General features: G+C 42.0%; 4 protein-coding genes across 7 annotated transcripts; all 4 read right to left on the bottom strand.

Annotated features, from left to right (window-relative positions):
• Positions 1-12754: 12754 nt before the first annotated feature.
• On the bottom strand, positions 12755-29672 carry TMEM38B (transmembrane protein 38B). The gene is made up of 6 exons (XM_072359925.1): positions 29547-29672; positions 23448-23604; positions 17866-18050; positions 16730-16817; positions 14570-14687; positions 12755-13523 (listed from the first exon to the last, which is right to left on the bottom strand). Exons 1-6 carry the CDS (start codon positions 29650-29652, stop codon positions 13314-13316), a joined length of 864 nt encoding a protein of 287 aa, XP_072216026.1. The 5' UTR covers positions 29653-29672; the 3' UTR covers positions 12755-13313.
• A 13082-nt stretch (positions 29673-42754) lies between these two features.
• On the bottom strand, positions 42755-53613 carry TAL2 (TAL bHLH transcription factor 2). 2 transcript variants are annotated; one of them, XM_072359960.1, is made up of 2 exons: positions 53491-53613; positions 42755-45237 (listed from the first exon to the last, which is right to left on the bottom strand). In XM_072359960.1, the coding sequence occupies exon 2, from the start codon at positions 45225-45227 to the stop codon at positions 44874-44876; it is 354 nt and encodes a 117-aa protein (XP_072216061.1). In that variant the 5' UTR covers positions 45228-45237; positions 53491-53613; the 3' UTR covers positions 42755-44873. The 2 variants fall into 2 exon arrangements, with proteins under 2 accessions (XP_072216061.1, XP_072216062.1); XM_072359961.1 differs by lacking the exon at positions 53491-53613 and adding an exon at positions 45318-45391.
• Positions 53614-67838: 14225 nt separating this feature from the next.
• On the bottom strand, positions 67839-86694 carry FKTN (fukutin). Its single transcript, XM_072360304.1, has 10 exons — positions 86624-86694; positions 86291-86479; positions 85796-85855; positions 81584-81787; positions 79821-80098; positions 78442-78574; positions 77175-77304; positions 75909-76042; positions 73780-73907; positions 67839-70358 (listed from the first exon to the last, which is right to left on the bottom strand). Exons 2-10 carry the CDS (start codon positions 86393-86395, stop codon positions 70145-70147), a joined length of 1386 nt encoding a protein of 461 aa, XP_072216405.1. The 5' UTR covers positions 86396-86479; positions 86624-86694; the 3' UTR covers positions 67839-70144.
• A 66-nt stretch (positions 86695-86760) lies between these two features.
• Positions 86761-118493, bottom strand: FSD1L (fibronectin type III and SPRY domain containing 1 like). 3 transcript variants are annotated; one of them, XM_072359884.1, is made up of 14 exons: positions 118331-118475; positions 114474-114569; positions 113426-113557; positions 110576-110677; positions 107330-107352; positions 104966-105087; positions 101465-101674; positions 101005-101103; positions 99154-99280; positions 98130-98162; positions 94071-94165; positions 93305-93556; positions 92891-92979; positions 86768-91246 (listed from the first exon to the last, which is right to left on the bottom strand). In XM_072359884.1, exons 1-14 carry the CDS (start codon positions 118343-118345, stop codon positions 91124-91126), a joined length of 1518 nt encoding a protein of 505 aa, XP_072215985.1. In that variant the 5' UTR covers positions 118346-118475; the 3' UTR covers positions 86768-91123. The 3 variants fall into 3 exon arrangements, with proteins under 3 accessions (XP_072215987.1, XP_072215985.1, XP_072215986.1); XM_072359886.1 differs by lacking the exon at positions 98130-98162 and having other exon boundaries at positions 86761-91246; positions 94071-94162; positions 118331-118489; XM_072359885.1 differs by lacking the exon at positions 98130-98162 and having other exon boundaries at positions 118331-118493.
• Positions 118494-136580: the final 18087 nt, after the last annotated feature.

Below are 136580 nucleotides of genomic sequence, written 5' to 3' on the forward strand. Positions count from 1 at the left end.
TGAAAAACACCGAAGATAACCCAGAATGTGCTTGGAGTACAGTAATCATCCCAGTTATTAGGACTTGCCTAAGCTTAGTACAAAGGTGGAAGGTGAAAACTAAGATGCATTGTGCACGTAGCCCATCTGAAATTCTAGTACATGGTAATTTCCAAGAATTGAGTGTCATATCCACAGGGATATTAGGGTGGCTGTCTCCTATTTATCAATCAGTCAGTGGGAGTTCTGGGATCAAAAGAGACTTGCAGTCAAGTTCTTGTTCATATCCCCAAGGCATTGCTTGAAAAGGAGATTTAGCATGCACACACAAAAAAACAACAAAATCCACTTGTCTTCTGCTCTGATAACTGAAGAATGTATGCCAGAGCCATCTTCTGCAGAATGAAATATTGATGGATAAGCCAAAGTTTCAGGCTTTCCAGGGAGATCTTCCGTGAAGAGACTGCACTGGTGGCACTGATGGTACCTGAGATGTCAGCAGTGGGGTGGAGGAGGGAGGGTGCGTAGGAGGCATCACTGCATTATCAACAACTGCAGCAGTCCTTCAGATCCTGAGAGCCCAAGGTGCTAGGGGTGTCCTGGGATAACCGGAATGCCTTGGTTAGTGGGTAGAAAATAGGTTACAAATGCAACAGTGGTGTATATACTCTTTAAAACATGATAGCTAAGAGTATTTTAAATGTACATTTTCCTCAGCAGCCTTTGGTAGATGAACAAGTTTAGGACTCGGACAGCACCACCACCCACTACTCCAAGCACACACCTGTTTGTGTGAAGGGGGGAAGGGTATCTGACTTGCATTGCTTGGGAAGTGCTGTCAGTATTGTGTACAGCTCAGCCAAGTTTGTGGCAGACCTTGCAGCCTAACCAAGTGCCAGAATACATGACCTAATGGGTTTTGCAGTGTATATGGTCTCATATTTTATTTGGTGATGAATACTTGCCATAAAGTGCTTGTGGAGACAAAGAGAATAAAGCAAGAGTGGTATTTATGTTGTTTGCCAAGAGTAATACCGCAATATTTGTTTATGTAGTTAGCCAAAAATACCAAGTATCACAATAAACAGGCATTAGGCCAAATTTATCTGTCACTGACACCGTCTTCTCGGCTGATCCTTGCTGAAAACAGCGTTTGGTCTTCTATTTTAAGTATCTGAAACAGTGCAGGGCAACACTTTCTGATTTTTACATCAAGCATCCTTTGCATGCACACAGGTGATACATTACACGTACACACCTCACCCTTTCGGGATACCGTTTCAGAGAGTGACACAGAACCAGAGCCACCTCTAATTAAAGTGAACAAGGAAGCATAACCGGTACCTAAAGTGAGCACATTCACCAACACTAGAAAATCAAAGTGACATAACAGCAGTAGGAAGTTACTTTCATCGTTCTCCATCTTCCCTGGGATCAGCCAGCCCTGTCAACCACATTATAAATGAGCCATGTGATACAGACATATTTTAAGCTTGTTTACCTTGATTTGCTCTATCATCTTTTTATTTTATTTTATTTTTTCCTGGCAGAGGGGAGGGGTGATTTCAAGTCAACGTTGAGCAACTTTGGAGCCACACAGAAATGTTGTGACCAGACATTGCCTACAGTGAGGTCTCATGTGAAGTACTGCCACGCTTTTGGGACAAGCAGTTTTACACCCTGCCCCAGCTCAAAAATTACAAGGGGCAGGAGGAATGAGTCGTGTTAACGACTGTAAATAAGGCCAGTGCATTTCACATCAGATCCTGGTTGAATATGAGACAGTGAAGGTGAAAGAAAATTTCTTTCTTTGCAGAAAGAAATGAGGGAAAACCTGAATAGCAAGCAATGGAATAATCACATCTGGCACATAGCTGTGTGCTGTAGAGAGTGAAGTGATCCAAAGGGTCATAGTTAAGCAGCAGTGATGTAAGGCCCACTGCTGCTGAAGTCAGTGGAGGCACTGCTCCTGACTTTACTGTGATAACATTCATGCACCTCCAAGTTTGAAGGACAAGTGCCGGATGTCTGCATGCTAATTACCTTGGAAAAACATCCTCGACTTTGAGGACTTTGAGCAAACTTTGCCAGCCTGCTCCAGCTGGAGATCCAGACATTTTACTTACAGCATGCAGTCATCAGTGGGTGAAATGACTGTGGGAAAATGAGGGAGACTGTGGAACACAGCTTAGTTGTATTTATGTGAAATGAGTGATTCTCACTGATGCTGAGTAATATTTTCTCACGCTCTAAGTTCTGGCAGCAACAGTGCTAATCAACAGGAGAAAGAGCACTCAATCTGGCCATAAACAAAGGCTGCTGAGTTTCATTATATCTGAAGGGGAATTTCAAGGGAGACTTCTGGAGTCCAGATGAACTCTTGAAGAGATGGGAATCCCTCTGCTTCTCCTGAAGATTTATTCCTGAAAGTAATCGCTTTCCCTTTTCAGACGTGTACTTTACACATGGCACACGCCTCCCACTCCAGGCTTTGCTGTCAGCTTGTCCTTTTCACCAAGAACAACTCAGCCTTCCCTAGAAAATATTTGAGCTTGAAGCCTTAAAATCCATTCCTCTCCCAGTTCCTTGTCACATATTTTCCAATACTCGTAAGCTATAAATAGAGACAGATGGAGAGAGAAAAATAAAGACACTCATTCCCTTGCAAACTTTAGGGCCAGAAGAACTTTCTGGCAGGAAGTTATGGAAGAATGATAACTATTTTGATTCTAAAAACTTTTGAGTTGTTCCTCCTAAGTAGGGCCAGCTGACGTGTAAGGCAGTCAGCTATTTTAGTACTGTCATGGAGTTGGCCAAGGAGTTGCTGAAATGCTAATTCCTTCTGACAGAAGCCCTGTAAGTCAACTCTAGACAATTACCTCTGGAGCTTCCCAAAAGACAGACCTCAGCCACGGCAAACTTTGTGTACATACAGGAAGACACAAAGAAGGTGACCGTAACTTGAATATTGCCAACTCCAGGCATGCATAAGGGCTGCTGGAGACAAGTTTTCAGAAGTCCATTTCTAGATACTCGCAGTCTGGAGGAGACTTGTTTTGAAAATGTGCTGCAGGGATGGTTCTACGGAGCTGGTTTTGCCCTCAGATGCCATCTCCATCTCTGGCTGGCTTTTTATAGTGCAGATTTCTGGTCTTCATCAAATTTCAGTGAAGAAAACACACGCTTTTCCAAGCATGCATGGTTGACCATATTTTAAATGTCAAAACTGCTGTGTGAGATAAATTACAATTATCTTAGATTAGATGTAGATTATTTTAGATTATATGCAGTTTACACACAATTTAAATCATATGCAACTCTCTGTTCTGGTGCAAACCTCTTCCTCAGAAGAGGCAGTTAGACATGCAGATAAGCCACTAAGCCTACATTACTGCTGATTGCTTTCACTTTACTTATTTATTTTGTACTGATAAAACAAGCAACTTAAATGTGAAGGATGAAATGCAAGGCTTTTGTTCTGTCAGCCAAGACCACCGTACTGTTTAGTCATCATATCTTCCTAGCTTGGTGAAGACAAAATATGACAGCTTTAGAAATAGGTCATTTGCCAGAATGAGTTAGCACTGTACCTGTAAAGACAATGTTGATGTAGTTGATTGTTTCTTCTTTGGAAAGGAAATAAGAATCAGTCCCTACTTTTACCAACAGAAACTATACATGCTATGGCTTACTGATACATCCTATGACTCTTTCAGAGCTGCCAGAGAGTAGCTTATAATTTTATGTGTGAGCCTAAACATGCTGAAGGCTGCATGCACCCATGTACTTCCAAATTAGAGCAGCAATTGTGCGTGCAAAAAGTGTATTTACACAATTAGGCAGCTGATTAAGCCGGAATGGGTGTCTATCTCTGTATCTACAAGTCTTCTGTTAACCTGTTACTCCCTGAATTGCTTGACATGTGTGATGTGACTGCCATCTCTGTCATTACTGTCCAGACTGCCTGTGTCTCATATCCTGTACTCATACAAAATGCTACAATGCCTTCCACCAGCAGATGTCTCTCAGGCTGTGCAGAAGTGCAGTCTGAAAGCATGTGTGGTAGGACAGAAAAGAAATGGAACAGCTACAAGCCGTACTACAATTCCAGGATGTGACATACTTAAATTTTAATGAATGAGCTTCAGCAGCCTGACTGTTCCACAGGAAAACTGTTAGGGCAAAGCCTCGTTCCATGCATCTCGCTCTCTACGCTAAATGTTGAATAACTCTCACTGTTTAGCATAAGTGTTCCTTTGCTCCTTGAATAGCTGCCACCACTTGTTTGCAAGATGCTCCAGGATTGCTTTCGGCCATACAAGTTGAAAATCTAGACTGTTTTCAAGGGCTGACAGGGATACGTCAGTGTTGCACAGAGTGTACTTATCTATCAGTACAACTACCTGTGTGCCAGAGAAGGTTGAAAATCCCAGCACTAATATACTTTTGGATGCGCTCTAGGAAGAACCCAGATGGTGGTAGGAAACACACAGAAAACAGGGCAGAAAAGAGTTCAGAAACAATCCAGTTGTGGGGTTTTTTTTGTTTGTTTGTTTGTTTGTTTTTTGTTTGTTGTTTTTTTGTTTTTCTTTTTTTTTTCCTTTTAACATGAAATTTTCGAATAGAAACATTAAAAACGTAATCAAGGCTGCATGTGCAGAAAGTATGGTGATGCAGAGCTTGCAAGGCAAAATGCTTTGCTCACACAACAGACCAAGCTGCAGACCCTCTACAACATCAGTAGACAACAGCTATGAGTTGAGTTTCTGGTGAGGGACTGCTTGGCCGTGAGGCTGAGCGCTGCAAGGCCAGAGTTCGTCCTGCAAGTGGGCCATTACTCCACTGCTCTACTGGCAGGATAATCAAGGTATTTGCTCTCCCTTATCAGGGTGTGAGCCATGAAACACAAAAACTGTGCACTCCTGTGCTCCTGTGATCTTCAGGTTCATATCTGCCTCAGCTGACATCAGGACGACTCCTCCATTCTTAGATCAAGCATGTGGTGCATTTACAGGCTCATTACTTCCACATTCTTTCTGTACCTTTCTCCCATACTTTGCAGGATGTCAGTGTTGCTTACATTCTGCTCTATGTTGCTAGAGCCCCTGAGACCGAGTGTCTCACAGGCAAAGTCATTTCATTATTTTTAAAAATAATTGCCATATTGTTACCTTGTAATGTGAATGTCAAAGGGAAGTAAGAAAAGGTGGAAAAACAGATTAATTTAGCAGGCAATTAAAAATCTACCAGTCAGAGTATGGACAAAGGATTGCTATAGCTTAATAAGCTACAGTTCATCAGTTGAAACGTGTTTAACTAAGCAAGCCACAAATATAAAACAGAACAGGTTAATTTAATCTAGTTGTTGTTGTTGTTGTTGTTGTTGTTAAAGGCTTTCTCAGATGATAATAGTGAGCAGAGAGGGAGCATAAAATGACAGCAGTGTGTTGTTGGAAGTTGCATGACTTAATTACTAGCAGAGAAAATTCAGAGAATGCTCATTCCACAGGAGGAGGAAGACTTTAAAGGACACTCAGGCATTCAGCTTCTGTCCATGTCACTGGGAATTGTGGATGTCATTTCCCACTGTGCTCTTTCTTTCTCCAAATCCCTATGAGAAACAAGATGTTCACAACAAAATGGGGCCAGGAATTGCTATGGCAGAGCCTATTCTCCAGCTGGATCCTCAGCACACCCATATGGGCTTGTAAATACATGTTGGAAAAGCCCTAAATGGAGCACTTACAAGACAGAATGCAACCGCTCAAAGAAGATTTCATGGCTGAGGAAATAAAGGTTTTAAAATGTGCCCAAACATGCACATAGAGAAGAGGCTGTAATGGCTCCAGAGAACTGTCCTTCCTCTTTTCCTTCCCCACATCACTTCTAAAAGCAGAGGCACATGCAAACCCAGAACACCTCTCACCTGACAGGGAGCCAAGGACGCTCAGTCCCTCACTGCATACGCTCAGCCAAGAATCTCTGAGCTGCCTTGCAAAACTGCACTCCCAAGGGGAATAAAACAAATGCTTTCAGCGTCTTTCCAAGTATCCTCTGTTGTGTTCAGGCTAAATCTACAAATGAGCATAGATGTATCTAGAGCCTTCAATTCATTGCCAATGCCTAATCACACAGAGCTGGAAACACATTTTTTTTTTTTTTTTCAACCATGACATTTTTTAATTTCACTAATTGAGAGACATATTAAATGTTTGGGGAGTTTGTTTTTTTGTTTGTTTGTTTGTTTTTTGTTTGTTTGTTTGCCATGGGAGTGCCATCAGAGGTTGTGATCATCAAACCAAAGGAGACTTTGACCTAACCTTTTTCATGGTTTATCTCTAACTCCATTGGAAAAAAGGTTTGGTTATAATAGCAAAACTGTTCATGTCAAGCTCTCCAGACAATTCAACAACAGCATTTGGGCAGTTTCAAAGGTTACATTACACTGAGGTCACCTGATCCATCCATTTCATGCTGCATTTATTGGCTATATGAAAGAGCATGCTTTTGCGTGAAAAAGAGCACACTAAGCAGCAAAGCTTCTGCAGGCTCATCACAGCATTATGACACAAAATAATACAAGGAGAGGGTTGTCACACTGTGGTAGTTCAGATTCACCAAACGGTGTACCAAAGAGTACGGTACTCTGGATGCAAGAGAGCCATGGAAAGTGACCACAGCCTTACACTCTTTGTATCAAGGCCAGCCGTTGTGCTCAGCTAGTGCTAAACACGACAGAGTGGCTTCCAGCCTTGACTCCACTGGGAGCTGGCTCCCAGATTTTATAGTCATTCAGATCACACAAACCATTGTCCTGACCCCACTTGAGAGGGGTACCATGGTCTGAAGGACACATTATAGATGCACCTCCTGGTTGTCAAGACTGTTACTGAGATAGAAGCTTAGAACTGCATCCACATCTCTTACAACGCTAGTCCCATTTTGCTTTGTTTTTCAAGAGAGTTTGCATTTCCAAATCACCAAGCAGAAAGCAGGTAAGGAAAAGGGCTTTCCACTTGCTTAGGATGCTGTGTTCTTATAAAATGAGAAGAAAAATGGCACGAGTTTGTGCAAGTCAAGAAAATGAGTACCCTCTATCTGTTAATAATACAGTGTGATACACTAAAACAGGTACTCTTAATATCAGCTTAACATTTGATGGGGAAATGGACAGGACTAATGTAAATAAGGCTCAACAATTCATTTTCTTCTACCTCATTTTCCGAGGTATTCCAATGTGATAATAATGCATGTTTTCATGTAGCTTACATCAGAAAAAATAAATAAATGACTTTTATTACCAAACTACGGAAACACAAAACTCATTTGCAATCTGTCAAGGCAAGTAATCTTGCCACATGACCTAAACCTGAACAGGCAAGGATCTTTGTCCCAATATTTCATAATACAGTATTATAGCAATTTTTTAGAAGTTTGATGATTGGCTCAGAACTATTTTTGAGACAAAAAGAAGATGGATGTGTATTATGCACAAAGCAGATATTTGCTGAAAGTCTGGGTTGGTCTGAAAGTGTGCTTTCTTGAAGAAAGGACAGCTTAAAATTTTCTGCTCATACCTAAGGACACTGACAGACTGTAATTGAGGCAATTTACAAAAAAAATAAATAAATGAGAAGCTTTGTTAAAGTCCAATACCTAAACTTTGGAAAATCAGTTTTTAAAAAAACAAAATTCAGTTTGTTATTTTTTAGAAGGGAAATATTCACTGGTTTTCTATGCTGCCCAAAGTTAACAATAATTTCCACCAGTATAGCTTTCTTGCAAAAAGAGATTTCCTTTCTGTCAAACCCATTTTCAGCTGGAAAAAAGCCTCAACAGAATAACCATGCTCAACAATAAAAGTAATAATTCATGCATCTAGAATACGCTTTCAGCTCAGCTCCTGAAAGCATTCTACAAATAACAGGCTGACTGCACAGAGGCAAAAGAATTACTTCTATTTTATAAGAGAGGAAACACTAACAAGGAAAGGGCCCACTTTTCAGAAGCAAACTCAAAACACTGCTGCTACAGTACAGGGTCAGCCCAAAGGTCTCTCTAGCCCAGCAGTCTTTTGTTGGCATGGTAGGGGAGATGCCATGGTCATGGAAGGTGGGTTGACTAGGGTAAAGCTAATTCTTCACGCTCCAGATGTGCAGATCTCTCTAAATTCCCAAATGAAAGAACCTCAGCTGCGTAATTTTTGCTAGCAGGAGACTGTTTGCATCTATCCCTGGCTAGCTGGGGCTGCCAAGAGTGGATGCCAAGAGAAATAGCTAAGAACAGGTCAAGCATGCACTGTGTAATGCACCCATAATATTCTCCCTGACAGTACATGATGAGGCTTACCTGAATCAGAACTGGTATTTAATTGATTCCCATTTCTGGCATGCACAGCTACCTCTGGTCATGCAATCCACAGCTTAATTATACATTGCACAAGAAAGCTATAGTCTTTTCCATTTGTTTGCTCCAAGCCCACTGCCTGCAGTTTTGCTTACAGTTGCCTTGCTGCTTCTCTAGGAAAAAAACCTTCCCTGTGCACCTGCTCACATAGGATTTTGCAGACCTTTGTGATAGCCCATATTCTTCTTTCTTTTCCAACATTCTTGATTTACTGAGTCAGAAGTCTCTGTGCAAATGATATTCCGTAATTTGCTTGCTCTTTCAGCATTAATAACAGATCTGGTAGTCTCACCATTCTGATGCCCATGGAGAAGTTCCATATTGCCCACAGTAGGACTGCCTGACATGACTACTTTGCTGCATGACAAGAAGCAAGGATGCATTTTACTAAGAGTATTCTGTTCAATTCACTATTTCTCTGATTGTAATGAACTGCTCAAACATAATTCCACTCTCCTACACATCATTTCAGCCTGATTCTTAACTCTACAGGGCTAAAAAAAATAACAAATCAGTACTGTTTAAACATATCATAAACACATCTCATTAATAACTTGAAATGCTTGATCGTGTTCTTGTAGTTCATGCTGCAAACATATCCCCAGGAGTCTTATCCAGCTTGACCTCCTTAATCATTGCTTTTCCTTACAGCACTGGTGATATGGTTTCATAGATATCCATATAGGCCAGCCACAGGCTCAGAAGTGTAGTCTCTGCTCTTGGGTAAGCAACTGTAAGGTTGCACTAGTGCAGAGAACCATACTGCCTGTTCATGGTAGCAGCCTGAATTTTCTCTTCTTGCTGTGCTAAAAGCATGCTGCATAGCATCTCCAGGAGTTATTCCCTGGTTTTGACTCCTGGTGTACTTTCAGCTTGTTTCAGTTTGCTCTGAAGCTGATTTGTGTTGTACTCTGGTCAGCTTGCATTTGAGGACAAAAACACATACTTAGCAATATATAATATTGTAAACTTCTTCTCTCCATGCAAAACAACTTCTCTCAGTAGCAATGATGGGTTTCTTCTCTATGTTTCTTAATAGCGGGCTTTTAGCACTTAAGAGAATTTAGTTGCTATTTGGTAAACACTTCAGCATTTGGCATCTGTGGGAGCTACTTTTCTTTCTTCTTCTTCTTCTTTTTTTTTTAAAGATCCTTCATGTTTCATCTTCTTCTGAACTTCTGAACTGATTATGATTCCTGCCAAACTTACCCACATTCAGTCTGAAATAAGCAAAAGCTTTAGGTAAAGATTAGGGTGACTGATATATTTATTTCAAAGGAATTATTCTTTTGGCAATACACTTCTAATCAAAAGCCAGCTATGAGACATCTGAATTATGCTTGGAGAAGGCTCCACATGAATCTTATTGATCCTGAACTTTTTAATCCAGAAGGTGAAGTATAAAAGTAAAGCATATGTATGCTAGCTAAAGGGGAAGGCACCCTAATTATAGGAATGCAAATCTCAGGGAATATGAAGTCTAACTTATCAGACGGGTGTCTAAACGCACCACTGGTGAGGTCTGCAATGAGCTAAACATATCATGTGCAGTTACCTCTCCTCCTCTTCAGCTGCTATACTGAATTAAAAGGACCTAAAAATATATGGGGTAATTGGATTGAAGCCAAAGAACATGTCTCAACTAACGAAACAGCAGCTGCTTAGAAAAATGGGAAGCCTTACTACGCTTCATATTTGTCTTTCACTTAATTTGGAAAAGCTCTAAGCCTATCTCCTGTTGCTTTAAGCTTTTATATACTAGAATGCAAACATCAAGGAAAAATCACCTTATTTGCTGGACAACTCACTGTGGTAGAGTCAGAACCAAGATCTGGTGCAAGATAAATGGCTCATAAGACAACAAATTTTCATTCTAACAAGGTTTGAACCACAGAAGTCCATACTGTGCGGGGGAGTTGCTATGAAAGTATACTCTCTTGAATACAACACTAACTTTTTCACCATGGATTTTTCTGATATTCTGCTATGACAACACAAGAACCATATAACTTCATGTCTTCAACTTGTTCAGAACAGTCTTCCCTTTTAGCATCTTAAAGGCATACACAAATATTACTGAACAGGTATCCCAGGACCATATAATAATGCAATTTTTAAAAAATACAGTATTTACCAGGGAAGCTTGGATCAAAAAATCTTTAATTGATTTTATTCTGCATTTAGCCATAAAATGCTTACCTAATAGTACACTGAAGAATCAAGATGGAAGTGAAGTCACTGTTTCTGCTCATCAATTACATCTTATGGTATTTCTTGTCACAGAAACTGGGCATGTTTAGGAGAAATGAAGACCAAGAACAGCCACTGAATTAACCAGGTGCAGGCCTTAACCAGTGGAAAGTGAGCTGGTGGAAGAACTCTATCAAGCCTGCCTTCATATGAGAACAAAGTAACTATTTCTGGTTTTACCAGACTAGTGCTAGAATTAGACACAGGCTACTATTTCACATTCGCTGTTCTGACAAATCTGACATTCTTCACCCAAAACAAAATACTTCAAAGGATTTCTTACCAGTCTCACAATGAGACATTTAGCAGAGATACAGAAGCACCAGTAAAAAAGCCAGAAAATAGTTAAATGTTTATTTAAGGCATCCTGGATACACTTAATTAAAGCCTCCTATTGAATTCAGCTTAAACCACACGCAACTAGTTATCTTTTTATATTAAAAACAAACAAACAACAGCAACAAAAAGAATAATTATTGGACTAAAAATTAGCTTAATAATCCCCATAATACTTGCATGTAACTCAATGTGTTCTTTTGAACACCCATTCTACAGAAAAGCCTGTGAGATCTTTAAACGTGAACGTTTGTTTTCAAGGTGCTTACTGCAGAATTTCCTTCAGCATAACATATGTTCCTTCTCCTAACAATACACAATACGTAACATTTCATATCTGCCTTGAAATATTCAGTAAAACAGAAGAAAAGCTATTTTCTTAGTACTGTAGCTTTTAAGTACAGAGTTCAAACTGTAAACTTGTTAGACTAATTCTCTAAGTGTATTTTCGCATTTGTTTGGGATAAGTGTGGCTAGTTATCAGCCAGCATTTCACAGCTGTATATTTTCATATTACAATTCAATGAGATTAAAGAATCCATCCAGAAGTTTTAAGAACGGTAGACAACAACTGCCGATATTACTAAATAAACTAGCTGATTATTAAGCAGAAACTTGACTGCTCCAAGTTTATTTGTATATCCGTGAGTCCTAATATCAAAACCCTAAGACATTCTTCAAGTGTGACTCCAAGTGCTTTTAACTGGATAGATTTTCACTGTAAAACAGTAAGAACATCTTTAATACTTTGTCCCAAGATTAGGAGGTTCTCTTTTATTCTGTGTTGAATACCTGACTTTGTTTTTGAGGTAGCATGCATTTGCTAAACAGCTGAATTTCAGACTAAGCAGGTCAGTGTCTTTGGTCACTACCATGGAAATGTAGCTTGACAGGCATAAGAAATTTCTTGGATTCTTTTTTAAGTCCAGCACTGGTGACAGTTTTTGTTTTTTTTTTTTTTCTAAATTTAGATATGAACCTGGAACTAGAACTTTGCCTTTTCAGATCACATCTTCCTCCACATTCTCCTTGGCATTCCTACACAAAGATTAACCAATGTCCTTTTATTCAAGAATTCTCTTCAAATCAGCACTCTCCAAAGACAAAGAATCTCATTCTGTAAAAGTAGTTTAATGTATCCTAGAAATGGCACATCAAATTGAAAACTTCTCTGGAAATACTGGAATCTTATGAAATACAACATCTGTGAAGCATTAAAGACCTTGGTTCTGAGGTGTGTAAGACAACTGTTCCATACTGTCTGTAAAAAGATGCAACGAGCAGGACACAGCAAATATCAACTAATATTTATATTTACTTTCCGTGCTTTTGATAGTAACTGTCCTTCCTCAATAGCACCAGACATAACTGCTAGAAAATAGCATTTGTGTGTATTAACAGCATGTATAACAGGGCATAACTTGTAATAAACAAGGCATATGTGCTGTCCAGTATTCTTTTTTTTTTTACAAAAGTTTGAATGTTTGGCTTTGAAAAGAAGAAAAACTTGTGCCTAGATAAAAGTGCAGGTGAAGAGATGTCTCACCCCAGTCAAACTGAAATACACTAGAAACAACATCTAAAAAATCACGCATATAACACAGAAATAGCAAAACATTCAATGCTTACAAAAAACACCAAAGTATACCCACAGGAAAAGTACTGAGGTGCTTCAGTTCCCTAACTGTAAAGATTTTTAAAAGTGCCAGACAATTCTTGCTTTGAAAAATACAAAAAAAAAAAACAAACAAAAAAAAAACCAAAAAAACATTGGCTTAAGTAAATGATGAAAGCCTAGACCAGTGTAGTGGGAATTAAAACAGTAATTCCATTATTTCTGTAATCAAAGGCATTAGTGTGGTACATTTTCATAGTTTTACAGTGCAATGTGATTAAGCCTTAATCAGGCTTTCCTACTTGGTACATTGTGCTGTGAACACTTGGCAGCGCAAGTTTGTGTTACCCAAATGAAACGTGAGAATCAAGAAGAAAAAAGAGAAGTGAACCAAGTGATAAACCAGAAAAAATAGCAAAGCTGACTGTCACATTTTGAAACTTATTTTAGCATCTAAATATTTAAAGCTATTAATAAATACAAAAATTACTGAACTTAAAAGCATTGTAAAAATGGGAACTTTTAGACTTAAAAATCCAACATGTGCACTTAGACTCTGAATACATTCTAAAAGCATATAAAACACGTTCTGAAGGCAAACAACACCATCATATTATACAGCCCTAATCTCATCTCATACCCATTTCATTAAAAAGAAACAATATTTCAATCAGCTTCATCTAAAATATAAAAACATCTTCACAGGTTATTATGTATTGTAAGCTACTTATTCTGTTTTCTTTGCCTGTCTCTTCTTAACACCATCACGCGGCTGCTCAGAGGATGACCGGTCACAGACTGAAGAGTCACTGGAAGATGAAGCACCTTCACCCCTTACTTTGGATGGTGGTTTTTGCAAGCCAAAGAACATATGGCTTAATGCAGCCTCAACGGGAGCAAATGGAGAAGCTGTAGATCTTGTCAGCATCATTGTTACCTACGAGAACAGTAGTCAAGTTGCATTATAAGTTTTAATGACCTCACAGTAGTTGAAAAAAAAAGTTTGATGCTAAACCAATGTATGGCACTTCTATCTTGCAAACTGAGCACCAAGAGTCCATGCCGTCAGGAACAGAAACATGCTCACTGTAGCTTGAAGTCAACAGCAAATGCTTCTCTTTCTGACCTACACTTTTAAGATAGCTATATGCAAACAATGTGCACAAGAAAAAAAAAAAATTCTACACAGATTTACTAAAACCATCCTAAGAGTAAACCATTTTTGGTGTCATACAGCAAGGCTTTCATTTGTTTAGGAGAAAAGTTGTGAACATTAGTTTGAAGTCTCAGCTCCCTAAAGCAACCTCTTGAGAACTGAACTTGTAAACTGCTTCAAAGAAGTGAGACTGACAACAGCCACTTTGCTCTCTAGTCTATTCAACAGCAGCTCTGAAGCTTGTAAAATTGCTAGACTTCTGCTAACACACAGGCCACACATTCCTTATTAGCTAATAATGTGGAAGATGAGCATTATCCTAGAAATAAACAAGACTAAGTGAGTCAAGGACAGAAATTAAGTGATGCTGTGTAAAAAAATACCATTATTTACCTTTAATGTATTAACAGCATTATTTTTACCGCATTGTAAGAATATGCATACACAGACAAAAACCTATTTGTTGTTTTTTTTTTTTTTGCAAACCCACAGATGACTGCACATATAAGGCAAGCATTCAGCAGCTAGCAAAAGGCAGAGGAGTGCTTCTTTCCATAAACATCAACTTTCTTTGAGATCATGGTCATAAAAGCCTACCATGCCAACTATTGGAGGCCAAAATTCATGATTCCACTCCACCCCATATGCTGAAAAGTATTAGAATAGGTCTTCTGTTCATGTAAGCAAGACTAAAGAGCTTTAAGACTTCAGCAGAAGCCATCCTCCCCTCCTAGAAGCAAGCTTTATAACTTGTGGTATAATGTCTGAGGACTGAAAAAAGGTTGTTTTTTTTTAATAAGTTATTTTCAACACCTTCAGATTCTTACCTTGGAAACTACAAGAAAGATGGTATATAGAAACATAAGATTGTGTCTTGCTATTGGCAAGTACTGGCTGTGCTGCAGAGTGAAGAGAACTGCTCCTATCAAAGTTACCTTCACAGGGCTGAAAATTAAACAAACAATGTTAATTTTTCTTTCCTACTCTACACTGAAAGATCTAATGGCCTGGAAAACAAATATTCTCATCACGCACAACAATTATTTCTGAATAATGCAGCCAAATAACCTGCAGTGACAAGGTCAAAAATCATAGTGTTATTAAACTATGATTTGCACTTCATATACTATTGTTATGCCTGCTGCATTATAGACATGCATCAAGTTCAGCACTGACTCATACAGCCAACAGATTTCTATATGATAAATACTCCTCAAATTAAAATACGTCCTAATGCCTCTCCTCAGATTCTACATACCGACTTGCTCCTCTTCCTCTTCTCTCAACATGTATTTTACTGAAGTGTTAAATTACAAACTTTGCATTACTCAGACTTGACTTAAAAACACATTCGTCCCCTATGTCAGAGGTGTTACGTATTCCAAGCAGTTGCCAAAGTTGTCAGAGAAGAACCTTGTCCAAATCTAATTCTACTGTGACACTCCACCAGTTCTACAGTTATGATCAGCTGGCAATTGGCTTGAGCTAGGCCTTTGTTACGAAGTTTTGCCAACATAGCTGTGTTAACTTGCAACATGGAAAGATTTACATCTTCAATCTAATTTCAGATGGTACTTCAGCTGACAGGTATGCAGTCAGAAAACATGAGAACTTTCTGTTAAATGAAGTCATGTGAAGAGGGAACACTAAAATACTGGCAGAAAAATTCTATGCATTCTTTACGTTGTACCTACAAAAGAAGAATGATGTTTCTGTTATCACACAGCATTTACTTATAGGCAAATTCTTTCACTGTCTTTGCAGTAAGCCAGATTTTCTGCATCCACTTCCTACTTAGGAAGTCAAAAACAACAACAGCAACAACAACAACAACAACAAACAATCAAAAACTAACAACAAATAAAACTATATAAAAGTGTGGTATCTGTTTACAGAACACTTCATTCAAATTTGTAACTTACTTGTTTAATATTCTGAATCTTCACTTACTAAAACAAAATATAATTTAAAAAAATATTTTTGAGCTATTTTGAGCCACATCAATCATGAAAAAGCAGGATATATGCCAAACTGAAAGTGTTGCTCTGATGCTTCATTTGTAAGTACATTACTGTTACTGACAGTAACTATCTTCTGTAAGTTTGGTGAAAACACAACAACAACTTAGGCACATACTAATTCTAAACACCTGGCATTTCAGAATGAGCCAGCTACTAACAGAAGACATATAGTGTTGAAAGTTTTCTATAAAGGGAAGGTTACTAAGTTGTTTTCTGCTATTCTCAGTTGCTAACGGTGGCTGCAGAAAAGTAAAAAAAAAAAAAAAAAAAAAAATAATTAGTATTTCTAAAAACTGGAGTCACAGGGTGAAGATCAAAAATATTTTATCAAAAGAGCTTATCTCAGCTTATAACACTGTCTTGTGCCTGCCTAGCCTCTCTCAATGTTTATTTTATTGTTTAATCTGAAAGTCGTGCAATTTTCCCATTCAGCAAGAGAAGAAAAATTTCTTGTTTTTCAATATAGCAAAGATGTGTTGCTGTATTTTTGCTACAGTGAATAAGCAGTTCACGCTTTCTCAAATAATCAGAATCTGTGGAGAACACTGCTGGCAAAGAAAGTAAGAGAATGCTCAAAGGAAGCCCTACTGTAGATGTTCAGAATGTGCACTAAAAATACAGACTTTATTCATGTATTTGTGGTACCACTGGCTTTCCATTTTAAACTGAAGACCAGGTTCCTCCATAATGTTTATGAAAATAATTTTCCAACAACTTCCAGCCATTGTTTAGTCATAATTTTTATTGACTTTTCCCCACTTGGTATTCTCGTGCTGTAAACCCAAAATGACAAAAATATTTGCTAAAATTACCTAAAGACCTACAACCAAGCATTTATTATAAACATTTCTGTTCGGGTTTTGTTTTCTTTTTTTTTTCTTGTATTTTTAAATGTGAAGTGTGTGTCAGTACAGGAAGTTAGTAAAACAGTAGTTAACATACTGCATTTGTTTTTAAAAAACTTACTAAGACATCTTCAGCAGTTCATTGGTTTCAGGTTTCCACACTCCTCTCACCAACTGCTCAAAGTTGGAGATTAGGCCACTACCAGCTCCTGAAATTCCAAAGATTAACATTAAGCCTCCACTGGCCTGCTACCACTGCTGGACAGCCTACTGTTGCTCCAGCAAAACTTGTTAAACCAGGGGCCAAATGTGGCACCCAAAGCTCAGACTTAAAGATATTAATCCAATCTTTCATATTTGCACGTCTTGAGTGACCAATAGGAAATTTCAGAGCTTTAGCTACTTAGGAAGAACACCAGGTTCACCTTTATGCAGTAATATGACATGAAACACTGATCACTGCAAACAAGTGCCTAAATAAAATAAATCATTAAAGAAGCTTATACTATTCCATTCTTCTTGTTAGCAACTAAGTATAGAGAGTGTGAGTACGAAGTAAGAGGACCCTCTGCAAGAGTAGATGTGTGTTTTATGTTACAAAGAGGCAAAACAACGTGGTATTATAGATTCTGGCCAGTAAGACTGATCTATATCATCAACTGAAAAAGTTAATACAATAGATCTTCACATTAACGCATATTGTTTCCTAAAGCCCAGCAGCATTAAGCAAATAGAATCAAGATCTGCAGTACTACAACCTGAGGCGGTTCTAACTTTGTCACTACAAATATAGCTGTTAGGAAGGTAGATTTCAGACAGCATGCAGGTTAGAAGGGTAAGTCCTGTGTTTAAAATAAGCTCAAGTTAGCAATAAAAAAGCTAAGAAAACAAGCTCTCTTCTTCATCCACGTGTAAGGAAAACAGTTCAGAGGACATATGCTTTTGGAAAGGTTAGCAACAGCAGTGAAGCTACATGGAAGATCTACTTCTTCATTGCCACCAACTGCCCATCCTAGAAGTCCTCACAAGACCTTCTGAAAGGATAAGATGAATTTCCCTCAAAGTCATTCAGTGTCACTCTTACCCAGGCAGAAAAGCTGCTGCACAGACTTCTCCCTCGGGGGAATAACAGTTTGTATAAGGACTATCATATTCACCACAGCAAGGAACAGTGCTAGAGTTATGCTGAAGGGACAGGCATTTAAATAACACTCCAAAATATCATAACTCATCAGAAGAAGATGTTATGTGTGTTACCTCTGGCCCAGCCCACAGCTACCATGACAAGCCAGGCATCTTCAAAATGACTGTCTGCATGCGCAACGCCAGCCACTATTTTCCAAGTCCTAGTCACTTCTTTCATTCCTGCAACCACAAGCCGAAGAGGCAGAAAGGCAAAGCACTGGTAGAATTTGTCTTGTGGGCAGTAAAACACAAGATACCTGAAAATCATATTGAGAAAACCAGTTACCAGTGTTCAAAAATTTCTGCTAACAAATTCACTAGATATTTCCTGAATGTGAATAGCAAAACTTGACACACTACTGACAGCTCAGTTTCTTCTACTGCAGATACGGAACAAATCACTTTTGTTGCCTCACTGTCCCACCTGAGAATTCCTTAAAGCAATCAGAAAAAGCTTTAAATTTTCACAGAATATTTCAAATTGGAAGGAAACCGTGTGAATCATTGAGTCCAGCTCCTGAAACTTCTTTCAGCAAGGGTTCTGTAATTTACATACCATATTTGGATTGTTCAAACTATTAAATTGCTGTATTTTTGTTTTTGATTGTTTTTGTTTGCTTTTTTACCCCCAGAAGTAAGACAGAGTGATAAATGATGTGCTGACATTATGCTTCCCCCCGAAAGATGTATGGAATTAGGTAACTTAAGCAAGAATGCCTCCACTAGTTAGTATCATACTAGACAAAAAATGCACAGCTATTTTCAAACCCTTACACATCTTAGTAATTCTAGCTTTTCCAGCTTGCTGGTTACAAGCATGTTTCCTTCTTCAAAGTCTTAAAAAAAAATCTAAAGTTATACTTAAAATTTAATATATATTTTTTCTAATCTGGTTGTTCTCAGAATAAAGATATCTAACAGTGAAATCCGAAGTTGACAGTAAATTGTGATTAGATTATGTGATATTTTATCTCCTCAACCATAACCAAATTTCAGTTCTTAAACAAACACTTAAGGTCCACTGAGGAAAAAAAAAAAAAAAAAGAAAAAAAGAAAGAAAAAGAAGAAAAAAAGAAAAAAAAAAGGCTGAAGGATCTACATTATCTCAGAATGGAAATAAGGCAGCAATAAAGATGGAGACAACCTTTAAATGACAGGAAGATTACTTCAATTTTCTGAAAGAAATACCTGCTTCTTGGCTTAGGCTTCTGAGCTCAATCCAGTCTACCAATAAGTAGATTGGATTGAGCTCAAAAAGGCCGTATCTTTTCCTAGTTTTCTCAGGCAGCAAGGTAGAGATGCACCTCTTTCCCTAGTTCACTTCATCAAAACGATTAGCACACACCAGAGCCAGGAAGAGTCAGTCATGTTTCTTGGTTTGAGGTTAGAAAGTATGAGAACACTTGGGTGTTTTTCTAGAAATAATGTCTGTCCTTAACAGCAGAATGCCAGGATGCTTCCTCCATAGGAAGGCACAAGTTAGCTGAAGTCATATCCTAGTTATGCATTTCTTTTTGCTGCAATGTATTCATTGCTATGAGCTATCACTGAAAACATATAAAGTTTTTGTCTTCATGGCCTCCCAGACTGAAGTATGTAAAAACTTTTTCCTCAAATACATGGAAACTACAGGACTTTACATAATAGCTAAGTATGGTTCCTGCACTAAGTTCTAGCATCATTTTGAACTGTTTAAATTTCTTCCTTTATCTGCTATTGTAAGTTCAATTGCCTTTGCAGCAACCAAGCTTCAGCTGGTATGTCATGGATAGAGCACACATTTTAATGGCTACTGCAAATAGCTATTCAAGCCACATAATCAATACACAACACTAACCAAAATTAACTTGCAATTGCAAAATGTGTGTTTATGACATCAGACCATAGATAACTGGATTGAATTCAAATTGCACCGCTACTCCATCACATTTGTCTCTAACTTCTGTTAGTAAAGCTTTCAAACAGTAGATGTCGCTGTCCTACAGACTATTTAGGAGCATTTCTTGAGCATAGCACAACACCTTTTGTTTTCCAGTTTTATGTGTGATCTGAGGAATTTTGCTTCATGTGACTTGAGATCAAGAATTAATTGTACTAATGATGAAAGAACTCAAAACTAAAAGCTTAATAAGTTTCATAACATTCATCGGTTCTTATTAAAACCTCATTTAATTTCAGCATAGCAAGTCATGTTTTTCCACATTAAACTGAATGTTCATAGAATCACAGAATCACCAAGGTTGGAAAATTCCTAAAAGATCATCCAGTCCAACTGTTCACCTATTACCAATAGCTCCCACTAAACCATGTTCCTCAACACAACATCCAGTCTTTCTCTGAACACCCCCAGGGTCGGTGACTCCACCACCTCCCTGGGCAGTCCATTCCAGTGACTGACCACCCTCTCTGAGAAGTAATACTTCCTAACATCCAGCCTGAATCTCCCCTGCCGTAGCTTGAAACCATTCCCTCTAGTCCTACTACTAATGACACGAGAAAAGAGGCCAACCCCCAGCTCAGTACTGCCTCCCTTCAGGAAGTTATAGAGAGCAATGAGATCTCCCCTGAGCCTCCTCTTCTCCAGGCTGAACAATCCCAGCTCCTTCAGCCTCTCTTCATATGGCCTGTCCTCCAGACCCCTCACCAGCTTTGTTGCCCTCCTCTGAACGCGTTCCAGGGCCTCAATGTCTTTCTTGCAGTGAGGGGCCCAAAACTGGACACAGTATTCGAGGTGCAGCCTCACCAGTGCTGAGTACAAGGGAATAATCACCTCTCTGCTCCTGCTGGCAACACTGTTTCTGATACAAGCCAGGATGCCATTGGCCTTCTTGGTCACCTGGGCACACTGTCGGCTCATGTTCAGCCGAGCATCAATCAATACCCCCAGGTCCATTTCCTCTACAGTCTTCCAGCCACTTCGCTCCAAGCCTGTAGCGTCAACCGGGGTTGTTGTAGCCGAAGTGCAGGACTCGGCATTTGGTCTTGTTGAACCTCATCCCATTGGCTTCAGCCCAGCTCTCCAGCCTGTCCAGATCCCTCTGTAGGGCCTCGCTACCCCCAGGCAGATCCACATTCCCAGCCAATTTGGTGTCATCTGCGAACTTACTGAGGTTGCACTCAATGCCCTCATCCAAGTCATCAATAAAGATATTGAAGAGGACAGGCCCCAGCACTGACCCTTGGGGAACACTACTCATGGCCAGTTGCCAGCTGGATTTAACTCCATTTACCACCACTCTCTGAGCCCGGCCCTCCAGCCAGCTCCTTACCCATCCAAGAGTGTACCCATCCAAGCCACGGGCTGCCACCTTCTGCAGGAGAATACCATGGGAGACAGTGTCAAAGGCTTTGCTGAAGTCTAGGTAGACCACATCAACAGCCTTTCCCTCATCCAGCAGATCGGTCACTAGATCATAGAACGAGATCAGGTTGGTCAAACAGGACCTGACCTTCATGAACTCATGCTGGCTAGGCCTGATCCCCCGGCCATCCCGCACATGCTGCGTGATCTCCCTCAAAACAATCTGTTCCATAACTTTCCCTGGCACCAAGGTCAGACTAACAGGCCTGTAGTTCCCCGGATCCTCCCGTACAACCTTTCTTGTAATTTGGAGTCACATTGGCAAGCCTCCAGTCTTCTGGGACCTCACCACTCAACAAGGAACGCTGATAGATGATGGAAAGTGGCTCGGCTATCACCTCAGGAATTTTATGTTCACCAGGAATATTATGTTCACCAGGAATGTTATGTTCCCTATACCTGTCCTTCTGTCCGAGTTTCAGCCGTGACATAATTTCCTTCTAAAGAGTGCCTGGTATGATGCTACGGTTTGGTTCTAGGAGAAAAATAACGTTGATAACACACCAATTTTTATGAATGCTACTAAGCAGTGTTGTACAGAGCCAAGGCCATTGACAGTGAGGGGCCCAAGGTGATGGGAGGGAACAGTATCAGGACAGCTGATCTAAACTGACCAAGGCAGTGAAAGCTCATCACACTCTTCCCCTGCTCAGGGACTAGCTGGGTATCAGTTAAGAGGGTGGTAAGCAATTGTTTGTAAATCATCTGTTATATACATTCATACATACATACATTTTTTTTGTTATAAATATTATTCTTTTCCTTATCGCTATCATAGCAAATAGTTTTAGCTCAACCAACAAGTTCTATGGTGTTTTCCTGTAGTCTTTCCCCCACCCACTGGTAAGGAAAGGATTGAGTAAACAACTATGTGGTGCTGAGCCATCTGCCAGTTAAACCAGAAAAGCCCATTTGACACCCAACATGGGGTTTTTCACAGAGACTGGAGTAACCACAGGACTGGTTTCGAGGGTCATGGCACCTGCAGGGCTTATCAGAAGGACTACAGTAACTGCAGAGTCTGTCACAAGACAGTCAGAGCAACTGCAGGATCTGTCGCAAGGGTTGGAGTGGCCACGGGGTCCATCATGGGCGTGGGAGCATCCACAGAGCTTGCTGTAAGAGTTGTGACCACCCAGTTCCTTGGGCCCTTTGCTGTGAAAGGTGTTGGCTCTGTACAACACTGCTTAGCAGCAACTACAAACACTGCTGTGTTATCAACATTGCTTTTCTCCTAGAACTGAAACAGAGCATCATACCAGACACTCTGAAGAAAACAATTTTGTTCCAGCTGGAAATAAGACACCTCCTAACTCAAATATTATTTGTAAAAACAGAAGCTGATTCTGTAAACACTTTACCAATACATGTTTAATTGTGGGTTATTCATCTGATTTGCTTAAACTTGTCTGCATCTTCCAGTGCAATATGAAGACCAGAAGACTAACACAGATACGCATATGTAGATATAAACACTTATTTTCATTTCTGTGATTTGCAATTGTAAAACTTAAGAGGCAACAAGGAATGATTTCAAGCAGCTAATACTCCTGTAAAATAGAAAACCACTGCTGCTCACAAATTTTGTTAAGTTTGAGGATTCCTCTTAAGATCAACACAACAAACCGAACTCTCAAATATATGACTTCCACTGCAAGGCTACCTTCACATTAAAATAATTACAGTACTATTTTTGAACTCCAAAAGAGGCCAAATTGCTGGCATGTTCACACACTTGACTTCCCCATTCAGCTCTCTACTGGCTTTCACTACAATCCCATCCATTTACGAAAGCAATATGGGAAAGGGCAAAAAATAGAAAAAAGGAGTCAGAAAGAAAACACTGAAGAGAAGAAAGAGTGTCCATGTCTTAGCTCCACAGCTGAAGAAAAGTTCAAGAACTATTTCAGCCATGTTCTGGTCTTCAGAAACTACCACTAGAAAAACCAGATAGCATTTGTGACCTCTCTGTATCCAGGAAAGCAATAATCGAAATCTCTTTTATTCTGGAGCATCTGTTTGACATGGAATACCATAAAAACATAAGGAAAATGTAGTGACTGAGCATTTCATTATAAAACAATTTGTAAGAGTTGCTTTTTTATGAGCATTTCACTTCTACAGAAAGGGTTCAAACCAGCTATTTTGCAACAGTGACTTCTCTGATGAAGAGAGAACATCTAAATCAAAAATATTTCTAAGTTAAGCTGAATGATATAATCTTATATTTACAGTCAATGTAGAGCTTCCTCAGAATAAATAATACTAATCTGACTCAATTGTGGCTGCTTACCAGACTGAAGATGCCAGCAGAATATTTGTGGTCTTTGCCAAAAATGCTACAGGAGGTTCTCCAAGCATCAAGGAAGACAAAACAGATCCACCAAAGCAGCAAAGCATAGCACTAAACCAGCAGGCAACTGGACTTCGGATTGACACTTCCACAGCTCCTAAAGCAAAGAGAAAAGATATGCAAACAGAAGCAAACATTTGACAATTGTGTTACATTTTAAAAGACAGTGTTTTTCAAGTCACACAGTCCTACACTGTTCCTTCAGATCACGAAAAACCCAACACAAATCTGCAGGCCTTCAAAGGAGAAGTCTTCGCTAAATGCAGACTTCCTGTGACATTGACTTAAGCATGCATTACCTAAATAAAAGTGAAAAAATGGCATAGTGTTCTCTAAGCATCTTTTGTGGGTTGATTCAGTCTATCTTGCTACCAGTAAGCAACAGCTTTCAAATAATGGCTTGAGAGGGTTTGTTTAAAATTTGTTGTAAGGTTGCTTTTGAATTTTTATTAAGAATATGTAATTGCTTTGCTGACCTCAGCAGGACTGGAACTAATACAGGTACTTTCTGAAGATTGTTCTACAACTTCTATTTCTGCTCTTTAGTGATTATGAATTCAAGTTCACTGTTTTTCTTCTTAATACCCTCCAAACAGTGTTCACTGGGTAAAATAAAAGCACAAAATAATTGTGCAAATATTGTTTCATCTGTAGTCCTGAACAGCCAAAAATGTTTGCCCAAAGACATACAATATATTTAAGCTTCACTTGTTATTAGAAGCGTCACTGTTTCATCTTCAAAATCTTAAAAATTAATTGCTTTTTAAATTGCAATTCAACCATTCTGGTAGAGTTTTCAATAGCAGAAGATTATGTTGGAGTAAAGAAAAAGGAAATGTCAACCATTTCTAAGGGGAAAAAACACTTTATCAAAGCCAGAAATATATTAAAATCATTGTTTTGACTATTTCTTTCCACTTTAGGAGTTCACCACTTACAAATCTCCCCCTTAATATAAGACGCAGGGCTTAGTTTGCCTAATCTAACTGCATTTTTCATAGTCCAAAGGCTGAAGGTCACAAAAGCAATGAAAACTAGTGTCCACCCCAAAATGAAATGTAGCATTTGGTTAATGATTCAGCAGAACCATTTTACAAGCATTCTGTGGGAAAAGAAGGTTCTTATCAAAACCAGAATGCCCGAATATATCAAAGAGAATACAGCCCTCTCAATGTAATTCCCTTTAGACAAGACTATTAACAAGATTGCTCCAGTTTTAAGTACTGGTACAGTATTACAGCACAAAGAGATCATGTACAGGAGATGCATCTGAAATTTTACAGAGTAGCAAGAAAACCTGAACAATGGCATCAGCCAATGTAAATCATGAATCGCTTGGGATCATGCAATGCAAGGGATATATATATTTCTCAGCAGTTGTGTTATGCAATACTTTAACTCCTAACCTGATGCAACACCAAAAGTAATCTGCATAGTAATCTGTTTTTGAAGCAAAACTGGTAACCGTATTATCATAGGAGGTTCCATATGCAAAAATTACTATCCTCCAGACCAGGTGCAAAATTAATCTTACATTTCATCCATCACCAGGTGGGCCTGCACCAACTTCTCCTTCATTAGCATGGCATTATCAGAGAAGCAATCATCTTAACATCTTACTTGTGACCTCCTGGAGAATATTCAACTGTGCTCCTCCCTCCCCCGACACAGCACAGCTGAGAGTTAATGAAAAGAAAGCTTCCTTCACCTCACCAGCTGTTTGGCAAGATTACTGACTGAAGGAAAGGAAACCACTTCAGGTGCTGTGTCTTCCTGAAAAAATAGGATTTTACTGATGGAGGAGAATTTTCTTAGTTCATACATCATTATTCGAGTAAAAAAAGTTTATTCCAATTTAAAGCCTATATTAGCACCTAAATTACATATGGGATGTAACTTTCAGAAAATAAACAGAGTTTTAAGTAGGTCACATGTTTTTTAAACGAGGAGTCATTTATATTTGTCCTCGAGTGTGCCATGAAAAACTAATGAGGCATCATACAACCATGCAGGATATCATCTGCTAAAAGGCCACCAGTCCTGCAAATGGTATATTTTAGAAAGCAAAGATAAGGTTTCAAAATAGAAGGATTATCACTGAATGCAGTGATAAATATTATTTCTAGGTGATGTTAATAAAAAGCTTTGCCAGCTCATTCTGTACATAGGTTATGATCTGCTTTAAGCTTCCTAACGTGTTATGAACAGGCAAACAAGAATACATACCATGAATACATCTAAAGATCAAAGCAGAAGCACATCCAGAAAAGTTATCCCAGCACTCCAACTGAACTGTACATACTGTGAATTAAGCTAGAGCACTTACACAGCCAAATTTAATCTATCAAAAGTATGCCAAAAGCATTAGTTCTCCTCAGATAACTCAGATTCCATCTCAGCAGACTTCCAAGACCAAAACTAGCACATTCCTTCCAAATGCTGCATATCCACAATCCTCAACTTCTGTTTTCTTCTGCTACCCCTTTCCTTCCACCTCCCCCAAGAAAATATGGCCCCAAAAACTCCCCTTCTGGAGTTTTTGCAGTTAATTAAGCAACTCCAACTGTACTGAGCAAGAAATCTTAGCTTAATGTGCAAAGCAACACACTGGTTATCTCTGCTATAGTTCATCAGTTCTCACAAGAGAGTGAGAAAATCAAGCTAGAAGGACTGGGAAAATTCCCAGTTAGTATGTGCACATCCATCATGGAAATACATCTAATCTGGTGTGTAGCAGTTACTAATTTAATGAAATGCCAAATGAGACAAAACAAACTTGGCTGTGATGTGACTGCACGCTTCCTGTGCCATCAGACAGTTAATTGATACCCAATTATCCATGAGTAAAAGAATAACTGAGTTTCTGAGAACACACAGAGCAGTGAGGCAGTGAGTCACCTTCCCCCGACCTGTTTAAGAACAGAGTGGATGTGGCACTGAGGGACGTGATTGGTGGACATGGTGAAATGGTCTGGTGCTTGGATGTGAACATCTTGAAGGTCTTTTCCAACCTTAATGACTCTGTAGTATAGTATTCAAACTGTTTGCAAGCAAGCAACAGACTAGCATGCAGTCACTGTAACTACTGTTATTAATTTTGAGTATTAGGGGATAGTCAAAAGTTCTGAACTTTACAGCTACTAGGTTGAAAATTAAATTTAAAAAAAGCACAAACCATCACTTTTCCTGTCCTGAGGTGATGTCACACTGAAACTACACTACACTGCATACCATGAAATTGTAGAATTCTCTATTCTTGGAGATGTCAGAAGGGTGACTAGCAAAACTACTATCCTGAACTTCCAGAGGGTGGACTTTGACCTGTCCAGGATGCTTGTAGCACAGATCCCTTGGGAGTCACTCCTTAAGGGTATGGGGGGCAGGAAGCCTGGATGCTCCTCAAGATGGAAATCTTAAAGGCACAAGAACAGGCTGTCCCTGAATGCTGCAAGGCAAGCCATAGGGGAAGAAGATCAGTGTAGATGAACCGGGAACTACTGTTGAGACTCTGGAAGAAAAAGAGAGCCTATGTCCTCTAGAAGAAGGGACAGACTACCTGGGGAGATTACATGGAAGTTGATAAGGTATGCAGGGAAGAAGTTAGGAAAACAAAAGCCCAACTTGAATCTAGATTGGCAACTGCAGTGAAAGAGAATAAGAAATCTTTTTACAATTATATCAATGGTAAGAGAAGAACCAAGGAAAATGTCCATCCTTTACCTGATGCAGCAGGGAATGTGACCACTGAGGATAAGGAGAAGCCTGAGGTCCTCAATGCCTTCTTTACATCTGCCTTTAATAGGCAGATCAGTTATCCTCAGGGCAGTCTGTGCCTGAGTCTGGGATGGAATGCAGAATACACTCCTGGTAATTCAGGTGGAGACAGCTAGAGAGCTCCTCCTCCATCTGGACTGCCATGAGTCCATGGGACTGGATGGGCTCCACACTTGGGTGCTGAGGGAGCTGATACGGGTGATTGCCGAGCTGCTCTCCATCTACTAGCACTCCTGGTTATCTGGAGAGGTACCAGAGGATTGGAGGCTTGCCAATGTGACTCCCATCTACAAGAAGGGCTGTAAGGAGGATCCAGGGAACTACAGGCCTGTCAGCTTGACCTCAGTACCCTGGAAAGTTATGGAGCAAATCATCACATAGCATGTGTGTGGCATACAAGGGATCAGGCCCAGCCAGCATGGCTTCATGAAAGGCAGGTTGTGCTTGACCAACCTCATCTCCTTCTAAACAGCCTGATAGAAGAGGGAAAGGCTGTTGATGTAGTCTACCTAGACTTCAACAAAGCCTCTGACACAGTCTCTCACAGTATTCTCCTGGGGAAACTGTCTGCCCATGGCCTGGACAGGTATACTCTTCTCTGAGTAAGGAACTGGCTAGAGGGCTGAGCCCAATGGGTAGTGGTTAATGGAGTTAAGTCCATCTGGTGACCTGTTCCGAGTGATGTCCCCCAGGGGTCAATACTGGGGCCTATCTCCTTTAATATCTTTACTGATAACCTAAATGAGGGGACTGAGTGTACCCTCAGTAAGTTTACAGATGACACCAAGTTGGTAGGTGGTGTTGATCTGCCTGAGGGTAGGGAGTCCTTCAGAGGGATCCAGATAAGCTGGATTGCTGGGCTGAGGTGAATGGGATGAGGCTCAACAAGGCCAAGTGCTGGTTCCTGCACTTTGGCCACAATAACCCCATGCAGCGCTACAGGCTTGGGGCTGAGTGGATGGATGACTGTGAAGAGGAAAGGGATGAGGGAGTGTTGGTTGGTGCTTGGCTGAACATGAGCCGACAGTGTGCCCAGGTGGCCAAGAGGGCCAATGCCATCCTGGCCTGCTTTAGAAATTGTGTGGCCAGCAGGAGCAGGGAGGTAATCACCACCCTGTACTCAGCACTGGTGAGGCCGCACCTCAAGTATTGCATTCAGCTTGGGCCCCTCTCTATAAGAATGACATTGAGGCCCAGAGAAGGGCAACAAAACTGGTGAGGGGCCTGGAGCACAAGTTTTATGAGGAGCAGCTGAGGGAGCTGGGATTGTTTAGGAGGAGGCTCAGGGGAGACCTCATCTCACTCCACTACTTCCTGAAGGGAGGCTGTGATGAGGAAGACTTTGGCCTCTTCTCCCAGGCATCAAACAGGACCCGAGGAAATGGCCACAAGTTGTACCAGAGGAGATTTAGATTGGACATAAGGAAAAACTTTTTCTTTCAGAGTGGTCAGGCACTGGAATGTCTGCCCAGGGAGGTGGTGGAGTTACTGTCCCTGGCAGTGTTCAGGAGGCATCTGGATGAGGAGTTACAAGGTGTGGTTTAGTGGCTTGTGACAGCAATGGTGATGGGAGGACAGTTGGATGAGATGGTCTTGTAGGTCCTTTCCAACCTTATGATTCTGTGATTCTATGATTCTAAGAGTGCTGCGGAACAACTCCAAACATTCAGCTCCTCCCACAGGTGTTCATTCCAAAAGAACGTCTAATGGCAGTGCATTATCACTGCCTTTAGATAGAAAGTTCCTCTTTAAGTTGCAGTATTAAGTATTAAAGTGTTGTGTGTCCGTACCCAGAAACAACTTCAGGTGTAGCAACAAAGCTTGGTGAAGATGACAGCACTTTATGTTGGCCTTCACAGCCTGCTAAGTGCACTCACTCGGCAGGAAGCAAACATTCACCTTAACACGCTTCACAAGTGACCAAAGAATTAGCTCTCAGTAAGCAAACAGCGCTGCAGCTCCCGGTCAGCTCCACAACTCACAACGCCAGCTCCGTTCCTTGAACGGAGTCACTCCACAGGTGGCTAGGCTAACACAAGGCGGTCTCTATGCTTAGGACAAGAAGAAGCGGGTCTAAGGATAAGAGTGGCAGTGGAAGCGATCTGCTGGAAAAGAGCAAGCGGCTTGAAGCATCGTGCCTGCGTGCGCCACACAGACAGCCACAGGACGTCTCTCCCACGCAGGGGCACAGCGCGACCCGCCCCGCTCCCCACGGGCCCCTCGCCCAGCGCCGTTCCGCAGGGGGCTCCGCCCCGTCCCGCTCACCCCGCTGCTCCTTCAGCGCCATGACGGAGGCCACGTAGTGAGCCAAGTCGAAGAAGGGGAACATGGGCAGGCGGGAGAAGAGCAGCGGCACCTGCCCCAGCTCCATGGCGGCAGGCGCTTGTGAGAAGCGTGACCCTCGCCGGGAGCCGTCGGAGGGCGGAGCGGCGGTGCGCTGGGCCGGGTCTGATCTGATCCCTACGGAGGGACGGGGCCGAAAGGGGGGTGGGGGAGTGTCCCTCCCTGAACAGTGAGCGGGTGCTTTCTGGCTGAACTTTATTTCAGTCGTTTTGCTCTCGGTTTCTTCCTTTCTATGCTTGTGTGCAGACACGAAAACCAGTTATTTTCTAGAGCAGCATATCTCCTTCCACAGCTGATGGGTGGTAAAACGTGATACGTTGGTAGCTGCATCCTCTGGCAGAATATCGGTCGGTATCGTTTTGTCTCCCGCTGAGTGCTGACGTGTTCCTATGCAGCGGCAGAGGATTTCCTGGCTGGATGTTCTGCCCGCGAGCTGTGGAAGTGCGGTACCATTTCTGCTTTCTGCAGTACTGCTTTGTGCCACTGAGCGGCACCAGGCTCGTTACCAGCAGGCGGGAGCTCTTCGGTTCTGTGTGTCGCCAACGAGAGGGAGGGAAATAAATCGGCAGCGACTGCAACGAAGATTGAGTGACCTGAAAGAAAATGTGGGCCAGCGATATGTGCACGGTGCGTGAGGTGCGTGCTGCTGTGCCTGCCCTTAACGTAAATAAACCCAGCTGCTCTGAAATGCCAGCACAGCTACTCATCTTTTCGTGCAGCACCTCTGGCAGATCCGTCTGGATTACTCAGATCCTCATATACATATGGCATCCTCTACTGGAGGTTCTGCTCTCAGTATGAGAGGATGGCATTAGTTTATAAGCTAGTTATGCTTTCTATGTGCATATTAGTAAAACGTGGGTGTTTTTCTGATTTTTAAACTAGAAGAACAGGTCTTCCCTCATTCCTTGTGGGTGAGATGATAAAAAGAATATTATGTATATAAGAAATTTTAAAGTGGGCTGTTGAGTATTCTGCTGTGTTCGTGGAATCATAGAGTGGCTTGGGTTGGAAGGGAGCCTAAAGATCATTGAGTTCCAATCCTCCTGCCACTGGAAGGATTGCCAACCTCCAGATCTGGTACTAAACCAGACTGCCTAGGGTCAACGTGTTCTTGAACACGTCTAGGAACGGAGCTTCCACAGCCCCTGGACAACCTGTTCCAGCACCTCACCACTCTCTGTAAAGAACTTCCCCCTCACATCCAGTGTAAGCCTTCCTTCCAGCACACACATGTGTCAAAGTATTATTATTATTATTTGGTAGGAGTATGTTGTTTTTGTTTTCCCCAGTACAATAATGATAAATTAATACAAATATTTTCTGAATTTTCTTCAGAACACATCTTAGCTATCTATGAAGTTGCCACATTTTTACTTCCAAAACAGCTGTGAAAGGTTGAGGTATCACATGCTTGTCTGCTGTTCATGACAGTTGCCTTACTGCATGTCATAAATGATCCTGGACAGATAGCTGTTATTAGTCCATTCTCCATTCCATTAGTCAAAGTTAAAACCACTATGTAACACCAGGCAGTAACAGTGAAGTGGTGAAGAAAACTCATTTCAGAATGAACTCAAATTAATATCTCTACTCTTTGCAGAGCATGAGATTAGTTACTTGTTACTCTGTACATTTTGCAAAAGCCATGGAGAATCTGAACTGAGTATCATACTCAATTCATAACACTGTATTCATTTCCTTTGGCAGTTAAGGTGATATATTTTTTGAAAAGAAGGTCTGTGTTCCTGGCTTGGAAGCATGACCTGGTTTCCTGCTGCTGAAGTTAATGCTAAATATGAAATATGTTTATTTTGTGTATTATTTCTTTACGTCTGGAATTCTACAGACACTGACTTGGAATTGAAAGATGGTACCTTAGGAAAAGAGGAGAACATATTTAATCATTAGTTTGCCTGAAAAATCATATACCAGCACTTCCAGGCAAATAGAAATGTTCATATTCTGTGAATTGCTACATTAAGTTTATTCACCCTTAGATTTTTCAAACTCGAATCTATTCATCAAAATCAATCCAGGTTAAAAGTCAGGTCTTTGCTACATATGAAAATGGACACTCCCATTGTCTGCTGTCACCCTGTCTTGCTCATGATTTGTAGTCATCTGCCCACAATGCTATCTATCTTTGTCCTCTTCCAATTTAGTTCCCACTTTGCTCCATAGTTCTCTGCCTTACTTGTATTTCCCTCAGCTTTCCCAACAGTCTCTAGTACATTTTTGTCTTCTTCCTCTCGCTGTAGCACCCTGTTTCTTTCATTATCATTCCTCACAGCTGTATTCCCAGTTTTCCTTATTTTCTCATTTGATTCATGCCACTCTCAGCATTTAGTCATAGTTTAGTACAGGTCTGAGTCTCCCATTTCTGTCAGAACCTCATTCACAATCTGACTGTTCATCTGTGAGGTCTTTGTTACTTCACTGTTCTGCAGCCTTTCAATGAATGCTCAGGCCATATCTTCTCTATGCACCTTTCACCTTCATAATTATTTGTGCTATTACTCCTACTTTTCCATGCTCTTTCTCCAGCAGGTCACTTTATCCTGTCTCTTTTAAGCTTTTGTTTGTTTGTTGGATTGATTTTTCAGTGTTTGAAGTGCTCTGATAGAAGAAAGCTTGGGAAGTTAACACAGACATTTATCCCCTAAGGTGACATCACTTTATTTTCCTTGAGTACTGGCTGATGCAATTCTAGACTGCAAAGTGGAGGTACAAGAGTGTTTCTTATCTGAGTAGGTGCCTCCTTCCTCAAACCAAAGGAGGTCTTCACACATATTTAAGAATCCATTTAGATTTTTTTCTTCCTACAAACCTTTAAAGCAGCAGTTGATTTCTATGTACAGCCTGGGCATGGAGCTGGAGCAGTTCATGGCCAATGTTCCTGCCTCTATCTAGGAACTCCCTAGTGTACACTCCTAAATTATGTCCACACAATTAGTCAAAGCATGTGCTTATGGCTGGGTTATGCAGTCCTTGTGTTTTGTACTCTTACTGCAGTAGTGAACTCCTTGAATTTTTGTAAGCCAGAATTCAGTTACAGATGGTATCCCCTCGGTTGAAGTAATGTAGGTCTTCTAAAAATGGTCATTAGATGCCTAAATGCTCAGGTTTTTCATCCCTGGTTAGGTTTCAGCATTGGACTAAGCATCTGCATAGTCCATTTTGTGCTTTAACAGAGCTGGATGTTTTCTTCACAGGACCAAGGTTGATGGCATGAGTTTCAATAGGACCAAGTGTTGGGTCCTGCATTTTGGTCACAACAACCCCAGGCAACCCTACTGGCTTGGGGAGGTGTGGCTGGAAAGCTGCCTGACAGAAAGGGACCATGGTGTGCTGATGGACAGTCAGCTGAATATGGCCAGCAGTGTGCCCAGGCAGCCAAGAGGGCCAATGGGATCCTGGCTTGTATCAAGAATGGTGTGGTGAGCAGGACTAGGGAAGTCATCCTGCCCCTGTACTCGGCATTGGTGAGGTCTCACCTCGAGTACTGTGTTCAGTTTTGGACACCTTAGCACAAGAAAGACATGGAGGTACTGGAGCAGGTCCAGAGAAGGGCAACAAGGCTAGTGAAGGGCTTGGAGAATCAACCCTATGAGGAGAGGCTAAGGAAGCTGGGGCTGTTTAGTCTGGGGAAAAGGAGGCTGAGGGGAGACCTTATCGCTCTCTTCGAGTATCTGAAGGGTGCTTACAGTGAGAGCAGGGCAAGTCTCTTCTCACTGGTGACAGGTGACAGGACTAGAGGAAATGGCCTCCAGTTGTGCCAAGGTAAGTTTAGGTTGGACGTTAGGAAACACTTCTTTACAGAAAGGGTAGTTAAACAGTGGAATAGGCTCTTACCTATAGACTTAATAGATTCTTACCTAACACTGCCATGCCTGGATGTGTTTAAGAGCCATTTGGATGTGGTGCTCAGGGATATGATGTAGCAGAGCATTGTTAGAGTTAGGCTGCGGTTGGACTTGATGATCTTCGAGGTCTTTTCCAACCTGGGTAATTCTATGATTCTGCAGGGTGGCCAGAGTTGGAAGTGAACTGTGAAGTACATCTGGACCAATGTCTGCTCAAGAAGGGCCACCTAGGCCAGGGTAAGGGAGAGTTCTTGTACTTTTCAGAAAGGTGTCCTTACAGATCTGCCAGTGCAGTTCCAGTATCCCTGCAGACATTTTCCCAGGGGATCCCATCCAGTAATTCCATAAACAGTTTAAAGTTTGCTCTACAGAAGTGCAGGGTCCTGCCTCTGCTCTTTGCCAGGCTCATATTTCTCAAGACCATGAGCTCAACGTCTGTATGGTCACTGTAGCCAAATCTTAACCCCCTTAATGTTCTTCTCCACAGTGGTGAGCACCAGTTCCACTAACAGTTCACCTCTGGTTGCCCTGTCCAATGCCTGGACCAGAAAGTTATCCTGGAGTCTCTTGGGTTGCTTGCAACCATGTTGCTTTCCCAGCAGATATCCAGGGGTTGAAATCCCCCATCAGGATGAGAGCCTGTGAACATTCTTGTAGCTAAAACAAGAAGGCCTCATCAACAGGCTCCCCTTGGTCAGGCATCCTTGGTAGGTCCCAACCACCAAATGTTCTTTATTGGTCTGATCCCTAATTTTAACCCAAAGTTCTCAACTTAATCTTAGCTGTTTTTCAGAGGGAACTCTTTGCTGTCTAGCTGTCTACCTCTTAATGTAGAGGGCACTCACCTGCCTCTCCTGCCTATCCTTTATAAAAAGCTTGTTGCCTTCAGTCATCGTTCTGTGATTCATTTCACCATGTTTCTGTGACAGCAGTTAGATCATAGTTATCTAACTGGACCATGCATGGCTTCCATTTCATACTGCTTATTTCCCATATTGTGTACTTCCCAGGCACTTCTGCTGGGCTATTGACTGTGTTACCTTCTTGGGGAAGGTTTTCCCCTTTGCTTCCTCAAGTGGCAGTGTTCCCTGTCTCTGTCACTCAGAAATACATTTACTTCCCCCGTCGAATCTAGTTTAAAGCCCTGCTCTGTACATTGTCTTTTCTGTGTTGGATGCATCAGTAGGGCAAAAGCCTGGATCTTTAAATTTTGGTAGACACTGGGGGGTTTTAGATGGTTCAGTACTTTCCAAAATCTGGCCTTCAAGAAGCAGAGGATCTGCGATTACTTTGTCTCAGATATCATGTTATTTGTTTAATGGGATGTATTTATGTACAGTGTAGCATAGCTTAAAAAAGCACTGTTTGGTTTGGCTTATGTTTTACAAGCTTCAGTATTTCCCAGGAAAAAGAAAAACAAAAGAGATTTTCATGTGAAATCGAATCAACTTGTAGTAATTTCAGAAAATGTATTTTTTATATTTGCACTTAAGGTGTTAATTTTGCCTTTCTGATTTATTTTTTTTTTTTCCTGCTTCTTCGCTTAGTCATTCCACTCATTATTTTGTTTAGTTCTAGTTTTGTTAGACACTGATTTACATGCTGTAATGCATGACGTGTTCCGCAAAAAAGATCTCAAGATACAGAGGAGCAATGCTGGCAAGATGCTAGATGTCTCCTACCCTATCAAATATCCTAGATGTAATGCCTTTCCTGAAATGTTGTATGAATACAGCTGAGCCCAAAACTGAACATGAGATGACAGCTTTAAGACAGTCATTTTTATTCCTCCATTTATTCTCATAAAATATCATCCTAAAACATTCAGCTTAGGGCTGCAGGACTGAGCAGTCTGCTTGCAGAAAAATGAGAGCCGTACTACTAAAGGTGGAGTGTAGAACAAATGTCTTCCTTCCATTTCTCCTTTTCTCTCCCAACAGCAAATAATTTATTTTTAGCAGAGGAAGGAATTGTCTCTCAAAAACCACCACTCTGAATTTATGCCTGAAATGAGTGCAGGAAAAAGTAAACAACAAAGTACACCTAGTATTTTCCCATACTCTTTTGGCTAATAAAGGGCAAACCACATTCATTGGAGTTTTAGAGACAGCAAGCTTAGGCCCATCTCTTGCTGGAAATGTTGCCCTTCCCTCTCTCATAATCTCTGCATCCAATAGGCAGCACTTCTGTTATTTGTGAAAATGAGATACCTCCTTCCAACATGAAACACAAAGTATACTTGAAATTTGGACAACTACAGTTAGCAGAAGCTGTGGTGGAGTTGTGTATGTCCTAAACATCAGCTTACTCCAATGCTGCAGCAGTGTCACTGTCCTGTGCAGCAATCATGGTTAGTAAGGCCAGAGCTGGAGTATGCCATCCACTTTTAGGCTCCCCAGAGAGAGATGTAGCTACTGGAGCATGCCCATTGGAGTGCCACAGAGATGATTAAGGAACTGGGTCATTTTCTTCAGAAGAACAATCTGAGACTTGGAACTGTTCAGCCTGGAGAAGATATGTCTGAGGGGAATCTCATCAGTGTGTCAAAATGTGTATTGGGAGGCAATGATGTAGAAGGACCTAGACTCCTCATTGTTGCTTGCTGACAGGATGGTAGGCGATGGGCATGAATTATAAACTTGAAATACATCAAAGCACAAGAAAAGATTTTCTTACTGTGAGGGTGGGTAAGGATGGGAACAGGTTTCCTACAGAGGTTACAGACTCGGTCTGTGGAGATTCAGAGCTCAACTGGCGTAAGCCTGGGTAACCTGCTCTTGGTGGCATGGCTTAAGCAGGAGTGCTGAACCAGACAGTCTCAGGAGGTCCCTGGCAATCTAAACAATTCCGTGTTTCTGTTGCCTAAACTCTACAATAAATTTGCTTTTATCTTGAAAACAGGTTTTCTCTATTCTTGCAGGACAGTTTCCTGAGCAATTTCAATTATAGCAAATATAATGCTGGTAAAACAAGGCAGGGGACATAGTCAGCTCCTGCAGGGGTGGCTCCTAATTTGCAGTTGTGTGTGCATGCCTCAAAACTCATGGCCCATTATTCACTAATTTTTGAGTGCAGCCTCAGTCTAGTTGGACAGATGAGGTTGTATCAGGAGCTGTCTAGTGCCATAGCTACCACCTGACTAACAATCTATGGACCATACTTCAACTACTAGATTCTGGGAAGGATTAGTTAAGGAGAAAGAAAAGCAGCGTTCAACAGGAAACAGACTTTCCATTGTGTGCCTTCATTGTATATTCTCCTTGCTCCCTTTTCTGCTCAGTAACGCAGGCCGGTTTTGAACACTCTAAGTTGTCAAGAGCTGCAAGGGGTTACCCAGAGTGTGCTTTGTCTGACAATGCAGACAGCTTTTTTTGTTAACTGGCTTGAACCCATTAGACAATGGTGTGTTCCCCCCTCCCGCACCCTCAATCCTGTCCTCACCACCCTCATCCCCAGCCCAGCTTACCCTCCACAGATCCCTTACAGTGTTTGGGTTCATGAAGTACAAATTAGCATAATCAGATTAGCTTCATGGGGTTGTAGAGCTGAAAAGGAAGAAAAAGAAAAAGTGGTTCACAAAGAGAAGCCCTGAGGAGGGCAGAAGGGGGTGATATTGCTGTTGTGTTGTGGTGCTGAAAACTTGCACCTGCATAGCAAGCAGATCCTCTTCTCACTAAGGACTCTTAGATGGTATTAAAGCATAGGAATTAATTGGGGGGAGGAGAAGGAGACAGAGGAGATGAGAGGAGTGAGTTGAGGAGAGGAGAGGACAGAGGAGAATCCTGTAAACTGAATTATCTGTATTGGGAATGAAGCTTTGCTGGCAGTAGAAAATATTGATTCTATTCGTCATGGAGAGGAGATCAGTTTGGTAATATGGACTATCAAGATAAGAGCTATAGAATCTCTGCAGGAGACTGATAAGAGACAATGTAGGAAAAAAGCCTACTGAGTGGGGGTGGTGGAGTGTGGTGAGGGTATTGTTTTGTTTTTTTGTTTGTTGTTGTTGTTGTTGTTTTCTTGTAGTGAGCTTGTGTTGCTAAAATCGGCAAATAATCTGCTTGATTGCCTTAGTGCCTGCCCTAATTAGCACCTTTCTGCTCCTTCTGTGAAAAGAACCTTCCTACAGGACTCAAGACACAAATCCAGAGTTACAGGTTTTAAAAGCAGCTTGAGACTTCACATTCTTATGCATACAGGAAGCAGTATGAAATTACTTTTAGGTGGCTGACTTAGTGAAGTCTTCACATGCCTTCCAGAGCTGCTTCTGCACTGCCAGCTCTTATATTCACATTCATCTTTCTGAGATATCTTAAAAGCACATATGGTCAAAAATTACAAGGTAAATCATAAAAGCTCCCTACCCAGAAAGCACCCCAAAAAGCACTCATGACAGCCCTGAAATGTTTTAAGTTGAGCCCTCAAGATTAAGAGTTTTATTGTGAACCTCAGCCTTAGACTTCTAAAGTACTTTAGAGTCAGGATAAAAGCAAACATAAATATCAGAGGAAGTCAAGCTTACAGGCAGTATTTATGACAAGCTCCTGTCTGATGCAAACCTGTGGATTTCAAGAAATACTATTTCCGCTTCTATTTACCTTAACAGCACATGCTTGGGAACTGTGCGAAGTGTTTAAATGATGAAGTGAGAAAAAGTAAAGAAAAGGGGTTTTTTTTAATCATTTTACCATCGTTTTCACTTATTTACCTTTAGAAGTAGGCAATTGATGTAACAAACATACTAACAAAAAACATAAAATGTATCAAGATATTAAAAATATAATTAATACTTTTAAGTATTGGTTCAGCAGCCTGTGCTGTTGGAAGACATTGTGGAAATGTTTGAAATTAATAGGAGTCTCTGCACTAGGGCTTTCTGAATTACCTGACAGTTTGATTTATTTACTTAGCGTAGCAGAAATGAGGTGATAGTGTTCTGTTTTCTGTAGGTGACATAAACATAAGTAACACAGAGGAAGTCTATGCACCCACAAGACAAGTGTGCCAGACATGTAAAAATCATCATACGTGCTTTCTCTCACTTTCAAAGATATTTCATTTTCATTTTTTCTTATTTTTCTTTTCCCTTCATCTGAAAGAAGAATTAGATATTAAAGACAAAATTTGCACATGACTTGAAGTGAACTTTAGCAGATGTCCAAGAGATGATGAGAGGAATATATATACAAGTGTTTTGTAATCTGCTCACAGGTTCAAAATAGATTGGTAAAATTTGTTTGCTAACACTGCTTATAATGAGTTTCTCTCCCCATACCCATATCTAGGTGGTTGGAAACACCCGTTTGCACTGTGTCTTTGCAGTAATGTGTCCTTTGAGACTGGAATATCCTCTGCCAAATGCATTGGCTGGGCATGTTCACCACACAGCAGCTGGCAGCTCTTCTGTGCCTGGAAACACAGAGAAAAGAGGATCCAGAAGAGGCAGCTCCCTTCAGCACCAAGTTATTTTTGCTGCCTTTGCAGTGAAGAGAATGTTTCCCACCCAAGCCAGTGCCAGTGCTGAGTGCTTTTGGCAAACCCAGTCTGCCAGGCTCTCTTGTTCTGGAGAGCCAGCAGCCATCCTTACATCTGGCAATGGGCTTTTTCCATTCAGAGTGACAGAGATCACAACTGAAGCTGTTACTCAGCATTTAGTAGGGCCAAATACTTCTTTCTGAAGCATTTTTTACCCTACAGGCAGTAAAATACTTTGGGTCACAGTCAGTTGGCCTGAGTTTCTGTGCCTAGCTTACAATGTCTAATAGCCTCCCTCCAGTCCAAGTGCTTTTAGCCATTGTAGTTTCCTCTTTAAAGTCCTCACATCTTTCCAGTATGTGTAAACTCTTCAAAAAGTTCTTCTAGTTTAATAATGTAGCCTTAAATCTGGGAATTCTGTAGATTATATTTTAGTTGGTTGTATATCTATGTATCAGAACACAGTAATTTTGCTTTGATTTGATGAAGATTTAATATTGGCTGTTGCTAACCTCTCTCATCTCCAGGACATCCAGGGTTTGCCAAAAACAGTCACCAAGAGAAAAACAGTGCTATAAACCAGCTCCACTGTTAACACTGATCTGCATCCTGTGTTCACCCCTGTTAAGCGCAGACAGGTTTCTTGGGCATCATACAGTGATATTTCATGTCTAACCTTGAACACTGTGAAGGATCTTCCCCAGGTCTGAGCTATTCAGTGTTGTTCAGAACCAGCCAGCTGTAATGGAACAGAAAGATGGGGTTAAGGGGAACTTCTTGTCCGTACTTGTGAATACCTCCCTGCTTTGCTTGCCAACACAAAAGTTAGAAGACACATCTGAGGCCTAACATAGGCCATACCAAGGCCTACAACAAGGACTTCTTCCTGCCCTTCATCCTGAGTCACCCCTGTGCTCTTTTGTGACACTGACACTCAGCAGATGAATTGCAAACACAGAACCATAGAATCATTAAGGTTGGGAAAAAACCCTAAGATCATCTAAATCAACCACCCATATACCACCAGTATTACCCACTACACCATGTCCCCAAATACTACATCTACACTTTGACTCCATCACCTCCCTGGGCAGCCTCTTCCAGTTCTTCCTAATATCTAACCTGAACCTCCCCTGGCACAACTCGAGGCCATTCCCTCTCATCCTATCGCTGTTATCTGGGAAAAGAGAACAACCCTCACCTTGCCACAACCTCTTTCATGTGGCTGTGGAGAGCAGAAAGGTCTTGCCTGTGCCTCCTCTTCTCTAGACTGAATAATTCCAGTTCTCTCCGCTACTCTTCATAAGATTTGTGTTCCAGGCACCCCACAGATGGCTACTCTTTGTGTGTTTGCCAGGGGGATCCCTTTCCAAAAGATGCGAAATCTGGAACTTAGCAGAGGACCCTCAGTTATGCACAGTTGGTTTTGCAATACGTGGCAGCAAAACAAACCATGGAGGGGCAGGATATGCACTTGTTCACACACATAGTAAGGGGGCTGGCAGGGAATACAGTGGGATGAGTCTGTTTCTCACAGAAAAGACCTGGATCAACCCGGAGTGCAACGAATACTCTAGCAGTGGCTTATCAACAAAACAATGATGTTCTGTAAATTCAACGAGATAAATCTGTTGATCAGATACAGAGTAACCTGTCTACCTTCTGTAACCTCTCTACTTGTTTGAGCTTCTTCCCTTCTATCCACCTTACCCCTTTCAATTCTCTTAGCAGCTGCTGTATTAAAAATACAATTACATCCCTGAAAACTGATGGATTTCTATTCTGACACTTTGTCTTTGGCCTTTAGATTTAAGATTGGCTCTCAAGTGACCTCTGCCCCACAGGTCAGTAGTTAAGTCGCCTATTCTCTCCACCTCCTTTCATCACCCAGCCTTCAAAGAAGAAAAGTCAGATCTGTCTTGTTCTCACTACTTTAGCTATGGTCACTGCATGTCATTCTCTAGCAGCAGATAAATTCATGGAAGACAGTTTGATATAGGAAGATAAATTACTAAATGGTTGCTTAGTTGTGTGTCTTTGGAACACCATCGTGCTGCTGCTTCTACTTTGAGCTCAGAGCAAGATGCTGAGATGAATCTCAGTGTACTAAACATCTTTTTGCCATTTACTTTGAGTGACTCGAGAATCCTGTGGGTGTCCCTTGAGTCCACTGTAGCCTCAACCCCCCTGATTTAGGCTCACTAAAACTAATAAGGCTGCTGAGTGCCTGCCTTACCGCAGAATTTTCCCAATCTGGACAACACACCTGGGAAAGGAAAATAAAAAGCACCATCCTGGTCACTGCACAACATGCAGTGCTAGATGTGGTGTGTTTCATGTCAGCTTGGTTTTGAGTCCACTGAATTCCAGGACAAAACCCTGACTTTAAGCCTGGCCTCCCTCTGACCACAAGCTGGCCCTCACTAGAATTCACACAGCACTAGAGCCTTCTTGCAAGACATGGTCTAGGCATTTTTCTTTCTTTACTCAACCCTTGTCTCTAAGGAGCACTTCAGTTACGATCCATAGGCACAAAGCAGATATTGAGAATGTGGAAGACCGCATGATGAACACAAGTTTGGACAACAGGATAGTTCCTAGGGGTGCTATGATTAACTTACACTTTAACTCTCCTAGCAACAGTTCCCCTAGGTTTTACAATAGCAGAAGAGTGCCACTTCTCTTCTGGCAGCCCTGGCAGCCACCCTCTGAAAAAAGTAATGCTCATTCAGTCTGCAATGTGAAGGCATATTCTTCTATTGATTTTGATGGAAATTCTGAGTAAAGGAATGACTCATCTGGATTCACAAAGGCGTGTGAGGACACCTCACTCTACTCAGGGTAGGGTGTACCATGTGTTGGAGAGAAACATAACTTATATTTAACCTTGCATCATACCTTTTGCTATCTGAAGATACAAAAAATTATTCTATGTGATGACCACCTTACTTAGCTTTCCTTGCAGTATTGAGAGCTGTGTTATTCCCCTTACACCTTCCCTCCTCGCCTGTCCTCTCCTCCCCCCCAAAAAAGAAGGAAAAATGTGCCACTCAACTCAGTTTAGCACTACTAGATACCTGTAGGAGATACCGTAGGTGCCTTACAATTAGGGACACTTATGTCATTTATACTAAGGTTTTGCCACTGCCACAATGTATAAAAGACATTTTCAGCCAAATACAACTGATGTGTAGATCTCTATGCCACAGGAGTCATCATCTTGCCAGACAATTTTGAGCATACCAGTTAATGTGGCATTACTTGCAGCAAGCAGAAGATCCTCTATGAATTGACATTGCCGTGCATGGTATAAATACATATCTTAGAGTTCATATTTACTGATTTCATTATTTCTATGTGAATTTATCTCTTGGGATAGCATATTTCTCAGGCACGTTTTGTATGCCTCTCTTGCACATCTCGGAGTACCACTGAATGCTTTGAGTTGGAAAATCACCAGAAAATATTAGAGAAAGAAAATAATTCCTGACATCATTCATCCAAGTTCCAAGTTCCAAGTTGTTTCTAAGATCAAGAATCTTGCTTAAGAGCTGAATAAAAGAATGATTATTTACTGGAAATTATATTGCAATGAATCTGGTGTCCTCTGCTGAGTGGTATGCAAATGTAAAATGAAATTTTAGAGAAATTTTTACAGACAAAGAGAGATTCATTTCTTAAATAATTTATTTGGAATATATTAGATGTTAAATAACATAATGTAGCACAAAATGTGATCAGGTACATCATATCTGTTCCTGATCATACAGATAAGAAATCCCCAAAACATGAAGCAAAAAAAAAACAACAAAAACCACACAACAAAAAACAAAAAACAACTGACAAAAAACTCTTTGGTCAATAGATCTACTCAAATACACGGTGGGATGTGAAAGTAGGGAGATCCTAAATGGAAAAAAGAGAAGAAAGGAAATGTTGATGGGAACCGAAACAATGAGAAAGGAACTTTAAGGGTTGGGAATATTACAAGCATGTCACATTACAAAATTGGCAGGTTTCCTTTTGCGTTCCCTAGGCAATAATTCTGCTGATAAGGCATTTTGACTTGTCTTGGTGATACATGTTTTGTAGGATAGCAAGTGGTTCACCATCACGCCTCACCAATAAGTGCTCTGATTTATTTGGACTACTTCAGAAAGCTAGGAGGAGGACTTGGCTCATTACGTTTGATGCAGAGTTAGGGAGAAGGCAGTGCTAATTGCACAGACCGTGCAAAAGTCTCCTATGTGTTTCCACTCAGCTGCTCTCCTGTGCCATCCTTAGCCCTCAGAGCTCAATAATACAGGGATAAGCAAGTGAAGATTCATAGTGTTCAGAAACAAAATGGTCATTAACCATTAATACTCCTTTTTCTTTTGGTCAAAAGTTTCCACTGATATTCCTGCACCTTACAGCATCAACGCTGGACCAAGTGAGCAGTGTTGCTTTGTCAGTGCACTAAACAGCACAATACACACTTCACAAGATCCAGACCTGATTCTGATGCAGCCCTGAAAGACACCAAGGAGGAAGGAGAAAAGCATGCCTGCTGTTTGATGAGGCTTTAAACGCAGCTGAGCTATGGGTGACAAATACCCTCAGGCAGAAGGGCTGTATGTGTTACATAAACAAGCCCTGTATCCACTTCCTGAAGGCAGCTTCTTGTCTCACAAATAAGAAGAAACAGCCCAGGGAGATGCCTTGGCATGTGGAGGCTCCATTTCTTTACCTGTCAACACTAACATGTGCTTTGTTTTATCTAGAAATAGAAAGGACTTGTCAGTGGGAGCATGAGTTGACCTGGAAGCAGATCTACTTGAGACCACTGTCATTTTTTCTCTTGCTTTCAGCAGCTTTGTACCTTACATGAACAGGACAAATCTTTTCTGACATAGGTTATAATTCAGGAAGTTGATTTGTGTGCACCAGCCCACACAAAACTCTTGCTCATCCTGTTTATTGTCTGAACTCCTAGTGCGTGGTGGTTGCCAAGACCCCTGGCATGCAGCCTGTGCCAAACACAGTGCATGAGAAGGGCACTGCTCACTTGTGTTCATAGAGAGTTTCTGGGAGTATCATTCAGGCATTTTTTCCAGAGACCTCCTGCTCAGAACAAGGACTTCCCCTATTTTTACAGCTGTAAAAATACAAAGGCATTTAGCCAGCAGCCTGCTTGATGGGTTTTGATGGCAGCCAGAGTGTAGTCAGCCAGTTTCCTTCATGTACACACTGTCAGTGCTAGGCAGTCTTCACAGATTATACTGAAATTCATCTGTGACTCTTCCTTTATCTTAAAACAGCATTTTTGTTTTAAGCTAATTTTTAAATTGTTAAATAGAATTTTGCTGTAACATTGGGGATTTCTCCAGTGTGACGGAGAAAGATGTAGCCAGGTTCAAGGGTCAGGATTTGTATTTTCAAAAAAGTTCAAGCTGGAAATAAGATTTACAGTGAGTGCAGGTGGCTACTAGAACCACTGGTGGAGGTATGGAGAAAATACTATAGCCCTCAAAACCTTTCTTTACCATGGTCAGGTATCTTTCTTGGGCACATTTTGTGGCACATCCATCATTTCTTAAGCTCAGAGTGCTTCTTCAAAATACCATGAGAGAATAATCTCTTCCCCTGCCAAAATACTGAATGGATTTTTATGGCCCCGACTGATAGAGGAGGTCAGGGCAGAGGCCTTATCGTCTGTTACAGCAGTGAGTCCTTCCTAGTTCCCAGAGCATGACAGCTTTCCCTCTGCTCTTTCAGTTGCTAACTGACCAAGGAACTCCTTTGCCTTTAAATAGAAATGTAAATAAAGCCATAATAAATACAAATAAATAATCATTGTATATAGAGAAGCAACCCATAATGACGGTGACTATCAGACTAACACAAAGACTGCATCTCTCATTCTCTGCTAAGGAGATGAAGTCTCTGACCAGCATTCTGCAAGGTTGCTGCTCATGCCGGGAGAGGAGGCACCACAATTTTCAATGAGAGTCAGCTCCTCCATGCTCTGCAGGCATGGGGCTTGCTGGAAGAGCCCCAGGATGCTGCCTCGTGCTGCCACTGCTGTCTGCTGCAGGCCTGGCTCTCCCAGTACCTTGACAAGGAAGTTGATGTATCTCATGGCTAGTCGTAGTGTCTCATTCTTGCTCAGTTTTTTGTCTGGTGGATGGGTGGGAATAAGTTTCCTCAGCTTGGCAAAGGCACTGTTGACATTTTGCTGCCTCCATCGCTCCCTGGTGTTGGTGAAAATCTTCCTGGTCATTTTCAAGGTGCTGTAAAGTAAAGGAGATGGAGATTGAGTGCTAGATATCCCTGACTTTCCTGCAGGCTGTTACTCTGGGCATGCTGTTACCTCTGTGTGACAGCTGTGAACACTTGGCAATGATGCTAGGAATTCCTAATTGTTGCCCTCTGTGGCTGATGTCCTTGCCCCACACACAGATTCACCCTAGTCCTATAAATTATGTCTCTATTTAAATCCACAACCATAGGCATAGCAGCTGCAGATGCCAGAGTCCAATAAGAACTTCACAAAAGAGTAAATGAGTTTAATTTTCTTGTACAGCCCCTTGACGCTGCCTTTATCCCAGCTTTTTCAGCCTCCTGGGGTTTCCTTGCAGGAGAATTCCTTTTAGCCTCCACGTTAGTCCTTCCAACAGGCTTTGTAGGGCACCTGAGCACTTCTTGTAGGATAAGAAGGGAGGGGTGGGCAGGACCAGTACAGAACACATACAACTATGTTTATCAAGGCCCATTTTATACCTTCTTGGGGGCTGTTCCCACCTGTTCCAAGCTTTAGAGCATAGCAGGAAATAAGCCAGACATAGGTGGACCTAGAGTAGGGGACTACAGAAGGCAGACAGCTGATGCTAACGAACATGTTATTATGGTTGTTTTAGGAGATTTCTCCAGGGAAGCAATGGCCTGGTTCCCTGCCCACACTGACTGCTCACTGCTGGTGATGGGGACTCTCCACTTCAATCTGTTCAGACTTCTATTTTAGCCTCTGAGACCTGCTAAGACTAAGCCACAAATGCTACAAGTGCTCCCAGGCAGTGTTCACAGGCTGCAGAGGGACAATGAAATTTTGCCTACAAAATGTGCAGGCATTCCAAAAGTCCACATGGATGTTACCTGGCCATGCTGCTTCACAGAGCTGAGCTACAAAGGGGACCCAAGTGCCCAGAACAGACCTGGAAACAGGACGCTGCTATGCTAGGTGCAAGGGGCTAAATGCCATTTAGCATTTAGCAGAAGGGTTGCCAAAAACTTTTGGAGTTCACCTAATCCTGCTCACTGACATTACCAGGCAGTGGGAGATTTAAATTGACTGTCAGACCACCCTGACATTCTTGCCAATTTCCCTTTCCCAGGAAAGCCCTCAAGGTCTGTTCAGAAACATCTAATGGCTGTAGTTCTCCCTCAAGAGCCTTTCCTTCTGTCTCACAGCCCCATGGGAGATGTTCACTCTTCCATTTCTGAAGTGGTTTTTTTTATGCCAATGGCATCCAGACAGCTGGAGCAGAGAAAAATATTGACAGCCAAGGGACTAAAGGACAAATGCTTCCACCTCCTCTTTCATGCATTTGAAACCCTCAGCTCTTTATATTCATTGGCAAACCCACCCCCAGAGCAGTTCCCGAGGGGTGGGAAGCAGGGAAGGCAGAACTCCTCACCCCCAGAAGGGAAAACACTGGAGTGAGATCCCAGCCATGAAGCCATGGCCATTTGAACAAGCGACATGCTGTGTGAGGTGCTCATGTTCATTGAAGCATGTGGCAAAATTCTTTCAGAGTAAAGCAATCCCATTGTGACACAGAGGTCAGTGGGTCTTCCTTGGCAGGGAGACAAGACATGCACAGCAGATGGGATGTCCCCTCTCAGCACCTTCACATCAGGGTTGCAAATCACCAGGCAAAGGCAGCTATAGGGTCATAAATCACGTTGGAGCCACATTCAGAGGCCTTCATCAGAGATGCGCTCACATAGACTATATATGGCTGCTCTCCCAGGCTCCTCTCAGCTGTAGCCTCTACACAGCTACCACATTGCTATTTTGGTAGAAGCTTGAAACTACCATCAGCCCTGTTGTCTGCACCGCCTTTAGGGGACAAGAAAGCTGTCTCATCAGAATATGCTTGTTAAAAACTAGCTCTGGTATTTCAGGTGGCTGAGAGCTCTTCCTTTTTTGGGGGGGAAATGCACTGACACCCATTGCTTGATTCAAATGGAGGTTGTGTCTTTTTATAGAATATTTTATCTAAAAAAAAAAAAAAAAGCACCTTTCTGCTCTGAGCATTACTTTGAGTTTGTGCATTGTGGACAATCCTTCTTTGTCCTTTGCACCCACTTGGAAGAGCTAGCATGCACCTTTTGGGAAAGAATGCTGCCGAGTCAGGAAAATAGATTTCAAACATTGTCCTCCAGTGCTCCTGTCAGCCGCAGCTTGTTCATTCCCCAAGGCAAAATTTTTGCCATTACAATTTTATTCTTCCAAGCAGCTGCTTGGATTCATATGAAATTCAGAGCACCACCTGCTTCTCTTGCCCCCTTTCTGTTCTGTTTGGTTCAGTTTGTTTGCTTGTTTTAGGATAAATTTATCCGTGTACAAAGCAGTTGTTTTTTATGAACTAGTGGAGGTTATTTGGGCCTCCTTGTTTCTTCTGATGGTCTGGGTGGATTGTATTCTATCTCTGTGCTGTCATTCTGGGACAAGGTTCTGGTTCCCTGCCTGCTTGTTAGCATCTCAGCCATGAATGTGGGTGGAAGCTCAGCTCCTTCCTCCTGCTGCATAGAAGCCAGCACGGCACTCCGTGAGAACAGGTCATTGCACAGCCCTGGTGCTGTGAGCATGTCACCTCATCATTTAGAAGCATTAATGCTCCTTTGCACCACGCTGGCTTTGTCTCTTCTCTTTTGCTTGGAAAGGACAATGCTTCATCTGTGGTCACAAGCCTTGTCAGCAAATTCATGTCTTTTTGAGACCAGTGCCTACGTTACACTTCAAAAGTGTGTGCTTATATTTCTGACATTTGTTCAAGATCAGCAAACAGCACCTTCCCCCACACCACTGCCTCTTCCTGCTCTGGTACCTCCACAGAGAGGTCCCCACAGGTGTAAGGCACCTCCACAGCCTCTCCACCTTAAATCTCACTCTCCTTCTTCCTCAGTGTCTTGGTTTTTCACATAATTGTGAAACAACAACATTATCTCTCTTGGAGATACTGCTGGAAAGGTGAGAAAAGAATGTGCCTGGTCCACCGCTGCCCCGTGTTTCAGCACAGCTCAGTTCCTCACATCACCACCTACAAACCCTTCCAATCTTCTCTAACTATGGCATCTGATTTCCATTCCTTTTGTCTCATTCCTTCCCTCCTCCTCCCTCCTTCTCTCCAGCCCTCCCCACCAAGCTTGGCTTTCAATATGGGATTGCTTGCAGCTTTAGATCTTTGCTAATGCTGCACATCTGAGCAATATATTCTTTAGCTTTCCTGGTGCAGTGCGTAAAATATGTATTGGCTGGTGACTGCGTGCAGTTTGGATAGCACCAGCCTGTTTTAAATCTGTGCAGAAATCACCACTTTGTTCCCACATATTGCAGACAAATCGCTTTAACCTTGCACCTGGATTATTTCTGGCCACCTCTGCCAGCCACAGGCTAACAGCCCACATTTATGTGATGAGGGAGGAAAATAGGAAGGCAATTCTGCCTAGATCCAGGAGGATTAATTCTGTTCTCAGGAGTGTAAATCTGGAGGGTTACACCATTTTCACTGGAGGAGTAACTCTGCTGTTCAAAACATGCCACTGAGGATAGGATTTAGCAGGGATCAGGGAGGCAAATCCAGAAGCAGTGGTTAAGTGCATCTCCCTGAGCTGAGATCCACATCTGCAGCATGTAAAGAGAATTGTGCAGAGCCATAACTACAGACCGGCAGTGAATCTGCCCTGACAGTCAGTGAGAGAAAAACAAAACACTGCCACCCACTGAACAGATAACTGAAGCTCTTCCCAGCTACTGCCCCCCCACCCTCCTCCCACCCCTCCCCCTTTGAACAGCACAAAAGTAGGGGGGAAAAAAATTCTGGCTACGACTAATGCAAGTGTTGCCAGACAAAAGACTAAACAATAGCAGAGATGAAGTTCTCTCCCTCGGTGGCAGCAGTTCTTTCTGTGCAGGAGTTGCTCCAGCAGTTAAAGCAGCTCCAGCTTGGGGACAGAGCACCATCTCTGCAAGGACTTTCCTGGCAAACGGCCCTGAGCCAGCATTTAATGTCCAAGGGCTGGCAGGGGACTCCCCAGCAGCCCAGCACTCTATCATAATTAGCAGGTTGCTATTAAATAAAGATCTTGGAGGAGAAAGTTCCTCCCTCGGTTTATATCTTTGACCTCGCTGAAGTTAAATCCATGTTGAAACTAGCCACTGGAGACCTACTCCTGCAAATCTTAATCAGACAGCAGATGCGTGCTGCCAGCAAGAATTGGAGTGCTGCTAGTAAACCTGTAATGCCATGCTGTTACTCCATAGGGGAAGAAACCCCGTGCCTGCTAAAATTGGTTATTTAACACATTGATTTTGTTAAGTCCCTTCAGCTCTGGAGTAAATGGCAACAGAGCAGCAGGCGGTGCCAGTGCTGGCAGCCTGATCTGCCACAGGGAGCAGAGATTGGCCAGATAGAGCTGTCCACAGTCACACTTTGTTCACTTGATGCTTTGCATCAATGCAACCTGGAGAAGAGGAGAAAGAGGAAGCTCATTGTTTTCCTCTTCAGCTTCATGCCAGCCATGGAGCACAGGAATCAGTGCTGTGCAAAGGGGAAGATTGAGCACAGATGTCACAGGACGTTACACTGCCTGCCAATAAGACATGACTTTTTTTTTTTCTCCTCTTTGTAGGAGAAATAATCTTGAACTGTCTGCAGCTGAACCATGCTCTGTTTGTTCAGGTCTGAAGTACTTCCCTTGGGCCAAGACAGGAAGGGAGAGGAGAGGGGAAAACACTTCCCAGTTCAGCAGGCTGCAGGAGGAGCTGCACACCTCAAGGCTGGAGCGTGTCCCTCTCAGCTCTCCTCAGCATCCTCATACCCTTCTCACATGCTACCTCCCCATATCCCATCAGTACACTGGTGGACAAGTCACGGGGAGTGCACAGCACAGCACAGCACAGCACAGCACAGTGAGACAAAGCCATGCTGGCCATCAGAAGCTGTGCTGCTGTCCTCATTCCTGATAATTCTTTGCCTCTCCATGTCCCTTCTGCTCATTATTAGTCTGTTTCAGCTGCTGCTGGGTTGTTAGGATAGTACGGTTAGGTTGTGGTTGTATTTCATCTTTAGGGTCTTTTCCAACCTCAGCAATTCTATGACTCTATGATTCTGTGCTTTTGGAGAGGAAGGCATTTATATGTGTGTATGACCCAGATGAGGAAAGGCCCAGCTCACAGTGGCCCAACTGCACCAGGTTTTGGTACTGCTGGGCTGGTGTTTGCTCCCAGCACTCACAGACTGACTCCAGACATCTGTAAGGGAACATCATTCTGTTTTAAGCCAGGTGTAGGAAAAGGAGCTACTTCAGCATTAAACAAGGTCTCCTTTCACTGCCTTGTGCCTCTGTCAGGAGTGTTTTCTGGCAATCATGCAGTACAAAGTGCAGCAGAGCAGCAAAAGCACCATCATTAATAGTCAGCACTGATATGGTGATTTACCTTTTGTAGGGTCTGTAAACATGGGACAAAATGCATACAGTGAAATCTCTTCTTGGAGCTCTTCTGTATAACAGCACTCCCAGCTACACTGTCAACTTGTCAGACCTTCTGAAAAGGCGCATCACTGGAGTCATAATTAAAAGAGTACTGCAATGGCCAGAAGCGTAAGGCAGCCTCTGGATGAAGGGTACTTTCCCAAACTACATGTAGTTGCAGTGAAATCAGCCTTCCCTGCTGGCCCTTGATCTTGGGCACCTTCCTGTTGTGTTCCCTAAGGCTGCCTTGTGAAAGGTAGATTGGGAAAGCAGTGAGCTGTAACCCAGCACACATTTGGCAGGGAGTAAAATATGAGGTTGAGACCATGCCATAAATGTTGTGCACACAGGATTATTTTTTCCAGTAAATTCCCACTTGCCAAGCTTTTTCTGTTCCTTTGCAGTAAAACTGAATTACACCACAGCCCTATGCAAAGATGCCTCTTGTGCTGTAGCAGTTCTTGTTAAATTGATGCCTACTGTATTGACTTGGACACAACCACTTGCTGTGCACCACATCAAAGAAAGGGACACTTGCCCAGGAACTCTAGCTGCCCTTTTTTATTATTATTTTTTGGGGGGCTAAACTTGCACAAACGTTACTGTCTATTCAAGGAGATCAGGGAGACAGTTTGTAATACAGTTTCTCTGTCCTCCTCATCCAGTCTCCAGTATGGCCCACTTGAGTCAAAGCCCCAATTACAGCTCCACTGGGTTTCATTTAAAAACAGTGTCTGTTAATTTCCCAAACGTTTCATCTGTGCACTATTGCAGTGCCACAGGGTCAACATGGAGGGGGAAAAACAGCTAGATCTTCTTCCAGGAGCTCTCCAAGGACTCTGTTCTTTGCCAGACTTGTATGCGGAGCCCTGCTGTACACAGACGTATCTACTAGCTCCTTACATAGGGTAGTCCTCACTGGAGGTCTACCATGCAGAGATGGAGGGTGGTCAGATACCACTTTTCTCTCAGCTCAGTAAAGATCAGTCTGCAGCAGCTGGCTTTGTCAGTAGGAACTGTGAGACGCAGAGGGGGAAGGACAATGCCATAAGGGACACTTGCCTCAGTAGAATGTGGGTATGATGCTAATTTAGAATATAAACAAAATGATATTTGGCCTTTCCATTCTGTCTAGGTGTTCTCTGAGGCTGATAGCAAATCTCTGATTTGAGCAGGACCAAAAGTTTGAAAAGCTATTATTTGTGTGCAATGTGTCCCCTTCCTACCAAAAACGACTTAAAACAGGCTACCATGGCATCATACCGGGAACTAATTGGGTTAGAAGAAGTGTGGAAAAAAGTACCCACCACAACAAAGCTTCACTTCCAGAGGCACAATTCAAATCAATGCAAAACAAGGACTGTGGTTTCTCACAGGTATTGCTCTGCTAACCTGCATGGGATAGTGCCTCATAGGAAGGTCAGCATTCAGGTCTGCATGGCCACAGCCCACTCTTTTGAGCATCTGGGTTTCATCCCCAGGTCATACACCAAGCTTGCTGGCACTGGGAGCTGCTCATCTGCTGGATTGGATGCTCATGCTGCAGCCACTGTAATAATATATTCAAACAGGCAGTAAGAGCAAGCTGCATTTATTTTGGCTGGGTTTTTTTGGGGGGTGGGGGTTGTTGTTGGTGGTGGTGGTAGTGTGTGTCTGAAATGATAGACACACAGTGGAGAAGGGTTCTAAAAACCATGTGTCATCCTTTACTGTTTCATGGAAAGCAAGAAGAAAAGGGATTGCTACTTAAGAAAAAAAAAAAAAAAAAAAAAAAGCTTTTATGGTTTATTGTCAATCTTGGGCAAATACGGCTCTATCAGCCCAGAGATACTAACCTGTTCTGTATAGGACAGTTTAAATTTTTATTTTATTTTATTTTATTTTATTTTATTTTGTTTTGTTTTGTTTTGTTTTGTTTTGTTTTTTTGAAGTCTCAGAGTTATTCATATTTAACTGCTGAGCTTAAATGAATAACGTCCTTAAGCTTTTCCTGCCAAGTAAACTACTGAACTGGGACAAAATTGGAATGTGATGTATAGTGCAGACACACCAGCTGTAAGGCATACAACCAGTAAAGCAGTGGCACATTGTTAAGTATGTGAGGTTTGAAGTTTGGAGCAATTTCTTTACATCCTTATTTGTTTACACATTCATAGGGCTTCCATGCAGTCTATCTAGTCCATAATCACACAACAAATTCTGGCAAGTGCATGCTTCTCTATGTTTTCACAAATAATTTGTTTCAAATATCAAACACTGTAGAATTCGTTTCTCAGGGACCCCATGATGCTCTATACAATCATGTTCCCTGAGTGCAACAACTGATTTACAGCTCTTTCTCGTGGTATAAATGAGTTTCCCTAATGTGTAATAGTGAGGTTATAATGTAAGAACGTTTCTTTCCAAAACAGCCAAAAACAAAAACTAATTTCTCCTGGTGTGAGGCTGATTCACTGAGTCTTCTCAGTGGATGCTAAGAATTGGAAATTCCCAGCACAAAATTAGGGGAATACAGTTACTTTGCTTGACTAAACACAGCCGTTTCTGCAACTATTCCGTCAGATAAGGTGCTTTACTATTCACTTTTTGATGACAAGATTCTGAAGTGCCAAGAAAATAAAGAGGAATCTAGGGATGGTAAAAGGTAATCGCCGAAATTCCTTCCCTGAATGATATTCCCTGCTGTGTGTTTCAGAAAGGAAACATCAGCATTCCTATGAGAGCTGCAAGGTAAGCCCGGGAGATAGGATGCAGTTCTGCACAGAGACAAGTAAATTGTCACTTACATTTCTGGTCACAGGTGCTTGAGGCTCGGCAAACCAGGTCAGCGGGTGAAGGGACAGCAAAATCAGGCACGTCCTTTTCTCGTTCCCCAGCAGCTCTCTCTGTGCCTGTCTGCAGAGCTCTCTCTCTCTGGATGGAGTCAGCCTAGTGCTGGTTCTGGCTGCCTCATTTATAGAATAGCAGGTCCTTTGTCTGGCGTGTGTCACCACTGGTCCTAGCAATCCAGGAGCTTGCTTTGCATCTCCCAGGAGATTTTCTCTGTCCTGTCTTTTCTTTCCTTGACACCGCTCTGCCTCTTTCTGGAGAGGCAGAGGGGACCATTCCCACTATCCCAGGCACAGCTCTGGTTGGGTCAGATGTACTTTGTGGGGAAATAATGGAATTCTTGTAGCAAGAATCAATTATTTTCCTTAAAAATACGTATTTGTTTATTTATTTAATCAGCTCTGAGCCTGTGAATGTTTCTGGACACCCTCTCAGTTCAGCGACAGCAGCCCACAAGCTCACATATGACTGCAAGAAACAGAACACAGGCTGGTACTGCAGGAAGGAGGCACTGAGGAGCGAGCCTTGTGTGCACGGGGTCGGCAGAGGAGATGCTGTGGGGTCCTGATGTAGCCCAGACCATCAGGCTGAATCTCCAGAGAGAAGGTCAAAGGGTGTGGGGATGTTTGAGAAGACCTCTGAACACCACTGTCATATCCCCTTGTTGGTAACGCAGACTGATTGGTCCTGTGCCCCTGGACAGCGGTTCTCTTTGTGGGAAAATAGTCGCAGAATTTCCTCAGACCCAAGTCAGCAGGGGCGCAGCCTTGGTACAAGCTCGCGGTGGGCTGTTAAAAGCGCTGCACATCTCTGTTAAGAGGGCTGCCCCAGCAATAGGAGCGTCCCAGCGGTGGAAGGACGCGGTTGCTCTCAGTCCCGGCGGGGCAGCTCCTTCCCCGCGGAGCTCAACCGAAGCTTCAGCCCTTTCACGCGGTGAATTAACAGCGGCACTACAGCCTGAAAGCTGTGTCAACCGCTTCATTTAGCACAAGTGTTATGTTAACTAAAGGTCCTATTCCAGAGGGGCCTTTGGCTTTACAGCAGCCTAATTTCCATGTAATTTGCATTGGAAAATATCAGAGTGCTCCTTCTCTGTGCTGCGTCCCCAGCCCGTCGCTTACCCACAGCCTGCCTGGCATCCCCTGGTCAGCACGGTGCCTGCAGAAGCGGGGCTGCCCAGCTCAGAAAAGGGCAGGACCAAAATTGCTCATCTCTGAATGCTTGGACAACCCTGCTGCTCGTGGTTTTCGAACCCTGGCCAGATATAAGAGATACCCAGCCAGAAAAGTGGCTGTTCTTCCAGTGAGAAGGGCTGCATGGGCTGCTATATGTTCACATTCATGTGTAAGTGCAGAGAGCTGCATCTTGCTTTGTTTTCTGTCAGATATGGGTTTTACTCGTGCCCTCTGCAGGGTCAGGTTCATCCTTCCAAGGGGAATCACAACCCATCCTTCTGTTCCTGCAAGTTCTGAGGTCTAAGTATGCCTCAGCTGCCTCTTTAGGGCACCTCTGCAGCCAATATGCTGGGACAGCTGGAAGGCAGGGAGAAGGGAACCAAGGCAGTGAAAGTAGTGAAGGCTCTATCCTGCCCCGGGCTCTTTCTCACAAAGATTTCTGCAGGGATCCATCCTGAAATCTTCTTTGGAGTCTGAGGCAATTCTTCACTGAAGGAAGTCTGGGTTTTTGGCAGCCACTCATAATCTGTTCATGAAAAGTCAAAGAGAAACAGAATGCTATTGGTAATTTGCATTCTGCCTCTATGCCTGCTCATGCTATGGCCAGTTTCCCTCCTGGGACATTTCCATGAGGGCAGTCCTGGGGCTGATGCACAGAGAAGGCTGAGGAGCACAAGTACAGCTGTGGGAGTTGGGGTAATCCAGCTGCTGTATGTGCCCCATCCCTGGAAGTGCACAAGGCCAGGTTGGATGGGGCCGTGGGCCACCTGAGCTGGTGGAAGCAGCCCTGCCCATGGCATGGCAGTGGGACTGGGAGGGCTTTAAGGTTTCTTCCAACCCAATTCTGTGATTCTGGTCACTTTAAGGAAGTCAAGAGCATGTATGTGGGTGGTTGCAAAGGATGAATGTCCTCTCTGCCATGTTTCTTGTGCCCCTTTTGGAAATTTGTCATGCTAGCCTTTAAATTCTAGCCCCTGGAACATCCTAGGAGAGTGATTCCAGTTATTCTTCCTAAAAAAGGAGAAAATCTCTTCCTGGAACACGTGACTGCAGAGCACAAAAGCTGGAGAGAAGGGCTCTGTCCTGCTGCGACACAGCTTCTGAGGCCAACAGAAGCAGCTCCTGTGCACAGCCATGGTCTCATAGAAAAAATAGAGTGTTTGTTACATGCTGGGCCAGACACTGTATTTCCCCGACAAAGCTCTTGCAGATGAGCAGGAAATCCCTGCTGTAGCATGGGCAACAATTTCAGGAGGTGGGGTACTGGGTTCAAATTGTTTTGAGGGTGACCTCTTTCAGTTTAATGAAAGCAGGACACAGTGGTGGATAGAAAAAGGACAACAAGGAACTGTAAACATGCAGTAACATTATTGCTGTGAGTTCAGAGCCACATTTTACAGATGGGAACAATAAGAAGCAGTTACACACATCTGGGCGTCTGCCCTTCGAAATTAAAATTTAGATCAATAGATTCTGAGCACAGCAAGCTGGAGGAGTCTGCATGGGGCTCAGAACAGCAGCTGCACGCAGACTGCTGAAATATTAAACTTCCATCATCTGCAGCTTTCTGTAACCTTTTGAATCTCTTATTAGTGCTAACAAAACACTCCCATCAGGGGGTGATTTAAATTCTGGCCACACTTTTCAGCTTAATTCCAGAAGCCAAAAATCTTTTCCTTTTTAATGCTGAAACTGATAGCCTCAAAGGAAATGTTTTAGCCACAGAAGAGAGGAGCTGCAAGCCTAATGCCCTTCTAAACCACACACTGGCAGCAAGGGAAGAGGCAAGCAGCTCCTTTTCCCTTTGACACAGAAGCGCCCAGACATTAAAAGTTCTCTGGAATTCACCTAAAAGTGAGAGGAACAGGATACTCACCTCAGCAGATCTCTGCTGGCACGCAACACGGAGCTTGACCAGGTTGTGTGCAGCCATATGAAGCCACCCCATAAGCATTACTCAAAGGAGTGATTCAAAGGAATGAGGAGCTGAGTATCAAGAGGGCTTGCTCTTTGATGGAGGGAGATCAGCTCTGAGTCCCCCCAGCGTTTCTTCTGAGTGCAGGTTGCTGCACTAAGGGAGTGGGTGAGGTTGCAATGCTCAAAGGAGAGATCCCATAGTTGGTGCTTGGTCCTGCTTCCCTGCAGGACCAGAAATGTTTTCCAAGGGAGATGGCAACAACCCCAGCCTCTCAGAAGCGCTGTATGATCTTGCAGTCCATTTCACACAGAAAACTTGGACATGCTCACTATTCTCACCCACAGATATAGCTTTCTCCCCTTACTTTTAAATATTCACCATCTTATTTTTGGTCAGCAATAAATGCATGTCCTTATTGCTGCCCTGATGATCATACCGTCTGTTTCAAATTTCAATTGCTCTGTTTCTACTGGTTTTACATACATCTCTATAGCTGAGGTCAACTGATGCAATGTCACTGGCTGCTGTGAAGCAGCAGTGGTGCATGGCATGCAGAAATCACTCCTCGCTCTTCCCACTCTGCCAATCCGTAGCACAACTACTCTACACCTCTTTCTGCTTTCCACAGGGAAGACAGATTTTTGTCAAGGTGAAAACTGCAAGGACTGGGGGAGCAAATTCTCCTGGCCATCTATGAGTACTGCAGAACTAGTGGAAATCCCCATTTGAGTGGAAAAGCTCATTTCCAGTGTGTTGCATCTGCCATGGGGGAGCAGCTTCCATCTTTGTCACAAACAAAAGGGACTGCTTTCAGCCAGAACTATTATACAGCAAATGTAGGTCAGCTTAGCTTCCTGGGTGATTTCCAGTGGCCACACAAAGAATAAATAAGCTCCTCTTTGCTAGTTGTAGCTGACCTCTATTGCCTTTCTCAGCTTTCCACTCCAATTTGTGAAAAAATAGCAGTCCTGCCGAGATGAAAAAGTGAGAGGCTCAGAGACCAGGCGAGGGCTGTGAGCTACAGTTTGAGGGCTGGTGCTCATTATGACATTTGTAAGACACTGTTGTGATTGCTGGAGCTCTGGACAAGCGTTTCAGCCATTGCATGTGAATCTCAGGGCTAGAGGATATCGTTACCTTGAATGCACTCAGACAAAATGCAGGTTCAGGTGATGCAGTGCTACATATTCAGGTTCAGTGGACAGATTGCCAAAGGCCATTTTTTATTATCTGTCCCTTCGTTTGGTTTGGTCACCGAAAGCATCATCCTGTTGTAACTCCTGCAACACAGGAGGGTGAGCACACAGACAGAGCCTGCCCTGGCTCATGGTTTGGTAGTGTCTCTGGTGCTTGGCCAAGCAGCAGCACCCGCCTGCTCAGAGACAAAGCCCTGAGCTGCTGCTCCACATCTCAGCACCCTCTGCCCACCCCTTTCAGCAGCACTGCCTTTTTGCGGTTTAAATGTTCCTTTTTAAAGTGCCTTTTATTTCCAGCTTGGAGAGCAGGGATAGAGATGGGATAGGGATACTGAAGTAGGAATTTACATAATCTGATTAACAGGGGATTATCCAATGGCTGCTGAACAGCCTTAGTGTGCTTGAGCTAAAAACCTTAGTATTCATTGCTCTCACCACCCTGCAGGACCACTGCACCTGCAGCAGCAGCTAATTCTCTCCTGGGGTCTTCAAGGAAGGAGAAAAGCGAGGGCATCTTTTTATTATTGTCTGGGGGAGGACTGAGGAGCTGCAGCTTTCTGCGGTGCGGTCTCTAATTGATCTGTCTGCATTCGCCTTGAGGATGCTAAAACACAACCAAGCCCATTCACATTACTAGACACAGACACCATTTTTCAACATGGACAGCTTCTCCACGTCCCCCATGTGCCTTCACAGGGAAACCAGTGAGGTTTATCATGATCTGCACAGAAAGAAGTCAGACAGAAGGGTCCTCTGCATGCCAGAACCACAAGTCAGATTTCTGCTGTGCTCACCCAGGTGCACACTGGACCCTATCCTGCTCTAACAGCACGGATCAGCCTATCAGGCTGTATAGGTCACATCTCTCCTCAAGGAAAAATACCATACCATGACATGGGGACAAGCACACTCAGAGCTTGTGAAGACTCATGCCATGTTGTCTTACTGTCCGTGAGCTGCCACACGGCCATGTGACTTGGCTGAGGTGGTGGTTGCAGAGCCCAGCACCAGGCCAAACAAGGAGTAGGGCTGCAATGCAGCTCACCCACAAGCACAACCCCAAACCTCTGTATGGGACAGCAGTCCAGGCTTGGCAGGCAGGCTAAAAAACCCTCAAGAGAGTGCAAGTTGGACATGGTCACTCTTAGGATATTCCAGAAAATTCAGTATCATAGCAGAGTGGACTGAGCTAAGCTCAGCTCTCCCAGGAGGGGGAGATGGATGAATTCCAGGCCCTGGTGGGACAGAAGGATTTCAACCAAGCCAGTCCTGCACCCCAAACATCCACCCATGAAGAAGAAGTGAAATACCAAGATGAGAAACATATCAGCTGGTGAATGGAAAGAAACTGAGATACAGATCTCCAGGTTAGGTCAAACAGTAGGTAGCATGAGCTGGACCCTCTCATCTACATTCATATCAAAGCCTGGGGAAAAGGGAGAATTGGACATTTTTCCTTTGCAGAGAGGGACCTCTCTAAGCCCAGGCAGCAAGAAAAGCTTTTCGAGCCTTGCAAGTAAACAAAAGCTCAGGTTTCTGAAAGAAATGAGGCACAACACCACCGATAAAATCACTCAAGACGAATAGTGACCCTCTGCTTCCAGAAGCACACTCCATCCGCACGGTTAGGGCTGGAGATGCTGGTGTTTTCTTCACTCATGGCTGCTGTATTTGTCTGGGGTCTCTGAATGACAGCTGCCATTCACAGATCCCTCCTCCACCTATTTGCAGTGCAATATATCTTTCTCACTCCTATCAACAGCAGTGTGAATGTTGGATGCTAAATAGTTGTCTAATTAAATAGGGACGTTGCAGAGCATCAGGAAGCCATCCTGCTCATTTGTTTGTACAATTTATGCTCTCCTGAAGTAAGAGAAGAAAATCACTTCTGATTTCTGGGGAAGCAGCACAAGAGCAACATCTGGGCACTGGGGGGATACTGCAGGTGCTATCAGCACATGCAGAGTCATCTCCATGGGGCATCTTTGTGGAGGGACTGGATGCAGAGAGACTCAGGCTCACACCTGGGGCTGCCTGGAGGCAGGTGCTCCTTCTGGTCGCTGGCTGGTCTGCTTTGTGCAAAATGAGGTGCTTGCAGGAAACAGCACATCATGCAAGGTGCTCAACATATCACCTACCATCAGTAGCACTGTGTTTCACAGTAGAGGTATCTCCAAGACACTTCTGTGCTTTGGTATAATCATATTCCTGGCATTAGTAGCTAACTATCATCATACAAGGGGATAAACAGCATCCTGGGGTACAAGAGCTCTCTTGCTTTGAGGAAGTTCATCTCTGCTGCTAAACTAATCCTTCATACTGGCATCTGCCCAGGTGCCAGGAGGGACTGACAGCAGATCTGCTAGCATTTATCAGTGCTGCCTGCTGTGGGAAACCAGCTTCATGCAGAGGCTTGTTTCTCTGTACAACTGCAGCTTAGCAAGGCTCCAATGCAGCAAAAGTTGAACCAAGACCCATGCCTCTTGAGCAGATAAACAGTCAAAAGAGAAAGAAGCAAAACTGATCCAATGCCTGATCTACTGGCTGGCAGCCCTGGCCATGGTGGGGGTTGAAACTAGACAACCTTTGCGGTCCCTTCCAATCCAAGCCATTCTGTGATTCTGTGAATCTATGAAAACAGAGGTAAGGGCACTTGCACATGTGGGTGGATAAAATTCAGGCCTTTCCTTTAATACAGGCTTTCTGCGTATTATGGAGGTTAAAGTCAGGGACCTAGTGCATCCACTGGGCGCCTCATGTTATTCTAGGAAGGGAGAACATCATTGCTGATCAGAAACATGTGGAGACAAGCAGTATCTCCGTGCTCTGTCATGTGCTCCCAGATGTGGATTTTTATATGTTTTTTTCTTGGAGTTCAACAGCCAGAACAGTAAAACTTCCCCTCAGCTGTTACTGGTTGCTGTAGCAGGCTGAATTTTAGGAAATACTTCTCAGAAACATGGAGAGGTTGTGGCACAGGCTGCCCAGGGAGGTGGTGGAGTCGCTGCCCCTGGAGGTGTTCAGGAACCATGAGAATGTGGCAGTGAGGGACGTGGTCAGTGGGCATGGTGGGGGTGTGCTGCTGGTTGGACTTGGTGATCCTAGAGGTCTTTTCCAGCCCTAATGATTCTATCATTCTTTCTGTTCAATTACTTTTGTTCATGCAGAACTATTTTAGCTGCCATTCAATCCCAGGTACGCTGACCCTCAAGAGCAACAGGAAATCTATATACATAGTGAACAGAATGAAGAAATATCTTAGCATTAAAAGCCAGACCTTGCTGCTCTAAAGCCTACAGCAAGTCAGTGACCAACTCCCCCTTCAGCTCTTCCCTCCAGGCTCAGGCACCCAGTGCCATGGATCAACTGTTCTGCAACATAGGGCAGCTCTGCTCCAAAGCCCCTGTGTTATTTATGAGTTTGGAAATCAGAGACACTTGGTTCACTGCCAGTAAATGGCAATGATTGGAAGGAGGGAGGGGAGGGCTTGTGTTCGGCTCTTCATTCTCTATTCATTGTGAAAAGGGGATCACTCCAGCTAACCGGCCCATGGAGATAAGGATTTCAGACAATCTGCATTAGCCTGATAAGCCAGGTTTGCATTGCAGAAAGATTATTTGTTAAGAACCTCAGTAAAACAAAATACAGTCAGAAAGCTTATCAGCACAACTCATTTCCACTCACAGCCCTCTGACATCTACCTCCCATAAATAAAAACCACAGCCTCTGCCTCAGCTTGTCAGTACAGAGCAAGGACTGAGGACGAGAAGCAGGGGGCAGGGCTGGGGAATGAAGAACAGGCTGAGCCCCACTGCAGGAGGGCAGCCATGTCTGGCCAATGTGGAGCTGCCAGCTGGGAGCCATGGCATCAGGGCTGGCCCCAGCAGCCTGTCCTCTGTGCCAGCCAAGGGTCAGGTCAGGAAGGATGAGTACCTGCATAGAACATAGAATCATCAAGGTTAGAAAAGACCACTAAGATCAGCAAGTAAGTCCAACTGTCAGCACATTCCACTGTGCCCACCAACCACATCCCTCAGTGCCACATCCACACAGTTCTTGAACAGCTCCAGGGATGGTGACTCCACCACCTCCCTGGGCAGCCCGTGTCGCTGCCTCACCGCTCTTCTGGAGAATAAATTGCTCCTAATATCCAAACTGAACATCCACTGGTGCCACTTGAGGCCTCTACCTCCCATCCAAGGCCATTATGTCTTCTAGAATGGTTTCTGTCCTGTGCAGAAACAATCTGCTTTCTCTCTGCTGCGTTTTCCCCTTTCCTCACACAGAAAACACTGGCCTCTAGTGTACAAATTCCTGGCAACTCCCAACTCCTTGGCAGTCCCTTCTCTTCCCTGACGAGCTGTCTGTGTCAGAAGGCACCTCTTTAGCCAGTGGCTCTCCTATGAACCAGCCTTGCTGAGTAATGCAAAGCTATGGGAGGAGTGCCATATTCTCAGTGACAGGGCTCTTCAATGCAAGTTGTGCTGAAACAGTGTTTTAAGAAGTGGTACAGAAAATATGTCTGTCTTGTCATCTTTCTGGCTAAAATGAAAAGCATTCACCTTCAGATTTCAACCTGCCCCATGTCAGCCTTCAGAAGTAGTGAGGACTGGGTAACATTTAGAGAAGCTCAGAACTGGCGCTGAGGAAGGTGTGGGAGATGGGGCCATGCTGTGGTGTGGGTCTGTCCTTGGTTTGCTCACAAGAAATACCATGGGCCTGTAGGTTTGAACAGCTCTACTTGTACAAGGGAAAAAGCAGCCAAGAGTGCTGAACTCTGAACGTGGGCTAGAAAGGAATAAGTGAAAATAAGTTTGCGCAGCATCCATGTTTATAAGCATAGACAAAACATTTTCCTGGGCAATAAGGTAGGGCATGTTGGGTCAGTCATGGAGCTGGGTGCAGGGCCCATCCTGCCTGCCATTAATGTATCATGGCTTCCCAAAATAAAATAGTTGGGAATAAATAGTTCTGGCCTGGCTCCTGTCTTTACCGGCTGTCACCTATTTAATCTTCTTTCCTTTTCCATGTTTGTTCAGAAGTCTCTCTCTTTCAGTGCAGCTGGAAAGGTTGTTACTAATGAGCGACCAAGCCTGAATGCTGACAATGTGAGATGATTACAACTGTCCAAAGGGCAAACACACCAAATTTTCAGTAGGAGATGCTCTTGCTGCTCTGATGGGCTTCTGAGATACAGCTCCAGGCAGTGCTGGTGATGAATGGGGAATAGTGCCAATTCAAGATTAGAGGCCTTGGGGTTCAACAGTTGCTCTATGGGAAAGCTGCTGTGCTCAAGAGTTTTGACTCTTCTGACTGGGGGTGACTGGCTAACAGGGGCTATAATTGTTTTACTGATGTCAAGGAGGGCCTTTTAGATTAATTTTGAAGTGGTAGGAACAGCAATGGCTGAGCTGGTGAAAAAAGTGAAGTGCCGGGACTGCTTGGCATGTATTAGATATATAATATCTAATACTATATATAGCAGATCTAGTATTATATATTGCAGATCAAATCCAAACTGCAACAAAGTCATAAAGAAGAACAAAAAACCTCAGGACACAATCTGCCATGTGTGAATCCTTGCTGAAATTTCGGGTTTGCAGATGACAGAAAACTGGGAGGAGTGGCTGGGGGTTGTGCTGATATCCAGAGACACCTCCACAGACTGGGGATGGGGCCTGGCAGGAACCTTGTGGAGCTCAGCAAGAAGTGAAAAATCCCACTCCAATGGGGAGGAACAATCCCAGACACAAGGACTGGGAAAGAAAGCAGCTCTGCAGAAAGGGACCTGGGGGGCCTGGCACACACTAGAGTGTGCCACTGTCACAAAGGAGGCCAAAGGCCTCCTGGGCTGCATCAGGTAAAGCGTCACCAAACAAGTCAAGGGAGGTGATCCTTCCCCTCTACTCAGAGTAGGTGAGGCTGCACCCAGAATGCACTGTTCAGTTCTGGACTCCTCACTGCAAGAAAGACATTAATAATTGAGATTGCCCAACAAATGGCCACTAAGATGGTGAAGGTGATGTGAGATCTGATACTGCTCAACCTGGCGAAGAGGAGGCTTGGAGGGATCACATGAGTGTCTGTGTCTGTATAGGACAAGAGTCAATGGACACAGACCAGAACAGACATTCTGAACTTTAATGAAATGACCTGTTCCCTCCTTCAGGCATGTGCCTGCAGCAATTTCACTCCACTTCACCTAAAGACAGCCATTTGTTTGCATGGAGATGGGACCATTTTTAAAATAGCATGGAAACACAGTCACAGAATCACAGAGTGGTCTGGGTTGGAAGGGCCCTCCAATCACACCCAGCCCCAACCGCTCATCTGCCCAGGGCCCCATCCAACCTGGCCCTGAGTAGGGATGGGCACCACAGCTTCTCTGGGCAGTCGTTCCAGGGCCTCACCGCCCTCTGAATAAATAACAACAAAATGTTTGGATGTAAAAGCCTTCCATGAAGCTGTGTTTCATAATTTATTTGACTGAGTTCCACAGATGTCTGGAGAGGTTCTGCTCACACTCAAGCAGTCTCTGCTCTTGGCATTTCAGATCGAGCCTGTTTCTAATACACATTTGTAAAATCCAGCCTGAGAATTTGCAGGCCTCTTGCTTTACATGTTGCGAAGCACACAGCTTTCCCCACCACCCCAGCAGCAGTGCATTGGGCAGGCACTCAAATCATGAGATTATTTGCAGCGTCTTCATGAACTACCGTAACTCGAGAAGCATCATCTGCAGCACATTCCTCAATCATTCATCTGGGTTTTTATTTTAAATGATGCCGTGACTGCTGTCTGATGATTCAAAAAATAACTGCAGTAATGAGAGCAAGCGCGCAAGACTGCTTTCTGCTCAGCCATGCCAGGCTTTCATTCAGACTTGTGAAGGTTTCATTTTGGAGCATTGAATAGGAGATTTCTGCTTCAAAGACTCAAGAAGGAAAAACAAAAATCCATCACAGACCTTGAAAACAGTCATTCAGCTACTGGCCAGGTTGTTCTAGAATCCCAAGCACATTATTTCCTTTGCATTGTACGCACGAACATTCACGCTGATGGTTAAAGAAGGTATTCATAAATTTTCGGGCCAGAGGGGGAACGCTGTGAGCACACAGCGTGATCTGCAGCGCACCAGGCATGAAATCTCACACTGTTATTTCTGTACAAAATATTTGATTGCTCTTTTCAGCCAGAGGAAAGATTTATTTTGGGAACGCAGGCGCTACCACAAGCATTCATTTCCCTCTGTTTAGAACAAAACTGTCAACAACCCTTCACTTTTTCAAGGAGAAGGGTTTTATCCAGGATCCTTAATTACAGCTGTGACTTGGATTTGGTTAATACACGTTCAGTGCTTAAGTCATGTACTCTGCTGTAGGCTACATCAGTAGAAAATTCATGTATAAAACTAAGCCTCCACAGAGATTATTAGGTTAACCAATGCCATCAGGGAAAACCGTCAATGGAAATCAACTGCCGGTGCCTATTTACCAAAGCTGAGGATGCAAGTGGAGGATATCTTTCTTTTAAATGCTTGTACACAGACCTCGTTTCTGTATTTTATTCAGCCATACACTGTGGTGTAACTACAAGACATGTTAAAGAAAATAAGGCTCAAGCACCAGAGTTTCTTGAGCAGCTGTGTGAACTTGGAGAGTTCTGCAAACATACGATAAAGGACAGAACTGTTAGTAGAGGTCTGGCTGGTAAGAAGGAAGGTATCTGTTGTTACACTGATGCCACCCCTTCAACATCTCATTCATCTGTGCAAAACAAACAATTCTGAGTGACAGCAAAAAGCAGAGACTGTTGTTCTCTTGAGCTGGCAGACTTCACGGCATATGACAAGGGGAGAGATTTTTAAAGCAGCAAAGGATACAAACTGTTTTCAACACCAGGAGCCAACATCTCCCAGAGTCTGTTTCAAGGGAAAGGGCATAAGAAAAACAGCTATTTATTTTTTCATTTGGACAGCAGAGAAAGACTTGGGGCATATTTTCACGACTCTTTCATATCTGTGACATTACTCAGTTTTGTTTGCCTCCCATTTCTTGCTTTAAAAGACGACTGGGAGGAATCACACGCAGACCCTTCTGCCATCTGAACGTTCCTTCCGGACAGCATCTCCCTCCAATGCTTATTTCCCTGCACAGCAAAGCATCATCTGCTCTGTGCAGCAAGGCTGTTCAACAGCCGCAGTCTGGCTTAGACATATCCTTCCAAAAGACTGTGCTTCACTGTTGTTGTAACATGTTTAAGACTGTGCACTTTCTTATCATTTCCACAGCAGTACTGGGACTGGCTTCACCATCATTCCCACTATGAGCTAGTGCTCATAGGTGCTCAGCTCCACTACCAGTCTCCAGAAATATCACTTCTTAGACTCATACACAAGCAATGATTTCAACTGTAATTTTGTGGAAGTAGAAAACCATGGAAAACAGCTAACTCACTCCAACCAAAAGACAGGATTGGCTACAATTAATCCTTAAGTCTAAGCTGACACATCTGATGCGTTCTTAGTGGCCACCAAAATTGAAAGCCTTGTGCACTTCCATGTGTAACACACCCCAGAATTCCACGCAGGCAACCTCACTGTACCTTTCTGTCATTTACTTTTTTCTTCTGCCAGTCGTGGAGAGGGAGTAAATGCGCCCCTTTGTTTTTTGAAGCACCCTGTTATGGACTTTGGAAATGTGCTACAGCTTTTCTCCTCTTAAGCAACCCAGTTTCTCCAGAAAAAGTCCATTGTTATCCTCCACTTCTAGGCTTTCCTGAGCAGGCTCTGCGGTCTTTACCAAATGAACAAATGTTGTATGCTTTGTTTGCCACATGAAAATGAAAGCTCTTCAAGTATTGTCACTTCAGACCTTAAATAAATGCAGTGGAGAGAATGCTGAAGTTGCCCCCTGTTCATTTTCAAAATGAAGGTAGTAAATTAGGAAGGTAAAACAGCACTAGAATTCAGAATATATCTGGAATTGGGCAATTCAGGGGAACCTAGAAGGAAATAAACCCCTAAGTCTGGGTGTTTCTTTGGCATCACCTCACGGTACGCCTCCTAGCAGAACCAGTTCTACTGCTTTTACACCACTCCTTAGCTGGGTGCACAAAGCACATCAGGAGACATGCAGAAGCATCATGTGCTTGTGTATTTGCAAGGTCCTTTTTTCTAACTTACTCCAACCATCTTCATTGTGGATTGCGATTACTTATATTTTGAAGTCAGTAAAAATGTAAACAGCAACATACACAAGTTTGGGCTCCCTTGTAGGTCAGTCTGACAGTCTTTCAAGACAAGGTATTTGTCATCTTGACCATCTTGGCACTCTTAATAGCCTAAGGAATCTGATTCCAGCACCAGTCAATGCACTGGCAGACTGGCTTTACTACTGCTGCAAATTAACTGCAGAGTTATGTATAACATACTCCTGGACTGAGAACAGCAACATAACTTTGTAGTTTTCTGCTTCGTCGTGTGCTCAGTTATGGAAATGATCTGGTATATCATTTTGGAACCATGTGAGGTCAAAAATGTGATCTGGTTTAATGAGAACCAACAAATGTTGGGTAACAGGTGCAAGCTATCCTTCAAAGTTCAGCTTTCTACTCTCTGCCTGCTGACTTGTTTTGCTCCTGGTTTTCCTCTGAACTCAGAGGGAGTTTTTACTCTGCTGACAAGCAAGGCAAATACACCAAAGTACTTTCAGTAGGCAAAATAAAGTCCACAAGATTATGGTAAACACCAACACTTAATGCTATTTTGCATTCTTTCTTAAGAAAAAAAATCTATTTCATGAAGGGGACACTGAAAAGGGAACATTAAAGAAGAATATATTAAATACTCCAGTGTTTTGAAAAACAGCTTTGCAATAGGAGCTGCAAGTCTAGATGAATGCTAATGAAGAATTACAGCGTTCCTCGGTGAAGAGCTTCCACCGTGAGGAAAGCAGGGAGCACTCCAACGCAAGTGGCACGAAAATGTAACGATAAAGAACCGTCGCCAGCATACAGCAAATCAAATCAGAATGCCAAATCAGATTTGGCATAGCTGACATCTCATCAAGTTTATTAAAAAGCTCAAAATAAACAGTCACTACGCAGTGTAAGAAACAGCTCACTTTTTTTTTTTTTTCCTTTACAGTGTTTCACAGTAACTACAATGACTGTGTTAGAAATGTAGCCCAGGATGATAAAATGAGGCATGAAACCACAAACTGAGCAGTAAACTAGACTCTCATTCTTCTAATCAGTGTTAAATATTTATTTGTATCTTCCAAAAATATTTTAACTTGAATAACTTACACACCGTTATCATCAAATATTTAAGACATCCTTTCTTCTCAGGGGCATGCATTCTTTCCATTACAAATTCTTTCCATCTATGAAGTCAAAAATTTGACAGGGTTACAGTTTTCTGATACAATCTGTCCTTTGATTCTTTTAAAAGATCTATCGTAGTTGTAAAACTCACAGGCCTACTGTACACTGCTGAACACAGAAGTCAATGACAACAGAGTTCTGTGCAGTAACATGATGAGAACATTGGCTTTTTCCATATTAAGGGAAAAAAAAAAATCCACAAAAAAAAATCCACCTGAGAAATTATCCCTTATGACACAATGTTTATGTGTGCAGGTAAATGGCGATGGTAGGATTTCACACTTTGTTCTTCTTAATTAGGCAAAGTTACAATACCACGTCAAGACAACATGACAAGTTTGTGTCAGAAGCTGCATAATTCACTCCAGTGCCTCAGTGGCAGGAGAACTCTGGAACACAGAGGGCTAGCAGGGAAACGTATGCCACACACTCCAGGATGGAAACCGCAGGGAAGACCCAGAGTGCACCTGGAGTGATACAATAGTGGAGCAGCCCCATGGCAGTGGCTATTTAATCCCTCCAGAACTGTATGTATTTGAATACAGAGCTGAGAATTGCACACCAACAGAATGCAAATCACATTCTCAATCTTGCCAGTAAAAATGTGGAAGAGCTGCAGATCGGAGATAGCCCTTCTACTTTAACAAGGAAAGAGGGAATCCAGATCTGTTGCAAGAAAATAAGACGAACATTCAGTACCTTGATGCTAGTTCATAAGTGATCCTGGGTATGTATCACATACTAGTCCTAACTCACCAGTAACACTAATGGTCTCATCTTCCCTACAGAGCAGGACTGGAACAATTCTGCTCATTTCATATTTCATATGAAAGCTATTTTCCTTCCCCAAAACAGAGAACAAAAAAAGCTCATTTCACTGACCAAAAGCGCAACCAGAAACAAGGGAGCTGTCAGGCTTGCACCTTTCCCATTCAAAGCCTAATGTACACTTGCACTTCACTTGCAATTATGTTGTTGTGAATTTGATGGAGCAGTCGGTATTTGTACACACTTCTGCTTACGCTTACGGAAAAGAGCTATGATTCATATCAACCTTCCGCAAGCCCAGGTTTAGCAGAAAAGCATCAATTCCCTATTTTTAGAGAGCAGAGATAGATATGATCCTCTAAACTCTGCTTGGCTCCTACAGAGGGAACACCAATTGGGACATCAAAACCAGGTACTGTATTTTAATGGGAAAAACTTTCCTGCAGCATACACCCTCAAGTTCTAGAAAAAAAAAAAAAAAAAAAGAGGGAAAAAAAAACACCTAATGTTCCCTGTTGTTAATACATGTGGTGGTTAGTTAATGGAAAAAAAAAATACAACTGTTATTGGAAGATGTCTGGTGCAGATTGTGCTTTTGATTCTTCCTTCACTTAATATGACACCAAAACCCAACACATACAGAGTGGGTGGGTTACACAGGTTCTGAACTGAAACATTCTACTCCAAGAGGCAACCCCCTTACATACGGTAGCAATACATCAGTCTCAAATTAAATGCACTCGCAAATTGGGTGTTTAAGAATTGTAAATCCATATAAGCTCCTCAGAAGAAAGCAGAACATCTTCAGGATTTTCCATCCTATCTTTCTTGAGAAGCAAATGGTCCCAAGGTTTTGATGATCCCCAGATCAAGCAATTTGGCCGTGGGTTCTGCTCCAATAGTCAACTGCCCATACGTTCACTGCAAGATTTTGTATGCTTTTACTTTCATCTTTCTTCCTCCTCAGTTCCCACAATCTGCCTTTAACTATGTGGACAACTCACAATGAATGTGTAAAAATTATCTGCTAAGACAAAATTGGAAAATGTCTCTTTAGGAAACAGATGAGGAGTTACAAAAGTAGCAGGTGTTGATGCATTTGGGAGACAGGAAATTACAGACTGACAATTTCAAGGATACCAGACACTTTCAGGGAGCATGGAGATGTTCAGTAGATTTGAATGACTTCATCCCATTCGTCAACAGGCCAGACACCATTGTACTGCACGTTGGATGGTGAGTTCTTCCAGTCCCACATCTTGACAGGAACCTTCCATTCTGGGCCATAGTTGGCTTCAACATACTGCAGGGTCTCACAGGGTACATGTACCTTGAGTTCCACAAATTCAGTCCAGCACAGAGTAAACTTTGGGAAGAGATACCTGCACCACAAAAGGATATGGTCATCTGCAGAAGACATGCTTAGCTTAGCACATGTAAGTCAGTCCACAGAGAAAGCAAGCAATGGCAGTGAGTGGACAAGTTACATTTGCAGATTGTTTTCTTATCTCACAGTGTCCTACCTATTAAGGATCATTTACCAACTGGATGGGGTTTCTTATCAGCAGTAGATGTTTAACATTTGGCATGCGTTCTTGAGGAGGAGCATTTCTAATTCTACTGCTGTTTACTCCCATCCTAATCTCCCATGTAAGAGAAATTAGTCCCTGTCTCTAATTTTCCTCTTATAAACTGAACTTAAGCTACCTTGTTTGAAGGATAACATTATAGTTGACACATTTTTGGGGAACAAGGACTTCAAAAAAAGCATGGAAGACTTAACCGTGAGTCAGGCATGGAAATTGAATGTATAATTTTTTTATAAACAAGTTTTTACCTTTCTTCTTATGAAATAAAGCATTCCATTAGCCTTCAGTAACCCTGCTTATAACACAGTGCCAGACTTGGAGGTGCTGCGAAGAATTAATATACAGCTGCCACTCTGTGCTTTCTGAAACCCCCTTGGCCCATTTAAATTAATATATATATTCCACCAAACCCACCTTGTTTTGTGCCCGTTCTTTCCTGCAGAGGGCTCAGTGTAGGCCCCACCCTATGCTGATACTAGCGGGGACAGACAGGTAAATTTCAGCTTGATCAGAATGACATCCAATAGGAGCCCTATGTGTTAAACCAAAGTCTACGCACCATTCCTGCAGAGCATCATTCCTTAAGTCTTCCACAGGAAAAAAAAAAAAAGTGTTCTCAACAATACTTTTCATAGGTTAGAAAGGAACTGCAAGCAGTTAGCACTTTTGAGGAGAAAAAAGGAGTTAAAAGATTTGTGCATTTGCAGGAATTAAAAATCAAGCAAGTTCCTCCAGGTACAAAGCCAATACTTCTTCTAAGAGCTGAGTAAACAGTTTCAGAAAATAAAACAACCTTGCTTTCATGCTTTAAATGGAGGTGAAAAAGAGTGAGCAAGCGCTTTTTAATTTATATCTAGGGACTGACAATTAGCTTTAAAATGAACTAAAAAGAGGGAAAAAAAGCCAGTTACCAAGGGGAAAAGAAGGTAGGTAAACTTTACTAGTGGGTTTATAATCATCAGGAAGATATTTACTTCTTATTAACCCAGGAAATCATTCATCTATCAAGCTGAATTGCAGTGGGCATGCATGCATAAGCAAAAGCTATCAGCACACAAGTGAAATAATATATCTTCCAAAGAATGAACTCTGAATAATCAGTTTTAAGGAAAACGAACAGATAATTTAAACTCTACTACCTAATCTACAAATTCCAAGTCAGTTAGAAACTCCATCAAATTATTTTAACTATTACTGGAACCAAATGTTCACATTCCCTGATGAAAAATATTACTTTCGTTGAGGCTTCCCACCACTGGGATCCTTGTTCATTGTTCAGCCATTACAAGTGGCTCCGACAGGGCTGGGCACACTTGTGCACATACATCAATCACCATTTCTTCTACCAACTTCAGTCTCGTCAGTCTGAGAGGATTTTATGCTCACAGAAAATCCTGTTTTAAGCAATTGCAGAATTCACTTGTTTTAAGGATTAACGCATACAGTATAGATTTGATTACTGGGATAAGTTTTTGTGAAGACATATTCTGTGCTAAGAATCAAACTACCTAGCACAAATCTTCCAAACATAAAAGAGGTTTCGGTTCCCGTTACCTCAGAGTTATGGGGGATTTATGAGTTTGCCTGCCTCTGCAGTGTTGTATTTCTGTATACAAACACGCAAACCATGTAGCAAGACTTGCATGGCTTGGAAACCCACTTGCTAAGGAAACAGAGAGAAAAATGGCTACTCTAGACTAAATGAGATATAATTTCATTCTTCGTAATTTTATTTAGCAAGATCTATAGAAAATACATTGGCAAAAATAATTAGCTTTTTGGAAAAAAAAATAAATTATTTTACCCTCCACTTATTAAAATCATAAATATCTCTGAATAGAGCCGCCTTCCACATCTGTGATGATCCAGCAGCAATCAGTCTCTCTTCTGATACAAACGAACAGCAGGTGAGATTTTGGATCCAACACAACCCAAACAATTACTGCACTTTTGACTGACCTCTCTGCTTCAGCTAGCCTCAAAATTTTGGAAGTTTGAGGGCTAAGCAAAGCTGAGGGTCCCAAAGTCTGCTACTAAAATGCCATTTTGAAGGAGGATGTCAGCTTTACCGGAATGGAAACAGATGTGAAACACAAACACAGAAAAAAGAGCTTTCTGGTCAGCTGCCTGGTAAATACATTAGAAAAATAAAACAAAAAAAAAAAAATCTTCCATCATCTTGTACAGAAAGAACAGACATTATACTTGCTCTGGACAACCATAAAACTGTTGCTGTATTCTATGAAACATTACATTTCCTATGCAGGAATATTCCAGTAATTCCTCCCCTATTCTATTTTTAAGCACACCTTTTGACTCTGCTTGTCAAAGTACCTTCCCCAATCTTTATCATTTCAGAACAAATATGTCTATGGCAAGGAGTCACACACTATCACTGTCTGGATGACAGTGCACACTAAGTTCCTGCTAGCTAACTGTAAGCAAATGCAGCTCAGGCAAAATGTGGAAGATAATGATCGATCCTAAGTAAGCCAACAACGCTTTCAACTAGTCTTCAAGTGTCTCTGGGAGAAGATGGGTAGTGGAAAGGAATAAATCAAATTATCAAAACCTTTATTCAGCTTGCTGAATGGATTAAGAAGCTGTTGTACTTACTGTCTCTTTTAGCACCGAAAAGAACGAAGCAAGAAATGTGCTATTCTATTTAAAATCCCATCCTCAGAACATGAACAGCAAGAAGGTCTGCAATAATTATCTGCACTGCTGTCACATCACTATAGTCAATGAAGTATTCCAAATCATTACCACAACATCCAGAACTATGGAGTTTACTTTGGAAGGACAGCTGAGGCTTTCTGGCATAACACTCGTCAAGACAGATGCCTAAGGATTTGTTTTTCACATAACATGCTTGAGCAATAAAAAAAGTTTTAAGAGACTTCCATCTCATCCTAAATCTTTAACTTAGTGCTTGCACACTCCAGATAGCATCTGCCTCATACATGACATGACAGTGCTGTTTCAGATTTCACAAGAAAACTAGCATTTGACAGGCCCAGCACCTCTCTAGTAAGGCACAGTATTGTTCTCTTTTCACTTCTGTAGTCTCAAAGTACAAAATCTCTGATCCTCCTCTGATACCAGCCACAGAGAGCAGAGACGTTGCCAAATAAAAACACAAGATACAGAGTGCTAACACTAAGCCTAACTTGCTCAGTTTCTTTCCTATTAGAGGTATAAATCCAGTTCATACTTAAATTTCTTGCCCGACTTTGCCTGAGTTCCTCCATTCCATACGTAGTCATCTTCTTCATAGAAGAAAAAAATATCAAGTTTCACATCACCATCTCCCTGGAAAGAGAGTTCCAAACTGTCTTCGACCTGCAAGACAGAAAAAGAGACTATATGCACTCATAAAAACACAAGGCTACCGAGGCCAGCAGGTTTCAGGGAGCTAATTTATTTTCAATGATGCAGTGGAAGTGTAGAAAATACACTAACTCAGCCATTTCTTTATTTTTGGTGCCTTCAGAAAACTAGTTTTCTGCACCTCAGTGGGCCTGTCTTCTCTTTCCCTCCCCAAAGCTCTGGCACTATCTCCTTGCTTTCTTCCACAAAGTGAACACAGAGCTATCTGTTCAAAGATCAACTACAATGTCTATCAGCCTAGGCAAGTAAGCCAGGACTCCAGCAGTTTTCTAGGAGAACACAAAAGAGCTGCGTGAAGAAAGGCAGAAATCTAAAGCAAACCATTTTCCATTTAGATGCTTATGGTAAAACAGATCTAAGTAGAGAACAATGACCTTTCGATGCCATGAAGTCTGCTACTTTATTTGGAAAGCACTTAAACATAGCCCTTTCAGGAGAAAAGGTACTATGGTACAGGTTTAAAACAAGGATTTTAAAAGTGCCTGTGTTGTGAGTTAACCCAGTGGGCTGATAAGCACTGCACAGCTACTCACTCACTTTTCCTCTCACCACCAGGAAGACATGGGAGCAGGAAAAGGTGAGTGAAAGGAAGAGCAAGAAAACTTGTGGGTCAATATAAGGACAGCAACAGGTAAAGCAGAAGCTGCACATGCAGGCGCATCAAAATAGGGGACTAGTTTTGTTACTTCCCATTGGCAGGCAGACATCCTGGCAATTTCAGGAAAGCAGGGCTTTATTATGCATAACAGAGAAGACAGATGCCACAGTCCCAAATAATATTCCCTTCTTTCTTCTTTATCCTACTTTTCTTTATGGAATATCCCTTTGATCAGTTTATCTGCATTTGCCTCTGCCCTCTTCCAAGTTTTGTGCAAAACCATGCTAGCATGGAAGCATGAGAAACAGAAAATGCCTTGATGCTATATAAGCACTGATGAGCAACAGATAAAACACTGGGATGTCCTCAACACTATTTTGGTTGCAAATCCAAAATACACACCAGATACTAAGAATAAAATTAACTCTATGGCAGCACAAACCAATATGGCTTGTCACACAAAACTCAAGTTAGCTCTAACAGTACTGTCTGCTTAACACCACAAAAAAAAAAAAAAAAAAAAAAAAAATCAACTTTTACAGCTGTGTTTGCTCTGCACCAAGAATAGAAGATGATAGAAGATGGCTTGCTTAAGGCTCCCAGCTATCCTCACACAGGCCACAGAACAGCCTACTGCGATCCATACAGAAATTGCCACCACCTGAGGATACTATTTGCTAAAAGGCTCACATAAAAGAGCAAAATAACATCAGTGAATAAGCAAATGATTAAGAAGTATCTTCATTTAACACCTATGATAACATCTTTTTTGACAATAAAACACTCACTTGCACCAGCAATGGTAACGTTAACTGTGGCTGAACCTTTGCATCCCTATACTTTTGTTTCTTTGTTCTACCTTTACATCCCACTCAGAAGCTTATACTCCAGAGAAAAATAATAAAGGTTCACATAAGCTGATAATGGACTAGCCCAGTACCCACCTCAAGTAATCCTTTGCTTTCTGCTATCTTCGTACACAAGGACACAGATAATCTCGGAGCTGTTACCTATCCCCTCCTACAATCAGCTACATCCAATACCAAATATTTAACTCTATCTTAAGTTCCTCTAGCAGCACTGACACAAATGAGAACCCTCTAGAACTTTGTAAAACTTCTCCTGTGTGAAATTCAGACTCCTCACACAAGACTGATGCCAGACAGAATGGTGTTTTCTTACACAGTGTCCCAGAGAACATGAGTGAGTCTGTACGTGTAGGTAAAACATTTAGGAATAAAAGGCTGCAGGAGGAAAGTTCAGATATCCAATTCTATGTAAATGAACTGCAGCAGTACTCAAACTTACTAACCTACAAAAAGACACATTAAGTGAATTCTTCCTTATCTACGTACCTTGCCAAATTTGTGCTTTAATGGTAATCCTGCTTTCTGAAAAGCTGGAATGATATCAGCGTTGTAGTCCCTTATAAAGATCCCCAGGTCCACATCTTTGCTGTAAGGAATGACATTGCACTGTCTATACCATCCTGAGCAGAGAAAAAAGAAAAGAAAAAGAAATAATAATTAGTTAACTTTGGAGCATGAGAAATATATCGTGAAACAAAGGCAGAACAAAAATGAGCTGTCAAAAGGTAACCAGCCTGAAATACTCAAATGAGGCCAAAAATAAGACTTCTGCTTTCTCTAGTAACAAATGAATCACACTGAAGAAAACAGGACTAATGCACTTAGAGCCTCCTCCTTTCTCTATGAAGTTAGGTATGAGAAAGAACTAATTCTTAAAGTGAAAATATCCTCAGCTTTCTATTCTAGATTTCTTACAAGAAAATATATTACTTATCTGGGTTCAAATCTAATAAGAAATGAATAGTCATAGGGCTGTAGCCATTCTTATAATTTTCAACAACTACTTTAAATAAATGTGAAGCACTACCACAAAGCACTAAGACAAGAACTGAGACATTCTTTTGCTTGTTTCATTAATGCAGTTTTGGTACCGGTCATTCAGAAAACAATATTCTCTAGGCCAAAAAATAAAATAAAAAAAAAAATGAAGGTGACTTGCGCACACATGAGTTATCACAACCTATTTCAGTAAGGAGAGGATCTTCACCAATAAGAAGATACTTCTCTCAATTTCCAACAGAATCAAGAACTTATAGTGCCTACTCTACTAATTTGATTTTTTTTATTAAAATACCGTGTTTTAAAATATATAAATAGATATTAAATATGCATAAAAGCTCAGTGATCAACATTAAAGAGCATGGGAAGAAAATATGGTGAGAGTCTACAAGAACATCAGAAAAATACGTTCATCGCTGCATCTTCCAGTCAGCACATAACAAATTTTAAGCCACAGAACTCAGAGAACTTGTAATTACTTTCTAAGCAGAGATCAACACAATACAGAAACTGCTAGCAATCCATAATGCAATCCATTACTTGGAATACACTCATCACCTCGAAGGCTCAAGTTTTTCAAGAGGAATCATGAAATCAGATCAGGAGAAAAAGGCCTTATTTTAATAAAGCTAACACGGAACATCTGCTTCACACTTCTCAGATACCACCTTCCAGCAGCTAACCTCAGGTGGCATCACAAGTGCAGCAGAGGATAAAATGCTTCAGATTTCAGATGAATTAAAAATGTTTTACCAAGGCACGTTCCACTGCTTAGCCAGAACTTCACTCCCAAGTTATTCAGTGTCAGCGCAGCCAGGTGGAGCAAGGATTTTGCTCTTTTTCTGAATTCCACTGCATCAACAGAGGCATCATCGGGATACATCTGGAAAGCAAAAGTAAGCTGTTATGAGAGTGCAAACTTCTCCACTCGTTTTTCAGCATTCTTGGAAAAAACGACTTTTGAAAATTTAGTTAAGTGATATCTGGGCATTATCCTTTTCTCGCACACATCGTTCAGTTTGAGAAAAGTGCACTGGAATCACAGGTCAAATTTCAACTCTGAAACGTCAGTATTTGTTTTTTCCAAAGTAGCGTAATTTAAGGTCAGGGTAAAAGAGAATAAGGCTATATATGTTAGACGAAGATACGTGGTAACAGCACACACAACTCCCAACTCTGCTCACACAGAAGCCAATGCCCACAGTCGAGGGGAAAGCAATTTTGAGCATATTGCAAGTTTATTTGGCGCCACCAAGTGTTAAAACAGGATGTTGAGAACTTTTGCTACATAACTGTAGCAACGTGAATGGAAAACTATGCCAACCACAGCTCAGCAACATATTACATAAAGAAAAGCCCAAGCCAGGGAGGCAGTCTGGGCAAACATTCCCAAATCAAACATGAAAACGATGCACTAGCCACTCAACTTCACAACCGATGTTACAAGGAGCTCCTGGGTGACAGATACTTCAGTAAGTTTCAAAATAGAAGCCAGCTGCTTATTTCAGCATTGAAGTTCAATATGCTTACCCAAGCACACCTTCTCTACCTGTGACAATTACTGCCTGCAGGTTTCAGAGAATCTGAAATCAGAACTAGGAATGTAGCACTGCAATATGTGGCTCAAATGAATGTAAAAGTAAGGATTGTTTAGAGTTTAGAACTTTGAGAAATGCTGTAAGTAAAATTTTAGACTACAAAGATGCAAAAGATCTCATGGAATCTGTCTAACAGTAAGATTACGAGAAAACCATGGGCAGGTTAGTTATCTCATCTTCTCACAGTTTTGAAAAATGGGAAAACGGTGCACTCATAAGTAAAAAAGAAAGACTGTGATTCTTCAGATAAAGTTTTGGTTTATTACCATTTACTAAGTGCTGCTGAGTCCCAGACCCTGTATTTAGCTTTGTGCATGTGAAAAGTTGTGTTTCAATAGAAAAGCAATGAACTATTTGTAGGTTCAGGTCAACTGGTGAAAATGTGCATTACATCTGAGAGACACTACCTGATTACCACTAACCTGAAAGAAAGCCCGAGCTTCTCTGTACCTACATTCAAGAAATCTAGAGTGTGACATCTCTTCTAGAAAACTGGATGGATTTTTTGGAATTTGAACTTTTAGGTCATCAATAGAAACAAGCAGAAGTTCAGGCCTGCATGGAAAGAAAGATAATAGGTTACTCAACTCCTTTACAAACTACAAGCCATTCTGTCACCTAGCACTGCCTGACACCTTAAAACATACCTCTGTCTGTGACTCCTCTGTCCAAACTTACTCAAAATGCATTAACAAAGAAGAATAAAAAGCTCCAATACATCCTCATACTCTTCCAGATTTCATTTAAATAGAAATTCTGTGCCCATACTTACCATCTCAGACCAGCATTTCCTTTACTGACTCATAACTTACACTAAATTTGTTCAGATCTGCTGTTCAATGCTCTTGAAAATTCAGATTGTTTCTTTGGTTGTCTAAATATGGGATATACCTTTAGAATCAAATTTCAACCCGTCCACAGAGGCTATTTGCCTTTAAAGTTTAAAAACCATAAAGTCTTCACAATGAGTGAAAAGTGATATTTAACAGCTTACACAGTCATTTTTAAATGTTTAGGAACACAGTGCACATAGCTTCCATGTTTTAAGAGAAGGAAAAAGTAGTCTCAGCTTTAAGGAAAAAAAACACATAAATGGATTTATTTTGACCTGTGAAATGTCTGGCTAAATAGACACATGCCATACAAGAATACAGCTCTCAAAGCATAGTTGTACGCGCTTGGCTTTGAAAACAGTGACAAGATTTGCTGTCACCTGTATCTTCTGATATTGAAAGCGCTATAGCAAAAGGCAGACATTTACAGTAACTTCACCAATGTGGTGCAAAGTTTAAGCATAAGACTAGGGACAAATAATGCCATCAGTTCAAACAGGTATGCAAATAAGGAGTTGGAGCAGCACTTTACAAATGTGAGTTAAAAAGCATTTGTTGCTACTTTTCTGCAAGATACAAATGTCACTTCTCTTTATTTGGTCTGGGCATGTAAATTATTAAGTATTTTTGTGTTGCTTTCCATTTTCAACTATGTTCTATATCTTCATTAAATTTTTGGATGCATATGGTTGCAGGAAGAACATCAAATACATATCAGTTATTACTACACCTCCTGCCACTTAAAGTTTACCTCTCTCATTTCTCATTTATAAATAATGAGAAACTCTCATTTTCAATAACCAGAATCAGATTTACCTTCATAAATTTACCTTACAGGCACTCCAAGAGCTAAAATATTCATGATCTACATTTTAAAACTTATAGAAAAGGTCGACTTAATATACAAGAGAAAGAAATTATTTTGGAAACGATGCTATAGATTTTTGCCTCCATTGCTGTGAACTCACTTTTCATACGCTCCAGGGTAACGACCAAAGTGGAGTTTCCGGAAAGGCACAAATTTTCTGTCCATATGTTGCTTAAGCCTTAGGGGGCCATGCCAGAGGAAATTACCACTCCTCTCATAGAACACCACCAGGTGAATGGCATGAGAAGCTAGCTTAAAAATGTAGTGCAAGGGAATTTCAGTCCCAGACAGATCATCCATCCCATCCAAGCGAGGGTCCTTATTTAGAACCTTTAGCCACTGGAACCCCATCTTCTCAGCAGTTCTAAAAAGTCCCACCTAAAAACAGGAGACAGGAAAAGTCAGAAAGAGAGAGAGAAGCTAAACAGAAGAGAAACCAAAACTGAATGCTAAAGTTATTAACTGATATTATTCCCAATTTTCACTTTCTAATCAGATTTAAGCATCAACTACTCAACAGTTTGTTACAACTTAAAAATCAGGAGCCATAACCAAATGCTATTTTTCTTTTTCTTAAATTTTGACCAGCAAATTGTCAATAAAACAACAACGTAAAGGCTGTAAGGCTTTTCTCAGCCACTATGTTGTGCATTTTGTAGCATCAACAAAATAACCCTTTGCTGAAAATCTACGCAAATAGTATGAAGTGTAATCCATGATCTTTGCCATAATTACAAGCCATCTTCATTACTCTACTAAAAGTACCCATGTGCAGTTATCAACAGATTTCAAAATTCTAAATATTTTAATGTTAAGCCACTGACTTTCCTATTTTCATTAAAAACAAACAAACAAACAAACAAACAAGATGAAATTCTGCCTGGTAGGAACCAGGCAACCCTCTGAATGGTACAGATAATAACAATAAGCTACAAAGGAATGGGGAGAAGGAGTTCTATTAGTGTTCTGCTACACAACCTTATTCTCAGTTCCTTTAATTTCTTAACTGCTATGGCTAAAACCACTGTCTGATCAACTACAGAGCACCACCACTCTTTGCTTAGTTAGGACTGCTTCAGTAAAATGGCTACAGATCATTTTAATATTTCTTGATGGGGATGTGGACAGAGACGTGAATAAAAAAAGGAAAGGAAAAAAGCTGTTTATCAGTGGCATCTGTACTTTGTATCCTTTCATCCTTTATGTCTTTTCAGTTGCCAAGGCTGAGGAAATTATCTTGGATTTAATTCTGTCCTTCATTCCCTACTACACCTCCACACACCCACTTAAAATTCTCATGCTACTGAAGAATAGCAGCAGGTGCTACTATACTAAGTGACAGAACAAAATGGTGCAAATACACGGATGCACTAAATGAAACGTAAATGAGCAGATTATCATAATCTTTCTAGCCCTGCCAAATCAATACATGCATTTTCTCAACAATTTATTATGGCTCTATCTACATGACAGGCTTAAAGATTTCCCCTTCCATTTTAAAATACCAATCTCTTTTTCCTCTTAGGGAATAGCACCCCTCATTACAGTTGCTCCTGAATACTGCAGATAGCTTCTCAGGAAGATTTTGTCATCAGGAATGACTCTCAATACCTATTTCCAAATCAATTATGTGACTTTCTTCAAAGTCAGGGTTAACATTCTCTTTCTTACTGATGTGTTTCTAAAACCTCAAAAGCTAACGCGTGAATACCTTTTACTTCAAAAGAGTTTCTTCTATCAACACACTCTTAAGAGATTTCTTAATTCTGTGTCCTTAATAAAAACATGGAAGCTATGACACAAAATACTAGTACAGTTAAATGTGTTAAAATGCACTATGTGAACCAAAGAAAAGCAACTCACTTCGTGTTTCCATGCTTTGTCCAGTAGTGCAAATGTAGTGAAGTCTCTTGGAGCACAGAAGTACTTGCATTCTGGACTAGGGCCATCAGAAGAACTTCTGATCTGTTCAATGTCTTTATCAACAAGTCCCAGAATTAAAGGATCAATCAAATATACTGGTATATTGTGACTGGATATTAAGCCCAGGAACTTCCTAACCACATGCTGTTTGACAAAAAAGGAGAAAACTAGAAGTTAGAAACATCATTTGTAAGTGTACATGAGTCAATACATTAACTCTTGACCAACTGACAAGGAAATCTTATCTCTCAATGCATGTTCTCAGTGTGTCTTCACTTCCATAAACAACTGCAGAAACTGAAACAACATCTTTCAGAAGAGCAGTGTGCTCTCAAGCATTTCCTGTCTCTGAGACTAGAGGAAAAATCTTTCATATTCACTTAAAAATTTCCAGAAGTTACAGCTTCAGAGTGCTGTAATCTAAAATAACCTGTAAATTAGGCAGTAGATTCTTTCAAGTTCCAGATCAAGTTGGAAGGCACTTAAATAAACTAGCTGATGACAGAAGTAGATGGAACACACATATAGGCATTGAGGGAACTGGCTGATGTCCTTCTTGAGTCTTCTCTGTTACATTTCAAGTCTAGAAAGAGCTACATTCCATACCAACTTCAGAAAGGAGGATGTGGGGAACTTGGGCCAGATTTATCTCAATCTCCAAAAAGCTTCTGGAGCAAAAGCCCCTCTAATGTCCCATGTAAGCATACAAACAGCAGAAGTATGACTGGGAAAGTCAGCCAAGTGCAAACTGCACCTAATGACCTCACTGCTGTGGAAGAAATAATTAGCTCTGTGAGCAAGGGGAGAGGAATGGATGCTGCTCATGCTCTGATTTTAGCAAGTCTGTTCACCTACTCCCACACAGTACCCCTGATCCTCAAGTGGAGAGATATGTACTGGTTAAATGCAACAGAAGCTGTGTGGAGAACCAGCTGACCAGCACAGTCCTCTCAATCAGCCATACCACGTCCTGCTAACCACTGGTTACTACTGGCATCTCAGCAGGGTTCAGTCCTAGTCAACACTGCTTTGTAACTTTGTTAATCTCCACAAAGTGTTTGTTAATCTCCACAAAGAATGCAAAGAGTACATTCTCAGAAATCTGGAAGATTACACTGAACTAGAAGATCGTTCAGTATGCTGGAGGGCAGGACGGCCGTTCACAGAGACCAAGAAACGATCCAGTGACTCATACTGACGGTGATAGGAAGAGCAACAAGGACAATCTGGGCAAAGGCACAGCCTGGCATCTGGGATGGGTGAGATTTACCCAACAGGAAAGGCTGGAGTAACTAAACATGAGAAACTGCAGAAAAGTACCTAAGCATTCTGGTGGAAAACAAGGGTAGTCTACAATGTGCCAAAGCAGGTGGGTTAATCCAGAATTAGGAAGACACAATCTGGAGACCCAGTTCTGCCTTTAATGACAGCATAACTAGGAGGTACAGAGAAGATGAAGCCAAGTTCTTCTCAGAGGTGCACTCTGGCAGGTTGAGAGGCATCTGGTTAGAAAACAGGAAACAGCAATCAGATGTTGGCAGTTTTTCCCCAGTATATGATCAGACACCCAGAAAGACTGCAGTATTTCTATTCCTAGAGCTACTGAAAGCTTAGCTGGCAAAAGGCTGAAGCAACCAGACCTGGCTGGCTCAACTCTGCAGAAAGTGCTGAACTTGCATCTACTTCTGTGCATCTAACAAACAGAGAAATCAAATCGTATGGTAAATACTGAAAAGCAAATGCACCCAGACTGTCTGGACTTCATGTGCAACAAACTGGTTGTGGCATGTTCTTTATGCAGACAAGACAGATCTCTCCTATCTCAATATTTTCAATTGAGTTTATGCCTTACACCTTAGGCTCAACAGAGACCTCTGCTGGAAAGAAGGAGGCTAAGCCTTTTGAAAAAAAGAAAAAAAGGCGACCACACAGCAACCATAATAAAGAATGGCAAATGAGAGAAAGAAGGAAACTTTACAGTCCTTACAGCATCATTATAAAGACCCAGACAACCACATTTTCAGTTCACGAGTACAGTACTAATCCTTCATGTGATGCTCTCAAACAGTAAAGTTTTATGCAAACACTGACTGAATGATGCAGTCACTCTAAACTGAAACCAGGAAGGGCTTTAGCAAGTAACAAGTAATCTAAAAAAAAAAAATAAATCAAGACTTGTATGAGTCTTGAAAGCTTAAATCTTTGTACGCAATCACAGATCACTGTCACTGTCAAAAATACATGATAGTCTTAGCTTAGTCCGCTGATGAGACAAATGGAGAGAATAAACTTACTCTAATCATAAAACATTCTTAGGAAATGCAATTCTTTCTTCCATGGCTTTTCCTGAGAGACAAAGTCAGTTATCATTTATTGTAACACTATTAGAAATTGTGAGAAATAGAAGATGAATTTTAGAACAGTGTTGAGCATCCACTGTCGTTCACACCAACAATAAGGGAAAGAGGCTCCATGCTATCCACTGTCTGTCAGTACCACTAACTACCCATGATGCCTAATGTGCATATGGTGATTCGGCAAGGAGGCAGGAAGGGCATTCAGCCATGGCCACACTGCCTAAAGAGCAGAAGATGTACCAAGAAGGCCATGTGCATGGTGAGAGGATTTACTGACTTGACTCAGAGGAGAATTTTCAACGAGCACATTTAAACATCCATGGCATAGGGACAATTTACAGCAATCACAGCTGCAAGTGATATTAGAACTGTAGCTGAGACATTTAACTGTGAGAATTAAATTTCATGATGGAAAACACAGTTCAAATCAGGAAAAAAAAAAGATTGCAACAGCACTGCTAAGCTTTATGTCTGTTACATCTCAAGATTTCTAGATGAGGGAAAACAACTGCCTACACTTCAAGCTAACAGTCCAACAGATTGACCCTGGTCTCCCAACTCAAGCTCTCATACTCTTCTCATACTCTTACATTCAAATTGCCAAGTCCACCCAAACAGATTTCATATGCCAACTTCCAATTCTGGTATAGGATTCTGGCTTCAGGGAAGTGGAAAAACATGAGTGAAAACAGAATATGGATCAACAGCCGTAACTGAGAGAGCAGCACACTACATGTGCTCTATAAGCAGAGGCAAGAACTACCCCCCCCTTAGTGATTTCCACTATACATAGCCAAAAGATCAAGTTAGAGCTAAAGAGAATTCTGCCTACTGCTCAGCTGTGACTTTATCACCTAATGCCACATTAGTGGTTCCAAAGAGGATGCCAACTCCAAGAACTGCAAGAGCCTTAGTGCCAGCAAGCAGTCCACGGAACAGCTGGTTTGGATTATTCCCAAGTACAGTTCTCAACACGAACACCATTCCTTCTGCTCAGCAGAAACTAGGCACTTAAATGGCTGCTTCGCTAACTAGCAGCATTATCATATTGCATCCAAAGCAAAGGACAGTCAGCTCCCAGCATGCCTTCTCCATAACCACCTGTGCTGTTCTTGCAGGAGATCTGTCAGCAAAAGACTTCTGTAAATAAATATTAACTACAGGTACCTGAGTATCTGTACTTAGGTATGCTAACTGCAAACTTGTATTTAACTGACTGAGTTTTTCATTTCCCAGGACCAAGGTGATGTTCTAGCTGCAATGTATCCTGTAAATCTTCAGCAGAACATAACAAAAGCATGCAATTTTGAGTATGTAAGGGCACACATAACATGTCCTGAATGCTGGAATACAGCAAGTAGCGAATGCTGAAATGTATGATTTTCTGCTTGTGAAGAACCTTATGATCCAGCATAACCAGATACCATGGAGCTCTCAGCAGCTGGCTAAGCGTGTGCAGCAAGCAAGGAGTACTACTACCCAGTGACGTGCAGCTGACTCTTCTACCATGACACTATCAAACTAGCTACAGGTCAAAATGCCAGTCTTCTCAGTACTCTGTCTGAAAGCACATGAAAGCCTAGATCAAAACTTCTGTCAGAAGGAGACCTGATTGTAAGCGTATAACACTGCAAGGACTGCACAGGCAAAGGCTGCTAGGTGAAAGAAGCATCTTGCAGTTCTTAACACTAAAGCAGCCCCAGCGAAGGGGCAAGAGAACTAGACTTTGCATATGCAGTTCTGTGCAAGTTCTCTGAGAACCACAAAGGAACTGTGCAGTCAGTGATGTACATACCCATCTAGTGCTGTCTTGGCCAGACTGGCTTCCTCTGGCTTTTGAAAAAACTGCTCCATTCTATCAAAAACAAAGAAGAGGGGAAAATAAATAAGTTTCAGCTGAACACCCGCTTACGACCTCTTAACAATATTTTCAGGGGCGTGAATCGAGGCCTGCTGCTGTAGCGCAGTACATTTAGAAGGTCAACGTGAGCCGTGGGGACTTGCAAGGACCGCACGATCAGGTCTCAGATTTGTGTGCCGACGTCAACAGCTGGATGACAGACACAGGCACCGTAAAGGCGAGCACACGGGGGCAAAGCAGCAGGATAACGCTCTGCCCTTCCCAGACGCAAAGCAACTTCACGTTGCTAAAGTATACTGACGCCATGAAGTCACGGCAGCCAGCGGCTCGGCTTTCAGCCTTCAGAGACGATAAGGAACGTATCACCCACGGCCTCGCTGACAATCGCGGACTACGGGAAAGCGTCCAAAGGCGGGAGCACGGCTTTACCTTCTGCGACAGGTAGAACTTGTAGTAGTACAGCTGGAAGAGGAGGAACACCAGGCTGGTCAGGCTCAGCACAGCCAGCACCACGTTCTTGTTGACCTTCTGCATCAGTCCCGGGGCCGCACGACAACGCCACCCCACAGCAGCGCCGCGCCTCTCATCTTCCCCACTGCGGAACGCCCCGCCGCCGGCCTGCGGGGATACGCGGGGCGAGAGGCGCCGCACGGCCCTGCAGCGTCACTCGGGCCGCCGCAGCCGCGTCGGGACGGACACCGCAACGCCGGAACTCCCCGCCGGTACGCCGGGCCCTCCGCGGCACGGAAAGGCCGCCCTTACCTGAGTCGCCAACACTCCCCTCGGCGCCACCCGCTACGCGCATGCGCGCCCGCCCCGGCGCTGAGGCGTAGCGCCCCGCCCGCCTTTCTCCCTCCTCCCACCCAGCGCGGCCCGCGCGGCAAAGAAGGCGGTGTGCTGTAGGGTCGGCTGGCAGCTTTATTGAGTAATACAAAACGCTTTGCAACACACACACGTGAGAGACGGCAGAAGGTACCCTGCCTTCTGCGGGCAGAGACAGGCCTGTGGGCAGGGGGGCTGCCAAGGGACGGGCCGAAGCGTGATGGCAGATGAGATGAGCTCCAGCGGAGCGGCCCGTGGGCGTGAAGGGTGACCTAGCTCGGAGTGGCGTGCCATGTAGGGAACAACTGCCTCCTCTGTCTGAATACGAGAAGCAGCGAAGGAGGTTTGTGCAATAGCTTCGTGCCCTTCTTTAAGGAGAAAAAGCGACGAGGAAAGAAAGACAAGTCCCCCTCTGCCTTCTCAATTTGGTATTTAAAGGAACACCTATCAGCTGGATGCTTTTACATCATCCTTTCTGCAATCTGCATTCCTAAGTTCATGCAGTTTCTTACAGAAATGGAGATAACCTTCCTCTATATTCATTCAGGGGAAACCTCCAGTTCCTTACAAGTTATGCTGAAGGTATTTTAACGCAGAAATACTACCAGTAACTGCTTAACTAAGTAGTAGTAAAATCTCATTTTGGTTATTTAGAAGATCTCCCCTGACTTGCCACCCAGCAGTCTCTGGCTCCAAAGCAGGGAGGCTCAGTATTGAAGTCACCAGCTGTATTACTGTGCTGGGCAGAAGGTAATCCCCACCAAAGAACCAATCCCTAAAGTTTCCTCTGGGAAAAAGAAGCTCCAAAGACTGTGTGCATCTCTCTTTACCCACAGAGCAAGTTCTTAACAAATACCATTAACAGACCTTGTACAAACAGTGCATCAACTGTATCACTAATATATTGGTACTCAAGTCAAAACAGACACTAGCTCAAAAGAGTCTAAAAAAAAAAAAATAAAAAAAATCTAAAGTGCTTAAGGCAATTCTTCATATCCCCATTTACTGGAAAAAAGAAAAAAACACCAGAAAACAATGGAACTAGCTGTTAGCAGCAAAGATCTGTGCAAACTATTGTAACAAACTTATCTTTCAAGAGTACAAAGTCACATGTTAATTCAGGAGGTTGGTTAGACTAAAACTAGCAAGTCAGAAAAGTCACAGTTTGAAACACTTCAGGCTTCCTTCAACCTAAGCATTAAAGAAAAAAAATTAGTAGGTTGCTCTGAAAGCAGTGCCTCTTGTTTCCATGGAAACCACAACAGATACAAAGATAATACTATTTGACACAGCACATTCTCAGCTACCAAACACTTTTTCCATACAATCACCTTCATTAGCTTTGCATTTTTTCTAGCTGTGAGCAAGAGCACAGCATACAGGCTTGTAACAATCTGCTCCAGCAGAAGTGACCCCCTTTGGCCACTGATGAAACCACCCACTGCCTCAGCTCTACTCATATCCACTGCTTGGTCTCCACACACATTCAGGAAGAATCAATGCATGTCAGTGGGTGCCACTGTTTCCACATGGAGCAATTCAATGACGCAGCTTTGCTTCATTCCCACTCCCAAGTCAGACACCCCAGCTGCTATCTCTCATACAGCAACAAAATGTTGCCAGGAAGATTCGATCTTTACCGCCATAGCACCAACATCTGCCTCTGTCAGATGTGTAAACATAATAAAATAGGAGGCATTACTTGCTGAGCAGCCCTCATACATTGTAACACTTCACATATAATCAAGTTTCACTACAACTTTCTAAAACATTTTCATAATTAAGTTGGGGTCGAAAGGGACCTTAAAGCCCACTCAGTTCCACTCTGCACTGGCCTACCCCCACCAGCTCAGACTGCCCAGGGCCTCATCCAACCTGGCCTTAAGCACCCCTGGGCAGCTGCGTCAAGGCCTCACCATCCCCTGAGTAAATTACTCTGACATCAACGCTAAATCTCCCTTCATTTAGTTCAAAACTATTCTCCCTTGTCTCATCACTTGGAGACAATGTAAAAAAGCTCATCTCCTGCTTTTAAGTATTTTAACTACGTGAAGGCTGCTATGAGGCCTCCCCAGAGCCTCCTCTTTTCCAGGCTGAACAAATCCAGCCCCCTCAGCCTTTCTTCACAGGAGAGGTGCTCCAATCCTTTTGATCAACTTTGTGACCTCCATATCTTTATTCTGCTGGGTGATCCCCAGCCTGGACTAAGTACTCCAAATGGGGCCTCACAAGGGCAAAGCAGAGGGGGGAACAACACTCTCCCATTACAGTTCTCTTCACAGTATCTCTCAGGTTGGAAAACACCTCAAGGATCATCGAGCCGAACCACAATCCAACCATCTAGTCTAACTCTAACAACCCCCATGTTGTTGAGGACATCCAAACAGTTTCTGAACACATCCAGGGACAGTGACTCAACCACCTCCCTGGGGGGCCTATTCCAGTGTTTAACTACCCTTTCTGTAAAGAAATGTTTCCTAACGTCCAACCTAAACTTACCTTGGCACAACCGGAGGCCATTTCCTCTCGTCCTGTCACCTGTCACCAGTGAGAAGAGACTTGCCCCACTCTCACTGTAAGCACCTATCATATACTGGAAGAGAACAATAAGGTCTCCCCTCAGCCTCCTTTTCCCCAGACTAAACAGCCCCAGCTCCCTCAACCTCTCCTCATAGGGTTGATTTTCCAAGCCCTTCACTAGCCTTGTTGCCCTTCTCTAGACCTGCTCCAGTACCTCCACGTCTTTCCTGTGCTGAGGTGTCCAAAACAGAACACAGTACTCGAAGTGAGACCTCACCAATGCCAAGAACATGGGCAGAATGACTTCCCTAGTCCTGCTCACCACACCATTCCTGATACAAGCCAGGATGCCATTGGCCCTCTTGGCCACACTGCTGGCTCATATTCAGTCATCGGTCCATCAGTATACCAAGGTCCCTTTCCATCAGGCAGCTTTCCAGCCACTCCTCCCCAAGCCTGTAGGGTTGCCTGGAGTTGTGACCAAAATGCAGGACCTGACACTTGGCCCTACTGAAACGTATACAGTTAACCTTGGCCATTGATCCAGTCTATCCAGGTTCCTCCGTAGTGCCTTTCTTCCCTCAAGCAGATAAACAGCAAGTTGCACAGGAAAGCATCCAGGTAGGTTTGGAAAATCTCCAGGGGAGACTCCACAACCTCTCCAGGCAACTTGTTCCAGTGTCCTGCCACCCCCAGAGCCAAGAAGTTTTTCCTTATGTTCAGACCGAGCTTCCTTTGCTCCAGCTTGTGCCTGTTGCCCCTTACTCTGTTGTTGGACACCACCAAAAAGAGCTGGGGTCCATCCCCTTGATTCCCATCCTTCAGGTACTTGTAAGTGTTGATAAGATCCTCCCTCAGACTTTTCCAGGCTAAGCAGTCCCAGGTCTCTCAGCCTTTTCTCATACAGGAGATGCCCCAGGCCCTTAATCATCTCTGTAGCTCTCAGCTGGACTCTTGACAGTAGTTTCCCCTTCTTTCCATGTACAGGGGGTGCCCAGAACTGGAAATTGCTCCAGATGTGGCCTCAACAGAGAAGAGTACAGGGGGAAAATCAACTCCCTTGACTTGATGACCACATTTTTTTATTGTGCTCTAGGCTACCAGGGGTCTTTTTGGCCACAAAGGTGTACCACTATCTCATGTCCAACCTGCTGTCCACCAGGACACCCAGGGATTTCTCTGCAGAGCTCCTTTCTCCTTTCCAGCAGGCCAGTCCCAAATATATACTGATGCATGCAATTATTCCTTCCTAGGTTTAACCTCTAGTACCACACCACCTCCTCTGACACTGTGGGCCAACATAATAAACTGGGAGGCATTATTTTCAGAGCAGCCCTAATATATATCTGAAAAAATTACTTCTAAGCTCTTGGACTTGATTTGAGGGAAGCAAGCAGATTTTTAAACAGTCAGTGAAATATAAATAATTCTCATAGAAATGTTAACTCTTTCCACAAAGAATATAACATGCCTTTTTTGTTGTTGCTGTTTGGTTTGTTTGTTTGTTTCAAGCTCTCCCACTAATAAATCATTTGACTACTATTAAACTTCCAGGTAAAAAAGGTTAAAAAAAGCCACCATTTTACGTGATCTGTGAAAGACAATGTATGACTACCAATCCCAAAGTAAACTTGGTGTTAGTTTGTGATTCATTTATTTTTTTAATCATAAACAAAGAACAGATTGCTCTGTTTCTTCACATCTACCCCACAATCATGAATAGATATTCTTTTGAAATGCTTACTTGTTATCTCATGTTTGTATGGGAAGACCATTAGTATTAATATATAGTCAAATAATTCTTGTTAGGAGAGCTACGAAAATACTGTTTGTTATATTCTTCATAGAAAAGTTTCTGTGCATAGCCCCTCCCTGCACTAAAAAAAACAAACAGTCAACAACAGAAGTGTTCAACAGACATTACTGGGCAATGTTGTTTAGACTACCAGTTGATACGCTCAATCCATTTTGATTTTTCTGGAGCGTTTTCACTGCACTTGGCACCTGCAAACCAGTGCTTACTGCAAGACCACCACACCTGATCTGAAAGAGAAAGGGAAAAAAATATTCACAAATAATCTAAACATTATGCAGCAGTTACATTTCTGTTCTCCCCTCCCATAGTGGAACTGACACAAAAGTTAACCCACAGCTGCATTTGTCTTCACTCTGTAGTCACAGCACCCAGAAAAATTCCAATCAGAAACCAATCCTGAACAATCACAGAATAGCTTGGGTTGGAAAGGACCTTAAAGTTCATCTATTTCCAACCCCCTGCCATTGTCAGGGTTGCCATCTACTAGATGCTATCTATGCCCAGGGCCCCAGCATTAGACCATAAAAATCTAAGATGCTATACATTCTATGCTTTCAGACTAAGCTTATAACAAAAATAAATAAATCCTATATTCAAGACTGGTATCCTAGCAGCAAGTACTTAATGACAGTTACAACCAATATGCAACAGTTCTCCAGTGTCTGAAAGCAGTACTTAGTACTGTCATGTCACACTGAAACAATGTGAATGCACAGACTGACATGGGTCAACGTAAAAAACAGTTTTGAGGAGCTTCAGGGCTGCTGTTGTAAGGGACACCTATTCTCCAACTCAATGATATTAAATAATGTCTGCCCAATTTCACAAATAAATTTCAATACAACAGCTGTAATTCAGCAGCTTGCCTTTTTAACCGTATTCAAGTTAACATCAATAGTGTAAGAAAGAGACTGCAGCCACTAACTGTTAAAATCTGTATGAGATGAAAATGAATAGGCTGATCTGTACAAGCAAATGTTCCCTTCAGTGTCCTAAGAAATGACTTAGGAGTCAGCTGTAGCAACAAATTATCAACTCGCAGTGCTACATATCACAGTAAAGTAAGATGAGAAGTAAAGCTGCCTGGGCAATCTTTATTAATCGGCCTAATTACACAATAGAACTACAGTGCTGTGTTTTCCATGGGCTGGATTACAAGAGGCAGAAGGTCAGTGTCCAGGGACCTGAGATGTTACTATGAACTGAAGTGACAGACTCCTCTGATGCCTAGGTTTTCCCAGGCCTATGTCCTGGTCCCAAAATATTATGTGCTTGGTAGGCAGCTTATAATGCAGCTGAGGCCTCCAGTTTCACTTGCTCAGAGCCCTTAAAGGAAAAACACATGCAGTAACTCACTCTTCTGCATTTTTGCAGATTTGCATTTTCACAGTTAAAGCAAGTTTTCATTGATTAGTTTACAGGCAGAAAAAAGGCATGCAGACCAATGAAATGACTAGCAAGAAAATCCCACTGCCTTTAAACATTTGAAAGCTAGAGTGTTTTATCTCAGAGGGATGCATTTAATCTAATTTTATCTCATGATACCTGCTCTGGCAGCTTTTAGCATATTGGGCTTTTTGTCTGCATCAGTTTGGATCAATTACTGCAGCAGGATCATCAGCTATCAGAACACACAATGAATTTATAAGGATTTTTATAAAGATAAAGTGTCTTATCTGTGATCAAAAGTTTGCCCCAGTGAAGTGTCAGAGTATAATGTAAGCACTGTGTGAAATAAAAAAGAGAACAAACATTTTAAGTATTCACTGTAAGCAGCAATCCACATTTCCACTCTTAAAAAGCACAACTATTAGTCTTCAGCAAAGTGAATTCAGTTCAATTTGAAACAGATCAAAGCTTTGGATACTGACCATGAAGGCTGGTAACAATGGCTGTGTAAACTTTATTCTGAAGGTATATAGTGGCACCTTTGAGACTGCGTTGTAAAACGTGAGCTGACCTGAAAGAGGCAGAAAGCAAACTGAAATACATGCTTAATGCTGTCTAACTTTCCGTAAGTTTGATACTTTTCCAGGAAAACACGTGGAACAATTTCCCTGAAACAAAATTAGTTCTATGACCGAAAATTTTTCAGCAGCTGTATCAATTAGACTAACTCAGGTCATCTGACATCATGAGCATCATGACATGAACAGCTCTGTCTCTTTTCATAAGAGACTGTCAATTGGAAGCATCAGTAATGTACACTTCACCTTGCATTGATTCAGCAAGACACAAATATTCAAACAAGCTTATTAGCTCAATTGAATAGAACTGTAGTTTACCTCCATCAAAGTTGCAGTATACTCCTAATCTGTCTGGAACAGGTACATCCAGCGTCTTGGTCTTATTATTATGTTTCGCTGCAAGTGTGCTTTGCAGCCAGTTGTTGACATGGATGCACCAGCTTATGTTAGTCTTTCCCAACTGATCATATTTCCCCAGGGTTTTATACGCCACACCCACACTGTAGGATTTGCAGTCCTTCTGTGCTCTCACTTCCCAGTAGTGCTGTCCACTTTCAATGGCATTGTTTCCTATGAAAAAATATGTTTAGTTGCTATATTTGTATCTTACAGTTTTTGCTTCCTTACAGGCATCAGTTATGTTTGCTCTATTTTAGCTTCTTTATAGATTTTGAAACAGAAAAATCTGAACTACTAGTAACAAAAAGAAAAAATATTCTATAAGTAGAATATTCTGTAAGTAGATAGTATATATATTCTATCTACTATATTCTATCTAGTAGATTCTACAAGTAGATAAGAGATAAAAAGCAGAAAAAGGAGATCGTTTTTACTTATATCCACTTAACATCAACTCACATTGAAAAGATGTAAATGCCAGTCGCTAAGAGCTTTTTAACAGAGGACTTCAAAAGACCTGAAGTCACTTGGTATAGCTCAAAATGGTGCTAAATTCTGGTGCTAAATAGGCAAGACTACCCCTTGTGTGGGGCAGCATCGAGTACACAGTCTTGAATGAACTCAGTTTTATCCTCTGATTCTAATCTAATCTGACTTCAGAGCCATTAAAAAAAGTTCACTTTACCCAACACGGTGTATGATTCGCCAGCAAAACGATCTCTGCTGCCCTTTGCTGTGGCCTTTCCACCAGTAGACGTCCGCTTTGGAGATGCACCACTTCTAAGAAAAGAACCATTCAAGATTTGCACACTACTACAGCAATGCACATCAAAACAAGTTTTCCCAAGCAAGAGCCAACTGTGTTGCAAAAAACATACACAAGCTACTGAAATGGCAGTCAAGTTCAGCCACTAGCAACACAACTGTAATAGTCAGCTAGTACACATGCACAACAACTGAGGTGGAAGACATGACAACCAGGAAAATAAAAATCAAGATGTAACAAGTTCAGAGACAGAAAACAGATGGAAAAAAAGCAGATGTGTGGCACACAGACTTCTACATAAACTGGTATTTTGCCTGGAATACTCAGAACCTAGGACAGCTTGTTTTTTTGCATAAGATTTCTAATAACCATGTAAATCAGCTACAACAGTTGAGTATGAATGCACTACTGATACTTGATATGCAAAGATACCTAAATTTTAGTACCAGTGAATGGAGAAAAAAACACCAGTTTTATCTTAAGGACAGGTTTTTCAGTATACATATTGCTTAGATAAACTGTAAAAGAAACCCCAAGAAGGAGTGCAACCCAATGAAGAACTACAAGAGGAATAAAACAATAACTGTTAACTTCAAAAATCACACTACAAAGATGATACAAAACCCAGGAATACCAAATCTAAGCAGAATTAAAGGAGATGAAGCAAGACTTCCAGAGTTTAACGTACCAAAACTCTCCTCAAAAAATTAAATATCAAAAAAATATATTGAACAAGGGGGATTTTATTTATTCACAAGTCTCTTTCAGAGACCACATAAAATTAAACCGTGCCATAACACACTGCACTGAGCAGCACACAGCAGCACCATGGGAATCTTCATAAAATTTAAATATCTAATCCTAATTAAGAAAGGTTTTGCTTTTGATAAGTACGACCAGAAAATGTCCCTTAGGAATTAGTAACAAAATAAACGCAGAAAACTTTGCACTAGAGAATATATTAGTGAGCAATCTGTTGCACTAGAGAATAATTTTAACCCAATGAGGTTTCCTAACATTTCCAAATATTTTCTTTTACCTTTGTTATCCCTTCAAAATATAATTCCTAAAATTTCAATGATTAAACAAAATGAAAGCCATTAGCAAACTACAGTGAACATTAAACCTTGGTAGTCAGAAAATCATGTAGGTTTATTACTTTAAAAGCAATTGGCAAAACTCCTCAGAAGCAGCTGTGCAGTTTACAGCTTTAACTTCACTGGCAAAACTTGAACAGTATAGAAAGCACGTGTGCCAAATCCACAACCCCCAGAGTCTAGTAAACTAGAGCTTATATACAAAAAAGGATGTTTTCCCTTTAAACTTTCTACTTCAGCTACAGTTTGGTAACAGTAATTACTGTTTAAACTTCTAGAAGTACAGTGAAGTTGAGCTTGTTACTGTTCTGACTCATTCTACCCTGATTTCAACTTTCTGGAGTTGTTCTCAAACACTGTTCTACAAAGGGTCAGAAAATGCCCCCTTCCGCCTGGTACCACAATTAAAATAGCCAGGTGGCAATCAAAAGCTGAGTTGTATAAAGCCATCATATAAAACCATGATAGAATATATTGTTCATCTTCATTTATTTTGATCCAGCTAAGGAAGCCTTCAAGAAATCACTGCTCTCAAACTCATGATTACCTTTAGCACCACAACCTAGCATATAAATTAGCAGTACTGATCAGATGCTAGCAAACCTTCTAAATTGCTTGCAAAAACTACATGAAACAAGTGAATAGCATGCAATACTCCAAACTACAACAAAAGCTTTTTAATGTTGTTAATGTGAAAATTTGTAGTTTACTTACCAACGGAAAAAGAAACAAGCAGTTGCATTAAAACAAAGCAAAACAAAGCAAAACCAAGAATTAAAGCATAATTTCAGGGGGAAAACACTCACTGTAGAATCCATCCTGCTTTAGACAGGGACCATTCATTAGCAAATCCAACAAAAGCTTGCAGAAAGCAAGTGTGGCCACTTAGAGAATGACTCTAAGAAAAAAAAGCAGGTACTTTGCTAGAATTTGGTCAAAGTCAGGAATACATTAAAAGGTCTTCAGTATAATTTCTTTCATATCTTCTTTAAATGGCCACTTGCATGGGCTTTCTCAACTAAATCTAACAGCCTTTAGCAGTTCAGAAAACAGCATTCAGTATTTAGCATGAAAGTTGGAAAAAAAACAACTCTAATTTTTTGTGTTTATTTATTTTTAAGTGCTTACCTCTCCCTTCAGAAATGGAAAGGCAGGAAATTTTACAGCAGTAAGTCAGTTTGGTGCCCTCTTTCTAATGCAGCACAGATTTTGTTAGCTAATAGAGTAACTGATGTATTTTTTCCACTCTTCAATAACAAAATCATAGTTTTGCGACTATGATTGTGATCTGTAGTACAGCAGTCAGCCTCAGTTTTATCTTTTTTCACCAAAGAAAACAGACTTTAAGCAACATTCATTCTCTTTTAGAGAAGAATGAGGACAGATATCTGAATTTACCACAGAATGGACTAGGTTTAAAGGGACTTAAAGACCATCCATTTCCAACTCCATCAGAGGCAAGGATGCCTTCTCTAGGCCAGGTTTCTCAAAGCCCCTTCCAGTCTGATCCAAGACATTAAAAGTTTTACAGATACATTACAGATCATTAAGAACCTTATGTCTGACATGTCCTTCCAACCCTTAAAAAATGCTTATTTGCCATGTGAAAGAATTATTACCATAGCCTTTTTGCCAACCATGGAGTTAGCTTCAAACTTTATTCCCTCTAACACAGACTAATTTTGCGCTGGTACTTTTAAACAGGGAAGAAAAGCTTCCTGTATGAATCAAAGATACTAAATCTCCTGCAAGAAAAGGTGAGCCTGAGACACAGCTGAACATGACCATATCCTACCAAACCAAAAGCAAGAACTAGGGAAGCCCCTTACTGACAGCTACAAAAACAAAAGAGACAGACTCCCAAGGTTTGTAGAGCAAGAAGTCAGTGCCCAAAGCTAAAAAACCTAGTTCAGCAGGCACTGATAGCTTCCTGTTGCAGAACTATAGGCAGCACACAGCTTCAGGAGCTTGTTTCACCTACACAAATTTTTCAGTACTGCTAATGTCAAACAAAAACATATATCCTCCTGGATAGCACAGAAGAGTAATATCTGAGAGAAATCAAGACCTGCACATTTGCTGTGATCCCACAACTACAAAGCCAGAGAAAAAGTACAAGAGAGTGAAAAAAAAGAATTTCTCAAATAGAAGTTCTAATAGAAAATCATAACAAAAGTTCTAACTGAAAACACAGTTATACAAGGAAAACAAAGGAATATTTTGACAGCCTTTACATAATAAAAATGATGTTTTCTCATTTGATAAGTTGGTTCAGTATTATACATATGTATATATTAAAAATTAATGGCAGTTATATATATTTTTTATTTTTTTTACATGTACCATCAGGTTAAACTCTGTCATCTTGGAAGACATGAAAACACGTTTTTTCCTCTGACCAAAGACAACTGTTACACAAGTTCAGAAGCAAAAAGTAGCTGGATTCAAAAATAGGAACTAAAAATATCAAATTATTTTAGAATTCTCAGAAACGAACAGGAGGTGCATTTGGAGGAATCACCATTAAGTCACCATGCAGCGGAAGTTTAAAAATGCATACTGCAGATATATATCTGTTATGTACAGATGAATCTGTAAATAACAGGGATCTTTGTATAATCTACAGAACACACAATTCTTCTACTGCAACTCACACTTCCTGCACACCAGGAACTACTCTGGTAGAACTGTTTTCCATTCACTAGAAAACATACATAATCTGTGAATACGCAGTCAAATTCTTAAGGATTTTATAAAGCACATATATGCTGTTACTGATAAAGGCCATTAGATTGCTCATTACATCAAGCAAAGGGATTTAGCAAAGGTTCTCAACAAAACTACATGTTAGATAGATCCTAAGAACGAGGTATATTATCACCTTTTACTGCTCTTCAGTGCAGTATTCTTGCCACTGTCAGACAGAAGTATCCATTAAACAACGTTCCATTACTACAATAAATTGTCCACATTTTAAAAATAGCACTAAGTTACCATACTTCTGGCAACATATGCCTATAAGGGGCATATTTGTTCACGTATTATTTTAAGCAGTGTTGATTATGCTTTGAAGATCCAGCTGAAAAATCAACTGCCTTCGAGGAAAAAATCATTTGACTACCAGGCTCACTGCTGTGGATGTAGCTTTCCAGGTGGAAGAACCCCACACAATAGGAGAGACTGGGGGACTGCTGAAGGAAGAGCAGTTCTGCAGAAAAACAGGTAGGAGTCCTGGTGGACACGCCTGCAACATGCCCTTGTGGCACACTTGGGCTACCACATCCATGGATGCATCAACAAGCCAACCTCCAGTGGGCCCCCAACCATTCTACAAAACATATGTTCATAGATAAGATAAGATAACATATAGTTATCTTCCACTATCTGGTTTGTCTTATTGGTACCTTTTCCTCACCTGAAGGAGTTATAGGATAAATTCAAACATCATTTACAGTACCAATTTAATTCTTAACGTTAGCTTTCCAAAAGGACACAGCAGCCAGATCTCTCCTTAATTACTTTTATAGGAGAAAACCTGCCCATTTATAAGTATTGATCTGCAAAACTACAGAACACAATTTTAGAGCTGAATACCAGTTACTTCCCGACATTTACCTCATCTTATTTTAGAACTTTGACTGACACTTTGGCAAATGTATTTTGCAAAGACTCACATTCAACTTAATGTTTTAGACACTTATGACTTATTCCAGAAATAGCCTCTACATCTGTTACAGGGGAAAAGAAACAAAGAAAGAACAATCCTTGCAGAAAACAACTTCTGAGTGAAAATTCTTTTTGTGTCCCACTGTTGTACCATCCATTTAATTTCTCCCTATTTTTCCCTTTTAATTGCTAGGTAATGCATTTCAGAAAGTACATATATATATACACAGAGTTCTTACCTGTTTTTATTTTCTTTTCCTTTTCCTTTTTCTTGGCCTTTACCTCCTGTAGGTTCCCATTCAACATAGGAATCTTCAACTTTTAAGTTTAGATGAGATGAAGTATTATCCAAATCAAATACAAATGCTGCTCAAGACAAAACATAAAACAGTGAAGTGAAATAGCATTCTCTCCCTCTGGTGGAGAACTAAAAATAAAAAATAAAAAACGATGGAAATAGTAGAGAAATCATAACATTATTTTTCTTAAAATAAACATCACCTTATTAGTTTGATGCTTGCAATCATGGCAAGAAGTACCTTAAAGAACAGTAATCTACCTGTAGTGTACAGGTTATATCAAAATATTTTGTCATCTACATAATGCTGCAGTGTTACTAATTGAATTCAACTAGTGATTTCTGCTAGTTACAGCCTACTTGGACTCTTACAGTTATGACTAATTTAAAAAGCCATTCTCATTCTCCAGGCACCACAGCACTGATTCTCCAACAAGGTATTTGTGATTAATAAGGACTACAAACGTGCAGAAAACAAAACTGTCAGGGTAAAACATGAGTTGAACTGCAAAGTCCATTACAGATATAAAAACAGAAGAGGATGCATGAAACTAGAAGAGAACTGGCATTTGCTGCAGTCAACTCCTTCATGCAAGAAAAGAAAATGAATACAGCATGCTAAGTCCCCTAGAGATACTTATAAATAAACTATTCTGCGAGTGTCCGTATATAATCAGCTATTATAGTTCAATTCTGAAAGTATACTTGAGATTTTAGGATTTTGGAGCTCAACAGCTCACGTCTTATAACAAAAAAGATGAAGCAAGTATGTGGCCTCAGATATTGAGTTTCTGTGGGGTGATCACTGAAGACAGTTAAGACAAAAATACCACAGGCAGTCTGAAAACCAGAATTATGTTTCTGGTACTGTATTAAGGAATTAAAGTAACTAAAGTATATAAATATTAAAAATATGAATGCTCTACAATGACCATTGCTTAGAAGTATTACAATAGTTATTTAAAAAGTTATTGGAATGCATACTGCTTCATTCAATTGCATATAATTTTGTTTTCATTAAGTGCTTGCAATAACATAATTTATATTTTAATTGTCTAGTTTGTATCAGTATTTTTGCCCATTATAGTACAGAATTTGCACTAGTTAAGACTATCGGAATCATTATTTCCACTAGCACAATTAAGAATTACGTTCTGTTACAAAACATCATTGCCATGGAATTATTCTTCTAGTTTACTGGAAAACATCATCAAGGATCCATTAGCCTCAGATCACCTCAGTTTGGAGCTGCTTTTTTTTTTTTTTTTTTTTTTTTTTATTTAAATAATTACCATGATTAGAATATAGAGCTACAAAGTTAAAATATCCATAAAGACTATCAGAGGCAGCAGTACCTCTACTACTAAGACAGGCTGAGTGAGGTGGGCTTGTTCAGTCTAGAGAAGGTTCCAGAGAGATCTCATTGTATTACTTAAAGGGAGCTTATAAACAGGAGGGAGATTGACTTTTTCACAGGCAAACTGTGACATTACAAAGGGGAATGGCTTTAAACTAAAAGAGGCAAGATTTGGGTTAGATACTGACAAATAATTTATTTACTAAGAGGATGGTGAGTCCCTGGCATGGCTGCCCAGAGAAGCTGTGGTGCCTCACCACTGAAGGCACTCAAGGCCAGGCTGGATGGGGCCCTGGGCAGCTGAGCTGGGGGGGAGGGTAGAGGGGGTCAGTCCTGCCATGGCATGGAGTTGAGACTGGGTGGGTTTTAAGGTGCCTTCCAACCGTTCTACGCTTCCTACAATACAAGATAAGGTTAAAGTCTTTCATATTTTACCTCTTGTTTCCAAAGTCACAGGATCCGAGTGTTCACCTGCCACAGCTTTGTTGCAAGCTCGTACTCTAACATTAATATACTTTGTATCAAACTTCAGACCTAAATAAGTAGATAAGCAGAAAACTGAATTGAGATTAACCATTGATGCCTTTACCAGATTAAGATCTACTTCATATTGCAGTCTTCCATTTATTTTAGTTTGGAAAACAAAAACAAACAAAACAAACAAACAAAAAGCACAAAGCAAATTTAATGTATCATTGTGACCTTAATTTAAAAGGTGAGTTTTTAATAAAACCTCATACTCCAAACATGATAAAGAGCTGTTACTGTTCGAAGCATCCAGGACCAAAATGAAACAAACGACACTTCATTATATACAGATACATGGATATTCTGCAAAACTTCAAAGCAACAGATACACCAATATTCTTAGGTTTTAAGCATAAACCACCTTTACCTGATAGTGTATATTCAGTAGCTTTAATATAGTCTATCAGTTCCCAAGACTGTTCATCTTTTACACGAGCAAGCCCATCAAAGTTGGTTTTCCTGTATTCCAGTACAAAGTGATCAACTCTGCTGTCTTCTTCAGGCATTCTCCATGATACTGTTATACAGTTATCAACAACTAGACACGCTGCCAAATCAATCACTGGAGCTTTAGGAACTGCAGAAAAGCAAATACACAGTCAGCTCTAAGGAGAAATCAGAGTCAATACAGTATGTTCTCCTTGTGCTTATTAGAATTCAGAAACCACCTACAGCCTACTAACAAACATTTCTTCTAGGGAATAAAGTCCATTATCAAAGCACAATAAATGACTGTACATAACTTCCACTTAATATGCACAAAAGAATAAACATGCATTGACATCAGAATTAACATTTGCATCATATTTTACATGTTAGGATTTTGTTAATAAGTTAGGTTAATCCTCTTCTGCAAGTACATGTAAGAGCAGAGAGGAACTGAGCCCACAAATATGACCCTATGTTTTGGGTAACACTAATAATGCTTTACCCTTCTGAGTCTTTTGATTAATGTCAATTGCATCCCTCAAACATTATCACTTACTTTGCTTCCATCACCACAGACAACAATAAAATATTTTCCACTAGACTGTTGCCAGTTATCTAGTTCTTCACTCTTCATCTTTTGTCTTAAAAGAAGGGGAGAAAATTCTGAAGATCTACTAAGGATGCAATAGGTTTGTTTATGAACAAGTCTGTTTTCATGAAATTCACTTGTTCGAAGTGACTTAAAGCACTCTGAAGTGTTTAAAGCACTTCTTTCCCAGAGCTTTTGGAAATGGGACCTGCAAAAGCTTTTTTGTTGTTTCAGCATTCACAACAGCTTCAAAGAGGCCTGAAGTCAATACATCAAGCAGGAACATTTGAGAAAAGTACAACACTGATGCATCCACAGGACTTAGATTTGACAAAACTACAGATTTTGTCAAGAAGAAAAACACACCACTTTTCATAATACTCAAAGACTTGTGCATTTTTCCGCAGTTATGACCAACTAACCGATTTCTAATTATATTTAGGTTGTCTTTGTGCAATTGAATCCACTGCTTCTTGAAGAGATTCTTAGCAGTGATTCCTCCCTAATAACAACTGATGACAGCCAGCAGCATCACTTCAATTATACTTAAACCACACTTAGAGATGTGTAATTTCACTGTATATATACAAACAGCTTCCAGATACAGCATCTCCACTAGAAGCAGGTCTCATTTGCAGTATGCACATCACACCTTTCCACATTTACTTGTTCTAAGATATCTGCACTCTTTCCCTCTTGGTTAAAGGAAGTACACTCAAACAAGCATCGGTTTAAAATGCTTGAGAACAACTAAGCTGCTCAGAAAAAAAAAAGCAAAAGTTTACATCTTGCTCCACCGCAACACCAAGATTGTTTTCACCTTCCCACACCAGGAAAACACCATCAGGGCAATTTTGCCTACAATTTTGAGCTATCAGGTTTCAGTGCCAGAGTTACTTGATAGCTTAGCACTACAGAAAGTAGAAAGCTATATCCAGAGAATTTTTCAGTTTACAAATGAACAACCCAAGCAATATGAAGTTTTTTGCATTTAAAAAGAAATATGCATGCATATCAGGAGGGCCATACTGAATTGTTTCTTCATCCAGATATAAGATTATGAATGTCTGTGGTCAGATTTTAACATTCTCATCCTTGTCAATGTGCACAATATGATCAGATTATCTAGATTGTTCATTTATATGTAGAATACAAGGGAACGAGTAACAGAGTCTACAAATACAAATGGGAATTTCTGCCTAGACAGTGCCAGCTAGGTATTAAAGATGTATGCCTGTTACTATGTACTGTATCTGCAGCATAAAAGATAGATGTGCAAAATGTAAACTGATGCTGCTAAGTTCTTCACAGATTTGGAAGAGTGACATACAGATGAAGAAATTTACATCCCTGCCAGCAGTATTCTTGTCGATATATTCTTAGTATGAGTCAAGGGCAAAGTGGAAAGAAACCAGGAAAGAGAAGACTAAAATATGAAACACATACTGGAGTATACCATCTACATTTACCACCAAACAGTTGTGATAGCATTCTGTCTCAGATCTGATAGTGCTCATGTTGGCTGGTATCCATATTAGCTAGTATAATGCTTGTGTCTTGGATTTAAGATGAGAATAACGCTGATAACACGCTAGCTGTTGTATTAGCTGTTGTTGAGCAGTGTTTGAACTATAAAATTTGAGTCTTACGTTGCTTTGACAGTGAGGAGGCTAGGGGGCACAAGATAATAAGAGGGACACAGCCAGGAGAGCTGACCTAAACCGACCAGAGGAACATTCCACACACCATGTGATGAAGCTTTCAGAACAGTTCTTATTGATCATCACCTTTTAAGGTTTCTCCTTAAAAACATGGGGAGGTTGGCCTCTTCTCTTCTTAAGACTAGAGGAAATGGCCTCAAGTTGTGCAAAGGCAGACTCAGATTGGATATCAGGAAAAATTTCCTCTCAGAAAGAGTGATCGGGTGCTAGAATGGGCTGCCCAGGGAGGTAGGGTCACTGTCCTTGGAGATGTTCAAGAAACATTTAGATGTGGTACATGGGTTAGTAGGGAAATACTGATGGTATGCAGATGTTTGGACTAGATGATCCTGGCAGCCTTCTCCAACCCTGGTGATTCTATGATTCTGTATCAGTCTGAACCAAAAAAAAAAAAAACAAAAACAAACAAACAAAAAACTGGAGGGAGTTGTCTTTGCTAACGTAGTAGCACAGCATCAGCCAGCTGGTGGTAAGGAAACACACTGTGCGCCATTTGTTTTTGTATTAATTCTTGTAGTGTTTTCTTTGCTTTCTATCTCATTCTTATTAAACTGTCCTTACTTCAAACAACAAGTTCTTGCTCTTTCACATTTTTTTTTTCCCCTCTCTCCCATACTGCTGTGGGCAAGCAAAGTGAATGGCTGTGTGGTGCTGAGGTACAGGCCAGTTTAAAACACAACAGAAAATTCAGAAGTTACACTATCATAGTAGATAACCATTACCATTGTATCTCATCACTATTCACATAAGTAACTTAATAGCTTATGGTTCCATGCACAATCCACTACAGGTTATTAGAACTTCAGTGCCTCACTAAGCATCAAGCTACCAGGTATAGTCTTCAGAAGTTTCAGATAGTTTCGTGAAGTACAAAGGAGCATACAACTCAAGGAAAAAAAAAACAAACAAAAAACACATGACCTGGAAGACATATTCCCACTTCAGAAAACATAAGCATCATTCTCAGAAGTGCCATGTTATGCAGAAACGAACAAAACTAGAAAGCTTTTTACCATGAAGATTAACATCCAATTAAAAATTGCTCATTAGGATGCATGAGGATTTTCTTTTTTGAATATAGTAATTTATTGAAATAATAACAAATCAGACTCACTGCATACAGTTTTACCTGGCAAAAACTTAACAGTCTGGAGTGCATGCTTTTCCCGGGTGAAGTCCACCATCAAATGAGTCATACTGTCACTGACCTCCGGTTTCAGAGAGATGCGAAATGCAGAAGCCATTGTGACTCTAAAGTCAGGGAAGCAGCATTAGCAAAACATGTTTTGCATTGTTTAAGACCCATAGTCAGTTTCAGAAACAGCAATCAGATCGCCCATATTTTTAATTTCAAACTGCTAGCAAAAAAAAAATATTCTAAACTACTACAAAATGTTCTAGTCTTTCATAACTGCTTAGCACAGATTCCAAAATAGTCTTGATGTCTCAAAGAGACTACAGTGCAAGTTCCCAGTGATTCTATTACTAGACAGAGAGATACCAAAAATGACTAGAGAAAACTTCAAGCCTGCTTTTAATACCTTAGAATCTGATTTGAAACAAAGAACTTGCATTACCTTACACAGAATGAGGAAGTGCATAAAAACCTAGAACAGTGCAGAATCCAACTACATTCTACATCTTCAGAAATTTGAAACTTAAAACATCAAGTTTAGTAAGTCCAAAAAGGACAAGATTCACTAACTACTTAAAAAGTGGAATGCATTTCCTAAAGCAAAATGTTGCTTGAAAGCCATTAATAAATATTAGTGAAAAACCTGAATCTTGTGATTCTGATTCTTATGCATGGATGAAATGCCAAGGTTGCTGATACACAGAACTCTGGAGCATGCAAGTATTTGATCAGCCTCATAAAACATACCAAAGCACTACTCCATTTCCACTCCTGGAATCTTAGTTTAGACCTTATTATAAACACTCTTAGGACACTTCAGTACTACTTGGACTAGGCCAAAATAAAAGAGTAAGTCTCTTTTCTGGTTCTTTAATACAGAAGTCATTCAAATTCTGCCACATGACCTGATGATGTTGATTTGAGACAGCACAAGGGTCTTTCCCTGTTGTAAAAAAAGTTTAATGAGAAACTAGACGGCATTAGCAGATAGTCAGCTGGAAACACTGACATCCAGCCTACACTCACAGGTTTGATACGTCTTTAGAACACGTAATGCCTATTACTTCCCATGAGGTATTATGTTCTTCACTGGCATATAATAGAGATGGTGTGCTAATTGCAGTTATGTTAAAGAATGATGAAAAACACTGAAATGTTAGGCAGTGGAGAAAGAGGAATAAAAATGAAAGTGCATATTAAATAAACAAGCATGAGAAGATTATATTTCAGGGAAACACAAGACAATTATGACAATGAAATGAGCGCAGTGAAACATAATATCCCAAGACACAGTAAGCTTCCTGAAATTCCATATGGGCAGGTAGCAGCCAGGCTCCACTGCCTGGCCTATTAGACTAATTTTCTCTTAAAAAAGGAAAATGCTCTAATTAGCTTTAACAGAACATTAAGTCAGTTTCAGATATTATCAACTTCTCTTTAGGTGCCAATCTTATAGAGACAATCTGTCACAATTGGTTCAAAGGCAAGATTACAGATCCTTTCTGCTTGAACTGCTAAGAGCATACCTTCTAAGTACCAACATTAATTAGCTTCTAAAGAGCTAAGATACCAATCACTGCCACCATCCACCTGACTTGTTAACTACTCCAGTTCTTCACTGTTGGAAAAGTGAAGATTTGATCAGTTACTCATTTTACTCTTGACAATTCAGACAAGCAGATTCTCCCTTGAAAATACATAAGCTGAAAGCAAACCAATTTAGTCAGTAGGAGTAACATACACAGCAAACACCCCGTGAGTGGTCTTACAAATTGTTACACACAACACAGGAAGCTCTGAACCAAGGTGTCAGAGGTTGAATAGAACTAACACTTCCGGCTTAAGAAGACCCTAGCATTTATTTTGAAACAGAAACATTCCATTTCTAAACAGTAGTTTCAAGACACTGTACAAGGAAAACCCACTAGAAACAGTGAATTTATAACAGTTCAGTGATATCACCGGAAATACTTGAAGTTAGCTAGCAAAAGTCTGTAAGAGGTAATAAATTAACCAAGACTGGATCAAGTTTAAAGAAACAGAGTCAGCTTGAAATATTATTCAACCTCACCCACCAGTTATTGAAACAATCAGAAGTTATGCAGTAGATAACTGTTTCCCAACGTTAAAAACCATCTCTTTAAATCAAGGGACAAAAGATCCAGAACCGGCAAGGAACAACACTGAAGAGGAAAAAAAGTTTCAGCTCTCTTTCATAAGTTGTGATGTCATGAGGAACACTGAAGAAAGCAGAGTCCATGAATTTGATTCAAGCTGACTATGTTCCTTAAAAATTAAATGCATTTTCAAGGATAAAACTAATTCAGAGAGACAAAAAGTATAGGCTTTGTACTGTACCTATCTTTGATCTGTCTGGCAGCCTTGAGGCACGTCAGGGAGAAGAGAGAGAAGGTAGTTAGCATTTTCATGCAAGTCTCAAAGGCAGTACCATGCAAGAAGACAGAACAATCTCAGTTCTATTGCTCAGATTTGAGAATCAAAACAAGTTCAACATTTGCATTAAAAAATTCCATAAAGCATGTTAATAGTGTTAGTTAGAATTGCAACAGTGTATATTACCTGGAATTAAATCAGTCTCAAGAACCACAGAAAACCAGCACCAAATTACCAACTTCCTGTCTGTAATTTTGTCTCTACAGATTTCTCTGCATCAGCTAAGTTACTCTCCAACATAATTCAAAAGAGCCCCATGCATAAGTTGATAAAATTTAATGATTGTTACTCCCATTTAAACTGCAAAGTGGTTTGTGGTATTCTGCCATACTTGACTTATCTATGTCGTATATTCACACAAAAAAATCAGACTAACGTGTTTTGTTTGAAAGTTATTGTACCACTCCAACACCATTTCCTAAAAGGCAGTAGGCCAATATTCCAAAACACAAAACAGTTTTTCCTCAGTACTTAAGTGATAACAAAGAAGAAGTGCAGAAACAATGTCATATTTCAAAGACAAATCTTAGCTAGCATTTGAAAAGATAAAAAATCCCAGTCCCTCACAAAGAGAAACTGCAAACTAAAAACCTTGTTGTAGAAGTCATGATGCCTGAGAGAAACCTCTTGAATCTGTATTTGGAGTTAACACTGCTACTAAGGTAGCATTCATCTTTACTACCATCCTTCCTGAAGACTATAGATGAACTATATATGAACTTGCAAATCAAATAAATTAGGGACCTATGTTTTTTTCTTAAGTATAAATGAGTGGGAGGAAAAAAAAAAAAAAAAAAAAAAGAAATCCCTGCCATACAAAAATAATCTTATGTTTCCAAAGACGGAAGCAGAAAGATGTTCACAAATAATTTAGTTTAAGAGATAGCTTTGATTTATATCAAACCAAGGTTATCACTGGAACTATTACTGATTTTCCTATGTGACAGCTGTAGACAAATCAGTGTTACTTACAAACCCTTCTTTGCAATCTCTACCTCTGGTGGAATATGTGGCATTCAGGATTCAGTGAACACACGTCTCTGCAAGACAGTCCTTTCTTAACTCCTCTGACTTTAGTTTGTTTCCAGACAACTGACAAAAAAGGGTTCCCAGCCAATTTTGTGTTGGCTGCACAGCAGTGTCAAATCACATCCTATCCAACCACTGCACTCTTGCATGTGTTTGGTGTTCATGCTCTGACCTCCAGGTAACCTAATTCATTAAAAGTATTAGAAAAAAACCTACACTAAAAAAAAATACAACGTAGTCTTGAGCTTCCTTCTCTTGAATGGATTTACTGCAAGATCCAAAAAAACAAAAACAAAACAAAAAAAAAAAACAAACAAAAAAACAAACCCATACACCAATTAAAAAAAGGTATTCCAATTAATAGTTCAGTAAATGTAACTAGCTAGTAGTCAATTCAGTATTAACTATGCCTGAAACACCTGAGACATTTTTAAGTTCAAGCTATTGAAAAAAAGCACAAAATCCTGGGTGCTGGGAGTTCAGTGAACTGGACTCCTGTATCTTAAGCCTCAAACTCCAAATTTAAAGACATTTTCTCCTAAACATTCAGTAATTCGCCTTTGTATATGTGTTTGGAAAAAAAAAGCATTAGAGATTACCTGTACACAAACAACTTACAGTGAATACAAAGCTACATTCTACATGCTGATCAAGATTTAACAATCTTTGTACATTGCTACAAGTCAGAAAAGACAAGTGCTAGGAAAAACATTTAGTTTAGGAACTGTTACTCTCCAAAGCAAATGAATCAAAACTGACATTCAAAGCAAGACAGCACACATGTTGCCAAGAGGCATGAACGGCAATGTAAGATAGCTTTCCTGCCTGTTCCTTTGGAGTAACTTGTGTTCTTGTTCCCATTAGAAGACAGAAAGACAAAGTAATTTGGTGGTGGATTTGGTGGGGTTGACCCTGCTATTACTGTGAGAATTATTACAGCAAGTTACATTAGAGAACCCACAGTACTGAATCAGTGTATACCTAGAACAGTTTAATTTGTTTCTAAATATATCCTTCTTCCAGCACAGAAGCGTGCTGAGATGAACTTACATTATTTGTATTAGAATCACAGGGCAAGGCCCAGATCTGGCTCTAGCCTTCACAGTATATAAATACATTAGCAGGTTTGGGGGGATATAGGAAAAGTTGTCCTGAATTCAGTTTCATGAGATCTTTCAGAAAAGCTAAAGGGTTATAAATGTGAGTTCCACAGCCTTCATGAAGTTCTGCAAAACAAATACAACTGCATTTAGAATACAGGGATGCTTCACAACTGTCATGCAATAATGTAGGGCAAACAACAAGACATTTGCTGTGGCTTTAAGGGCCAATTACCACAAAGTTTCAGTTTAGTCTTACAGGGATTTATTTCACCATCACTTTCTGGGTTGACTGACCTAGCATCAATATAGATTTGTTAAATGCTGTTAGCTATCAATGAAAAGACATCCTTTTCCTTCCTCCTCACACTAAATAAGACAACATTTATTTTTATTAGAGATTGAACATAGCAGCAGTCATGATGGGCCAATTTAGAAAGGCCTCACAGCTGTGCGTGTAAGGTCTCAAACTTTTTTAATACTTAAGTATCATAAAGTGATACTAAAGCAACAGAAAGACAACTGTAACAGGTTAACTCTACTGATACAGGGAATAAGTGTAGACACTGAACTTCTTTTTGTCCAATTACAGGACAGATGCCCCAGGCATCTGCAACAGAGCAACAAATGTCCCAGAGTTGAGTTCACCATGACCCACATTAAAAGCCCTACTACAAATGTTCAGGTTTACCCTGTACTTTTGATAAAGCTTCTAAAGCTCCAAGGAACTGCCTGGAGATGTGCAGTTGCATTGCAAGCCCCTACTACTAATTAATCTGGAAAAAAGTTACTGGACTTTACTCATATAATTCTGTGAGCACTCTCAGATGATCACATTTGAACTTTACCACAACACCAGATCTTAGTAGGCCAGCTTGACAAAAGCAAGTTAAAGCTCAGCACTACAGGCTTAACAACACAGTTAGTACTCTGCTGAGTCCACTACCGTAACACAAAGGCTACTACAAATTAATCCAAATACCAGCACCTGCCTCACACACATCCATTTAACATTTCCTACCTCTGAGAATTTCACAGGGTCCTTTATGTCCAGTGACTGCGCAGCAAGTTCCAGCAGCTCTTCAGAACTCTCCAGGGCTTTACTACATTGGCTAAGCTGATTCTGAAGAAAAAAAGAATATTTGTACGCATTCATATTTAAAAAGTTTTTTGCTGTGTACTAATATTAGAGCTACATGGCTTAGCTATGCCTCTTTAATTACTTACAGGGTTACCTTAGATAGTCAATTGATTTATAGTAAGTCTTAACTAGAACTTCACTGTGCTTAACAAATGCACAGTGGTATAGAGCACATTCTACAAACCCAAAGGGGAAATACAGCTGAACCAGTATATGAAAGGCAAATTTGATTCTTAAGGCCTATTTCTCACAACATTAAGCTTACAGAAGCCAAGAAATGCCTAAGTCCATGTATTCTCTCATTTCTACCTACAAAACCATTCTTCATCAATGAACTCATAGCAGTAACATAAAAAAGGGACAGCATTTTATTCCAATCCAGATCTAGAACTAGCATAGGAATCCTAAAAACAAGTACTACAGTATAATGAATGATAAGGAAAGAGGAATTAAGAAAAGCCATAAGAAACTTCTTTGAGGATCAACTGATGATTAGCCATTTCCTGTAAATAAAGTAGTCCATAAGGAACCTCTAACATAACTAACTATGGATACACCTCCTAAACAGATTAATTTTGAATATTCCACAGGACTGTAAACCAACTGCAGGTCACACAAGATGCACATTTTACACCTGTTGTAGCTTTTCTACAGCCATTCAACATGTCTTTCTATCTGAGTAATACTTAATACACTGTTATAACTCACAACAAGTTAACAGCAAGTAACATTTTCACAGAACAGCTTGGAATGGAAGGAACACTAAAATGTACTCAGTTCCAATTCCTGCTGTGGGTAGGGTTGCCACTGACTGGATCAGGCTGTCCAAGGCTCCATCCAGCCTAGTCTTAAATACATGCAGGGACAAGGCATCCACAGCTTCCCTGAGTAGCATGTTCCAGTGCTTTACCACACTGAGTACAGAATTTCCCCCTCATAACTAAACCAAACCCTCTTTCAGTTTCCTTTATCCTATCAGTAACAGACTTCACATAAGGTCAGTCTTCCTTGTGAGTGCCCCTCAAGTACTGGAAAGCATTCTCTTCTCCAGGCTGAACAAGCCCAGCTTCCTCAGCCTGCCTTTGTAAGAGTGGTGCTCCAGCCATTGAGCATCTGTTGCCCTTCTCTGGACTCACATCAACAGCTCCACATCTTTCCCGTGCAGGGGGCTCCAGGCCTGGAGATGGAACTGCAGATGGGGCTTCACAAGAGCAAAACAGAGGGTGACAATTACCTCTCTCACCCTGCTAGCTGTGCATCTTTTGATGCAGCTCAGGGTAAAATCAGCCATCCAGGATGCAAGCATACACTGCTGGCTAATGCCCAGCCTTCCATCCACCAGAAAGTACAAGTCCTTTTCCACAGGGCTGCTCTCAAGAAGTTCTTCTCCCAGTCTGTATCCATACCTGTATTGTATACATACCTGGGATTGCCCTGATCCAAGTGCAACACTTTGCACTTGGTCTTGTTGAGCCTCATCAAGTTCACATAGATCCATATTTCAATGTCCCTTTGGATGACATCCCTTCCTTTTGTCCTATCAAGTGCATCACTCCGTTTGGTGCCATCAGCAAATGTACTGAGGGTGCACCCAATCCCACTGTCTCTGTCATTAACAAAGATGCTGAAGAGCACTGCTCTCAAGACAGATCCCTGGAGGACACCACTCATCTCTGGCCTCAACCTGGACATAGAGCCACTGACCATAAGCCTCAGGTTGTGATCATCCAACACTTTAAATAACACCGAAAGCTTTTGATTTCCTCATACAAAGTTTAATTACAATCAATGTTAACAGTTTGGATTGATGCATTAAGCCCAACAGTTTTTATTTGTCAATTTGTTTTAGTAGACTCTCTGTAAGGAAAAAGCACTTTTGCTGTGCACCTTAGAGAAGTTCTGATCTATCACCAAGAGAACATCCCTTAGGCCAAGAAGTTAGATAACAGACACAGCTGGAAGACGAATAAGGAATTTAACAACTGCCTCAGTTATCTGTAACACTCTATTTGTTTTCCACCCTCACTCAAGGCTAACAGTAGCTCCCTGTTTCACACATACACCAGGCAGTAACAAGCTTTTATAATGCACTTAAATCATACCATTCAATCAAATTAGCTTAACCTTCAGAAAATTAACAGAAAAATTCTCAGTAAAGTCAGACAGCCAGCTGACTAACTACCAAAATAGTTCTCCCCTCCAGAACCATTACAACCTCAGCTTTTATTCACTATATGGTAGAATGATCTACGTAAGCTACAGCTGAATTCCTCCTAAGGTTACTCACTGAGAAGCACTAAATAAGTATAAGTATTAAGTATACTTAGAGGTGCGTGACCACCATGTGTCAAGGATGCTCAGAAGGTCTTAAAGCAGACATGAAGAGAAAAATAAAAGTGGACATGGGAAAGTAAAACTTAAGATGTATACCCAGAAATTCTGAAATGCTTCATCCTCCTAAAGATTCATGTAAAGCAAAATGAGTAAGGAGACCTGTGGAATTCACATTAAAAAGCTCCTTGAGCTTCTTTAGAATTATTAGCTAAGAAAAAGCTCCTTTTTTCAAGAGCAAACATCTTCCTTAATGCTATGTATAAGCAAATAAGGAAAAAGAATTAAGAGGCAAAAGAATACTACAAGTCAGATCATGTAACAAAAAATGCTTAAAAAAACCAAACAAACAGCTTATGTTTATGGGATTAATTATCCTCCATATCACTTTACGCTTACCTGAAGAGCTTGAATTTTACGGGCCTGTTCTTGCTGAATAGTGCTGGCCATACTCCCTCTCATCTCATCCAATACAGAATACAGACAATCAAATTCATCATCCAGTTCACTAATCACACTAGAAGAGTTTATCTGAGAAGAGAATTGAAAACGGCAGCAATTTGTAGTAATAGCAATGCAGACTCGCTTGTCTTTTTGACTGAAATCACATGGTTCACCTAAATACACTCTGCCATGACCACAATATACCTTGTTCTTGTTCCTCACTTTATCACTAAATATTAAACAGAGGGTCCCCTTTTAGATGGATATGACATCCGTATGCTGAAGACTGAAATTCACAAAAACTCTAATATTCCAACTTGCACAGAACCAGAATTTGGAAACTGTATTCTCTGCCTAAAAACCCTCACCCCTCTCACAATTATATATTATCTCCCAGATGTTTGTGAGCAGGAGATTAGAGAGTTCCATCTGAAGAATTTTCATTTGAAACTAAATTGCACTCAGAAGCCCATCTTACAAGACTTGCTGGATAACTTCATTTTCTGAAATCAACTGGGCCCAGTTTTCACAAGAAACAACTGCTTATTGACATACTAAATGAACTTTAGCCTCAGCTAAGAGGTAAATGGTAAATGGTCTAAAAACTAGGTTTAACTGTTGACCTTAACCCAACAGTTTGCAAATGCTAACTACGGAAAGAGAAAAGAATTATCAGGTGTTTAGTTGGTCTCATTTTTCAGTCTGCCAACAGAAGTCTGAAATAACAGAGTACTTGAAACAGACATGAGTCTGAGGTCACACATCAAAATCAGATACTCTCTTCCAAACAAATCAAAACCCCAGACTGCTTTCTGCAAGAAAAGTGAAACCACCTTCCAAGCTGAAGCAGAAATAAAATGTTTTTCTATTTGGTTCCAGCATGAAGTTATTTTATACATTTGATTTTTATAGGGCACCCCTTACACACTACACAACCAGTTTAAGGCTTACAAAACCTGATAAAAAGCATCTTCCTGCCACATACAGATCTTAACAAACATACCTGAACATTTTGTATTGTTTGGTTCAGCATGCCAATGAAGCTGTGAATTTCATCATTTTTGTTTGCAAGGGTAGAGATGATCCTTTGCAGAGTCTCCTGGAATTATAAAGACAAATAAGAAATAATTAAAAGTTCCTTCTGCAGGTTAACACTTCCACACAAGAAAATTCACCATGCTTGTTCTAATTGTAAGTTCAACTCTTATAATACAAGACCACAAGATACATTCTGTAATGAAAAAGAGATTAATGACCTAAGAAGCATTTCAAATTAAATAACTTTAATTATACTGAAAATCCTAAGTCACCTGAACAACTAGGCTACTTACTGTCATAATCTCACTGCCCTACATAACCTCTCTAAAAGACAAAGCAAATGAGAGAGAAGCAATAAAGAAAATAAAGCAGTTGAAAAGAAACCCCTAAGAAAAATTATTTTTTTAAAAAAAAAAAAAAGGTGACTAAACTAACAGCTAATAGCTTCTCCCATTTTCTCCCATGTGATCAGCGGAGTAAAGCCAGTAGCTATTTGTAAGCTATTTCTGAAGGTTGTGAAATACTTTGGTAAATACTTTGCGTACTCTAATTAAGAGCAACCTCAAAGACAACAGCTTAGTGATAACTGGGAAGATTCTCTGAGATATTCCGCTTTCAGACATTAAGTAGCAGAAGATTAAATTTGCAAAATGTGTACTTAGTATGAAAAATTGCTAAGCGCATAAAAATGCATTTTTAAAATTAAAACAGACTTAAAAGGTTAATTCTAAGAAGTCACCCTCATATCTGAAGACTAATAAAATACATCAAGTCTTGGTACTTAATACTCAGCTTTATTGTAAAGTTCAAATTCTGAACATATCAGAACAACAAATAAACCAGTTCTCAAAACAAATCTGAATCTACAACACCATGTTTATGCAGCTTGAAAAAATATTGAAAGCTGTCTTAATTGTAATTTGGATTTATTATTCAGCTATGCTCAGTTTTGAGTCACTGTTACTTGGCAACACAGGAAATCAAGGTAGACAGAGGAGCTTGTAAGCCAGTTTTTGAGGTGTGCTACCTAAAGGATGACACAGAGGTCATGAACTCACGTCCCACCTCCCTCTCCCCAGCAATTTCTTATCCCTTTACTAAAGATATCATGTCTGCTAAAAAGCAAGAAAAATGTTTTATCCTTTGATAGCATCTACTTCCACAGTGCACCCTGATGTTACCTTGCCTTTAAGAAACCTTTCCAATAGTCCCAAGCCCACTTTTTCCTGACTCCCTTCCTCACAAGTTTTCAGAGAATCCTGCATGATGCATTTACTGGGACTGTGGCCCACTGCCTGTTTGCATACCGTCATACTTTATCAGAGGAAAGTAAAAACCCTGCTGCTTTACACAACACTATCAAAATGCATGCTGTAAAAGACATAATGCAACCACAAGCAATGCCAGGAATTCAGACTGTCAGATGCAGAAACAAAACCAGATTGGTTTCTTGTGCAAACAGTGAGCAAAGCAAGTCTTCGTCACTTCACTACAGAATCTCTCATTGCTGGGCTAAAGTCTAACACATTTAAAAGACACCTTTGTGCACAGACTGCCTGATAAATGCAATCATCCAACCAGCTGCTTCTACATTCATTACCAACCAGAAGCAATTGTTTTTGCATGTCAGCCCACAGTTAAGCTTTAGATCCTATAAACACAACTGCCAATTTGGATGAACAAGAAAACTCCCAATCCTCTTTCGGCTGGGATTTTAGGGCTTACTCAGTGCTACCATGCGGAAAAAAACTGGTCTTCTTGTACATGGTTCTGAACAATGCTTTTAGCTTTTATAGATGCGTGTGACTAAAGGAAAAGATGTATATTTGAAGAAAGCCTGGTAATACTTTAAACAGCTGATCTAAAATAGAGCAGCAAATCTAAGCAAACTAGCAAACAAATTTTCACACTTGAAGTTACACTGACCAATCAATCAGTACAGAACTTTTTAAACAAGCCACAAATTTCTCCAAACATATTCCACAACGTATGGTGAAACCTGAAGAGTAAGATGACTTCTACAAACACAAATGCAAGAGACCTAAAAATACAGTGCATTTTTTTGACCACCTGGGGCAGGTTAACCTCAGCCAGTGGCTGGGTGCTCACCAAGACACTCTTCCACTCCCCCTCCTCAGCAGGGCATGGTGACAAAATGAGGTGAAAACCCATGTGTGTTGAGACAAGAACAAAGGAGATAATTTACCAGCTGCCAACATGGGCAAAACAGACTCAACTTGGGAAAGTATAATTTAACTTATTCCCAACAGATTAGCAAAGAGAAAAATAAAAACTAGACTGCTGTTCCACCGCGGTTTCTCCCACAGGCTGCAGGGTACTCCTGTCTCCAGCACCTGGAATAACTCCAGACCTCCTTCTGCACTGACCTGCATGGCTGCAGGGCTACTTTTCTCCCATTTCTTCCTCACTTCTCTTTCACAAGAGATGCTGCACAGTGGTTGTTTTGGCTTTTTGTTGTTGTTTTTTTAAAACTTTTTTTAATGTTGTGTTATCACAGAAGTACCATCCACGCTGCTGGTGACCTCCATGCAGCCAGCAGCAGGCACATTCTGGAGCCAGCTGGAATTGCTTATATGACACAAGGACAGCCCTGATCTCTTCTCAAAGGCCACCTCTACAGCCTGTCTGCTACTAAAACCTTTCCACACTGACCCAATACATCAATGCACAAACCACCAGAACAAAGTCAGCTTTTAACCATTGCCAGTATACTTTCTTCTTGATCATTAACATGTATTAGATCTTCGGCTACGTGATTATGTACAAAGGATAAAAACGTAAAAGGATATGAAAGAGGAGATGAAGCTGCACAACATATGGTGTCTTGTAGTTTTGCCAGCAGCATAAGAGTAAGACAATATATCCTCCTCTGAACAACCAGTAACTGACATTGCATGACACCTGTTGAAGCAGATGCAAATCTGGTAGAAGCTGAAAAGTAAACTTCAATAAAGCTACACCAGTTCTGTTTAAATGGCAAGTTGTCAGTTTGCTCAGGATCACACTGAAGTTTTAGGACACGGCTGGATTCAAAATGGAGCTCCCAAAGCAGCCTAAATTCAGTCTCATACTGACCACATTTCAAAGAGGACACACTTCCACAGCCTCCATTAGCCTAATCTGCTGCATTTCTTCCACGCACTGAAGTTGCCAGAGTTTGAAGACAGCAGAAAATTAGCAGACGAAGCACAGTGAAATAAGAGATGAGCTGCAACTGTAGTACTGCACTCAGAGCACTCAACAGTACTGAAATCCAGACAGGACTGAAGGTATCAGGCACACCAACTCGAAGCATCCAGAACAGCTGTAACCCTCCCAGGTTAATGCTTGTAAAGCAGCCCCAGACTCAAGCAGAGGCACTTCTTGGAAATTCGTGTCTCACCTTCTGAAGCACAGGTGAGTATGAAGCATCAGCACAGAAATACTTGAAGATAAGAAAGATAACAAAGATCCCTAACCGTTAAGATGTAGGCCAAGAGCAACACAAGATGCACAGACACCGCTCGCGAGGCAGCTTACAGGCAGAGGAAAGCAGAGCAGCCCGAAGGCCCGCAAGCGAAGGGCTGAGTCAGAACTTTCTGCAGAGGACCGTATTTAGACACCCAGCTCCCCAGTGACTCCGGCCGGCCGGCAATGCACGGCACGGCACAGCCCCGGACAGCGGTCCCCGGGAATCCCGCAGCTCCCAGCGCCCGCCTCCCCACCGCCTCGCACAGGCCGCCCGGGCACCCCGAGCCCTCCACCAGCCCCAGCCGAAGGCCCTCGTGCCCAGGGAACAGAAGAGCCGGCAGCAGCACTCACTCTCTGCTCCTCCATGGCAGGCGGCTGAGGCGACCCGAGGCAAGGCAAGGCAAGGTAAGGTGGGGCTGGGCAATGCAAGGCAGCGCCCCGCCTCTAGCACAAGTACCGCGGCCCGGACCGCCCACGGGACGCCGCCCGCTCCCGCCCTCCCGTCACAACGAACGCAAGCAGCTGCCCTCTTGCGCATGCGCACTCCCCCCCCCCCCCCCAGCTCCCTCCCACTCCCCGAGCGCCAAATGCACGTGCGCCTCGCGTGCCCCTGGGCATGCGCAGTTGGAGACGGCGGCTGCAGGGCCGGCTCCTATTGCTCCTTAGGTCCCGGTTCGAATCCCGGATGTGGAGGCAGGGCGCTGAGCAGGGATGGTGGAATTTTACCCCCTCGGGCTACTGCGAAGAGTGCGCTCTGCCCAACTCGGGGAGATCACAACCGACAGCGGTAGCTCCCGCATCACCGAGGGCGTGGGTTCTGCTTGCCCTTATGCCCCAGCATTCTTAATGTGTCTGAATGTTCTGGCAGGCGGCCTTGCTTCATCTCTGAGACTGCTAATGCAATTTTAAAAAGAAAAACAGTTTCAGCAGAGCGCTCACATGGGGATCATAATTTCATAATGGTGATGTTTCACAGAGCTGCTGCCTTAGAACAGCTGCTGTGTTGGTGTGGAAATAGCTCCCTGCTGGAAATGTTTGCTGCCTAACAGCGCAGAAACCACTATAATCAGGTTTCCACAAACCCTCCATAGTCATGTCTGTGGTTCCTCCATTTGCCCCAAAAGGCCCACAGGGCAGCAGCCCTTGGGCAGCAACGATGGTTGGCATTCCATGATGCCCTTCGCTGTGCATGAGCCAGGGCCAGGCTTTGACAAGGAAAACATGAGCAAAGTGAGGGGGTGTGATGCACCAAGAGTGCAGCTCTGGCCCCTCAGCATTATCCACAGACCTCCTGCAGCCATCCTACCTCGCGCAGGCTGGGCCCTAGCTGACATTTTAGGGTTCGTTGCACTCTTCAGCTAAATGATATCTCCTTTGTTCCACATGATACCCACAACCAATGCTAGTGGTTTCCAGGATGGCATGTATTTGTAGAGATAATTGTGTTCTTGTGCCCCAAGTTAGCTGCTTCCCAGTTCTGAACTGTTGATTTTGCATTCATTTCTATCTTAACACTTCCCCCGCTGCTTTGAAGCATCATCATCTTTGCAAACAACCCACACAGAAATTCAAGGAAACAGCCCTCAGTTTGCAGTAGGCATTTTCACTTTACGTGCACATTATAATACAAGTAGGATCTACATGTAAAGGAAGAGGAAGAAAAATCTTGTCAGTCACTGAAGACTTCCTGATGAGGAGCAAGCATTCTTACACCTGCAGGGAAAGCACTTACTGGTGGAACTAAGACCTTCCCACTTGCTACCCATTTCAGAGCAGCCAGTTCTGACTTGCACACCTGCTGATTTTTCTAGCCCTGAGCAGAAAAAGAAATCAAACAACAGGCTTTGGTTTGAGGACAACTCAGAAATCTCTTGAATTGTTCCAGACCACCAATGGCGAAATCAGCAGCCTGCAGCTGCTGGGCTACATGGATGGTGATGGTAAACGAGTAAGCAGGACTGAATGATGACTGAAGCTGCTCAGTTATAAGCCATCTAGTCATACACACATACATACGTACATCCTTTCTGTAGCAAATTAGTAGCAAGCAGTTTCAAAGTCCAGAGATATTTCATCTTCTTGGTGACGGCATCCTTTCAGGATAGGACATTTTCTTTAAAACTCTGCATTCTTCCCATGGATAAAAAATAAAAAATAATAAAAATAAAAATCAGTGCTGGAGCTTTTTAAATAAGCAGCTGTAGGTCTTAAAATAAATGCCTACATTTTTAGACACAGCTTCTCAAGAAGGCTGCAGACTCAGCATGACCAATACTCCATGAATCAAAAAACAAGAGTCTTCAATGCCATTTTCCCCAAAGAGTTCAGAAACAAAACTAAGGATTTTCAGTGCTTTGGTCTGAGAGAGAAGTAGGCAGCTGGTTCAGAATTAGTGCCTGTAGTCAGATGCCATTAGGTGCCAGTAATATCAGCCTCAGGAAGGGGCACGTTTGACTATGAAATACTTTGAAGGCCACACAAAGGAGAGGCGAGCAGAAATTGTGATTTCTGAAACTGAGAGTTCTTTCTTTGAGATCTGGATTACATGGAAAGATCCAACCACACATCTTCTTACGTGCTCTCCTATTACAAAACCACAAATTCAGAGGAAGGTTCACCTTTGGGGAATAATTCCATGTTTGAATAGGTTCCTTTATCATCATCATAAACACAAACTGACCAAACTGAACAACAGAATATCTGCTAGGATTTTCTGCAAAGTTGTTTGTAATCTTTTTGTGTGTGTGTGATTGGAGATTTTGGAAACAGAAAGGACTTGTGAGAAGAAATGTTTCATGTTATTAGGATTGCTGTAAAGGAAACAACCATGAGATACTTGTGCTTTGCACAGTAGCACTAGTGCATGTGACTCTATGTATGTTCATCATACAATCATCGTAGAATCGTCATATAATCCTTGCAGTTGGAAGAGACCTTCAAAGGTCATTTAGTCCAACTTCCCTGCAATGAACTGGGGCATCCAGACCATCCAGATTGCCCAAGGCCTGATCCAACCTTGTCTTGAAAGTGCCTCGGGATGGGACATCAACCACACCACTGGGCAACCTGTGGCAGTGCCTCACTACCCCCACTGTAAAAGACTTATAACCTGCAACACTGACATATTTAAGCTAAATCTCCCCTCTTTAAGCTTGAAACCATTTCCCCTTGTTCTATCACCACAAACCCCACTAAAGACTCTGTCCACTTCTTTCTTGTAGCTCCCCTTTAGATACTGAAAGGCTGCTACCAGGTCTCCTCAGAGCCTTCTCTTCTTTGCACTGAACAGCCTCAGCTCTGAGCCTGTCCTTGTAGAGAAGGAGATCCATCCCTTGGATCATTTTTTGTGCCCTTCCCCTGTATGCGCTCCAACAGGTCCATGCCTCTCCTGTACTGAGGACTCCACACCTGCATGCAGTACTCCAGTTGAGGCCTCACCAGCCCAGAGCAGAGGGGCAGGATCACCTCACTGACCTGCTGGCCATGCTGCTTTTGTTGCAGCCCAGGATGTGGTTGGCTTTCTGGGCTGTGAGGGCACACTGTTGGCTCATGTCCAGCTGCCATCCACCAGGTCTTCTTCAGCAGGACTGTGCTTTCACCTACCTTTCAGCCCTCAGCTTGTATTGGTAGTGGGGGTTACCTGACCCAGCTGCAAGACCTGTCTCCTATGAAAGGATATAAAAACCCCTTCATTAGGTTTATCACAAGGAGGATTACTCCAACAAACTCCACAGGAGTTCTTGGATCTTGTCATGATACATTTCAGGTTGAAAAAAAATGAAACAATAATTCTGTGGGGGAAAAAAAAGTGAATCATAGATATTGTCTTCTTTTCAGACAATGTTAATGTAAAGTGATGCCTTTAAAAAAATAAATAAATATGTAGGATGGCATTTTTTACAAGAGAGGACAAAGAATCATAATTTTTTTTTTTTTTTTTTTTTTTTTTTTTTTTAATTTACTAGATGATTCCGGTCCATGATACTTTATCAGCCACCTTACAAGGGAGCATCTTTAAGTAACATTCTGGTCCACATTACTTTATCAGCCACCTTACAAGACTGAGAAGGGACACATGACCTGTGCCAAGCCCCAGTGTCAGGAACACATGTCGGGTTTTAGCCCAAAACCTGTGAAGAAACTGAATTAGGTAGGGTGTCTTCTGGAGAGATGGCTCCAGATCTAAAGTATGAGCAGGAACTCTTCCAAGAGAATGGAAGAGAGACTAGAGAACATCTTGTAAGCTAAGGCTCTTAAGGCTAATAAGATACATGATGGGAATCAAAGGTAGCAAACGTTGGCAAAAAAGTTGTAGGAGGAAGAAACACTTCAGCTCCCTGAAACAAAGAATGGACCAGCCTGAATAATCACAGAATAATAGAAGTAGAGCTTGGTTTTCATCTGCCTCTGAATGGAGTGAAAATTAGAAACATATATTTAACAGTTCTGTAATAACACTGCTTTACAACAGAGATAATAAAATGAAGGAATGACTTTGCCCAGAGCAACTTCCTTCTGGCACTAAACACTCTGCTTTGCTACAGTTTAATATCTGAAGCATACAGCAAGATTTAGCCCTAATAATCTGGCTGCCTGTTGAGCTATCTTCAGCTCATGACAGTTTCAACACTGAGATTCTTTTCTTTCTGCTTCAAGCCCACAGTCGTACTGTTTATATATATGTATATGAATGTGTGGTATGTGTGTGTGTGCATACGTATATATATTTATTTTATTTTATTTGAAAAGTAGTTGGACTGCAGTGCTTTAAGTTATTTGCTGTGCCATGTTTGTGCATGTGAGGAGGAGACAACAGGTTGTATTTCTGAATGGGAAGAGGTTAGAGATTAATAATAAACGTCTGCCAGATAGCTGGCTAAGCAGCAAGGTATGAAGTCAGCCATGGGAAACCTTACAACGCAGTGTATTTGCTTTGTGTTGGACATGAGAAGGGCTGGAATCTGTGGCAACTGCTATTAACATCTTGGTTTCAGCTGGAACAGAGCAGATTTTCTTCAGAGTCAGGTATGATGCTGTGTTTTGTCTGTAGGAGAGAAACTGTTAATAGCACGCCAGTGTTTGTACTCATTGCTGAGCAGTGCTGCACAGAGCCAAGGATGTTTAAGTATTTCAGCATGTCATACTGTTCTGCCAGTGAGGGGGCTGGGGGCTCACAGGGAACTGGGAGGGAGCAGAACCAAAACCGATGATCCAAATGGCCACAAAGATATTCCATGCCATAAGGTGTCATGGGAAAAAAGTATAAAACTAAGAGGAGTTGGGTGGGAGGCAGCTGACTTTCAGTTGGTGGGTGGTGAGCAATTGCACTGTGCATCACTTGTTTTGTAGATATATATTATAGTATTATCATTGCTGTTATTTCTATCTTCCTTTTATGATTTAGTAAACAGATTTTATCTCAACCTACGAGTTTTAGTGAGCTGAGGGATGTATGGTGCTGAGCTGCTTGCTGGGTTGAATGGCAACATGTAGCTAAAGAAGTGGATAATGTGGAGATTTCTCTGGCTCTGGCATGAATTGACCTCTCTCCTACAGCTGAAAGTCACCATTATCTGTTACTTTCAAAAGGCTGTGTTTTCATGTCTTAAAATAAAAGACAGCTCACTGACACCGCTGACCCAGAGCACATTTGTGCTTCTGCGGGCATGCATGTGGGCATGTACCGAAGCATGATCACATCCCAAACAAACTCCCCCACCAAACTCCTCTCCTCTCCTCTCCTCTCCTCTCCTCTCCTCTCCTCTCCTCTCCTCTCCTCTCCTCTCCTCTCCTCTCCTCTCCTCTCCTCTCCTCTCCTCTCCTCTCCTCTCCTCTCCTCTCCTCTCCTCTCCTCTCCTCTCCTCTCCTCTCCTCTCCTCTCCTCTCCTCTCCTCTCCTCTCCTCTCCTCTCCTCTCCTCTCCTCTCCTCTCCTCTCCTCTCTTCTCCAGCAGCAGCTGCTGTATTTTTTCAGGTGCCTGGTCTTTCCGAAGGAGACACAGCATGTGGCCAGATGGCAAGCAGAAAAGCAGAGGGACCATCCCAGTGACTCAAACAAGACTTAAGCCACAAGCAGGGTGGAGATATTCAAGAACAATAAAAGCTTTCCTGGCTTTCTCTCCAGGAAGCTACCTGAAAACAGTGAGGTGGTGGGAGGGTTTTCAAGGGTCATCCCCAGAGCTTTCTGGAGTCGTGATGGCTGGCTAAGGGATGGTGACAGTGCTGCTCTTTCAGCGCTTGGTTCATCATGTTATTACTTTGATGAATATGAAGGCCTCAGAAGTCAGGCCAATGATGGCTCATTTTACTAACTTTTATACCGAGCCTGTATTTTTTGAAACAATGTGGATGATAGCTGCAGTTAAAGAACTGAACTGAGAATTTTTGATAAAAATTCCCACCTATATTTCCAATGTAGTAGAGGTCTGCCTCCCTCACAGTGTTTTGATTGATACTGAGAACAGAGGACAGTGGACAGAGGAAAACAGCCTTTTCTACTGTTCTTTTCAACCTTGAACCGGTCACTGAATGAAACAAAGCAATGCATTATTTATACACACACAGAAAAAGCTGTGACTATGAAATCGCCTTACTGTTTCAACTGTCTCCATTGAAAGGCACTGAAATGAACACACAGACGTTGCTTTGAGCTCAGAACTGCTTCTTATATATGTATGCTTAGTAAAATTAGGCTTTGGTTTTAGGAGAATTTTCTTAATAGACTTTCTATCAGAAAGGGAGGAGAGCAGAATGTGATTTGAGACTTAAATTATTGATTCCCTCCCCTGTAATTTACATTAAAATCTACTGCATTTCTATTTTCATATACAAGGCATTCAGCTTTTTGAAAACTAGAATTAAAAATGAACAAAAAAGAACAAAGACTTGAATTGCCTTTCGCTTAATGATACTTTCATGCCAGTGTAAACAAAATGTCAAATGGGGATGTCATAACCCTCCAAGGATTTTTAATATGTTTTCATCATATAAAGTACTGTGGATCAGTGGTAAATCTGTTCTTAGTGGCAGTGAGTTATGAGGAAGGAGGAAAAGAGTTTGATGTGGTTGACATATAAGTCACTATGACCGCTTGGTAATAAATCAGGACAGGGAGGATAAAATCTTTTCATCTCAGCTCCAGCTCAACATGTTGCTAATGGAGGCTTCTGTGGCCCAGGTGCAGACACTGCACTTGGCTGTGCTGAACCTCATGAGATTCTCTTGGGCCCACTCTTTGAGCCTGTCCAGCTCGCTCTGGATGGCATCCTGTCCCTCGGACGTGTTGAAGCACCATCCAGGTTGGTGTCATCTGCAAACTTGCAGAGAGTGCACTCAATTCCACTGTTGATATCACTGATAAAGATGTTGAAAAGCACAGTACTGACACCACTTGTCAATGATCGCCATCCAGACACTGAGCCACTGACCACTATGCTCTGGCTATGGTCCCACAACCAGTTTCTAGTCCATCAAATCCACACCTTTCCAATTAGGAGAGAAGGATGTTATAGGGGATCGTGTCAAAGGCCAGGCAAATTACAGCAGTGGTTCTTCTCTGATACAGAGATCTTAGAGCCTGACTTTTGCAGGACCTATCCTGCACCAAGGGGCAGAGTGTGGATGCTGCCTCCTTCTACCCTGCTGCATGCCTTGGAGAGCTGTGCTGGTGCTCTGCTGACCCACAAGCTCTTCCAGTATGACCTCCCAGTGTGGGAGCAGGTGCTGTGGCCAGCTAGTGCTCAGCACACCCATTATCCAGTGGATGGAAGGAAGCGTGGTTGGGAAATACCACCAGTCTGGGGGCTCAGGAGCAAGCAGGCTAGGGTTTGCCACACTCATGGGTCAGAAAGGTAGCATTCCCCAAGCCTGCTTTGAGACTGCTCTGAAGTCACAAGGCAAAATCCTTCTGAGGCCAATTAGTTAGCCACATGCTCTTTGTCTCCAAAAAGCTATTTTAGTTTTGCATTCCACAATTATTTACTTCCCTGCCTCTTATCCTCATATCTGTAAGTGCCACACACTAAGTATTGCTGCTGCACACAGCCTTCCCATGCACACCTACTGAGCCCCTGCTCCAGGGTGTGCTGGCTGACACGGGGCCAATTCAGCCCTGCTACTCTCAGTACTCTTCTAGTGCTTGCTCTTCCTGTTGGGCAAAAAGGCTCAAAAAAAGCTCAGTTTTTGCCAACTACTGCAAAATTTCTCTTTCTTTCCTTCTAAGATGTAGGGTACACCTCTGTAAGGAGGACACACTTATGTAGACTGCTCAAATAAAGAGAAGCCAGGGGAGTTCATGTGAGCTGATGAAAAGAAATAAAAAACCCATTACATGAAAACAAAGATCAGGATATTTCTGGGAGTTACCTGTCTGAGAAGATGGAGGTTGAGTTCTTCAATCATTTCAGTTTGTCAGATTCCAGAGCTGCTCCTTTCATGTGGAGATGTCTATTGCAATGAGCTTCGACCCATGACAAAACACAGGGAATAAGTACATTTTGTTAGCCACCACAAATGGAGGGCTGGCCTGGGGCCACCAGCCCAGAAGTCACTTCACATTCTGAAGCACATTTTGAAAAGCCCCGCAGTCATGAGCAGAAATAAATGAGGAAAAAATAAAACAACATTAGAAGATTAAAATAGCAAATGAAGGGAGATTTTTGAATTCATAAAAGCATGAAAACCTGGGTAAATGAGTCCACCATTAAATGCTATTATTTATAGAAGGTTATGGAACAGGAATTAAGAAGAGATGAAGAAAGAATAGTTTTAACCTGCAGATCTGTGTGCTGGTATACTCCAGAGAAGAGATGAGCATGAGACATGCCTTTTGGAGAGAGGGAACACAATTAATGCTATGTTCAAGGCTGGCTGCACTTTGCTGGGCTGCATGGTTGACTGCACTCCTCTGACCACTACAAGTTAGGGAACACTGCTTTTCATGCTTGTCTTCTGGTCCTCCTCTCATACAAGATTCTCCAAGCACATAATGAACGCAGTCTTCAGACTCCTGTGGTGAGCCATGGCATGCCCAGTGCATTGCTGCTGCCTTAGCCAGCACTCAGTAAGGAGATACTGGAGTGGTGGCATGCCATGGAGGACATGAGAAGCTTTGTGCAGCTGTTTGCTAGTGAAGATCAGTGGCTGCCTGCTTAACAGGCTTAGAACCTCCTCATCTTTCTGTGCTTGGACCTGGTTACCCAGTGCCAGCTGGCAGGCACAAAATCTGCGTGTACCAATATCCTCTTTTCTGGTGGAATACAGAATTGGGTATGATGAACCTCCTACCTCCTGCAAGCAAAGCTGTTGTGCATCAGGGACAGGTAGATCACTGTGAGCATGTTGACCATCAGTCCATCCACTGACCATGTCCCTTAGTGCCATAACTACTCAATATTTGAGCATCTCCAGGGAGACTTGAGGCCATTCTTGTTCTGTTGCTAGTTAAGTGGGAGAAGGGACTGATCCCCACCTTGCCACAACATTTCAGGCAGTTGTAGAGAGCAACAAGTTCTCCCCTGAGCCTCCTCTTCTCCAGACTGAGCAATCCCAGCTCCCACAGCCCTGACCAGATTTGTTGACCTTCTCTGGACACTCTCCAGAGTCTCAATGTCTTTCATGTACTGCAGAGCCAAAACAGGAAGGAAAGAGGCACAGCTGCCCTTGGCACAGTGCATGACCCTCACAAAAAGTTGGGCAGGGCAGTGGAGCCTGAAGGCTTGGTGCAGGGTAAGCTCTTGCATGCGTGGAGACCTAGGCACAACAGAGCAGAAGGTGAATGGCAATCCTCTTTCTTTTCCCAGCAGCTGCAGGTGGCCTGAAACTGTTGTGGGAATTACACATGCCAGCCACCACAACTAATTCACTGCTACCTTTCCACTGAATAAACTGAAGAAGGGATTTTTTTTCTACAGTGTTCTCTTTCTTAGCACTCACTACAGCTCAAAGTGAGTGCCTCCTAGGAGGGACCATGCTTTTCCAATAGCTTCCTCGTTTACAGTCTTCACCACACCTCCTCTATATGCCACCTACACCTTCAAACATTTTTGGGTCAGGGACTTTACCTTTTCCTGATTGTCTCCTGTCCTCAGGCAATCATATTACGTATGATTTCTTTTTTGCTCTTAAGACAAGGAAACTTTGCAAATAAAATGTTGCTCCTACTCTCTTGTATTGCAGTTGCATCTGGGCTTGTGTTACAATTTCTCTTCTTAAAAACAGATGATTTGGAGTACATTCTCATAGCCTAAAGTTCCATCAACTGTAACTGCCAGTGTTAAATGTCTGTGTATTTCTTCTCCTGCAGAGAGCCAGGAGAGCATGCTTTCTTCCCAGGGACAGCCAGCTCCAGCTCTGTCCCTGGCACCACTGGAAATCTGCAGAGGAAGAGATGTGCTCCAGACATCATTCATACCCCTAGACCAAGCAGTCCTGCTCCCTTCCCCATAGTGCCTCCTGCTCCTTCGTCAGGACAAACCAACCTGCAACCATCTGAGACAGCCCATGCCCATCAAAGCCTGCTGGCTTGCTCCACAGAGAGGAGCAAGGGCTGAAGGACTGGTGTAGACCCTTCTCTGCTCCAGCATGAGTTTCCCATAGGCTGCAGGTCCTTCTGCTGGGGTTGTCCCCACTGTGTGCTTGTGGAGTCTGACATTTGAATGCAAAGACAGTTACCATAGGAGAAGGTGTGGGATGGGCATATGGGCACCTATGACATCCCTTCTGTTTTAAGGGTTGAGGAGAGGTACACTCAACAGATGCCAGTATACTTCTGCAGACATCACTGTCCAGACTTAGCCCTCTCTTTGACTGTAGATGATGTTTATTCCATCCTGTGACCTTCTCTGAAGTGAAATGTCTTCCTCCAGGAGGGTAACACTGTGTTTAGAGACCTGCGACAGGAAGCAGGTGGTTGTCTGTGAGCAAATATCTGTGTGGTCTGCATGTCTTTCTGCAAGGCAACAGCTGCCTGCTGCTAATACAGTTCGGATCCGTCTGACCTGAAAACCTTGCCATTTTCTGGTCAGAGGCATCACAGACTGATCACCAGCAGGCGTATAAATGGTGGCTTCTGGCAGATCCTTGAGGGAGGGTATGTCCTACCCTGCAGAGGCTGCAGTTTTTATTTGGCAAAGAGTTTACTGAACTTGTTGGGAACTCTTGAGGAACCCCCAGAAAGACAGGAAGAGGAAAGGCATGGGGAATGCAAGTTTGCAAACACTTCCACTGTCTCTGCAGTGACCTGCATTATGCCAAGGCTTGCGCTGCATCCCCACAAGCACTGCTGGACTTGGGTATCAGCAGCCTGTTTGGCTGCACTCCTTGTCCCCGGGTTCTTTCAATCCCTGCTCTCAGAAGGTGATGCTGAGCATTTGTGCAGGAGAAGCCACCGTGAGACTGATTCAGGGTCAAAGCTGCAATTAGAAGAGCTGGCAGGTATGGCTGGTCTGTGCACCCAGCTGAGTAACAAAGGACACAAAGCTCTGGAGCCTCAGCATGTGGCACTGTGCCCTGCTAACTTCATTAACAGAAGGAAGCTTTAATTAAAAAATGCTAGTCGACAAAGATATGAGTGACTTTCAGGTGCTGCTGGGTTTCTGTTGAAAGGCCCAGTGAAACACTGCAGAAATCAGTGTGAGTCTGTGTTCTTTGTATTGCAAACAGAGTAGTATTTAACTTTCTCACACCTCCTCAACGACAGAAAACGCTTCAAGTAAACCCTAGTGTTTACTACATGGCAAGTCAACACACACTAAACCCAAAGCTTTGGGGCTGTTCAGGTCTGAGCCAGGATTGTGTCTTTAGATGGAATGCTAAGATTACCACTTACACTGACAGTAATCACCACCCACTTGGTGGTAACCCTGCAACTTTCCCTTTCAACTGAGTGCCACTTGAAGAGAGCAGTTGAAATCCACAATGCAAAGGGCTTTTCGGTCCTTATTCAAATCATTTCTTTGTGAGATGTTTAGAAGTGCTTTAAAGTGCATTTTTGTTCTGTGCTCTGCTTGCAGAAGGATTAAGGGGAGGCAGAGGCAAGTGCAATTGAAATTCTATGGGTGATATTTTGTATAAGAGCGGGAGCCCTGTTTTATCAAGTGCTATTCAATGACCCGCATACACAGACAGAAATAGTAGCACAGAGCATGCAAGAAAACAGCAACACAGCCTTGTTGTCTGTTACCAGCATTTAGCTACAAAGCAAGGAGATTACAGCTAAAAATAGCAGCAGAACAGCATGGTCATCAACTAGGCCTCTAAGAGGCAGGCACCAGCCAGAGCTGCTGTCCATCTGCCTACCTCAAGTTATTAGGGCACAGCAGAGCATACAGCTTCCACCTCCTCTCCCCAAGGGAAGTCTAGATCCAAAGACAGACAAATAGGATACCGGAGTTGACAGGGATAGGGAAAGTGAGCAGAAGAAGAGGAAGATTGCCAGATAGCAGGATCAAGAGCCAGTGTGAGCAGCTGTGCCTATGTGGCACCCAGGGACTGAGCTGGAGGGTCTGCGAGGGGGGGTGTGGGGGCTGTTCACAGTGATGTGGGAGAATCACAGAGGACAGCAAAGAACTGGTGGGATGGTATAGGCACAGCTGAGGCCATGCCTGGGATGGAGTACAGGGGAAGAGGAGGGCAGGATAGCAAGTGAGAAGAAATACAGGCAGTGGGGGCACAGGCTGAGTGTTGCCTGCTGCATGAAGATCTTGAGTTTGTTCAAAGAAAAGAGGGAACAAGGTTGAAATGATATAGATGAGGTTAAAAAAAAAAAAAAAAAAAAAAAAAAAAAAAAAAAAAAAGGTGATTTTGAGGAATAAAACTCATGGAAAAGAATGTGAAATCATTGAAATCATTGAAAGCAACATTTTTGCACCCTGGGGAAGGCAGTTTTGCCCCCTTAGATGAGCAGCAGCAGATGAGATACAGGTTTTGAATTTTGGGTGGTCTTGCATGGAGCCAGGAATTGGACTCCATGATCCCTTAGGGCCCCTTCCAAATCAGGCTATTCCATGGTTCTGTGATATTCTATGATTCTATGGCAAGAGATCTGACTCCGTTAAGTCCCATGCATTGCAGGGAAGAGATGACTGCACAGTAAAAACCATGTAGGAAAAACCATGGTGCAGCTAGGCATGATGAGCCTAACTCTCCTTATGCACAAGAAGCTGGGGAGTGCAAAATGATTTTCTGACCCTGTCTTGAAGCTGCCATAACTGAAATGCACTGGAGCAGATAACCTTTGCCCTGAAGGAAATCCTACTTCTTGGAGAGCAGCAATCTCTGGTGTGCCACCTTAGGTCCCACTCTGCAAGAGGCAAGGGCAGGAACAAGAGGGTCAGGTACCATCACTTCCACCGCAGGGACTCTGGTCCTCTCCTGTCTCCATCTCCTGTCCTGGTTCTGGGCAAGACACAAGGTAAGATTATCTCTTCTTCATGTTTGGTGTGGCACTCACAGTTTGACTGCACTTAGCAGGGAAACAACGCCAGTTGCTGGGCCCACAGCCTGCAGAGGAGCAAACATTGGCAGAAGCCAGCCCCTCTGGGAGGACAGGGACCATGAGCATCCATCAGAAGGCTGTTGAAAAGGCAGTATCCTTTTTTGAGGAAGGCACCAAACTGTACAGCAGCTGTGGTTGGCACTGCAGTGAGCTCAGCCCTGGGCCAGCCAGGATATGGAGAGAGCATGGAGGCAGTGGGCACAGAAAGGGGAGTTTGAAGATGCCCTTCCCACCAGCAGCTCCTCCTAGAAGCCAGCACTGGTCCAGGAGGTGCCTATGAAGGCTGGAGACTTCATTGCACCAGGATAATTTCTGTCTTTCTCAGAAGATACACTGCTTGCTGATGGCTTGCTAGAGGGCTGGAACAGACAGAAAAGTGGGCCATTTGCTTTTATAATGTAAAATAAAAAAACAAAACATGTTGCAGATTTCCTGACACAGCTGCAGGCATCCTGGCACTAGGCTTGCTGTCAGGGCAGTGGAAACACTGCTGTCCAGCCCAGGGAACAGAGCTCATCCGTGCAAGATGCAGGGGGAGCAGCACATCAGCAGGTGTTAAAAAGCTTCTCTAACAAGCCATGTGCTGCTCAGGCCCCAGCAAGCTCTTCTTCCAGAAATGCACCAAAATGGTTTGCAGCAAAATGTGTGTAGATGTTTTGGTGTACTGGTCTTCATGGGCAGGGGAAAGAGCAGAGTAACACGGGTGCAGGGGTGAGCTGAGACAAAGAGAGCTCCTTGAGGAGGATATCAAAGGTCTGTGCACAGCATTCTGCAGTGAAATGCCTCCCGATGGCAGCCTGTGGTGAAAGTCACTGCTGGCTTCTTTGCAACATTGCTTAATTGGACACACCTTCAGTTTTAGGGAATAAACATTTCCTGTGACACTATTTTGGTGTCAAATTTACTCTACCAGCAGTCTCTTTGAAGTGGGGTTATGAGGAAGCACTGATCTTATTAGCTAATTGTGCTTGCTAGTCAATGGTTATTTATTTCACAGCCAAATTACAATGGTTGGCTGACAAACTCTGCAGTCAGAGTGCTTTCAGTTCCCCCTGGATTTCATTATTGTGACTGCAAAGCAGGGAACAGAATAGCCAATGAAGCTGTTACCGTTTAGGCTCTTGATGCTGCCTATGTCTTGTAGTGAGCTGTGGCCTTAGGCTGCAAGTTGGCAGGGCTCATCTGGAGGAGTGAAATCATGAAGCAGCCATTGAAGCATTTTAATATGAAAAATTAACCCTTTGGCTCAAGAGCAGCCGCATTTTTCTAGTATGTTTCCACTAAGTAATGAGAACAACAAACACCATACATAAAGCACACAGACATGACATGCTTGGCACCACTCACCTGCTGTGTTGCTGCTATCACAGAACGATGGTGTTTGTCCTGGCTTGATATGGTGCATTTTTTTCTTGCCAGACCCCTTAACAGTCTCTCTCAGAACAGGCAGCAAGGACAGCTTTGATCCTTTGCAGAAGTAAGATGCTAAAGGAAGCTCCTCCAACAGACCATTCTGCTGCAAATCCAGTAATCCTGGATAGGGCCTCATCTGTCTTCTTGCAGTTTTTCTACACTGCTTCATTCAAATGCCTAATTCTAGCCAAAAATGACCTAATTCTTTTTAACTGCCAGCAGCAGTTTTGTTATTCCAAGGAAGCTGAAACGGGTAGATGCAAACACAAAATGCTCACCCTGCAAAGAAATGTGCTGCTGCCACTTCTTCAATAAAGAGGGCATGGGTAACACACTGGGAACCATCTGAGCTTTCCCACAATCCACTTCTGAAGATGCTGTCTGTGTTCTGGCCACATCTGCATACTGCTTACAGCCTATCACATACGGCCTCCTTACCGCCCTTCTTGTACCACAGAACCATAGAATATTCTGAGTTGGAAGGGACAGTCAAGGATTGAGTTCAATCCCCCATCCACAAAGCACTACCCAAAACTCAAACCCTATGCCTCAGAGCAGAGTCCAAACACCCTGAACTCTGACACTGGAGCTGTGTCTGCCCCATGCAGCCCGTTCCATGTCCATTTTCCTCTGGTGCAGACCCTTTCTCTGATCCTCCCTGACCCTCATAACCTGCTGTACTGCCCCACCTCATGTGCAGAATCCAGCACTTGCTTTTGTTGAACTTCACACAGTTGATGACTGCCCAGCCCCTCAGTCGGTCAATGTCTCTCTGCAATGCCTCCCAGCCTCCAAGGGAGGCAACAACTCCTCCCAGTTCAGCATCATCCATGAAGTTCATTCACATCCTGCTTTCTGGTCATTGATGAAACCATTAAAAAGAACTGTGGAACTCCAGCCGTTACTGGCTGCCATCCTGCTGTAACCCCATTTACCCTTTGAGCCCAACCCGTCAGCCAGTTGTTCACCCATCACACAGTTTTTGTCTAGCTGTATGCTAAACATTTTGTCCAGAAGAATCCTGTAAGAAACAGTAGTGAAAGCTTTGCTGAAACCCAAAGTTACATCAGCTGGCTTCTCTTGGTCAACCACATGAGTAACTGTATGGGAAATTGGTAATCACAGCCTGAACCTCTGATTAATCAGCTGAGGCAAGTATCGGGTCAGCTGTGGGAGCACAGGTGAGAGTAATTTAGCTGTGCTCCTGGAAGGGGTGGAGCTTGACTCCACCTCCTCTAGACCTCATTTAAGGGCTGACCACCACTAAGGCAGCATCTCTTGGAGATTGCTCCTTGGTGGAGATTGCTTCAGCATTTCCCAGCAAAGGCATCCATATCGGTGAGTTTTTCCCTATAAATAACCTTTTGAATATCTGTTACCATCTTTGTATTATTCTACCTTACAGTAACCTTGTCATAAATGAAGATTAAGTTTCTTAAACAGGCCTGTTTGCTGTCACCAATGACTGCTTCATTTTCTGTATGTTTCTCAATAACTCCCAGAAAAACCCATAATTTTGCCAGGCATGGAAGCAGGACTGACACTCTCACAGTTACTGGGATCTTCCTTCTTGCCCTTCTTGAAAACTGGGGTTATATTTGCTGTCTTCTGTAGACTGGAACCACTTCAGATTCCTGAAACTGTTAAAAAATAATTGAGAAAAGTCTCATGATCACATCGTTAGTCAGCTCCTTGAGTACTCTGGGATGGATTCCATTGAGGATGGTCTGGGAGCTTATCATTCCCTGCTTGGGGAAGCTGACCTTCTTCCCAACCTTCTTGACTTCTGATACTTTGAAATTGCCTGCTCCTGTGCGCTTAAAATCTGCCAGCAATGTTGGACCCTAAAGCCTTCAAAAGCAATTCTGCATTTCAAATATACTTCACTGTACCCAGCACCATGTGGAGCAGACCGAGGGACCTTATTAGCATGCACTGCCTCAATTTTTGGTGTGCAGTCCCACAGTTTATCACTGGTGAGCCTGGCTTTATTGCTTTCCTCCACCAAATCTAGTTTAAAATTGATCAGCTTTGCATAAAAATCCTTTCCCCTTTTGAGAAAGGTGCATCTTACCAGGTACCAGCAGACCTGGTGCTACCTCTTTGCTGCCTACATGAAAAACTAGCACTGTATAGTGATAAGGAGGTGGCTGTACAAAGCTGGTGAGTTTTGTATCAACATCACTTACCTATGCCCCTGGGAGGCAGCAGACATCCTTTATTGGTTGGGACTGGTGGGAACGTCGGACCCCTGCTTCCCTCAGAAGGGAGCCACTTGTGACAACGACCCTTTTTTTTTAGGTAATGGAAGTGTCTGTCACAGGGGGAGGAGGCTGACCAGCCCTCAGTGGTCTCTCTGACTGGGATGGGCCTTCATCCACATTCCTGTTTGCTTGTCAAATTCCAGAGCCTCACACCTCTGTACAAGGTCACCTTTGGGTGGTGAGGAAGGCAGGGCGTGCAATGCACCTGCTGCCCTGAGCAGAAACCTGCTTTCCCTCTGTTTTCTAGGTCCCCTCCTTCTGGTTTGTAGTGAGAGGGTAAGGGAGCCTTTGTTTCCTGTACTGGATCAGGGGCAGAACCTCAGTCCATTCCCTCCTTCCCCATGCTTGCTGCACTGTGCCACACCTGGGGCTCTTCTGAAGCCCAGCAGAGCTTGCACTGAGTGTTCTACCAGCTTGGAACAACAGCTGCTTGGCACCTGTGTCTGGAAAGCTCCATTTTATTTTCATTATGGGCTATTCCTAAAGTCAGTCCAGCTTAAGAATAGAGGTCGGGGGCTGTAGCCTGTGTACACAGAGCCATGAACAGAAATGTCAAGTTTTGTGTACAGTTCATCCCTCATTCAATTTTTGCTTCCTTATTACTTCTCAAGCACTTCTGGGAAGCTCAGAGCTGCACATCCCTGTGCTAGGTTTGTTAGTGGCTCTGTGTGTGGGTTTTGAGAAAATGGTGCTTTGATAAAAGTTTTTGAGCTTCAACACAGCCAAGTGAAAACAGAGAGCACAGCCTCTTCCAAGGCTTCCTGCCCTTGTGCTGTCTCACAGAGGATGGATCCAACACCTGAGTGTTCAAATAAACCTCTGGCCTTCCTTGTCTGGAGGCTGTAGGACTTTGTGCTCACAAGCACAGGGCAGTCCTCTGCAGCTCTCCTAGCAGGCATTATGGAAACAGGCAGCAAACCCCTGTTTGGAAACCCTCTTCCTTTCTCTAGAAATTCTCCAGCATTTGATATGGTATGCATTCACCTTCTTGGCATCCCCATCAGTTAGAATGACAGGCATTGGGACTGTGGAAGGTGAGCTCCAGAGCCAGTGGTGCCGAGTAGTCATGGGACACCCTCTCACCTGTTTATTTCTCTCCCACCTGATTACTGCTGGCTCGGGTGGCCAAACAAAACAATTCAGAGCTTCTGCCATTAGCTTTGCTTCTACCTTTGACTGAACGATCTTCACTGAATGTCTCACAATGCCTGCCCTTGCAGCACATTTACTTATGTGTTGATAAATGAGGAATGAGCATCAGGTGCAGAGTGCAACAGTAGGTGTCAGAAGAGCAGCTTCTGTAGGTGCTCTGAGCATAGTGCAAGCTTCATCCACTTAACACACCCGTAATTTAAACAGTAATTAGAAATTCTAAATAATCTCTCCCTAGGCACTAGCTAATCTTCATTAAACATCTGAATCCAAGTGACT

This window comes from Excalfactoria chinensis, chromosome Z (assembly GCF_039878825.1).
Source record: "Excalfactoria chinensis isolate bCotChi1 chromosome Z, bCotChi1.hap2, whole genome shotgun sequence".
Lineage (NCBI taxonomy): Eukaryota > Metazoa > Chordata > Aves > Galliformes > Phasianidae > Excalfactoria > Excalfactoria chinensis.

What these genes read in the sequence shown, in the direction of transcription:
- TAL2 (XM_072359960.1), bottom strand. Translation starts at nt 45,227, where the DNA reads ATGACCAGGAAGATTTTCACCAACACCAGGGAGCGATGGAGGCAGCAA.
- FKTN (XM_072360304.1), bottom strand. Translation starts at nt 86,395, where the DNA reads ATGCAGAAGGTCAACAAGAACGTGGTGCTGGCTGTGCTGAGCCTGACC. An exon ending in TACCCTGGAGCGTATGAAAA is followed by an intron (nt 78,575 to 79,820) that starts GTGAGTTCACAG and finishes CTTTCCATGCAG; the next exon opens with GCCTGAACTTCTGCTTGTTT. An exon ending in AAGCTCGGGCTTTCTTTCAG is followed by an intron (nt 77,305 to 78,441) that starts GTTAGTGGTAAT and finishes TTTGCTTTCCAG; the next exon opens with ATGTATCCCGATGATGCCTC.
- FSD1L (XM_072359884.1), bottom strand. An exon ending in GCCAGACAGATCAAAGATAG is followed by an intron (nt 105,088 to 107,329) that starts GTACAGTACAAA and finishes CCCTGACTTTAG; the next exon opens with AGTCACAATGGCTTCTGCAT. An exon ending in ATACTGCAACTTTGATGGAG is followed by an intron (nt 92,980 to 93,304) that starts GTAAACTACAGT and finishes TGCCTCTTTCAG; the next exon opens with GTCAGCTCACGTTTTACAAC.
- TMEM38B (XM_072359925.1), bottom strand. Translation starts at nt 29,652, where the DNA reads ATGGAGCTGGGGCAGGTGCCGCTGCTCTTCTCCCGCCTGCCCATGTTC. An exon ending in GGCGCTGAAGGAGCAGCGGG is followed by an intron (nt 23,605 to 29,546) that starts GTGAGCGGGACG and finishes TCTTTGCTTTAG; the next exon opens with GAGCTGTGGAAGTGTCAATC. An exon ending in TCTTTCTTGTAGTTTCCAAG is followed by an intron (nt 13,524 to 14,569) that starts GTAAGAATCTGA and finishes CTGTTCTCGTAG; the next exon opens with GTAACAATGATGCTGACAAG.